General features: G+C 43.4%; 2 protein-coding genes across 2 annotated transcripts; one reads left to right on the forward strand and one right to left on the reverse strand.

The window, feature by feature from the left end:
* Positions 1 to 19,745: 19,745 nt before the first annotated feature.
* Positions 19,746 to 64,138, forward strand: CHGB (chromogranin B). Its single transcript, XM_044292310.1, has 5 exons — positions 19,746 to 19,921; positions 35,053 to 35,096; positions 46,553 to 46,646; positions 58,636 to 60,284; positions 63,732 to 64,138. The coding sequence occupies exons 1-5, from the start codon at positions 19,873 to 19,875 to the stop codon at positions 63,813 to 63,815; spliced, it is 1,920 nt and encodes a 639-aa protein (XP_044148245.1). The 5' UTR covers positions 19,746 to 19,872; the 3' UTR covers positions 63,816 to 64,138.
* A 6,142-nt stretch (positions 64,139 to 70,280) lies between these two features.
* On the reverse strand, positions 70,281 to 116,291 carry TRMT6 (tRNA methyltransferase 6 non-catalytic subunit). The gene is made up of 11 exons (XM_044289967.1): positions 116,119 to 116,291; positions 109,676 to 109,800; positions 106,703 to 106,812; positions 104,415 to 104,506; positions 99,104 to 99,187; positions 92,649 to 92,773; positions 79,572 to 79,951; positions 74,662 to 74,747; positions 72,624 to 72,726; positions 71,111 to 71,197; positions 70,281 to 70,669 (listed from the first exon to the last, which is right to left on the reverse strand). The coding sequence occupies exons 1-11, from the start codon at positions 116,220 to 116,222 to the stop codon at positions 70,502 to 70,504; spliced, it is 1,464 nt and encodes a 487-aa protein (XP_044145902.1). The 5' UTR covers positions 116,223 to 116,291; the 3' UTR covers positions 70,281 to 70,501.
* Positions 116,292 to 129,227: the final 12,936 nt, after the last annotated feature.

Here is a 129,227-nt window from a genome sequence, read left to right on the forward strand (position 1 = left end):
TTGGAACATTCTTAAAAAGAAGGAACGCACCGGTGAGCTCAGCAACACCAAAAGACCCAGAAGACCACGGAAAACAACTGTGGTGGATGACCGAAGAATTCTTTCCCTGGTGAAGAAAACACCCTTCACAACAGTTGGGCAGATCAAGAACGCTCTCCAGGAGGTAGGTGTATGTGTGTCAAAGTCAACAATCAAGAGAAGACTTCACCAGAGTGAATACAGAGGGTTCACCACAAGATGTAAACCATTGGTGAGCCTCGAAAACAGGAAGGCCAGATTAGAGTTTGCCAAACAACATCTAAAAAAGCCTTTACAGTTCTGGAACAACATCCTATGGACAGATGAGACCAAGATCAACTTGTACCAGAGTTATGGGAAGAGAAGAATATGGAGAAGGAAAGGAACTGCTCATAATCCTAAGCATACCACCTCATCAGTGAAGCATTGTGGTGGTAGTGTCATGGCGTGGGCATGTATGGCTGCCAATGGAACTGGTTCTCTTGTATTTATTGATGATGTGACTGCTGACAAAAGCAGCAGGATGAATTCTGAAGTGTTTCGGGCAATATTATCTGCTCATATTCAGCCAAATGCTTCAGAAGTTGAACTCATTAAATGCACTTCACAAAAGCAACCAACGAGTTTTTTTAAGGGAAAGAAGAAGAATGTTATGCAATGGCCAAGTCAATCACCTGACCTGAATCCGATTGAGCATGCTTTTCACTTGCTGAAGACAAAACTGAAGGGAAAATGCCCTAAGAACAAGCAGGAACTGAAGACAGTTGCAGTAGAGGCCTGGCAGAGCATCACCAGGGATGAAACCCAGCGTCTGGTGATGTCTATGCGTTCCAGACTTCAGGCTGTAATTGACTGCAGAGGATTTGCAACCAACTAAGTATTATTATTCTGCCCCATTACTTTTGGTCCCTTAACAAGTGGGAGGCACATATGCAAACTGTTGTAATTCCTACACCGTTCACCTGATTTGGATGTAAATACCCTCAAATTAAAGCTGGCAGTCTGCAGTTAAAGCACATCTTGTTTGTTTCATTTCAAATCCATTGTGGTGGTGTATAGAGCCAAACATGTTAGAATTGTGTCGATGTCCCAATATTTATGGACCTGACTGTATACGTTATATAATCCTGCAGTTTTCACAGTGGCCACTAGGCCTAAAATATATCAAGAATTCCTGTCTTTTCAGAGCAGCCACATGGGCCACAGACACAATGGACAGGAGGGGACCCCATTGACTTCTATGGAAGAGTTTTCTAGGCATGATCTGTGACCTGTGCAGAAGTCAGGAGGGAGTACATAAGCTATTCTGAATGATGGATTCTGTGTTATCTATATAGAGGTGTTACTTGACATTGTAATTCTGCCTGTTCTGATAATGAGAATGGCTACTTAAAAGTTACTTATACAGAACAGGAAACCATGGCCTATTATTAGACCTAGTGGACAATGTGAAAATTGCATGATTATGTACATTTTGTTTAATATAGATAGTGGCATGGAAATATAAAAAAAAAACTCACCAAAAATTCTAACGTGATTTTAAATAGGTAATTTAAAGGGATTATCCCATTACTAATGTAAAAATATAATACCCTGTATCCCACATCAAGGGCGGACTGGCCATAAACCCTACAGGGAAATTTCCCGGTGGGCCAATGCCCAGGGTGTCACCCAAGGCCTTCATGGCTCCCAGCCAGGTATATAAAAATATGATGCTCTCAGAATAATGTAGGAGTATCAGGCATTTATGTACCTGGCCATCAGCCTTAGGTGCCCTCCTGAAATCAACTGTCTTGCCGTCCTCAGGACGTTGATACAGTTTCATGCATGCAGTATTTTGTGCTGCACTTTAGTATTCGGTTCTTTTGGGCCGGTATTTTGTTCTGCACTACATAGTTGCTGGCCTTGCCTATTTATGTTACCCTTCCATGCATGTGTTGACCCATCTAGAATATGTGGCCAGTGGCCACTTTTAGGTTTTTTTCTGGGGCCACTTTAAGTTCCCAGTCTGCCCCAACCTCATATGGATCCAGAGATCTCCCTTCATTGCTCTGCTAGATTTATATCAAGCTGACAGCTCAAGGGGAGTGTCTTTTCTGCAGAAGCTAAGAGGGAGTGTCCATGGTCTACCTATCTATGAGATATCAAGGATTAAACTGAGTATGTGCGGCCATCTCAGTAAATAACTCAGTGACTATACAAATTTTTTAATTACATGCAATTATAAAAAATTCAGATCTAGGTGATTTAAAAACGTACAATATTTTTCGTGGGGCAACCCCTTTAAGCAAAAAGCTGTTCTCTGGCTGTCGACATATAAGGCTAGGGCTACAACGGGAGCATGGGTGTGAAAGGTGTCACACGACTAAGGATTTCAGTGTAGCACTACAGCCATAGAACTTAATGGGGAGGCAGTGTGACTTTCACATTTGCTACGACAGGAACCGTAGAATTGCAAAAAAATCCCTGATGGTTGGATTCTGGGGTTGCGGTCACAGCAAACATGTGCTGCCGCCCCATTACTTTTTATAGCTGAAGTGCTACACTCCGATATTTAGTCGTATGACACCTGTCACTCCCAAGGTTGCAGTATGCCCCAAGCTAAACGTGGTGGAGGCCTCTTAGCTCATTTGTTCCAACCTCCATGTCTTTCATCCAATTGACCTCGAGCTGCTTTTACAGCTAATAAAAATTTAACTTCATTTCTGACACCCCTTTAATATTTATTGGTTACTAGCAGAAGGACCCGGCTTTGCACGGGTATATTTTATCTATTAAATTTAATGTTTCTGTGTGTCGTTAAAAGATATCGACAGTATACCCCATAACTGTGACCTATACAGCACACCGCCCCTTTAACAGCGAACTCAACAGTTCCCCACCCCTTAACAATGACCCCCCCCCCCCCACAGTGCCCCGCCACTTTAAAATGGGACCTCCACAGCAGCCCATCCCCTTAACTTTTACTTTCACAGCAGCCTACTCCCTCAACAGTGACCTCCTCAGGGGCCCACCCCATTAACAGTTCCCTGCTGCCTTAACAGTGACCTCACAGTACCCTGCTGCCTTTAAAGTGACCTCCACAGCAGTTGCCCCTTTAATAGTGACCTCCACAGTGCCTGCCCCTTTAACAGTGACCTCTACAGTGCTCGCCCCTTTAACAGTGACCTCCTACAGTGCCCGTCTCTTTAACAGTGACCTCCACAGTGCCCGCCCCTTTAACAGTGACCTCCACAGAGCCCTTCACTTTAACAGTGACCTCCACAGCACCCGCCCCTTTAACAGTGACCTCCGAAGCGGCCGCCCCTTTAACAGTGACCTCCACAGTGCCCGCCTCTTTAACATTGACCTCAACAGCGCCATGCCCCTTTAATGCTAGGGCTACACAATGACATGTGTCGCACAACATTTTGTCTCAACAATTTTTAGAATGATAGGCTTTGGTGTCGCAGTGCGACATGCGAAATACTGCGACTGCGACATCCAAGATGGATGCATGTACCAGCGTAGCTGTGCCCTATGTTACGTGCGACTTATTGTCGTCTTGTAGCCCTACCCTAAAGCTGACCAACAGCAGTGAAGGCAAATGGCTGGGTTGTTATGGAAACCTGGAGTAAAACTGTGTGTATGGCAGTTGGGATTTTATGAGAAAGACTTGCAGGCTTGTATTGGCTAATACAATTCATATGTTGGGAATATCTCTGGAACAGTACGTCCTAGAGAGCTGAGACCCGGTCTAAAACCTTCCCGGACACCTGATGTACCTGTGTGCCAAATTTGGTGAAGATCGGTCCAGTCGTTTGGTCGCGCATAAAGAACAGACAGACAGACGTCCAGACAGAAATTCATTTTTATATATATATAAGAGATTTAGTATTATATGACACAAGCTAAAATTGCAGGAATGCCTTTAAATCCCAGCACAACAATGGGTCTAGGAACCTCCACTAAAAGTATTATAGGGACAGTGATGCTGTCCATTCAAGTCCTTAAACCCACAGTCCACCCCACCTGGTATCTATGGCTGTAATTCAAGTTCAGAGTTGCACCTGTATTATGCTTATGTGAAACCAGCCTTTATGGTGTGTTCCCACATGGGCTTTAGCTGAAGTTTTTCTACACGTTTGCATTTTTTTGTGGCATTTTTTTTTTATTGTAAAAATGCCAGGTCCAGATATTAGCTGAAAGTCTATGGGAAATATGAAATGCAGGACACACAATAATTTTTTTTTTTACTACTACTGCCGTCAAGTGAATGGGCTGAGCTGCAATGCCAATGCATAGCACTGTGCTTGATAAGCTGCGAGGAGGCCCCAGTGCTTGTCGAAAAGCCAGGGCCTGCTCAAACAGCTTATCGGCGCTGGTGTCAGGAGTCGTATCCCCACTAATCAGATACTGATGACCAATCCTGAGGACAGGTCATCAGGTTTCAAACACTCAGAGAACCCCTTTAAGTCCCAGAAGACATTTTAATGTCATGCCTATGTGTATCATGCATATATATATTTTTTTTCAATACACTTTAGCTGTGTTTTAGTGTTTATTGGGTTAAATAAATGTTGCCTATGTGATAATTATTTTCAGATATTAAATATAGTGCATTGAACATCTTGTGAGATAACAAGGTTATTTCTAAACAATCCCAACCAGTTTCTCTTGGAACTTACACAACTACTAGTCACACACAAGCTGTGTGAGTACAGTGATTTTCTTTAGCACTCCCACATAAAACAGAGTTGTGTAAAATATGGAATAGGCCTTGTGGGTATATTAATATGACTAATAGTCTGCCAGCAATGCATAATTTACTAAGTCACTTCTGCAGAATACACTTCTGTCCAATGAAACATTTATACATCTATTACTACTGTACATAACACTCGTCGTTCTAGATTAATTGCACTAGATATTGTAGATGTGGTTGCATCTTTATTCTCCATAGTGGGGGTAGACTTTGGAGTCCATAAAAAAGGACCAGGTGGCTAACCTAAAACAAACTGTGTCAACACACATATGGAGTAGAAAATTTTCCATTTAAGGATAAGGTAAAGGCTTTTTCCAGGAGTTAAAGAAACTGACCAGTGACACAGACCTGCTGTACCCTCACACTGCAGGGTCTCTGTTTTCCTGTGTAATGCAACTTGATCCTGTCTACCCTCTCTGCCTTGTCATATCTTTCTCCACTGTAGCTTTTACATGCAGGAGGCAGGGAGATCAATGTAAGGTTACATCCAGGCTCGGACTGGCGCATAGGGGAACGGATGAATCCCCTGGTGGGCCCCTGACAAAGGTGGGACCCCAGTCCCTCATTCCTTGCACATAACACAGAAGACTGACCGCACCACATGCAGATATGCAGCGTACATAATTTCAACCTGCCTATGTCCATATAAAAAATACTGGTAGATTATAACAAATTACACATTTTATTATTATAGATGAATCAGGTGGCCGAGACGACTTCTAGGCAGGCCAGCCAGTATCCTCTTTCCTCAAGGACCTGCCTTCTGAAAATTGCTACAGGGACCCCCATAATCAATCATCTTAAGCATCTTGCTGCTACCTGACGTGGTAGCAGGTAGTATTTTGTGTAGCTTTACAGTGGGCTCTTAGAATAAAGTTTACTGGTGGGCCCTAGGAACCCCAGTCGGACACTGGTTACATCCCATAGAACTACACTGGAGAGTCAGTACACACAGATAGTACAGACAGGAAGTCCGAGTCAGGAGGTTTATATAACTGCAGCTATACAATGTATACACTCACCTACTAAATCTCTCCACTCCTGGTCCTTTACATAGGGGAGACATTATATCTTCACAGAATTCAGGGGAGAGACTTGAGTCATGATCATGGAGGCAGAGGCGTATCTATCACGAGGCAAACAAGGCATTTGCCTAGGGCGGCACTTGCCAATGGAGCGGCAAAATGCCTTGTTTGCCTAGTGATAGTAAAATATGCCAAACTTTTTTTCCCCTTTGTCCGATGCTTGCCGATCCGAATCCGATCCTTCACTATGCGAGCGGCATCGCCGGCACCGTCGGCACCGCATAGTGAAGGAGTGACCCTCCTCCCGAGTCCTCCTGACTTCCTCCCGACCTCAGGTGTTCTGGAATTTTCACCTACCAGGAATTTTTTGCTACCCATGTCACTTCAGGTAGTGACGTGGGAGGTGTGTCTCTCACCTCGGCTCCTGATTGGCTCTGCTGGGGGGGTGTCGGCGCAAGTAGTGTGAACGCGCCGAAGGTAGAAGAATATTCCGGCCCACTGCGCATGCGCGAAGCCGGAATTTTCTGCTACCTTCGGCTTCTATTGCGCCTGCGCCGAGCCGTCTTTTTTTGCGCATGCGCAGTGGGACGGAATATTCACAATACTTTTTCCGTGGCTGCTGATTGTATCTCCAGACCTCCCTCCTCACACGGTCACAGAACAGAGTTGGCCACTTCACCTGACTCCTGGCCTGCCCTGCGAGGAGTGTCCATTTCCAGTCCAGGCAGAGGAACAGGAGTGAGTTAGACGATAGTTAAAAAGCAAATAGTGCACTGTGAGAGTAAGAGTGAGACTCATAAATAAAGGTGGTATGTCAGACTGTCTATGGTGGCCCTGGCCTCTCCTTGAGGCTGCCCCATACAGACTGTATGGGACAGCCTCAAGGAGAGGCCAGGGCCACCATAGACAGTCTGACACACATACCACCTTTATTTATGACACAGTGCAGAGTGCACTATTTTCTTGTGGCAGCCCCCATACAGTTTAGTGTCTCCTTGTGGCTACCCCCGGCCCCCGCCCCCCATACAGTATAACGTCTCCTTATGTCTGCCCCTATACAGTATATATAATGTCTCCTTGTGGCTGCCCCCGCCCCCCATACAGTATAACATCTCCTTGAGGCTGCCCCCATACAGTATAACATCTTATTGAGGCTGCCCCGTGCAGTATAACGTCTCCCTGAGGCTGCCCCATACAGTATAACGTCTCCTTGTGTTTTTTTCTTTTAAACGGGTATTTATCGCAATATATATAGTTATCGCGATAAATTTCTTAATATCGTTATTCAAAACAGGAAAGGGTGGAGCCTAAAGAGGAAGGGGTGGGGTTTACAGAGGAAGGGGTTTGACCGTGACAGGAAGGGGTGGGTCAAATTTATATTAGGGGGGTGCCCGAGTTTAGTCTCGCCTAGGGCAGCACAAAACCTAGATACACCATTGCATAGAGGGTAAAAAAAATGCCAAAAAATACTAAATAATCTAGCAGAACAAGCATTACAGGAGACTACAGAACAATGAACGGAGACGCATTTACTTGAACAGAGCTGACCATATGCATTATTGCTGTTACAATGGTCAGCAGATGACACACTAAAAGTAACGGGAACTGACCAAAACTATTAAACCCCTCTATGCTAGACCCCTAACTAAGTGACCTTGACCTCTCTACTTCATTCAACAACCAAGGAAGGCTTAAAAAGTAGAAAATATTTTTTCTACTTTTCAGTTGTCTAAACCGGGGGTGCGTTTTCTAGTCAGGTGTGTCTTATAGTCTGAAAAATATGGTAACTTTACTTAGCTATACCTCTCAACTCAAAACCACATGAATCAGAAATATATAATAAAACATCCCTTCAATAACTGTTGACCAAAACTCCCTAAAAATTGCATTGCTTCAGAAAAAAATGAGTTGCAGGAGGGGGCTGTGGAACAGCTGCCTTTAAGGCGCTTCTTCCCAGACACATAGGGACAGCTATCCCCAGGACTGTGACTGTGACGAGGGGACATCCTCTGCGTCTAGAGGAAAACATGTACACAAACATAGAAGATGATTCTTTACGGTAAGAGCAGTGAGACTATGGAACACTCTGCCTGAGGAGGTGGTGATGGTGAGTACAATAAAGGAATTCAAGAGGGGCCTGGATGTATTTCTGGAGCGTAATAATATTACAGGCTATATCTACTAGAGAGGGGTTGTTGATCCAGGGAGTTATTCTTTTTTTTTTTTTAACAAATCTTTATTTATCACAACAAGCATGATAAAAAAGACAAGAACAATATGCGGGCGACAGCCCAACAATCGAGGAAGACATATACGATACAATGATGTGAAATGTAGGTACAGCAGCGTAAAGATTGTCCAAAGGCACATCTTGACATATATCCAAGTTGCATGAAAGATGTCCCCAAAGGTAGATATATGTGGATATTCCATGTTTTATTTTTTATTTTTTTGTAATTGTCAGGGGCTGTCTTTGGAAAGTCATCTATGTCAAAATAAAGACCTGCCTCCCTTTATTGGATGCCCAGACCACAGATCAAGTCTCACACAAGCTCATGCTTGCCCACAAAAGGATCCTCCAGTGTATCCGCCTCCATATAACTGACCACAGCCACATCAGCCTGAAGAAGGGTCACCATACACCCGAAACGTCATTTAATTACAGTGTACTGAATTGAGGGCATATTAAAGGATAACTGTCATATTTTCACTCACAATTAAATTTTCATATATGTTGTTGCTGCTGTGGTGATAATCCATAATCACTAATTATTGTGTTCACATACCACTTGTTTAATAAGATTCCATCCATAGAAACAGCTCCTCACAAGACTTCTTTCTGACTATCTTCTCAAGATGGCCGCCGATGCCCTTACCCTGATGCTAAGACCTCCCTCCCTAACTACCCAGAATCCATTCGGCTCATTTCGGGAACGCGCAGTCTCACCCCAACCAATTGGCTTTCTCCAGACTTAAACACGCCCTCTTCCTCCTGAGTAGTTGATCGCGAATATTCTAATCGCAAATTTTTATTAACAATATTCTAATCGCTAATTTTTATCACGAATATCGGCACTATCCCGATCCAACGGGAGTGTGCACGCAGTGTTCGGGACTGCCCACTACTACGTCCTCCGTCTACTGAATATAGAAGATAGAAGACGGAGGACATAGAGCTTCGCTGTTTTAGCCGCACCACTAAAATGCCTGAGGAAGGAAAGAACATACTGCAATTACTAGGTAATTCAATACCTATACAAAAGTATTAACTAGGGAACTAAGATAAATAAACTACAAATTGGCGTGGTAATGAAAAGCAGGAAGTGCTGAAGCCCATATGCAGTGGCGCATGTATATCGGGAGGCAGATCCTGCACTTGTGGTCCGCTGCTAATGCAATCCCCAGCAAAAATGCATACAATAGAGGATGCCCGCAGCGGAGCTCAAGTACCACAATAGACATCCTACACAGGATAGCAAATGTGTGAATGTGATAAACAATAAAACAAAATAACAATAACTTTTACAAAGACAGGTGCACTGTGCAGTCTTACTAAACCCTCATACTGATGTAAAAATTTAGAGATTAGCCAACATATCCTACTGTGGAGGACATGTCTGAGCCTGAGCACTGCGCCAAGGTTTCTCAAGTAGCTCGAGACCTAACTCTAAACCTACTAAATAGACCAATCCAATTACATTTAAAAAAAATGACAGTTACCCTTTAAGATTCAGTAAAATCTAATATATCCCATGTTTTCATCCCCGTAGTATTGGAGACTGACATTATAATGGGCCTTAAAGATCCATAAAGGACAAGACAAGAATCATTTCCTCAGGTGGGCGCTATGTATCCCAGCCTGACGCTGGTTTCACATGCTTTATGTATGACAGGTGTTATAGTATATGAGGTCATCAGGAGATTATATATGCTAGGTCAATACAAGAACAATAATCCCATTATGGAACAAAGATATAGAAGACAAGCATTGTTGTACGTTTTCCATTCTTTTCCTTTTACGTTATACACAATGGCCAAGAATTTTCCATTTACAACAATGATCTAAATTGAGGCCTTCATTGTATACCATGATTATAATGAATGGAAAGGAAATGTACTGACTCCTGTAAATACGTACACACTAAAAATTATATTAATAAAGCAATGTATAGATCTTTTCACTCATATCTTCCTGGCAATTTATAAATTTTAATTCTCATCATAGTAAAGAATGTAGAATCGGTAGTTATGGCTCATTTTGAATAATTGGATATACTATTTAGATATTATTGATCTTTCTCATGTCTTGATAGACGCCTTATTTACCGTATTGGCCCGGGAACAGCCTGCTAGATCCAGCATTGCCGGATGCTGCCTGAATGCCCGCCAGCCCTATTAACTATAATGGGGTCTTGAGGAGATCCGGTAGCAACCCGGCAAATATGCCAAGAATTAGCCAAATACCCCTGCACGCAGCGGTTTTTGTCCTGCCTGATTCCCGGCTTTCAACGCTGGAACAGCCTGCCGGAAGGCTGTACCGGCAGTATGAAACTAGCCTAATTTTAGGTAATTTGATGCCTATTCTTGGGCAGTCCTCTCTCTCTCCTTCTTTACCCTCCTGTCTCTGCTTCACTAAGGTTTTTCGATTTGAAAATGGAAATATATTATAATTTTAAAAGATATTATATTTTAACACCCTGGTGATAGTTGGGCATTTTGTGCCTACACTTTATTATTCTGTGTTCAATAAAAAGTTTTGAAACTAACATTTAGTATTGCTACTGAGTTCATTCAATTAAATGCATCTGAATAGCGCCACCTGATCTTTGTTCTTTTCCTTGTTTCTCCATCCAACTTGCTTAGATGGTCGCACATGCTCGGTTCCATCTTTCAACTACCACCAGCAATATCTTCTGTTAGAAGCTGTGACAGTCACATGGAGAGAATGGCAGCAGAAGGAACACACGTCCTGAGCAGAAATAGGGAGCCAGCTACAGCAGAGAGGTCACACCCCTTTCGCTGCTAGCTTGAAATAAATCTAGCATAGCAATTGGGGCAACGAGTGAGGAGATCTCTGAGGAGACCAGCCCATGTGAGGTACAGGGAAGGTTCTAGCTTGATTATAAACAGATTGCCATATATTATATGATGTCTAATTTTATTTTATTTTTTACATTCATCATGGGGATATGCTTTTCAGTGGGGGAGAGGAAACAACTGGTGCCAGATGCTTCTGGGAGAACAAAATAATCGGCAAAATAATTCAATCTGCCCGACCTTTCTCTCCTCCAGCATCATCTGTGTAGGAACGTCGGGATCTCCCAGTCCACATTAGAGTTTCGGCTGATCCTGCTTAAAATGGCAGGATCATTCGACAATACAGTAGTATGTATGGGGGCGTTATGTCCTAATATTACGGGATATGTACTGTACATTGTTAGAGGAGAAAGTTGTATGTCTAATTACCTAACATCCTGTATAAACAAAGGTGGTCTGTTGCCAATTTGGTAAAAGCTACTCTTCCATCGTCTCGTCTTCATCGTGGCTGTGTGTATGATTGTATCTCACCAGCATTTCTACATTTACACATAAGGATGGCAAAGTTGCTCTGAGGTAGATGTCCTCTACTTGGTTCAATTACTCTGGCTCATTTCATTGTAACAAAAGTCCCAAAAATAGGAAATTGCTGGATTTATGTTGAAACACGGCAATGTACGTTCTCCCTGCAGTAAGTTCTGTTGGCTCTAATTGATCCTGAGTACTTCAATTTTCTGTTGAATTGCAGAAGAAACGAAGTTACGGATGCACATGCTTCCTCTAGGGCACAAATGTGGTTACCAGCTACCCAGCGACAAACCAAGATTCTGCTCAAAACAGGTAGCCATAATGCAGTTAACGTTAATTGTTTTTCAGTCTGCACCAAAGCAGACATGTTAAACCTGTGATATGAATCTCATTTTGTTCTCCAAAGCCTAACCTGACAGCACAAAATGCAACATTAAAGCCATTAACAAGGTAATCTTTAACATCTGCACTTTACGTCCATTTTTGTAAATGGTTCATATCGCTGATTAACATTAATCTTATCTCAAAATTTTGAATAACATTTATAAAATAGCCAGCAAAACCAGTTCCAACCAGCAATAAATTCATTGGGTTTCTTTCTTCCCAAAACGGCACCACACCAGTCCCCTTTAAAGTATAACTGATGTATTGGTTTATTTTTAAAGGGAAGCTGTGACCATGAAAGTACAATGCGAGGAACAGCAGGTTATAGAGCAGGAGGAGCTGAGCAGATTGATATATAGCTTTCTAGAAAAAGATTCAAGAAAACTTGTAATTTACTAATTTATATTACTGCTGATTTGGGGCTCTGAAGTCCAGGATTCGGTCCTATCCGTGATTGACAGCCTTCCCTCTATGACTGTGTATACAGAGAGAGCTGTCAATCACAGATAGGACCGCCTCCTGGACTTCAAAGCCAAGAATGAGCAGAAATGTAAATAAATTAAATAGAAGTTATACTGAATTATTTCCCAGAAAACTATAAATCAATCTGCTCAGCTCTTCCTGCTCTATAACATGATGCCTGCAGACACCATGTTCAACATGACAGGTTCCCTTTAATATAGTGTAGGGACAGTAATGTTAAATGTTTTTATAATGTGCTTCTTTAGGAAAAGATATTTCTTTGTACTAGAAAACAAGGTGTAAAGGGTTTTCTTAGGAAAGCTCTAACTGAGGGTTGTTAAGGAGAGTCTGTCTTCAGTACTGTGCACTGTAGATCCATGTGTGTAATATACAGAGACTTTCTCACAATCTCTAAATATTAGACAAGTCAATGTATGAAATGGGTAATCAAATTGTGCCAATAGAAAACTTAAAGCACCTAACCTTTTAGCAGACCTTGCATTAATCCATAGTGCAATGTGTGTATACGAGGAATATTTATTTCTGGCCATTGTATCTGTCATTTTATAGCAGCTTTCTCCTCCGTATACTAGATCTTTAGTTTGCAGTTCTCCCAGACCAGGTGGGTGGTGACTATCTCTCATCCACTGCACATAGAAAGTAGAGGAGAATCTACTTCCTGTCTCTTTCTCACTCAGAAGCAGCCTCAGGATCATGAGGGAAATTACAGGGAAGTACTGACCTGTATGAATTTAAATATAGCACTAGTGCTGAGATGGAAACTGTCTGTGCAGTCTCTCTTGCTGTGCCTGTCTCTGAGTTAGTGCTTCCTCCTTCCCTCTTCATAGACTTGACTTGACATGAATAATGTAGTCCACTCTGCTCTGTCCTGGACGGTTTCAAGGGAGTTTAAAAAAAACAATTAGCAAAGGGGAAGGTGGGGCAGTAAACAGCTGATAACAGGAGAACTTTTCTCTGATAAGATATATTAAAGTTTCTTATGGATGCTTGTACTATTGATTTAACTTTTAGTGAGGTCTTAAAACAAATCCCAAGATACATCTAACAAATAAAGCGACCGGGCCACAGGGGCAATATGTGAGTTATAATAGACCGATGGGGGTAGTAGTAGTTTACTCACAGTTCTGTAGAGCTCTCTGGGCTGGCGTGCAGAGAATGGAAGGACAGCCCCAGTTCCTTTGGGGCACACCCTGTTGTCCAGAGACTTCCGCCAGATGGTGGTTGAGATACCCTTGGCGGTGTGGTTTAATGTGCCGTGGAGGCAGGGTCCCTGGTGTTCGTGACGCCAGCACCATAAGGTGCAATGAGGGATAGCGACGAATAAGGAGAGAGTCAGAAGTTGCTGAAACAAACTGGAACAAAACTTTATAATCCAGTAGCAGTGCTTTGGTTCACAATAAGATGGCAGAGCTGCAAATCCCAACAACAGGCTCGGTAGGGCTGGTTAATACAGGCTTAGATTTGGCTTGTGTGGCAAAGGTACTTTCTTTAGCTGTGGCTTCCCTCCAGTAAACCAGACTTTGGGTACCCGGATCTTGATCAGAACTTTGCAACCAACAGTGCAGGCTCCCTAGCGGCAGGCATCAGTCTTCTGCTCCATTCTTTGGATAGGTTGCCTTAACACTTGCCTTTGTCACTCGCTGGACAGTGGAACTACAGAAAGGATCTAGTAACCTTGCCCTTGATTGTCTCTCTATATTGCCCTACTGGAGAGTGCCCAGGGGCACACATCAGCAGCTACATGCTAGACTTCTCTCCTCTCCCCCACTATGCTCTCATCTCACTTCCTGTGACAGGCCTGTTAAATATATACATATATATATATTGCTATGGCACCACCTAATGGTAGCTAGGTGTAATGCAGTTACCAGCCTGGTGTGAGGAATTTGCAGCTATTACAGAAAAATTTAGATTATCATGACATGACATTAAAGAAGGTATATGGACTCACTTGTAGCATGGAGTGGGACGCTGCACAAACATCAAAAGTATGCACATCACATAAAGTGCAATTAAATATGGTCACTCCAAAATCAGTGCAGTAATATGTAAAGAGATTAGAACAGTACTAGCAGACCTGGAAGCAACCGTTCTCTATTCCATCACACAGGCATTTGTGCCAAGGAGATAATTAAAATAGTCTTACTGGTTCTACAGGGCAGGTAACTGGAATCCTTTCTCTATTGCACCCGTATCAAGGTTAGTGCACCCTAAAGAACCACATTTTCCTGTTATGCAAGCCCTACGGATGGCCCTACCTGGAGAAGAATAGCTTCAGTCTTGATCCCCTTGCACTGGAGTAAGGCTACTTTCACATCTGCGTTTTTCTGTACGATTTTTAGATCCGTCACAGGATTTTAGGCACATCTTTGGCCCTCTGTGCCCCAGAAACTCAAATCAGACTTCAGCTATAACTTACACCAGTTTCTAGCACAACTTACAGTAAATCCGGCCACAATAGGGTCTGCCCTTTCCCCTTTTACTCACAATTTTAGAAAAGTGGCAAGAACCTGAAAAAAAATCACAAATTATGGGGCAAATGTGGAGTGCACCATAATTTGCAACTTTTAACCTCACAATAGTGTTGTAAAGACAATGATAAATGTCCCTCATGGTGTTAGTAGCTCCCAGTGGCGTAGGGATCGCCATAGCAACCATAGCAGTGGCTATGGGGCCCTACGCCACTGGGGGCCCGCTCGTCCAGACCGCATCATTTTTTTATTTATTTTTTTATAAATTACAGCACTCACAGGCAGCTAGGGCCGACCGCCCGCCCAGTGTAGTGGGCGGGGCGTGGGCGGTCCAACATTAGGTAGGCCGGCGGATGCGGTGGAGGGGGCCGGAACAGGGGCGTAGCGGAGGCAGAGCCAGGCTGGCACCAGCGCCGACCACAGTGCAGGAAAGGAATGAATTTCCCCGCCCCCTCCACCGCCTGAGTCTGCCTCCTGAGTCCTCCCACCCAGTCCCTCTAGTTAGTAGGAGGCGGACTCAGGCGGTGGAGGGGGCGGGGCCAGGCTGGGGGGGGGGGTGGTTGTTACCTGTCCTGCTGTGGGGAGGAGGGACTGGGAGTGGGACTATGGAGGGAGACTGGTCCCGCCTAAAACCTACTACTGCTGTCACTGGATGGCACAGAGGGGTGATGGCACCTACTTCTCCAGGCTGCCTGTGAGGACCAGACATCAGCTGTCTACAGGAAAGGTAAGTGTCTGTCTGTAGAAATAGGTGTATAACTACTTGTAAGTTCATGTGTATGTGTGTGTGTGTGTGTGTGTGTATATATATATATATATATATATATATATACACAGTATATATGTCCATATATGTGGTGAGTGCGTATGTGAGTCTGTCCATGTATGTGGTGAGTGCCTGTATGAGTGCGTCCATGTATGTAGTGAGTGCCTGTATGAGTGTGTCCATGTATGTAGTGAGTGCCTGTATTAGAGCTTCCATGTATGTGGTGAATGTATGAGTGCCTCCATGTATGTGGTGAGTGCCTGTATACGTGCGTCCATGTATGTAGTGAGTTCCTGTATGAGTGCGTCCATTTATGTGGTGAGTGCGTGTATGAGTGCGTCCATGTATGTGGTGAGTGTATGAGTGCATCCATGTATGTGGTGAGTGCCTGTATGAGTGAGTCCATGGATGTTGTGAGTGCCTTTATGAGTGCGTCCATGTATGTGGTGAGTGCCTGTATGAGTGCGTCCATGTATGTGGTGAATGCGTGTATGAGTGCGTCCATGTATATGGTAAGTGCCTGTATGAGTGCGTCCATGTATATGGTGAGTACGTGTATGAGTGCATCCATGTATGTGGTGAATGCGTGTATGAGTGCGTCCATGTATATGGTGAGTGCCTGTATGAGTGCGTCCATGTATATGGTGAGTACGTGTATGAGTGCGTCCATGTATGTGGTGAATGCGTGTATGAGTGCATCCATGTATGTGGTGAGTGCCTGTATGAGTGAGTCCATGTATGTTGTGAGTGCCTTTGAGTGCGTCCATGTATGTGGTGAGTGCCTGTATGAGTGCGTCCATGTATGTGGTGAATGCGTGTATGAGTGCGCTAATGTATATGGTGAGTACGTGTATGAGTGCATCCATGTATGTGGTGAATGCCTGTATGAGTGCGTCCATGTATATGGTGAGTACGTGTATGAGTGCATCCATGTATGTGGTGAGTGCGTCCATGTATGTTGTGAATGCGTGTATGAGTGCGTCCATGTATGTAGTGAGTGCGTGTATGAGTGCATCCATGTATGTGGTGAGTGCGTCCATGTATGTTGTGAATGCGTGTATGAGTGCGTCCATGTATGTGGCGAGTGTGTGTATGAGTGCGTCCATTACGTTTGGGAGGGGCCCAGTACAAAAATTTGCTGTGGGGCCCAGTCAGTTCTAGCTACGCCCCTGGTAGCTCCCCACGTGTTTTGCCTGGATAAACCCCTGACATAGGAAACTGAGTACAGATATTTACTATGTGCCGCGTGTGGTGGTTTTGAGGGGTTGAGAAATACTCTCCCTGGGTCTAGCTTCAATGTCCTCTATCGGACATTACAGGCAGACCTAGGGAAAATCCGTGTGGATAATCCATGTGGATTATCTTTTGCAAGGACACCTGCTGGTCTACAAAAACGGGTAAGACCGTAGCTAATTATCTCCTTCACATGTATGCTGATACGCATGACTGTGTGCTGGATTAGAAGATGGTTGTTTCCAGGTTTTCTACCACTGGTCCAACTGAACCTGTACATATTACTGCACTGACTTTGGTCATAGTGACCATATTAAATTGCACTGAATCTGATGCGAGTTCCTTTTATGTCTGATAGGCTGTAAATTAAGGTTTTAAGGCAAAAATTAAAACTTACGTTTTGTATTGAGATTTTTTGATCACCGTTTCGATACAATGGTTTCCAGAAAAAAAAGAGCAGAGAAGCAAAGCACAATGGTATTGTCACGGATGATGTTGTAGATAGCTGGAACTTATGAATAAACGTCCGACTGGCTTAATCCCAAACTAAGGAGCATATAGGTGAGCCCTATAAAACCCTAAGAGCTCTCCCTGACTGTTATGCCCATGCAAGGGTCTCAATGGTAGACGATTGCATGCCCATGTACATAAGACTGTGTGACACCTGAAAACCCTATAATAGTGAGGGACACGACCACCGGCTCCCTGCACTTAATACGGACGGAGTCAGGGTCACCTAGAATCAAGCCAGCAAGGAAACACAATACATGAAAAGACTTATCTGAGTAAACAGCAGCAGCTGTACTACAGGAAGTAGTATAAACCGCAAAGTGAGGCAGTATGGGAGGGAAAAATAAAAGGGAGACAATTAGTCTAAATAGGTGACACCTGGGAGAAGGAAAGGAGATGACAAAGTGAAACCAAAACAAAGAACATCATGCAAGAGGTAGAGAAGGACGTCTGCCAGACCTTCTCACAGAACTGGCGGTGACAGGTATTTGATGAACACAAAATTGATAAAAAAATTGCTACACTGTTTGGACCTCAGCCATAAAACCTACGAGTCGATACTGCCCATAGCAACCCATCAGATCATTTTAAAGTAAGTACTCAAACATCAAACATTACAAATACGGTAATAAATTATTTATTTCTAAATCCGTGTGTATTGATCAAAGGTAATCAAGGTGTGGACTCCACAAGACCTCTGAGGGTGTCCTGTGGTATCTGGCACCAAGATGTTAGCAACAGAGACCTGTAAGTTGCAAGGTTGGTCCTCCATGAATCGTTTTTCTAGCACGTCCCACAGATGTTTCAACAAATTGAAATCTGGAGAATTTAGAGCCCAGGTCAACACCTTGAACTCTTTAGTTCTTCAAACTGTTGCTGTACAATTTTTGCAACGTCAAAAATTAGCATTAGGCATTTTGCAGCTATTAAGAGTTGTAGAGTTTTTTGATGGGTGTCAAAGTAAAATCCACATGAACACCATGGCCCACGGGTTCCCAGCAGGACATTGTCCAAAGCATCAACCTACCACTGCAGGCTTGCCTTCTTGCTATAGTGCATCCTGGTGCCATCTCTTTATCAGGTAGACAATGAAAATGCACCCAGCCATCCATGTGCAGTAAATAAAATGGGATTCGTCAGGCCAGGCCATCCTCTTCAATTGCTCCCTGAACATGTGTCCATCATAGGCACTTTTGAAAGTGTGCAAGGTTCAGCATGGACTCTCTAATCTGTGGTTACACGGCTCCATACTAATGCACTGTGTGTTCTGACACCTTTCTGGTATAGCCCACAATTAGTTTTTTGCCAATTCATGCTACAGTAGCTCTTCTGTGGGATCAGACCAGGTAGGCTAGCCTTTGCTCCCCACAAGCATCAATGAGCATTGAGTAGCCATGCTATGTGAAAGTAATAGAGATAGATATAGATATTACATAAACAGATATAGCATAGCCAAAACGACTATTTGCCACTTTGCAACTGTGGTATATGTGCTGTGAAATAAGGGGCGGGGGTCCCTTTATAAGGGACCCCAAAAATAAGGGATTCAAAGGGTGTCCTGTTGCTTGGGCTCCCAGTGGTCAGCTGTAATATACAGGAGAAGCCGGCGTTTAATTCCCCTGAAGCACCACAACAGGTGAAAAGACAGATGATAAGGTGCCTGATGGAGGTAAGTATCCCTCCTCCAGGAAGATGGGCTCCAGCCATGAATGTCCGGGGGTCTTCATCATCCTGGGCTGAAAAACTAATAAGGGTCTCCTGTCAGTATGAAATAAAATGTTTTATCTCAGGAGTCAAACTCAAATCTGTTACATCTATCATATCTATCTGTGTCTATCATCTATCTATCTATCTATCTATCTATCCATCCCATATCTATCTATGATCTATATATCCTCTATCTATCCCATATCTATCTATACTGTCTATCTATCTGTGTCTGTCTAATCTATTTTAGCTATCGTATCTATCTATCTATCTATCTCATATCTATCTCATATCTATATTATCCACTATCTATCAATTGATCTATCTATATTATGTATTATTTATATAATTTATACTATATCTATCTGTCTGTCTATCTATCTATTATCTATCTATATTATCTATTGATTGATCTATCTATAATCTATCTATATTATGTGTTATCTATATAATTTATACTATATCTATCTATCTTATCTATTATCTATGACCTACTATTTATCTAAATACATAATTTGTATCTATTTAGATCGATCTAAATATATCAATTTTACCTTTATATCTATGGATATTATCCATGTATGTAAGACAAACAGTCTTTATTACATAGTGGGACTGGGTTATTGCATTGTTTTTTGTTGTTTTTTCACCCTCCCAGATTTATAATTTCTAGCAGAAAACGTGAAAATGATCAATAATTCATCAGATGAAGATTTCAGCGTGCTGGACTCTTTGGGGAGGTGGTGACGCAGATTCCTGGAAGGAGACGGGGCAGCTCTCGGCGATGAGAAGGCAGGAGGAGTCCAGCCCCCGCCCGCTGCTCGCTATATAGAGAGCTGCACCAGCCGCGCTGACACAGGCAGGAGGCTCCTGGACTAACCCCAAGAGCTGACTATTAGGAGTGCGAGGAGGAAACCACCCGAATCTGCAAACGAAGCTGCCAGGGCGGGGGATTGTAGCAAGGAGATGCCGCCCGTATTGGTCCTGCTGAGCCTCCTAGTAGGCACCCTAGAAGGTAGGTGATGGTAGATGATTGCGCGCCTATCAGGCAGCACTACTGTAGCACCTCGGACCAGTGCACATAGTGAGGGGCAGCACCTAGGACCAGTGCACATAGTGGGGGGCAGCACCTAGGACCAGTGCACATAGTGGGGGGCAGCACCTAGGACCAGTGCACATAGTGGGGGGCAGCACCTAGGACCAGTGCACATAGTGGGGGGGCAGCACCATGGACAGTGTACATAGTGGGGGGCAGCACCTTGGACCAGTGCACATAGTGGGGGGCAGCACCTAGGACCAGTGCACATAGTGGGGGGCAACACCATGGACAGTGCACATAGTGAGGGGCAGCACCATGGACAGTGCACATAGTGGGGGGCAGCACCTAGGACCAGTGCACATAGTGGGGGGCAGCACCTAGGACCAGTGCACAAAGTGGGGGGCAGCACCTAGGACCAGTGCACATAGTGGGGGGCAGCACCTAGGACCAGTGCACATAGTGGGGGGCAGCACCTAGGACCAGTGCACATAGTGGGGGGCAGCACCTAGGACCAGTGCACATAGTGGGGGGGCAGCACCTCGGACCAGTGCAAATAGTGGGGGGGCAGCGCCATGCACAGTGCACATAGTGGGGGGGGCAGCACCATGGACAGTGCACATAGTGGGGGGGGGCAGCACCATGGACAGTGCACATAGTGAGGGGCAGCACCATGGACAGTGCACATAGTGGGGGGGGCAGCACCATGGACAGTGCACATAGTGAGGGGCAGCACCATGGACAGTGCACATAGTGGGGGGCAGCACCATGACAGTGCACATAGTGGAGGGGCAGCAGCATGGACAGTGCACATAGTGAGGGGGCAGCACCATGGACAGTGCACATAGTGAGGGGGCAGCACATGGACAGTGACATAGGAGGGGGCAGCACCATGGACAGTGCACATAGTGAGGGGGCAGCACCATGGACAGTGTACATACTGAGAGGGCAGCAGCATGGACAGTGTACATACTGAGAGGGCAGCAGCATGGACAGTGTACATACTGAGAGGGCAGCAGCATGGACAGTGTACATACTGAGAGGGCAGCAGCATGGACAGTGCACATAGTGAGGGGGCAGCACCATGGACAGTGCACATAGTGAGGGGGCAGCACCATGGACAGTGCACATAGTGAGGGGGCAGCACCATGGACAGTGCACATAGTGAGGGGGCAGCACCATGGACAGTGCACATAGTGGGGGGCAGCACCATGAACAGTGCACATAGTGAGAGGGCAGCAGCATGGACAGTGCACATAGTGAGGGGGCAGCACCATGGACAGTGCACATAGTGAGGGGGCAGCGCTTCAGCACCATGGATAGTGCACATGAGGGGTTGGCACTACCTCAGCACCATGGAAAGCACACATAGTGGGTGGGCAGCACTTCATCACCATGGACATTGCACATAGTGAGGGGGCAGCACTTCATTTTTCATAGAGTCAAATAATACAAGGTTTAGGCTTAGTCATAGTGCATTATCTTCTTACATAATTGAACCTTAAGGAGGTTACTAGAGCCCCGGAGTGTGTCACCCCCTTAGGCTGGTTCACAAGTTACACTACTGGCTGCCCATGGCGTTACAGCATAGATCATAAAAAATTCAAGGAGAGATTTTCTGGCTCTTCTGATGGGCATTTGCTACATAACTCAAGGGGAGAAAGCAGTTGGCAATCCCACTAGACGTGTGTAATATAATTCTGCAACAGGTCCCTAGGTCTTATAGCTTATTAAACCCTTATCTATGATATAGAAGGAAAGCAGAGCTACTGAATACATTGAGAGATACAGGGGTGCACCGAGCCTCTCTGCTGCATGAGGCGAAAACGGAAACGGCGTCCAAACCCCCCAATGCCAATTTCTTAACCTAACTCTTGTCCTCCAGCCCTACTGTTAAAGACATACTAGGATAACATTACATACAGCGTTACAAAACATACAGGGTAATACAGCGCCACATACTGTGCCCACTGTGCTTCCCAATACTATACTGCAGAAACAGATAACCCCCCTTCTGCTGCCCCCCTCTTGCCCCTACCTGATGCTGCCTAAGGCAATCGCCTCACCTCGCCTCATTGGTGGTGCACCCCTGGATAGATAGATAATGGCAGATATGTTTTGCCAACACTAATACTCTCATACAAACTACTTTTCTTCTTCGCTGCATTAATCTGTTGGCTTTCATATCTGCCAAGATAGCAGTAAGTAAATGGTGCCTGGAGCTGAAAGTTATATTAACGACATCTAGTGGCCACTGGTCAGTACTACACATGTCACATATACAGTAGGTGAATTTCTACTGTAGCTGCACTTTTTTTTTTTAAGGACCAATCCTAATAAACATCTCCATTATGACCTGGTTTTATAATATATGAGTGCTCCCCTATTTACAGCTGACAGTATCTATCAGTTTCAGGATATCCCTGCTATGTGGGATTAGAAGATTAGACTGTGTGGTGTTTATAGAGAAGCTTTTATTTGTCATATTTTATTTTTGCCGCTTATTGATTCTGATATTGGGATGGTGTTATCAATGACCAACAAAAAGATAGTAATAGTATTATATTTTAATAGAAATATATCAGACGGCTATTCCTTGGCTTTAAATCCACACAATAATAAACATGAAAAAGTGCCAACTCCTCTGATCGAATAGCCTCTGAGGTTCTGTATGCGATACGTCTATAATTGGAGAGGAACGCAATATCTCCGTGAGGCGACAGTAGCAGACTCTCAGAGTTCGACACCATTTTAGTATTCGGTGTTGACTGCATTTAAAGTTATTCCGTTAACTATCCTTAAAGGGAACCTGTCACCGGGATTTTGTGTATAGAGCTGAGGACATGGGTTGCTAGATCGCCGCTAGCACATCCGCAATACCCAGTCCCCATAGCTCTGTGTGCTTTTATTGTGTAAAACAAACGATTTGATACATATGCAAATTAACCTGAGATGAGTCCTGTCCCTGACTCATCTCACATACAGGACTCATATCAGGTTAATTTGCATATGGATCAAATCGTTTTTTTTACACAATAAAAGCACACGGAGCTATGGGGACTGGGTATTGCGGATGTGCTAGCGGCCATCTAGCAACCCATGTCCTCAGCTCTATACCCAAAATCCCGGTGACAGGTTCCCTTTAAGACTGTGCTACAAGAAATGAGGAACGACTGAGCCAAAGGGGGTGGAGGATGTCCTTTAATTTCAAGATCAATAAGCCATAGCAAAATTGTCTATATTTGTACATATTGGTGGCCTGGAGTTCAGCCTCATATCTGATAACATGGGCAGTGGTTCCCCGCTGGTTAGCAGAGCTGTCTCCTATCTGTGCCCCATAGGCACTATGTATGTGGAGTTTACATGGCATTGGTTTGGTTGGTGGCATGCGTATCTGTATGGTTGGAGAGAGATCACAGTTTATAACAGCAGAGACCACCATGTAATGTTCCAGTCAAATCAGTAGGGGGAGCAGTGCATCCTTCTGCTAGGAAAATAATTTCGGCACAGGTAGAACCGAGCACCCGTCTCTCCTTACCGAGCTGCAAATTATTGTATTCATACACATAGCATTAGCAATAAATGCAGGGACTTTTGATAGTGTAATCCAGGCATAGCTGTTGTAAAACTACAACTCCCACAATGCCCTGCTGTAGGCTGTTTGGGCATGCTAAGAGTTGTAGTTTTGCAACAGCTGGAGGGCCACAGTTTGAGGATGCCTGGTGTAGTCAGTAAGGGGAAGCATGGCCGAATGGCTCAGACTTTGCTGTACGGAAAAGTTTTTGAATGAATCGGTTTGGGATTTAATTTATTTATTTATTTTATGCACTTATATAGCGCTACTACATTCTGCAGCCTTTTACAGACATCAGCATCAGGCTGTCCCCAATGGGGCTCACAATCTAAGGTCCCTATCAGTATGTCTTTGGAGTGTGGGAGGAAACCCGCACAAACACAGGAGAACATACAAACTCCATACAAATGTTGTCCTTGGTTGGATTCGCACCTAGGACCACAGTGCTGCTAGGCACCGGTGCTAACCACTGAGCCACCGTGCTGCCCACTAACCACTGAGCCGCCATGCTGCCCTATGATCCAAAAGGTCGATTTGCTCAAGCCTACTGCCATTCATACAGCTGGGATTTCAAAGTAGGGACATGTCGGGTGTCCACTTGTGGATTAGACCCATTGAATTGGGCAAATCTGTGGTCACATCTGTGTCATTTAATGTGTGGCTGTGGATTCCACGGCAAATACTCTGATTTTTCCAACGTGTATTTTCTGCTATGTGAACATGTCAATGAAGTAAAGTGATACGTTATATCCTGAGAGCAGGATGAGATAGATGGAGAAAGCTGAGCTCTGTGAAATCCAGGTTTAGGGGATTCGGGGCGTGATTTTTGAGTAAAAAGCAGAGTAAACCCTGACGGACGGGGACAGCAGGACTCTGACTGTAAACCTGCAGAATAGATCACAGCGCTCAGCTCGGCTCCTCTGCCGTATTCTGGAAGCTTTCTATCCTCTGCTCCAAGGAAATATTACTTTGTAAGGGGGGTTAAGGGTGACCTGTTGACTGGCAGGTTGGTAGGTTTTATACTTTGCTCTGTCTGGTATTGTATCAGTGGAAAGCGCTGTTCACACTTCTGCCAAGTAGCAACAAATATAATGGCGTGCTGGATCCAACATATGACGGATACCGACAGTGCCTGACGGACCTCATATATTGCTAATGGGGTCAGCTAGATTCTGCCGCGGTGTCTGAATGGTGGAAAAAATAGTGCGTCACGTGGCCTGATTCTTCCAGTCAAATATGATGGGATCATCTGGGGGAGGCTGCTGAAAGTGTGAACAGCGCCAAATGTGCTGATATTTGTAAAGCCATATGGCAGCCTTTTGTCATCTAAAATACACAGTTTGTGGATCTATTTTTTTTATCTATCTATCTATATCTATTTATCATCTATCTCTCTATCTATCTTTGTATTATCTATCATCTATCTATCATATATCTATGTATTATCTATCATATATCTATGTATTATCTATCATCTATCTATGTATTATCCATCTATATCTATCTATGTATTATCTATCTATCTATCTATCTATCTATCATATATCTATGTATTATCTATCATCTATCTATCTATTATATATCTATCTATCATCTATCTATCTAATATCTATCTGTGTATCTATCTATCTATATATGTATTATCTATCTATCTTTCTGTTTGTATCTATCTATAGTTATCTATCTATTTATTTATCTCTAATTCTATCTATGTATCTATCTAATATCTATCTATCTACGTATCTATCTATCTATCTGGTTGTCTATATCTCTCTATAGCTTTCTATCTATGTATCTCTAACTCTATCTACATATATAGTATATGCTCATATAGATAAATTATATAATAATAATATAATATAATCATAATAATACAATGTTAAAGCGTTACTAGTCCATTTATGACAAGCCTCTGTGTGTGACCTGCACCTAAGCTGGAGGCAGCAGATCATTTTAATGCATTTCTAACAGATCTTAAGCCGCACATTAATTGTGTATTCTGGTCTGAAACAGAAGTCATTATAATCACAGTGTTGAATGTTAGATTGAAACGCTGATTTATTTTTAATCTTGATGAATTGATAATACGCAGGCGAGAACAAGACATAGAACTAAACACAAACTATAGAAGGGTCTTGAATTAATTTAATAGAATAACAAGTATAGAAGTTGGAACTTAATGGTAACCTCTGGCAATAACCATGGCCTATTATAAATGTGTTCACACAGGATATTAAGTAAGACTATGGGAAGAAAAGAAATTTAAAAGTCAACTCAGTTTTAAAGTAGAGCCCTAGTTTGGGAAAATCTTTTGGTAACTGGAAACCATAGACAAGCAGGATGGCTGCAGATATATTATTATAGGTTTAACTCTGATGGTGAATACCAAGGGTCGGCCCATTCTGCTTTGCTCTCTTGTATAACAATAGCAAATTGTGTTGAGAATTCTTTTGCTTTATGTCTCCAGCTCTTATTCAGACCTATGTGGGTATCCATGCTTACAGACTACACCTAGTAGTCGGATCCTACAGCCATGTCTTACTCCATTCCTTTAGTAAGGTTCGCAAGAAGAGGGCTCAGCAGAAAGAGAGTAACATATAGCTTCAGTATCCGATTAGACACAGAGATGGGTTGTAGTCTGTAGCCATGGAGACACATAGGTCTACCTAGGAGATGTCCACCCAAACAGGTGATTTTTATTTTAAAGAGGCTATAAATGGAGGCTTTAAGGGACCTCTGCTCAGGATAAGTCAGAAATATCAGATGGATGGAGGTCAGACACCCTCTCCGATCAGCTGTTTGAAAGGCTTTCGGCACTTATACAGTATGAGCACTGCGGCCTCCTCACAGCTTACCAAGCACAGCGCCGTGCAGTGTGTAGTGGCTGTGTCAGTAAGGCAGCCCAGGCCCATTCACATGTCATCAATGAACGTGACGTCACTGACCATTGCTGCTGCTCGCTCACCCCCATAGGGAACCATTAAATCTGGGCAGCAGATCGCTGTTTAGACAGTACAGTCTTCTGCCCAGAAACAGTGATTTAGGCGATCGTATCAATGATGCTTTCATCCAGTGTTTGCTCGGTCATTGGGGGATCAGCAGCACTATTTCTCAGGGCAATTATTGGGAGCAAGTTTTCCTAGGAAAGCTCCTTCCTGACAATTTCCCCAACCACTGGCCCATGTAAAGGTGCCTTAAAGGGGTTTTCTAGGATTTCTATGGTTTTAACAGCTCACGTAGTTGCTTACCTCCCCTATCTCTTCCCCATTATTATTATTTTTTTTTTTAGCACTGCCCCTAACACTAAGCTAGCTTATAGCTCCTCCTACCAAGTTACATAGACACTCCCCTATCACTGACCCTAACACCCAGCTAGTTTATAGCTCCTCCCACTCAGCTAGTTACATAGACACTCCTCTATCACTGCCCCTAACGCCCAGCTAGTTTATAGCTCCTCCCACCCAGCTAGTTACATAGACACTCCCCTGTCACTGCCCATAACAACACCCAGCTAGTTTATAGCTCCTCCCACCCAGCTAGTTACATAGACACTCTCCTGTCACTTCCCCTGTTGCTGCTCTGACACGCCCATGGACATAACCTCGCAGGAAATAAGAAAGAGCAGCATGGACAAGGGTCATGTGACCACAGCCCAGAACGGGAGATAGGAGCAATGTAGGTAATAGAAATATATTACAACATCACAGCAACTTTCATAAATGATTCTTTTAAAGGAAGTTGACACAAACAAGAAAACTCCTTTAAGGCTATATTCACATGTGCATAATTTTTTCCATTTTTCCGTTCCATTTTAAGCAGGAATTACATTACTGATATATTTAGTATATAGAAAATTGGAAGCTTTCTGTGCACATTTTTGATCAAATTGTTTCAGCCCATCTATCAGTAAAAAGGTAGCTTCCAATAGATGGGACCTACACTATCAGACTTCCCTTACATAAGTCCTACTGTCCAAAACTCCATCCACAGTTATCCAGGGTGCGCCAAGAAAACATTTCCCACCATTACTCCGCCGGTCTGAGCTGCTGACACCTGACAGGAAGGGTTCATCAATTCTTGCTGCTTGAGCCAAATTCTGACCTTCCCATCAGCAAAGGGGCAAAAGAAATCTGGATTTGTCTGCACAGTCGATGTTTTTCCATACAATATTTGCACTCTTTTTCCCACCAGAGTCTTTGCCTTTCTATTTCCCTTCCATAGCAATGACACTAGAACTGGCCACCTGCTGTTATAGCCCATCTATCCTAAGGAATGGCAGGATGTGTGTTTGGACATGTTAGCTGGAGCACTAGTCTTGTACTCGGCGGCAATTGGCTTGACTGTGCACCACCTGGTCCTGAGAATGATTCTTATCTGACCACTTTCGTCGCCAAGTTGTTTCCGTCCACAGGATGCACTTTTTGCTGGATGTTTGATCACTCCATTCTTGGTCTGCTCTCAACACTGTTGGATGTGAAAACCCCAGAAAGTTGGTCGTTTTTTAAATACTAGTCTTGCAAAGTCACTTAATTTTCCCATTCTGTTGTGGGTTCACATTGAAACAGGTCCCCTAAAATCTAGTTCATTGCTATGCTGCACTCGGGGTCATGTGTCTAATTTCCTTACAGGGAAGCTACAGTTATGAGAGGTAGGTGTCTCCAAGAACTTGGCCATTCAGTGTTTATATACATATAGAATAGTTAAAGGGGTTGGCCCATCTCATATAGTGATGAACAAAGCGAGCTTTGGATGCTACATCCGAAGTCGCTTAGTTCAAAACTTCGGAATAATACTGTACAGAGATCAGTCTCCGTACAGTATTAGAATGTTAGTTATTCACAAAGCCGCACATGATTTTTAACTTGGAAAACCACTTTAAAACTTGGAATCGGCCTTCAGTTCTGACTGGTACAGTATTAATCCAAGGTTTTGAAGGAAGCTAATTCGGATGTATCATCCAAAGCTCGCTTCGCTCAACACTAATCTCATACATTGGGGTCATGCCGCTAGGATTTGTAACCAATGTCTGATAAGTGTGGGTCCCACCTCTGAGAGCCGCACCTATCTGTAGAACCTCAAAGTGTAGGACAGCAAAATGCGCATGCACGACAACCCTGAATTCTTTTCTATGGGACTGCCAAAAATAGTGTGCTGCTCGGCTATTTTCGGTACTCACACAGTAATGGAGGGCGGCCGCGCATGCGCGTTTCACTGTCCCTCACTTTGCAGGCTCCGTTCAGGCTCCCGGAGGTTGGACCTGCACTTGTCAGACATTGGTGTCATATCCTAGCGATATGACCCCAGTGTATGAGATAGGCCAACCTCTTTAATCTCTCAACAGCAGCGTGATGATGGCAAAAAGTTAGTGAAGCGTTAGATCAAGATTTATCAGATTGGATGTTGCATCTCACATTTTTGGCAGGTCATTGGTGGAGCAGTGGTTTGAGAGATACCAGGCAGTTGGAAGCCATTTATGTAAAACACCAGTTAGCTCTGAATCTTTCCTCTTGATCAGGGCTCATGCACACGGGCCATAGTTTCAGTCTGCATCCGATCCTTTTTTCTTTTTTCCGGATTGGATGCGTACCCATTCATCTCAATGGGGCCGCAAAAGATACAGACAGCACACCCGTAGTCGGTTCCGCAGCACCACAAAATAATAGAATATGTCCTATTCTTGTCCGTTTTGCAGGTACAAGTATGCTCTTGCACACTGATTTTTCTATGTCCTGCGCTGTCTCATTCATCACTGGTTCGGCCTGTATCTGCAAGAGACCTTTATGGCTACGACTCTCATTTTCTTATATGATCTTTATGGTCACTTGTGTTGATTTTTCGTTAAGTTAAATTAAATCATTAGATTGTTTATTTGCTAACTATAAACTCAGACACATGCACACAAGCGTATCACGACACTTGTTTAAATTGTGCTGTAACAGTGCTGCTATAGAGGGCCATGAGGCTTCTACTGTGCTCCATAGGCCTCCAGTTTTATACTGAGGTTTTTTTGTTTGTTTTTGTTGCATTCTGTCCAAATTTGGAAGAAACAAATTATGGTATGCTTTATTGGGCTATATGTATGCAGATATACTCCTCTAGAATTATGTCTAGGGGAGAATATCTCTGACACATGGACTCCGAGTGATACTGAACGGCAGGACATGGAGGCTATATGGCCCAATACCAAAGAGGCGTACAGACAGAGCTCTGCCTTATGAATGAGCCCCCAGTCAGATGTACAACTTCCCTTTAACCCCTTAAGGACCAGGCTCATTTTCCCCTTCAGGACCAGGCCATTTTTTGCAAACCTGACCAGTGTCACTTTAAGTGCTCATAACTTTAAAACGCTTCGACTTACCCAGGCCGTTCTGAGATTGTTTTTTCGTCACATATTGTACTTCATGACACTGCTAAAATTGGGTCAAAAAAGTTAATTTTTTTGCATTAAAAAATACATTTTTTACCAAAAAGTTTGAAAAATTAGCAAATTTCAAAGTTTCAGTTTCTCTACTTCTGTAATACATAGTAATACCCCCAAAAATTGTGATGACTTTACATTCCCCATATGTCTACTTCATGTTTGTAGCATTTTGGGAATGATATTTTATTTTTTGGGGATGTTACAAGGCTTAGAAGTTTAGAAGCAAATTTTGAAATTTTTGAGAAATCTTCAAAATCCCACTTTTTATGGACCAGTTCAGGTTTGAAGTCATATTGTGAGGCTTAGATAATAGAAACCTCCCAAAAATGACCCCATTCTAGAAACTACACCCCTCAAGGTATTCAAAACTGTTTTTTCAAACTTTATTAACCCTTTAGGTCTTCCACAAGAGTTAATGGCATATGGAGAAACAATTTTGAAATTCCTATTTTTTGGAAATTTTTCCAATATAATCAATTTTTTCCAGGAGTAAAACAAGGGTTAACTGCCAAACAACACTCAAAATGGGTTGCCCTGATTCTGTAGTTTGCAAAAACAACCCATATGTGGTCGTAAACTACTGTTTGGCCGAACAGTAGCACATAGAAGGAGGGGAACACCATATGGGTTTTGGAAGGCAGATTTTGCAGGACTGGTTTTGTTTATACCATGTCCCATTTGAAGCCCCCTGTTGCACCCCTAGAATAGAAATTTCAAAAAAGTGACTCCATCTAAGAAAGTACACCCCTCAAGGTATTCAAAACTGGGTTTACAAACTTTGTTAACCCTTTAGGTGTTCCACAAGAGTTAATGGCAGATGGAGAAACAATTTAGAAATTTCTATTTTTTGGAAAATTTTCCAATATAATGAATTTTTTCCAGGAGTAAAACAAGGGTTAACTGCCAAACAACACTCAAAATGGGTTGCCCTGATTCTGTAGTTTGCAAAAACACCCCATATGTGGTCGTAAACTACTGTTTGGCCGAACGGTAGCACATAGAAGGAGGGGAACACCATATGGGTTTTGGAAGGCAGATTTTGCAGGACTGGTTTTGTTTATACCATGTCCCATTTGAAGCCCCTGTTGCACCCCTAGAATAGAAATTTTACAAAAAAGTGACTCCATCTAAGAAAGTACACCCCTCAAGGTATTCAAAACTGGGTTTACAAACTTTGTTAACCCTTTAGGTGTTCCACAAGAGTTAATGGCAGATGGAGAAACAATTTTGAAATTTCTATTTTTTGGAAAATTTTCCAATATAATCAATTTTTTCCAGGAGTAAAACAAGGGTTAACTGCCAAACAACACTCAAAATGGGTTGCCCTGATTCTGTAGTTTGCAAAAACACCCCATATGTGGTCGTAAACTACTGTTTGGCCGAACGGTAGCACATAGAAGGAGGGGAACACCATATGGGTTTTGGAAGGCAGATTTTGCAGGACTGGTTTTGTTTATACCATGTCCCATTTGAAGCCCCCTGTTGCACCCCTAGAATAGAAATTTCAAAAAAGTGACTCCATCTAAGAAAGTACACCCCTCAAGGTATTCAAAACTGGGTTTACAAACTTTGTTAACCCTTTAGGTGTTCCACAAGAGTTAATGCAGATGGAGAAACAATTTAGAAATTTCTATTTTTTGGAAAATTTTCCAATATAATCAGTTTTTTCCAGGAGTAAAACAAGGGTTAACTGCCAAACAACACTCAAAATGGGTTGCCCTGATTCTGTAGTTTGCAAAAACACCCCAAATGTGGTCGTAAACTACTGTTTGGCTAAACGGCAGGACATAGAAGAAGGGGAACGCCATACGGTTTTTGGAAGGCAGATTTTGCTGGACTGGTTTATTTACACCATGTACCCTTTCAAGCCCCCTGATGCCCCCCTAGAGTAGAAACTCCATAAAAGTGACCCCATCTAGAAAACTACGGGATAAGGTGGTTGTTGTTTTGGGACAATTTTTGGGGTAAATTAGATTTTTGGTTGCTCTATATTACTCTTTTTTGAGGCAATGTAACAAAAAAATTTAATTCTAAAATTGTTTCTACATTCGCTATTTAGTTTTGTGGAACACCTAAAGGGTTAACATAGTTTGTAAAGTAACTTTTGAATACCTTGAGGGGTGTAGTTTCTTAGATGGGGTCACTTTTTTGGAGTTTCTATTCTAGGCTACATCAGGGGGGGCTTCTAATGGGACATGGTGTAAAAAAAAAAACTGTCCATCAAAATCTGCCTTCCAGAAACCGTATGGAGTTCCCTTCGTTCTATGCCCTGCCGTGCGGCTATATAGCCATTTACGACCACATATGGGGTGTTTCTGCAAACTACAGAATTGGGGCAATAAATGTTTAGTTTTGTTTGGCTGTTAACCCTTGCTTTATTACCGGCAAAATGGATTTAAATTTAAATTTTGCCCAAAAATAGGTGTTTTGGCACCGTTTTTATTTTATATTTTTAACACCGTTCATCCGAGGCGTTTGGTAAAAAGTTATTTTTATAGCGACGACTTTTACGCACGCGACGATGCCCAATATGTATGGCTCTCAGACTTTGGAGACACTAAGCAGGCGTCCTAAAACTGCGGCCCTCCAGATGTTGTAAAACTACAATTCCCACCATGCCCTGATGATGGCTGTAGGTTGTCTGGGCATGCTGGGAGTTATAGTTTTACAACATCTGGAGGGCCGCAGTTTGAGGATGCCTGCACTAAAACTAATATTTTTTGGGGAAAGAAAAATTGTTTTTTGAAGCTATGTGGCGGATCATGCTGCGGGGGGGGGGGGGGGGGCAAGTGGCAGGGGGGGTCTGGTGTCTGAAAGTTGAAACAAAAAAGTTTGGAATAAATGTGCTTTTTTTTTTTTTTTTTTTTTCTAACTTTTCCCTTCTATCCCTGCCTAAAGGTGCCTCTCCCTCACTGACCCTAACCTACCTGGGTGGCGATGGGTGCAGGAGGGTGATGGATGCCGATTTAGGGGGACACAGGAGCTGGTGCTGGACGATGCTGCACGGTCAGGGTGCTGGACAGGAAGAGGAGGGGAGAGAGGAGCGCAGGAAGTTTGAATCTCACGCCTCTCTCCCCTGCACCAATCAGCACCCTGGACAGCGGCGTTCAGCACCAGGGCCAGCACCGCCTCCTCAAATCCTCGGACTGCGATTGGTGGTGTAAAATTACGCCACCGATCGCAGTCTTTTTCCGGTTCATCGGGTCACAGGACACCCGAATGGACCGGAAACGCAGAAAACCGCAGGTCTGAATTGACCTGCGGTTTTCTGCGATCGCCGATACGGGGGGGTCCAATGACCCCCCCCTGCGTTGTTACGGGATGCCGGCTGAATGATTTCAGCCGAAATCCCGTTTCGATTAACCCCCGCGGCGCCGGAATTCAGATTTTAAGTCAGGACGTACCGGTACGTCCTCGGTCCTTAAGGACTCGGGAAATAGGGCGTACCGGTACGTCCTCGGTCCTTAAGGGGTTAAGATGGAACTCATAGAAATTATGCTTTCCATCGAGATCCTTATTTGTAATGTGTATCTGTATTTTTAGCATTAATAGGAGGAGGTGCTGCCACGTGGGTGGACATGCCAACAAAAGGTGACGTGGAATCAGAGTGTACAAAATGTACTTACCTGGGGTTGTATCACTTAGGGACAGTATACATGTAGCGTGTAGGTTAAGTATAAATTCGGAATAACTGATAAAAAAAAATATATATATCTCAGATGTAGTCAGCAGAAAGACCACAATGTAGAAGGCACCATTAAATATTCCACAGAGCACAGAGAAAATGAAGATCAAATCAGGATTTTCTGGAAATAACACTGATGCCAGCTGCTGGGTTATATAACAGGATGCGGTCAGATCTAAGGACTGGGCATTGATGTTACCAGTGTACTCATTAGAATTACATGGCTAGTCACTGAAAAGTGTACAGATGTTGCCTGATGTACTGTGAATAATTACTGGAAACACAGCGGGGGAGGGGAGTCATATCATAGTAATTCAGCTATAAGACTATCAGGAGGAATTTTTCTTGTTTATCACAATAATATAAATGAAGGTACCTTTATAATTTTCATCTAAAAAATATTGTATTGTTAAAAAACAGTTAATGGGGGTTGGTTTTATTTAAAAAAAAAAAAAAACGCTCTTTAAAATATTTAATAAAGTGGAGTCCTCTGCTCAGAGCAGAGTTTATCCTGGTCTGGAGGACCCAATATGTCCATGCATTACACAGACGGCCCATGGTTTTTCAATAAATTAGTGGTAATGCTTTATTTCCCCAGTGGTAGCGCTGCAGGGGGAATGAACACTTGATGATGGCATGTTCCCACATAGATTACAGTCAATTGCTATTGTTTCCACCAGCAGGGCACCCTATAATTAACTTTTCAGTGGGGTACCCTTCAAACAAAAGGAAGTTGTACCCCTTTAGGGCCACCTTTCACCTACTGTATTTGGAGGTAACTGGTTTGTTGGACTGAATAATTAACACATTACTTATGATAGCTCTAATATAATTTCTGAAACTTTGAGCACCAACTATATTGATAACTGATTAATATGGCTAATGCTGGCCCAAGCATGTGAAGAAGAAAGCTCAGTAGGATGTTAAAGGGGTTTTTCCCACAAAAAATATTGTACAGTTTTCCATCCATTTCCTGCATCTGAATACTTTTGTAATTGCGTGTAATTAAAAATTTTGCACAGTCACTGAGTTATTCAATAAAATGTATCTGTATAGCGCCACTTGCTGTTTTTTTTTCTTCCTATTTCTTTGTCCAGCTCACTGAGATGGCCGCACATGCTCAGTTTCATCTTTCGACTGCCTCCTGAGTTGTGATAGGGAGATCATAGACACGCCCCCTTAGCTGCAGCAGAAAATACACTCCCCTTGAGCTTTCAGCTTGATATAAATCTAGCAGTGCAATGGGGAGATCTCTGGATCCATGTGAGGTACAGGGCTGGTTCTTGCTTTGTTAGAAATAGACTGTCATTTACTATATGATGTCTGATTTAGATTTTTTACATTAGTTATGGGATAACCCCTTTAACATGCTAGGATGTAAACGATCTGTCAAAGTCATTTTATATTAAGGTATTAATTTTTTCTTTCAGTTTATGCTGCTCCTCTTGATAAAGGAACACGTCCAGAAGAAATGGTATGTTACTAGACTGTTTTTACTTTTTTTTTATTGGATTGCTGTCTCCTAACCCTGCATAGATATATTAACATAAAATAGGTCATTGCACAGATATGGTACCAAAACAAAAGCTAGTACAGATGCACAACCAAGCATAGTGCATAGATACATTTCCATATCCAAGCTCAGCACATAATCAGGTAACCAGAACTAGCCATAAGACATTGAGTACCCTCAACAGTTCATCAATAGTTCTGGCCTACAGCCTACTGAATCATTGTGATGACTGGTGTATAGTCTCAGCAGTCCTGTACTGTTGGCCCAACAGGAACAACAAATAAATGGTACAGATGAAGCTAGAATTCGAAAATCAGAGTGAGGGTAATTACGTTATAGGATGGGAAGATAGTGCAGGTAGAGACCGGGGGCAAGGTATTTGGACTGGGGGAGAAATGGAAGAAGGTAGTAGAACAGCTCAGAAGGAAAAGTGTAGGGTACAAAATATACATAAACCTCTTAATTGTATGTATACTAATGCCAGAAGCCTGACTAATAAAACGGGGGAACTGGAATTAGTGATGTATGAGGAGGACTATGACATAGTGGGAATAACTGAGACATGGCTGGATGATAGCTATGACTGGGCAGTTGACAGGAGAGGGGGAGAGGTTTGCCTTTATGTTAAGTCCTGTCTAAAGCCCACACTCCGGGAAGATATAAGTGAAGGACGTGAACATGTGGAGTCACTGTGGGTAGAAATACACGGAGGCAAAAACAATAATAAAATACTAATAGGAGTTTATTATAAATCACCTAATATACCACAGAAAATCTACTACTAAACAAGAAGGACAAGGCGACAAATCATAATGAGGTGGTTATTATGTGGGACTTCAACTACCCAGATAAAGACTAGGAAACTGAAACTTGTATATCTTATAAAGGAAACAGGTTCTTGGCAATAACCAAAGACAATTACCTCTCCCAACTGGTTCAGGACCTGACTAGAGGGACGGCCATACTGGACTTAGCATTAACCAATAGACCTGACAGAACAACAGACGTGCAGGTTGGGGGACACCTGGGAAATAGTGACCATAGAGTAATAACCTTACAATTATCATTCAAAAGAGTGTTTCTTCAGGGAGGAACAAAAATACCAAACTTCAAAAAAGCAAAATTTAGCCAACTAAGAGAGGCCATAGGCCTAACCAACTGGGACAAAGTCCTGAAAAATAAAAATACAGCTACAAAATTGGATATTTTTAAAAGCATCCTAAAATCTTATTGTGGGAGGTACATACCTTATGGGAATAAAAGGTTAAGGAACAAGAAAAAAACAATGCGGATAAATAGAACTGTAAATAAAGCAATAAATGACAAAAAGAAAGCATTTAAATCACTAAAACAGGAGGGTAGCGAGAATCCCAAAATGAACGCGGAGCGAACCCAACACCCGGTATTGTCGCTGTCCTAGAACAATTACATTAACCAAACCAAAGCTAGACTCAGAACAGCGTAGTTTAAACAAGTACAAAAGCCTTTATTGGACATACATTTGTTAAAACATACATATCCATATACATGAATAAGCAGCACAAAGCTACACAGGATAATACTTGCAGATCTGTTTGTAAAAGAAGTAACAATGAATATTCCCAGACTGCACAGAGTGTATCCCAACACAGCCCACAATCAATACAATACAAAGTGCATAGTGCTTATTTGTAAACAATAGTCAAGGGGGAAAAAAAATGATCCCCTGAGGAAGCAAAACGCGAAACACGTGTAGGGATCCGGGAGGACTTGGTCTGTATTTATTTATGTTTTTTTCCCTTGACTATTGTTTACAAATAAGCACTATGCACTTTGTATTGTATTGATTGAAAAAGAAACCGGGTCCCAGAATTAGTTATATACATATATATGAACAGAAAGACGTGTCACAGTCCACAATTGTTTGGTGAGCAAAAAATTTAAATATTCACAGTTCCTGAAGTACTTGTGCACTTTAATTATATATCCAAGGAGCATCAGCTCACAGGCCTCATTTCATTTGAGAACGCTGAGCTGGTTCCTATCCTGTCCATTTGTAAGACATTTTGAGCAATGTTGGACTGGGGTTTCTGAAGCCCACCAGAGAAATTATTCTCAAGGCCCAACCCCTATATCATTAATAAAGCTAATAGGTTCTGAATTAAAGAAATAGACCCTAGTGTCAAGTGATTGGCTCCAAGAGGAAGCCAAATTGTTTTGATCTTAAGGGCGCATTATGATATCCGAGCTTGAACCCACCAGGAGGATCCTCTGGTACTCTGGGGTACCAGTCTGACCTTGCTTCTGAGTAGTGGCGCAGGAACAGACGCTGCTTCAGAAGCAGAAGCAGAACCTCTGTGCTTGTGCCGCTACTCAAAGCAGCCTTGAAGATGTGAGATTGTCAGGGTTGGGTGAGACTTCTGCAACACTGGCGTGGTGGCTGTCCATACCCGCCGACATCCCTTTTCTCCCAAGGGGCATGAATGCCAAGATTATGTCTACTCCCTGCTGTTGACCTCTTCACCCTCTGCCTTCTATGCTCTGACCTATAGGACACATGCTTTCCTCAGCTCTTAAACGGCCAGTGTGGCCTAATCTGTCCTGGTTTATTTAGTCCTTGCATAGTATTTGAGATATAGATATATAGATATATATATATATATATAGTACAGAGGCAAATTATCAGTTCTTAAATCAAACTTCACACTTAAAGCAAAAAAAAAAAAAACTTCACTTTGCAGTCTTGTTGTTATTTCACACACAATGAAAAGTCCACATAGCAAAAATCACCTTGTTGGAAGTTCTGCCTCCAGCTGTCCATAGCACGCTTTTTAGGGGGCCTGTTTCCCTTACAGACAGGTCTTAGCCCTCCAGCACGGCACAAGCCTCAGATCCCAGCACACACCCGGAGTAGTCACCCACCCAGCACTTTGACTACTTCCAGTAAGAGCCGTCCCGGATCAGCTATACAGCCATACTAAGTATTAAGGTGTCAAACAGCAACTTCTGCTGACACATAAAAACCGGCTCCTACTCCACCGAGACCAGGAACCTCAGTGACATGTACCTATCATCCACGATGATTCCTTGTACCTTCTTACAACATATATACAATACAGTACAGACCAAAAGTTTGGACACACCTTCTCATTCAAAGAGTTTTCTTTATTTTCATGACTATGAAAATTGTAGATTCACACTGAAGGCATCAAAACTATGAATTAACACATGTGGAATTATATACATAACAAAAAAGTGTGAAACAACTGAAAATATGTCATATTCTAGGTTCTTCAAAGTAGCCACCTTTTGCTTTGATTACTGCTTTGCACACTCTTGGCATTCTCTTGATGAGCATCAAGAGGTAGTCACCTGAAATGGTTTTCACTTCAAAGGTGTGCCCTGTCAGGTTTAATAAGTGGGATTTCTTGCCTTATAAATGGGGTTGGGACCATCAGTTGCGTTGTGGAGAAGTCAGGTGGATACACAGCTAATAGTCCTACTGAATAGACTGTTAGAATTTGTATTATGGCAAGAAAAAAGCAGCTAAGTAAAGAAAAACGAGTGGCCATCATTACTTTAACAAATGAAGGTCAGTCAGTCCGAAAAATTGGGAAAACTTTGAAAGTGTCCCCAAGTGCAGTCACAAAAACCATCAAGCGCTACAAAGAAACTGGCTCACGTGCGGACCACCCCAGGAAAGGAAGATTAAGAGTCACCTCTGCTGCGGAGGATAAGTTAATCGGAGTCACCAGCCTCAGAAATCGCAGGTTAACAGCAGCTCAGATTAGAGACCAGGTCAATGCCACACAGAGTTCTAGCAGCAGACACATCTCTAGAACAACTGTTAAGAGGAGACTGTGTGAATCAGGCCTTCATGGTAGAATATCTGCTAGGAAACCACTGCTAAGGACAGGCAACAAGCAGAAGAGACTTGTTTGGGATAAAGAACATAAGGAATGGACATTAGACCAGTGGAAATCTGTGCTTTGGTCTGATGAGTCCAAATTTGAGATCTTTGGTTCCAACCACCGTGTCTTTGTGCGACGCAGAAAAGGTGAACGGATGGACTCTACATGCCTGGTTCCCACCGTGAAGCATGGAGGAGATGGTGTGGGGGTGCTTTGCTGGTGACACTGTTGGGGATTTATTCAAAATTGAAGGCATACTGAACAAGCATGGCTACCACAGCATCTTGCAGCAGCATGTTATTCCATCCGGTTTGCGTTTAGTTGGACCATCATTTATTTTTCAACAGGACAATGACCACAAACACACCTCCAGGCTGTGTAAGGGCTATTTGACCATAAAGGAGAGTGATGGGGTGCTGCGCCAGATGACCTGGCCTCCACAGTCACCGGACCTGAACCCAATTGAGATGGTTTGGGGTGAGCTGGACCGCAGAGTGAAGGCAAAAGGGCCAACAAGTGCTAAGCATCTCTGGGAACTCCTTCAAGACTGTTGGAAGACCATTTCAGGTGACTACCTCTTTAAGCTCATCAAGAGAATGCCAAGAGTGTGCAAAGCAGTAATCAAAGCAAAAGGTGGCTACTTTGAAGAACCTAGAATATGACATATTTTCTGTTGTTTCACACTTTTTTGTTATGTATATAATTCCACATGTGTTAATTCATAGTTTTGATGCCTTCAGTGTGAATCTTCAATTTTCATAGTCATATAAAAATAAAGAAAACTCTTTGAATGAGAAGGTGTGTCCAAACTTTTGGTCTGTACTGTATATATTGCAGTTTTGGGGTTCTGGGGTCGAATCTGACCGAGGACAACATCTGCATAGAGTTTGTTTGTTCTCCCTGTGTGTGTGTGGGTTTCCTCTGGGTACTCCGGTCTCCTCCCACACTCCAAAGACTTACTGATAGAGAACTTAGATTGTCAGCCCCATAGGGAACAGCTTCATGCTACTGTCTGTAAAGCGCTGTGGAATATTGTAGCACTATAGAAAAGCATAAAATATATATATATATATATATATATATATATATATATATAAAATGTAGCAACATATTCCTTTGTGGCAACTAAACATTAACAAATCCTTCCCTCCCTCCCTTTCTGTTTTCTACTCTTTTAATAAAAAACCCTCTCACTCGAGGACCTTCAATATCGATCAGTTTTCATTTCTTTCTGTTCACATGAGCTCTCCACAATATCCACCTCTGACAGATTCTCCACACAGAGCTACCATTAGATGTGATTATTTGGACAGCACAATTATACTTAACAGCCCAAGATCTGTGGCTGACCTGGGATGAGGATATTCCCACTCTAGATAAACACTATATTAAGTGTTGCCTGTAAGAACATAACAGTTATGACTAGGGATGAGCGAATCGACTTCGGATTAAACATTTGCATAAAACGTCGTTCTAATACTGTATGGAGCAGGAGCTCCGTACAGTATTAGAATGTATTGGCTCCGATGAGCCAAAGTTATTACTTCGCGAAGTCTCGCGAGACTTCGCACAATATCTTCATCAATTGATTTGTACTGTAAAAAAACATTTCCCGAACTTGGGTTCGGTTCCAAGTGCTAGCACTCAATTCAGCAGATCACTTTACAGCTTTCCTGTTTAGACCAAGTCAGTACAGAGTCATCTCATTATAAGTAGATGCAATGCTATTACACTGCTGACGTCCTAGATAAGGCAGGATATAGTAACACTATGTGTATCTAACACACCCAGCTATATTTCCCTTGTCACTCTGTCACTCTGAGGGGTGTCTGGGGGATGATCATTCCTTTTTTAAAGAGGATTTCCCACCAAGAATACTTATTCCTTATCCACAGTGTTGGGGATACATGTTTGATCATTGGGGGTATGACTGCTGGAACCCCAACAGATTGCAAGAATGGAGGTCCCTAACTTACCATGTAAATGGAGCAGTAGTACACATGTGTGGCACTGATGAAGATAGAGCCAAGTGATCAGATACTTATCACCTATCCTGTGGATAGGGGTGTGTTATTTGTGGGAAAGTCTGATGGTGATTAAAGGGGTATTCCAGTTGTAGCAAGTTATCCCCCTTTCCACATTATAGAGTATAACTATTAGATCAGTGAGGGTCCTACCACTGGGACCACAACATAATAAAGATGTGGGTTGAGGTATATCAAGACTGGCACATCCATATGCCAGTCTTGATCTCCTGCACTGGTGGGAGATGTGCCTAATTTATTAAGAGGCAGAAGCCTCTTATCAAATCGGACAAATCTCTGTCCAGCCGTGCTCCAGAAACTGAAGGCAATGCCAGCTGCAGGCTGACCTAGACTTTAGCAATAACTTCTGCTAAATGAGGCAGGTGGCGCAAAGCACCGCCCACTTCCACTAAGCCAGGCCCTCTTTTCTTGCCACTGGCGAGAAGCTTGAAAAGTCGCAAATGACATCTCACCTATGGCATGCACTGCAATGTGTGACTTTTTTTTACGCCACGATAATAAGCTTAATAAATGTCCCTCAGTGGGGGAGATGTGTTAAAACTGGTGTAAAGGAAAACTGGCTTAGTTGCCCATAGCAACCAATCAGCTTCCTCCTTTCATTTTTCAGAGCTGCATTGGAAGATGAAAGGTGGAATCTGATTGGTTGCTATAGGCAACTAAGCCCGTTTTCCTTTACACCAGTTTTGATAAATCTCCCACATTATTTCTGTTCTACATTGCTTCAGTCTGAGTAATGGGACTAAAATGAAATAGACGGGACGTTTCCCCATAACACCTTCTTACATGTGATATAAGCTTCAGATGTCTAACACATGACATCGACTCCATTACTGCACATTCACAACAGATTCTGTCTTGTTATATTTATGGAGATAATTAAGAGGCAAAAATAACATCTATGAGGGAAGGACATATAATTGTACCATCTTACTGTATGCGGTCTTCACTTTACACATCTGAGGCTGAAGTTAATTAAAATGTTGATGAAATATGTTCCCAATTACTGCCAGATGATTGTATTGTATCTTCCTGAGGGTCATGAGTCACCAGAGCTGGATGAGTCATGAGAAGGAGATGGAGCCACTCGTTACCAGGCTACTGCCAGGGTATAAAGTTATTTTACATCAGCCAGATCTACTGTTTCTAACCCGTTATCTGTAATAACTATGGGAATATTACAAAGTTCTTTGTCTGAGCGGAAGATTTGCTTCGGGGAATTGTAATGCGATTAACAATTTTTCTGCTGACAATATAGTCTTGACATTTAAAAATGGCTGCATGTTAATTAAAGGCTACAGTCCTCTCCTGATGATATCATCGTTTCCGATTTACTACCAAATCAACAAAATTGCAGAGTATGAACGGTCTCCTGTGCTGAGTATGTCAAGCTAATTTTTGGTCCACCTTCTCAAAAATCAATCTAAAATCAATATTGCTGCTGGGAGTGCCATTGCCACCGGCTCTTCGGCCTTATTGGTGAGGCTGTTAGAAAGCGATTGTCTTCCATTCTGACACAGGGGAACATCTGGCCCTGACTGCATCCAATTATGCACCTGTCAAAAGCAATTCATTGGGAATTGGACATGTAGATCGGTGCATTTGAATGGAGGCCATTTAGCTGCTTGAAGAAGACAATGCATGCTTACAGCCATGGCTGACTAAAATAATTTTAGTTACCCTTTAGACTAGGTCCACACAGAGCAGTTTAATGCTGTCTTTAAAGGGGTTGTTAGAATTCAATAAAAACTTAGGCATCCCCTGTAAATTTGCTAAAATAACAAAAGAGATATTGACTGCAGCGGTGATTTCTGTACGCATAGGTTCACTGCTGCAACCAATCACTGGCCTCAGCAGGGATGTCCTATATACGGCTGAGGCCAGTGATTGACTGAACGGTGACCAGTGTATACAGAACGTCACTGCTGCAGCCAGGAAGATGACAACGGCAGTGGAAAGCTGGAACAAGCAGGGGAGAAAAAGGGTAACTATCACTTGTTTTATTACATTTTAGCACATTTAGAGTGGCTGCCCAAGTTATTATTCATCTCAGACAACCTGTTTAAAAGGAATGTGTCATAAAAAAAATGACCTGTTGCTTAATTATCTTTTACTGAAAAGGCGGCAGCCCAGCCTAAAGACCCTTAGTAACCGCTGTAAAAATCATACAATGTGATTTCCTGATTTTGAAATTTTTTCTATTCTGTCTCTCAGAGTGGGAATGCACCTACAATGTGAATTTCAGACCCCTCCATGATTTTTAAGTGAGAGAACTTGCTAAATTGCAGGGTTTTCAAATACTTCTGGTCCTCACTGTAGCACTGATATTAAAATACAATGTACTATAGAAATTGTGTATTGTATTTTAGAAGCAATCGCCTATTATAGCCCCCCCTTGTGGGACTATTAAATAGTTTAAAAAAGTAAAAAAAAAAAAAAAACATTTATTAAATTAGAAATTCCAATAAAACGCTCTTTTCCATCGAAAAAACACGTTTGGTATCGCCACATCCGCATATCCCATATGGTGAATGCTGATAAAAAAAAATTAAAAAAAAATCCTGAATTGCTTCTATTTGCTTAATTGCCACTAAAAAAAGGAATACAAAGAGATAAAAGTATTATGTATCCCAAATTATACCAATGAAAACTGTTGTTGTCCCACAAAAATCAAGCCCGGAAAATCAATGCCACAAAATTTCTAATATGCAAACTCAGTGGCAGTATTGCAGTTTTTTCCTATACCCCTCCAAGGAAGATTTAATAAAAGTTAATCAGTAAGTTATGTGTACCCCAAAATGGCACCATTAAAAACTACAACTTGTCCTACAAAAATCAAGCCCCCATACGACTACATAGATGGAAAAATAAAAAAGTTATATCTCTTGGAAGACAATGAAATAAATGAAAAAAATAGCTTGGTCAGTAAGTCCCAAAACAGGCTGGTCACTAAGGGGTTAAAACACTTTTTCTTTTATTTTAAACATATTTTGAAATAATTTTCGGTGATATTATTTTGTATTTTGTATGTTAATAATTATATTTAAATAAAAACCATAAAATAACCTGCAGTTTTAACAGGCCACTAGGCCTTATTCCTCCTCTTCTTGGTCTGTACAGATCACTTTACCACAGTTATCTCCTTATCATTAATGGCAGGTTTAGAATGACAGATAGCACCTCTGTGTATAGATAACAACAGGTAATTGTCAAAGCTTATCTATTGGCTGCTGTCATTATCATCTCACATATCAGGTGGGAAAGTAAATATACCAGCTTCATCAGGTCTAGGAGATCCATTCGATAATGTCTGCAGATTGTACTTCACAAACTGGTGACGGATACATAATACTCTCATACTTCACATGAAAGTCATGTTTACTGCACAGTAGGGATTATTTTTTCCTTGTGTATATAAGCATTTATCAATTTACCAGTTAAAATGAAAATTACAAGCTTCCGATTAAATTGGATTCCTACCCAGAGAGCAGATGTTCCTTTTTCAAAATCAGCATAGAAAATGCTGCTTTAATTAAACTATAAATGGTTGAAAGAAATGCATGAAATGTAAAAGCTACCAAAGAACATAGGGGAAGCAACTCTGCTTGATTGTGATGATCACCTGCAGTGAGCAGGTTAGGCTGGGGTTACATGTTCACGTTTCTTATTGCAAGCCAACGACAGGAGCGGATTCAAAAAGAAGAGAGGACTCTTTATACATGTCTTCTGTTTATGATCCATTCCTGCCTGGCTGTAGCTTTAAAACCTGCATTAAGAAACCTGAAAGTGTAAAGCCAACCTAACAGTCATTGAAGAACAATTCTCCACCCACTGTGCCACTTGATGTGAAACCAGATGTGCCACTATTATCATGCTTTCAACGGTAAATATTTCACCCAAAGACCATTTATTAATGCCATCATAAGAATCCATGTATACAGTGCTTTCGGAAAGTCTTCAGACACCTTGACTTTTGTCACATTTTGTAATGATGCGGCCTTGTGCTAAAATAAAAATAAAACAGTTTTTCCCCATCAATCTGCACTCAATCCCTCATAATGAGAAAGTGAAAATAGAATGTTAGAAATTTTTGCAAAGTTATTAAAAAGGAAAACCTAAAAATGTCACATGGAGATAAGTATTTAGACCCTTTTCTATGACACTTAAAATTTAGCTCTGAGGGCCTCCCATTTCTCTTGATCATCTTTGAGATGTTTCCACACCTTGACTGGAGTCCACCTGTGATAAATTCAGTTGATTGAGCGACATGCTTTGGAAAGACACACCACTGTCTATATAAGACCTAAAGTACTCTCAGACTGCAAGAAACACGATTCTTTGGTCTGATGAAATCGAGATTGAACTTTTTGGTCTCAATTCTAAGCGTCATGTCTGTCACCTTCCAACAAGACAATGACCCTCAGCACACAGCTAAAACAGCACAGGAATGGCTTAGGGACAACTCAGTGAATGTCCTTGAGTGGCCCAGCCAGACCTCTAACTTGAACCCAATCTAACATCTCTTGAGAGACCTGAAAATAGCTGTTTACTGGTCCTCATCTAACCTGACAGAGCTTGAGAGGATCTGCAGAGAAGAATGGCAGAAAATCCCCAAATCCAGGTGTGCAAAGCTTGTGGCATCATACTTAAAGAGGACCTTTCATTACTATAAAAAATCTAAACTAAGTATACAGACACGGAGAGCAGCGCCCAGGGATCTCCCTGCACTTACTATTATCCCTGTGCGCCGCACCGTTCTCCCGGTATAGGCTCCGGTATCTTCAGATTTTCGGCTCAACTGGGAGGAGCCTGCTCTTGTTCTCCTGGGCGTCTCCTTCTCCCAGGCTGTAGCGCTGGCCAATCGCAGTGCTCAGCTCATAGCCGGAGAGGTTTTTTTCTTCCAGGCTATGAGCTGAGACACCCAGGAGAACAAGAGCAGGCTCCTCCCAGTTGAGCCGAAAATCTGAAGATACCGGAGCCTATACCGGGAGAACGGATGAATACGTATGTCAATGCAAAATTTTAGTTTATTTTCAGTAAATTAGCAAAGATTTCTAACATTCTGTTTTTACTTTCTCATCATGCGGTATTGTGTGCAGAATGATGGCGAAAAACTTAAATTTGTTTTTTATTTTAGCACGAGGCCACAATGTGAAAAAAGTGAAAGGGTTTGAAAACTTTCTGAACGCATTGTAAGTTCTGCATTATAGACATAGTTTTAAAATGTGTATTTGAGATGGCTATAATTCTTTAGATAGAAAAAAATTAAAAAGCCACATTGGCTACCCAACATTTCCTGGTCTCACCATTACTACTCTTTTACACAATGACTATGTCTTTGAACTACGGAGGAGAATCATTTAGTGGATCTCTTTAATCATGCATTTACCATAGCCAAAGGAGTAAATTATTTGTATAAGTGTATGAGTATTAGTATAATGAAGTATAACATCTGATAAGGTGTGCACTTATGTACTTTTTACAGGTAACGCGTTGTATCGTTGAAGTGCTTTCAAATGCTCTGGCAAAGCCCAACGCTCCACCAATTGACCCAGAATGTAAAGAGATCCTTAAGAAAAGTAAGTATCAGGCATGGTATTGATGTATACATTGATCAGGCAGCTCATATACAGTGTGCCCAAGAAAACAACAAGGTGAATTATAACTTCATTTGTCTTCTGAATACATTAACCAGACATTCTAATCTAGAGTAGACTGCAAATCATACAGCTTCCAGCATTCCAGATTTGGATGATTTCCTCTTACTGTAAAACCATTTACATTAAGTTCTTATAATGATTATTTAGCATTTACAAGTGTAATATAATAAATAGATGGTACCTTGGCATCGTGAATTAAAGGATGTCTGTCAGCAGTTTTGAGCATACTAAACTGCTGGTAGCACTAGAAAGGGACTAGGAAGAGCAGTAAAAACATACATTTTGTGGGGATTTTATTATTAGGAGTAGTGTGAATATGAAGTTTTATTCTGCCAGATTCTGCTTCTCCATCTTTCACTGTGAGGTTCTGTCTGCATCAAACTACTTTCCAGCTTCTCCCCTCTACTCTTGGATATAGTGGTCTCCTGGTTGGATGATATAGCTGTCACTCACATCAGAGGGGAGGGACTGTGAAGCAACTCATTGCAGGCAGTCTTTTATGGTGAAGCCCCGCCTCTTGGGGCACTTGTGGATGCAAGAGCCTGGCAAATTAAAACATCCTATTTACACAACTCCTGATAAGAAAAAATCCACATAAGGTATGTTTGTATGTCTCTCCGCAGCCTCTACCTAGTGCTTTTAGCAGATTTGTATGGTCAAAAGTGCTGACAGATTTTCATTAAACTATTGTGAATTGCAGGTGCAGGACACTATATTGGAATTTTTGAGCAGTTTGTAACGAGGGTGAACTGTAAATGTCCCACATTTTTCTCCAAATTGCACTGTATTCATTAAAATGCTTAGTAATGTTTTTACACAATGTACACTATGTGATTAATTTTCATTTTATGTTACAATATGTCACTGTTTGACATTATGTTCTCCATAGAGTTCAGGCATCACCTACTGTAGTGCATAATGTAGGAGCTAGCAAACTGTTGCCTTAGTGATTTTACCATTTATTTTGTCCATTGATGACACCAGGAACCGCATTCTAGGATGTCAATTTGCATGAGAAGGAGGTGTCAGTCAGTGGAGGCCATTGTGCTGGAGCCTGGCACTGTCTTGATGATGGACACGGTGATGTCAGAAGAAGCGTTGTTTAGCAGCGTCTGTAGGTGGGAGTTGAGGTGTGTTCATAAAAGTGTATGCTCAGTGCCTCTTTTGTGTGCAGTGAGGCACATGAGAGACACACCTACCACAAGCCCCTGAGGAGCAGATGCAAAGGATGAGAGTGGTGGTGGCCCTAATGAGATGTAATGTCACGGTGTCCTACCTCAGGCTGTCTTTCCCTGGGGTTCAGTGCAGTGAATAAATGATGTGAAGGAACCAGGCAAACATTATAAAACAAAGAACAAGTGCAAAAAAACAAGTAGCAGTAATTGGCAATGTGGCAGAAAATGACACTCAGAAGCTAACAGTGTCTCTCTCTCCTGATCCCCTTCCCTTCGGCTGTACTCTGGCACCTGTGGCTGTAGGTGTCCACTGTGTGATGCAAGCTTCTAGTTATACTGTGGTTGTGGTGCCTTAATGTGTTTCCCCTCACCTTGCAGCGGAGTCTGTATAGCTTGATTGCTTGATCATTCTGATTTCTGTAATAGACCATAGTTTACAAATCTTCTGTAGCCTGGGACCCTGCAGGATCTCTGGAGCAGTTGTCCTCCTTGATGAGCCAACTCTGTGTTCCTCATGGCCTGGAGGAGTGGGATCGCATACTCCCCTACTCTTCACTCTCCTCTCTCTGACTGACTCTAACTAGCTCAGCCCCTCCCTTGGCAGGAAGTCAGACCAGCGCACTCCTACCAAGAGGGGCGTAATGGAATGGTAAGTCCCATTACTGTTGCAGCTTACATCATTCACTGCTAAAAAGCCAAGCACTGGCATAACAGTGGATGGAGTGGATGCCACACACAAGTGCTCTCCATTCACTTTGGGCCCTGTTTCTGAGATAAGAGCAGGTCCCTGAGGTGAGATGTGCACCTATTGGACATTTATGGCATATCTTATCGATATGCCATAAAGGACCAGATTGGAGAGCCCCCTTAAAGGGGTTCTCCTAGAATAATGACTTTTTTTTATCTAATGCCCGCAGCCTGCCTCCATAACTAGAAGATTTATACTTACCTACTCCTCGCTGCTTCAGTTCTCCTTGCTGGCTCCCGCATGTCCATGTTCTCTTCACCAGACTCTTTACATCCGTTGCTTCATGGGCATGGTCATATGTATTGCTGCAGCCAATGACTGGCTTCAGTGGTGATGAATACTTCCCTTGCTCTTATTGCTAAAAGGCCCAAGGGGTTGTTTGCCATATGTCATTAGGGGCTGAAATGTTGGTTTTAAATATTGCAATACCAGTAATGTGCATTAACTTCTTAACGTAACATGTTATTTGTAGCACACATTATTACAATTTTATGGGAACAAAAATAATTAACTCCCCCAACCCATATTAACCCAAGGCTAAACTTCACAGAAGGAAGCCAGACAGGATAATCACTGTATGTAGCAACCTTTTATATGGTAGTGTGTACAAGAGAGCATGTTGAAAGGGGTTCTCCAAGACCGGAAACTCTGTTTCATATGGGCAGACAGGGTAGAGGGGTAAAAAAATAATAATAATCACTGGTCACCAGTGCTCTGTTCCAACTCTGAGTTCCCTTTTTCTCCGCTTCCTTGTCATGCTGGATCGGAAGTGTGACATGACATCTATACATAAGTCATTACTGCAGGCTGTTAAGTGACTTCTGCAGTGGCTACATGCTGTGCTTGCACACTTCACCTCTGAGGTCGTTGATTGCCCAGCAGTGGTCACCTTCACGTTGAGGGCAGGTGACACTTCTGGTCCAATGGGGACTGAAAGCAGAGGAGAAGTGAGCTCGGTGCTGGAATCAGAACACAGGTGACAAGTTAGTCTTTTTTTTACATATGTGCACCCACTTTGCACAAATGTAAAGGGGTTCCCGGGCTTGGAGAACCCCTTTAAAAATAATAAGGGCAGTTTGTCACATTCTTTTGACCCTGTAGATGGACTAAAGAGCTTTGTCTACATCTAACCTACCCTGCAGTATATATGGACCTCCCACATTACATGTGCATTTTAATTGAAGAAGCCGATGCCCACAGAAGGCCGCAGACAGCTCAGGCACACACATACAGGAGATGTGCACCTGGCTGCATGAGATTTGCAGCGGCATCATGATGACATTGAGGAGGCTTAGGTGGAGAGAACAGGAAGGGAGGAGCCTAATTATGTTCTTATGGACGCGGCTGGGCTCCTTTAGTGATTAGTACAGCCCCTTTGTCATCATTAGCATAATTATAAAAACCTGTATTTTGAGGGCAGAAGAAAATTGATCTTGACAGAAAAATATATTTGGAAATGACACTAAGAGAGCTACAATGTGCTGCAAAGGGTTAAAAACGGTTCACGGTGGTGACAGAGTCCCTTCAAGATCTCTGCTCTCGGTGCATGAAGCATTTCTGTTTACATCCAGAACCTGAAAACCTATAATACTGTTCACATCTGACAACTTGCTACAATTACATCCTGCCTAGAAAATCCTATATTAGTCTCTGTGTTGTTATGTGTTAGTAGGATAGTATGCTGAGTTATTTTAACTTGGACAAAAAATTTGATGACACATTATAAGGTAAAGGATGATAATTGCGGGAGCAATTAACCATATATAATCTATATATATATATAATATAAAGAAGGATGTATATATGTGTGTATGTATGTATGTATGTTCCGCGATCACTCAAAAACGCAACCATCGATTTCAACGAAACTTGGTATACACATCCCTGGCTACCTGGAAAGAAATCTTGTGGGTCTCAGCTCTCTAGGACGTACCGTTCCTGAGATATTCCCCAAAAATTACCTACATTAGCCAATACAAGCCTGCAATTCTTTCTCTTCATATACCAACTGCCATACACACCGTCACATGACCCTTATCAGCCAATAGAAGCTTGCAGGCCCTTAGTCTCCACATACACACAGTTTTACTCCAGGTTTTCATAACAACCCAGCCATTTTTCTTCACTGCTGTAGGTCAGCTTTAGGCTAGGGCTACACGACTACATGTGTTGCGCGACACATATGGCACAACTACACTGCTACATGTGTCTCGCAACATTGATGTTGCACCAGTGTTGCTCGCCAATTTTTATAATGATAGTCTATGGTGTTGCACTGCGACATGTGATATACTGCGACGCGAGAGTCGCAGGAAAATCCATCTGTCGTGTTGCAGTCGCAGAATGTCACATGTCACAGTGTGACACCATAGCCTATCATTATAAAAATTGTTGAGACAAAATGTTGCGCGACACATGTCATCGTGTAGCCCTAGCATTAAAGGGGTAGAGCACTGTGAAGCTCACTGTTAAAGGGGCGGGCACTGTGGAGGTCACTGTGGATGTTACTGTTAAGGGGGCCGGCCGCTGTGGAGGTCACTGTTAAAGGGGTGGACACTGTGGAGGTCACTGTTAAGGGGGCAGGGGCCACTATTAAAGGGGCAACTGCTGTGGAGGTCACTGTTAAGGCAGCAGGGTACTGTGAGGTCACTATTAAGGGAGCGGGGTACTGTGGAGGTCACTGTTAAGGGGACAGGCCCCTGAGGAGGTCACTGTCAAGGGAGTGGGGTTCTGTGAAACTCACTGTTAAAGGGGCGGGCTGCTGTGAAGGTCAAAGTTAAGGGGATGGGCTGCTGTGGAGGTCCGATTTTAAAGTGGCGGGGCACTGTGGGGGGGGGGGGGGTTCAGTGGATGAGGGACTGTGAAGTTCACTGTTAAAGGGAGAAGGGTGCTGTAGAGGTCACTGTTATGGGGGATACTGTCAATATATTTTAACGACACACACAAACATGAAATTAAATAGATGAAATATACCGTGCGAAGCCGGGTCCTTCTGCTAGTATAAAATAAAGCTTTTCTAGACTCTTCCAGATTTCCAGTCTTACACAAGTGTGGCACATTTTACATTATTGAAAGTAAGATTTTCTGGCTACATATGATGAGGCTTAAAATGTAGCTCAGGATAAAGATAGTAAAATTTCATACTGTATCCAAGTTACGCTGCCGCCCCCGGAATCAGACGCATACTGTCACAGTTCTGTCTATTTGTGTTGAAGCATTCAGCTTTGTTCAGTCTGAAATAATTAGCTGTCACGAACAGAAACTGAGTTCGTATTACTGGCCAAGTTTTGTCAGTGAATTTTTAGTAAATGTACCATCACCTACCATGCAGTGAGCCCCTGAGGAGACGATGCAGAGGATGGTGGTAACAGCTCTGATTAGATGTCATGTCACGGTGTGCTGCCACAGGCCAGCTCCCTGGGGATCAGAGCAGTCGACAGGTAGTTTGAAAAATCAGGCTAGAAGTAAGAGAATTAAAGTCTCTAGTACATCCAGCAATAGCAATTTATATCCATATATTATGAGGTATGGTGGCTGACAAAGTGGCAGTTATTGGTACCTCTTGCTGATAACTCTCCCTTGAACTTTTGGCTAACAGCTGTGTACTGGCACTTGTGGTTATGGATGTCCACTGTGTAATGCACACTATAATTTGGTTTGGCCTGGATGTAGTCTAGATGAGGGGTGTCTGAACCGTTGTCCCTCACCTGCATCAGTGTCTGTAAAGCTGTGGCTTGCTGGTCACTTTGCTGTCAGTAAACGCTGTAGCTTTCAAGATATCTGTAGTTCTGTATTCTTGCCTGTCTGGAGTAGTGCTCTCACAGAAAATCTGGATACAGTGCTGATCCTTAAGACCCTGGGAGTAGGAGCTCAAGCATGTGCTTCCTTCTTCCTCACATTCTAGACTAGAACTTCCCCTCTTGGCAGGAAGCAGGACCAACCCACTCCTACCAAGTGGGAAGGAACAGGGTGGTTAACCCTGTCCCTACCAATGATACCTCTTCATGCTGGTGTACTTGAATAACATTCAATTAATATATAACATAACATAGCATTTGCAAATACCCCCAGGTCTGGGGTGCTGCGAAAACATGTAAGTAATTTGCAGCATTCAGAGTCAGTAACTAATACATATCATTCCCTGTAATGAGAAAAACTGATTCTGCAGGATGCAGGCTTGTGGACATAAAGATGATGTAGGAAACTCAATTTTTCCAATGTAGTATTTGTATCAGATACTTTTGGGTTTTAACAGGGGCGTATTTAAGGGCTTTATGTCCCCGGTGAAAAATGTTCAGCTCCCCCCCCCCCCCCCTCCCCCAGCAAAACTCACACTCGCCAGCTGCAGACTCATCGATGCAGCACTAGCTGCCAGTTATTACAGTGTAGATACACCTTTTTTGATTGGAATCATGCACTTCCCAAATAGTGACTACATGTTTCACAGAAAGGAGTGGACTTTCACACCACATTGTGCTTTTGGGTTTGTCCAGTCCATGAACATCTAACTTTAATCTACTTGGGCTGTAGGTCCTGCTATGGACCTCACATTAGTTACTGGATACCCCTACACCCACCCACTCTAAATAGTGGTAGGGGTGATGCATAACCTCCTGTACAGCTCAGCAGTCTCTTTCATATAGACATGTGCTATGAGAACACCGTAACCCTTGCAGCCTCTCATGTGCATTTTTCTCCACAGTTTCCCTTCCTTGGCTATATTGTGACTTTCTGCTATTTTTAGCATTAAAAGGTTAATAAAAAGAGATCAAACAAATAGTGAGGGTGCCTGTGGGCTCTGTTGCAACTGTGACCCCTATAGTTACGCCACTTCTGTGTGATCATCATATGACATAGACAGATTGTATCCATTGGAAGTAAGCAATGGAGGTTTGTGCTGAAAGACTGCAAGCAAAGATCTTGGGCACTGTGAGACATTGATATCAAAATTATATTGGAAAATTGTATTGTCATTGTAAAAAGTAACACAATTTGTTCCCCTAACAAGTGAAAAACAAGCAGTAATCTTACTTAGAGCTAATTTATACAGTGGTACAGGGTCAGGCTGCCCCAATCGGATCCTGGAGAGGGCCTAGGTACGGACACCATAAAGCAACTAAGTTGAGAATGATTTGTCAGGCTTTATTGCTTTTTGGGGCTATTTTATAAAGTTCTTCTTCTTTATGTGATCTGTGTGTGCACAAGTAGACTTTAAATAGCAATCAGAAGTGGAAATATACTGTGTACTCAGTCAGGGCCCGCAATATAATCTCTGCTGGTTGACCCAAAGTACTAAGTACAAAGTAGGACACTTATCATGAGGGCAAGTTTTGAAGTCAGCTTGGCTCAAATGCTTGTTGCTGTATCTTTTTTCATTTTTAATATAAATACGCACACTGAAAATATAACAAATATATGCGAAAGTATAATCACATTCAGTACTCAGTTTCAAATAACTACCCCTTCACTAACCAAACATAACACAACCCGAAATCTTTCCTGCCCCATTTTATTTTCCATTATCTCAACTTGGATACTTATTTAAACGGAACCTGTCACCTGCAAAACGCATATTAAACCGACCACAGTACCTTACAGTATCCCCCAGTGTGTTGCTAATCATGTTTTTATTTCCTCTTTGTGTTTCTTCATACTTGTTAAAAACGCTGTTTTAATGTCGGTTGCCGCTATCTCCGAGTCAGGGTTGAAGTCAAGGGGGCAGCAGCCTCCTTGCTTCAAGTAAAGCTAAGCCCGCCCCTTACCCCTCCTCTCTACAATTAGATGGACATGCTGCTGTGATGCCGGGATCGCGCTCTTCTAACTCATGCGCGGTACGCTGCACTCACCCGCCTGCATTTTGCTGACTGCGGATGCGCAGGACAGTTCAATCGCACACGAGCCCGGCATCAGGCAGTGTAACGCACATGCGCTAGAACAACGCGATCCCGGCATCACGTCCATCTCTAATTGTAGAGAGGAGGGGTAAGGGGCGGGCTTAGCTTTACTTGAAGCAAGGAGGCTGCTGCCCCCTTGACTTCAACCCTGACTCGGAGATAGCGCCAACCGACATTAAAACAGCGTTTTTAACAAGTATGAAGAAACACAAAGAGGAAATAAAAACATGATTAGCAACACACTGGGGGATACTGTAAGGTACTGTGGTCGGTTTAATATGCGTTTTGCAGGTGACAGGTTCCCTTTAAGGTTCATATATAAATGTGTGGTTCGTGGTGGACCTTGATGTCATAATACTGTATAAGGAAACCTCCCCACTTTAAATGGCTATTCCAGTTTTGCAATTTGTAGCATAAATTGACAGGAAACAACACATACTAATAGCTATTGCTTGTCTGTAATGCCCCATTTTCCTGGACTCCATTGTGGTCAGGTGACATTTTCCACCCTGTGTGCCCCCCTCCCATTTTTGTTCACATTGTTTACCAATTAGCATAAGTAATGTGTTCACTATACTGTACAGATTATTATAATTACAGGAATACCAAATAATGTTTTGTGATATTTAATAAAAAATGGTAAAACTATAGGAGTGAGTAAGGCAGCTGTTCACTGTACAAATCTCACTGAAACTTGTAAAATAATCCTTATAGCCAAAGTTATGGCAGAAAAATAGAACTTTTCTTTCCAGCTTTTTTGGAAAAATATAAAATTTTCTTATATATGTTATTGTTACAAAACAAGATAGAGCAAAAACCATTTACGTTTTGTAACATCCTTAGTATGAAATATCACAAAGCAATATTTGATATCCCTATAATCATATACATTTTTTCCTTTTAATTCCAGTAATACACTATTTAGTGTTATGCCTGTGAAGAAAATAGCTTTTAAAGCACAGAAAAATCGGCCAGCCCTTCTAATAGAGCAGGTCTGTAGTGTACCGGTAACCCTTCTGCCTCACATACAAAAGGTGTGGAATTCAAGTCCTGATAAAGACCTGTCAAATAATTTCTTTAGTAAAAGTCTTTATGCTGGAAGAGGGCCGCTCCCCCAACCCATATCCAACACAGCTTCATTAGTATTATATTCCAGCTAGGATAGGCAGATACCTGATGCTACAGGCACTCTCCATGAGTCTTGCCCTGGGATGTAAACTTAAGATGCAGGTCACAGATTGCAATTATGCTGGAGTTGTCAAAATGCACTCAGAACATCATCATCTGACATATAATGCAGAAAGGTTGACTTCAGTTTTTTTTGTGTGTATAATTAAAAAAAAACTTTAACTTTAGTATATTGTCTCACTTTATTTTTTTGTCATATAATTCTCCCACCATCATCTGATTTGGTGTCTTTTTGCCTGTTACAAAATGGTATGGATCAAGTGAGCTTTCATTTTTGGAAAACATGGATACCGGCCGTGTTCTTTCTGCATTTTAAAGAACGGAAGGTCTAGCCCTCAGTAGATATGGACAAGAATAGGACATGTTCTATTTAGTTTGCAGGGCCGCGGAACGGAGGTACGGATGTTCGCAGTTTTTAAGGCCCCAAGCAACGTTCATGTGAATGAGGCCTAAGGATAATGAAATAAACTGAACCATACATCTGGAGTGACTTTCATTTTTGTCAATATGAATAAGAATTGTAAAATGTCCTGCCAAAACCTCTTAATCGTTTACATTTCTAAAAGCAGTGGTATTGCCCCCAGTTTATCGCATATTGGGCACGATCTTTTATAGTGAGCAAAGAACCTTTCAAAAGAAATACTAAAATCATAATATATTTGATGGACTATTTATTAAAACATTTCTTTCCAATTTTTTTTATACCATTACTGCCTTTTATATCAATGTATAAACAGAGCTGTGTATAGAGATCAGGAAGCAGAAATGCCGCTTCCTGCTCTGGTACAGGCAATCATGTGATCGCTGGGGGCCAGTAGTCTGCACAAGCTACTGAGTCTAAGCAGACCTGTACAACCTCTCTGATGGCTGTATTCCCCATGTAGCTGCTACCAGCCAGTACCAAAGCCCACTTCAGATTCCTATTTTAAAATGTTTTTCAATATGCACATAGGAATACCAAAGTAATTGAACAAAGTCTCTCACTACTTTGGCCGAGACTAAGTTTGGCTTTACAGAGCTAATACATTTTAATGCTGTACAGAAACAGCATTAAAGGCTATGTACACCTTTCAGGACAATTTTTAATTATTCCATTTTAGTCATTTGGGGATAAAAATCATTTTTCCAATTGTTCTTTATTAAAAATTTTGAGCCGTTCTGCCACAAAGGGTTAATTGTTTTTCAAGCTTTTTTTCTAGCTGTGTGCATCCTAGTTCACTTTGTTCCATTCCTCTAATAACCCTTATCTCTAAATTACTAAGAGCTCATAAACACTTATTTAAGCCACATTCTTATCAGTAAGATAAGGATTGAGCTTTGATGAGTGTTTCTAAGGTCTGAGAGCAGAGATAAGGATCCTCAGCTCCTTATCGGACTGAGCAGAGAGACTGACTCTGAGCAGAGAGAAAATTCTGATCCTGCTAGTAGAGCATCTCAACTCTGTACAGAGAAAAGGACTCCATAGTTTTTAATAAAAACCAATTAAAAAAAAAATTTGTTTAGCTCATAATGAGTACGATCTATGATTCAAAGCTCGATTCGCTCAAGCCTAGTAATGGGCATTGATCCTAGCAGAGAGAAATAGGAAAACCTCTCCTTTTGGAATGCAAATACAGTCATGTAATCAAATATTTCTGTGCAATAACCTATTCTCTCTCTATTTTCTTCACCATTTGTTTTCATTACAGTTAATAGCCATTCTGTTTAGTGGATTGATACAAATGCTGATATTTTTCAGAATGTATTATCACAGAAGTAGATGTATGAGTCACAGTTCTGTTATATTCTGTCTATGAAGTGGCTTATTACTGTCCCATAATGCTTTGCGATTCATCATAGCCTTCAGATCTGTACATTACTGAAGACAGAATGCTCAGAACAGACATGATTTCAATTTTCGTATGTCTCGTAAAAATTTTATTTATTTGAATCATGTTGATTTTTCTTTTGTAGCCGTGTGTCTGCATGTAGAATGCACTGATCCATAACATGATTATTCATGTGAAACAAAACAACAATCTGGGTTTTGTCCTATGTTTGCTGTTGACATTAGAATTTGCTGCATTCTGAATGCCACCTTTTGAGATGACAACCATTTTGTTTCAGAGTGAACATGTTCTCAATAAGCAGAGTGCAATAAGCTGCTGCCAGACCCATCTAGCGAAGGCTTATCTCTCAAAACCAAATTATTGGGCATGTTGATCAATGGAGAGTTGGCTGATTCTGATGAAATGGCTGCTGGTTTTAGCCGACATACATCCAATGTGCAGCTTGCCCGTCTAAATGTCTAGCCATAAGGGAAAACCTTGATAATAAGTAAAATCTAGTATCTATCTTGTATCATGGAAAAAGCTATTCAGGTTTATCATAGTATATAATCAATTGGTTCAAAATCTTATTGTTTAGGGTAAAAACTAAGAGAGAACCAGATAACAGTTTATAAACCAGGTAAAAAAAGTTAAAAATAAGTTATAAAATTGGCTTGAATTTTTGAAGAGCATATGTCCCATCTGGAACATTGATGGAATGTTGCTAGGATATGCCATCATTGTCATATAGGCGCAGGTCCCACCTCTGAGACCTGCTCCTATCTAGAGAAAAGTACCCTTGAAGTGAAGTAGACCACACAGTGCAGCACCTGGCTATTTTTGGAAGTCCCATAGCGGTGGTTAGAGGACAGGATGTGTGGCTGCTCTCAGTTGACTTTGGAGTAGAATCAATATTAGTTTATAAAATATTCTGAATTAAATATATAAATATGATGCATTCTATAATTTTCAGTGCCAAATACAATTATAAAGACTATACAAACACATATAGTAAGTGTTCTGGAAAATCAACAGATTGTATTAGAGAGGACTTAAATATCTACTAACTGAATTGTTTCAAAACCTTTTTTCTAGGCAGTCAACACAGTTTGGATGAAAAAGAAGATGAACAGAAGCAGTATGAAACAAGAAATATTAAAGATTTTGACAGTATGAATAAGCACCAATATGAAAGCAATGAAGAATTGAAGCAGAGTCAAGTTTTACCAGGAGGAGAAAATGAAGAGAAACGGCACCATGAGGAAGTTGAAAGCAAAGAGGAAAAGGAAGAAGAAAAAAACCATGTAGAAGATACAGAGGAGAGCACTGGGCACTCCAAAGAAAGGGACATTGTTGATCATGTTGAAGATGATGGGGATGATGAGGAAAGAGGGGATCACAAAAATCACAATGGAAAAGAAATTGAAAAAAAGGACAAATCTCATCATGATGATTCACAAGAGGCAAAACATAATATTTTTGACAAAACAGTTCATCAAACAGCTAAAAGTGTCGAAGAATTCTCAGAGGAAGATGAGGAACCACATCACTTAGAGGAAATCATGAAGAGACACCCCATAACCTTAAGTCCAAAAGAACCACTTTTCCACTCAGACAAATACCATTCAGCACGCTCTGATGAAATTTCTGAAGAATCTGATGAGAAGGAAGAAGAAAGAAAAAGAAGTTATAAACCAAGGCATGATGACTTTGTCCAAAGATTTGTAGATTATGAAGAAAAGAGAAGTAATCAAGAAGAAAAGATGAATTACGTGCCTTCAGATGAAGATACATTTCACTACAGGGGACAAGAGAATCACCTGAAGAATAATTATGAGAAAAGACCACACTATGAAAGAGAAAGTTCAGAAGAGTCAAGAGAGAAAAGACACCACCACCAAGACAGTGAGGAAGAGAAACACCACCATGACAGCAATGACGAGAGCAATGAGAGAGAATTAATAGGACATCATTATGAAGACAAGAAACATCATTTAGAAATAAAAAGGTGGCCAAGTGAAAAAACTGCTCAATCAAACTATGAACAGAGCAATGAAGACAGCGAAGAAAGCAAGGAAGATATTGAGAAACGTCATAGAGATGATAAGCTAGGGAAGCAAGAACTCTACAGGAAACTGAAACATCATTTCCAGGACAGTGAAGAGGATGGATCATATAAACAAGACAAGAAGCAAGATGACAAGAGACGCTATATAGGTGATGAAATAGTGGATGAGATGAAAAGATATTATCCAGACTTGTCTTACGAGCAAAACATGAGACATTACAATGAAAAAAATACAGAAAATTCTAATTACCCTGGCAATGACAAATACAAGAGACATCATTCTAAAGAAGAAACAAGATCTTTCAGTAAATATGGCATCCCTGATGACTCTTTCAGGTGGAAGAACAAATATTTTGAGAATGACAACAGCGAAGAAGAGAGAAAAAGAAGTTTGCAAACCAAAAACCTGTTTCCAGACTATGATGATTATGACTTATGGGGTAAAAAGCAGTTCCTTGATGAAATTAATCATGAATATGGTGAAAAAAAGAATCCATTCAAAATCCCCAAGTTGGAAGAAAAAAGGCAGTATGACCGAATGGATGAACTGGCTCAGCTACTTAATTACAAGAAAAAATCCGTTGAGTTTCCAGATTTCTATGACTCGGAAGAAATAAAGAAGCGACATTATAATGAACGGAACAGACTGCGCCAAAGGCCACTAACAGAAGAGGAGGTAAATAAACCACTTATTTATAGAAGTTCTCTAAATGTATTTTTACAAAAAGCGCATAGATGTGACATTAAGAGCCCTTGTATACAGCGTTATAACAGATCCATGTGGTACAGAACGATTATGTGGTGCCGAAGACTGGGGCCATTCTGTCCCTACTATAAATCGATGCATACAGATGTTTTCCTCACAGGTTCACTTCACAAAGGCACCATACAATTGGGGTTATTTACTTACAGAAATATGTCTATATTAGGCGTATTTCTGGTGCAGATTGCGTAGCAAATGTTCTTTGCACTGCAATCAGTGACTTTTCCTTGCTCAAGCCAGGTCTAAAAAAGTGGACGTGGGCGGGGAAAGGGTACGTTCCGGAAGGCCCATATCATTCATCATTTTCTATGTCTGTTTTAGACACAGGGAAATGGTCTAAATCTACGCCAGCAAGGGAGCTGGCGTAGATTCAGAAGCGGCGGTGGATCCAGCGCCTTATTAAGACTGGTGTCTAAAATACTGGTCTTAATAAATGACCCCTATAGTGTCTATGGATCCATAATATGGAACCATTGGACTCTGTGTGCCACCATACGGAGTTTGTATGGTAATAAATGTCTTACAAACTTTTGCAGTTTTGTTTGAACAGAAGACCTGACCAGAGTCAGGATGGTTGCTATGGATGTGGTGCTGACAATACTGTGGTTGCTAGGGAGTGCATCTCTAGCACCCACTAGAGGTGGTTTTCTGAGATTCTGATATTGATGGCCTATCCTCAGGCTAGGTCATCAATATCAGATTGGTGGGGGACCAACACTCGACACCCCCGCCAATCCACTGGTTGAAGAGGCTGTGGAGCTCACATGGCCTAAGAGCAGCCTAGTCCCATGAAAGTCAATGAGACTGAGCTGCAACACCAAGCAGGGCCACTATCTGATGGAGGCTGTGGCTTCCTCAAACAGCTGATTGCTACTCGTTTTATGTTACTTAACCATATTATTTTTTCACTATTGTGCAAATTTTGCTTTTCACACACAAGTATGTAAAGGAGGTTTTCTGAGATTTTGACCTGGCACCCCCGCCGATCTGATATTAATAGCTAATCCAAAGGATAGGCCATCAATATCAAAATTTCTGAAAACCCCTTTAATACACTTGTGTGTGAAAAGCTAAATTACCAGAATGCTGACATAAAACTGTCAGTGTTATCCAATACATTCCAGAACTCTAAGGCCTTGTTCACACTTCAGTGTTTGGTCAGTGATTTCTATCAGTGATTTGTGAGCCAAAACCAGAAGTGGAGCCTCCACAGACATGAGGTAGAAGGGAAAGATCTGCTCCTGTTCTGTGTTTAGAGTTGCACCTGGTTTTGGCTCACAAATCACTGATGGAAATTACTGACCAAACACTGAAGTGTGAATGAGGCCTAAGGGTTACATAGCATCATAAATCAATATAATGCTATGTGACCCGGTCAGTGCTGGGAGGTCAGGAAGGGTGCTCTCGCTGACACGTGATGTGAGTCCGAAGCGAGGAACTCGTTCATGTGAAAGGGGCCTAACTTTATAGCCTATTACTTCAACATTTGAAAACATTGCTTGCCAGTCAGTGAGACTTGTGAATTTCCAGTAACTCCTGCTCAAAGATGCTCAGTTTTCAGGCTGAGAATAATGACACAACACTTCAAGTCTCCTTGAGGCTGGAGTCTGTGTAAGGGCTCTCCCATTGCAATGAATTTTGTGGATCACTGCTTTAAGAATATCTTTCATATGCCTAGTGTTGCAGTGACAGATACACTTTAAGATCTATTGAACATCCATTATTTCTAATGCTTCTCTGTCATGGGATTTAATTGACATTTAGAAGCTGCCTGTCAGCATTATAGACACAGCTGAAGAGTGAATTAATCAACTAGTAAATGCAAACTGAGATACGTCAGTTAAAGAAGCATTCCCACAAAAATGTTTATTCTCTGACCTGTTAGAAAGGCACATAATGTAAACTGCAGTGAAGGTAATTTTCTTACTGGTGACTGTATTTGTGAGTTATAACCTCCCTTCTGATCCTGAGCTGCGTCATGTGACCAACACTCTGATCTCCAAATAACACAGCATCTTGTGTGTGGACAGGAAGCCAGTTTCTCTGTGTATTCCTATGGGAGCCTCAATGTCAGTCTCATAGGAATAGGAGTAGAGATGTAACTGACTTTCTGTCCTGTGTCAGTTGGAGATCAGAGTGCTGGTCACATGACACAGCGGAGGATCAGAAGGGAGGTTATAACTCACAAATACAGTCACTGGTAAGAAAATAACTTTCACTGCAGTTTACATTGTGTACCTTTCTAACAGGTCAGAGAATACACATTTTTGTGGGAGTGCTTCTTTAATATATTATCCTATCCTGTCACACAAGCAGGGGCGGATTAGCCGTAGACCCTACAGGGAAATTTCCCTGGGGGTTACTCAAGCCCTCTTGATGGCGCAGGCCAGGTACATAATGATCTGATGCTCAACGGCCACAGGTACCCTCCTAAACTCAACTATATTGCTGTACTCATGATGGTGATACAGTTGAATACTGTGGTGAGGGTGGCAGTATTTTGTGGGGTCCTGTGGTATTTTGTTCTGCTGGGGCGGTATTTTGCACTGCACTACAGTATTCCAGGCTACATCTACTTTGGTTGTCCCTGCCTACTTGTTTTGACCTGTCTTCTGTCCGTTTGAACCCACCTACAACATGGGGCCACTTTAAGTTCCCAATCCGCCCCTGCACACAAGGCAGTTCCATGCAATTTACATAGATGTAATGAGAATTGTGGGCCACTCCAAAGTGATGGCCAGCATTGACATTGACAACCGCTGTTTCAGGCAGAAACTTTTGGTGTCACTTTGCATTTACCAAGGGTAGCAATGTTTCCTTGTAAAACAAATGATCACTCAGTGGGGGGTAATTTATTTAGAATGGCATTTCTGATGTCAGTCATAAGAAAACTTGCAGACATACAATGTGGCACATGCTTGGGAGCTCTGTGGGCCAGATAGTGAGATTCATGCCAACAAGGAGCTGGTGTAGATTTTTAGGTGTAACGTGCACCAGTTTTCTGGCACATATATTGTTAAATGGGTCAGGATGCACTTTTGTAAAAGTGGTTAGGGTGGCAGAAAATGGCAAAAAGTTTCCAATTTTATCATGAAAAGGGATTGTTCCAATATCTCTGGCTTTTCTACCCCAAAAAATTGGCATAACACCTTGTGCCGTTCAGAGCTACCTTACACTATATCTTCATGTACCAGGATCCATGAGAAAAAAACATTGGATCCATGAGACTTTGTGTGCCACCATGTCGAAACGGTGCTTTATCTACACAACTATAGTTCTTACACCCTACCATGTAACACCCTAGGAAATCTAGTGATATTAAATATTCCTTGTTAGTAATCTTCTCCATTTCCCCTGTAGGAGAAAGAATTGGAGAATCTGGCTATTATGGATCTGGAGTTGCAGAAAATTGCCGAGAAGCTTAGCAATAACCGACAAGGCTGATCCAAAATGAGTAGCAATACCTGAAGCTGAAACGGAAATTATATTTAGCTGAAAACATTCCGACATTCCTCGTCACTGCCTCTTCAAAAGACAAAAAGTTATTTAGTAGAGACAAGCAAAAATGTAGTTCATTGTCCACAAATTGTATTTTACACTGTCGAAAAATGTCTGTTCTGACTCCTGCTGTTGATACAAAGATAAATGACATATATTCATACGTATATAAGAGACATTTTACTATGCTTGTGGATTGGTTTTTGTGTAAATGTACTTTATTACGTCTCTGTCTTGAGATTTGAAATAATAAAAGCAAAGAGAATCTTGTTCGGCAATTATTGTTATTTTGCGAGCGATCATCTTGCTGGAATGTAGAGAGCCTTACAATTTGGCAATTAAAGTTTACCCAGACGGTATTAACACTGTATTCATTGGAACAGGGAAAGCCAATCTGAGTCACTATTAAATGTATGTCTTCTGGGCATTACTCTGAGAAAATGTCTCGCCCAAGGGATACATCGACGTGTTTTCCAGTGTACGGGGAAATGGCTGATATTACACTTTTTTTATGGCAGCAAAAGAGAACTGCAGTTCACACGATAAAATGTATTTCATATATTATTCCTAAAATGTCAGGACAACATAAAAATTCTTGCTATGGTAAACTAGTATCATAAAGCAGGGCTATTATTTCCATCGCCTGAGATGCATTGTATGATGCTACAGGTTTCCAGCTTCATAACTAGGATTTTGATTTTTGTTTTACCGAAAATGTTGTAAATGTAAAAGCTGCACCGATCTATGTAAAACATTTATAAGGTGTGGGGTTCACAGAAGCGTTTTGATTTCTGTTATAACATGCTTATAACAGAATTGCTATAACGGAAACCAAAAGGAACACTGTTTTAATCTGTTCTAATATAGTTGAACGGAGAATAAATAACGGAAACCAGCATTCCGTCTGGTTTACTTTTTTTCCCTCTTTCTATTCACTTCACCTACCCGTGGTTTTGTTGATCCGCGTAAATAAAACATAAGTGTGATGTATATTCTAAACATCTCATCCATCCAGACTTTTTAATCACTTATGGGTGGAGTCTTGTAGTTAGACTATCCTTCTCCCAAGGTAAAGATTCAGTTTGCTGCCCTTGGCCTGGATACCCTGTCTCATTGGTGCCACTTTGGCGCCCAACACCCTCCTCCAACATGTATTTCACCTGTACCTACCTCGCAGACAAAAAAAAAACACATGGAAAAACCATGATAATTTGCAGTAAAACATCTGAGGTTAGAAAAAACTATGAGGGAGAAAATGCCCCTTGGAACTCAAACATTAAAAGCTGGGAATAGAAAGGAGCTGCTGTCACTTTTCTATCACAAGGGACAGGCAGAGAAGAAAAAGATGGAAAGTGACCACAAAAGATACAGAGGTCAGGGTGAGGCAGTACTATCAAAACATTCTTAATCCGCCATATGTGTATAAAAGCTCACAATATTTCCTGAGCTTTGTGGCATTTACAATAGCAAGGGAGCTGCATTGATTTCATGAAGGTATTGATGTAGAGTAGAATGAAACGGGTCATTATTGCTTTGTTTTTGATGGAAAACGTAGAATTCAACTAGGGATAGCTCTAGGCGCTAACAAAGCTGATGAATCTGTTTGACGGATACAAAGAACCATTTAGCCTTGACATTGAAGCAATCCAAGGCAGCGGTTTTATTTCCTTTACTAACACAATGAGAACAATGACTGCCAGGAGCATCTGCTTCATCTGCGTTGTTACCTGTGAACATGGATTATTTTGCAAGCAACACATTTACTAATGTAAGTTCATCCAGTTTTTGGCATAAATTGTACCAAAATATGGTACAATTTGGTGCATCTAGGTTTACAGAGTTTTTGCATTTAATTCAACAAGGGAGTGTGACTACATGCAAAAGGGGATATTGCTTAAGAGAGGAAAGGGATATGGCCTAAAATTACACCACAATTCTGTCATAAAAATCAGTCTCAAACGAAGTTTAACAAAACTTGTATAAAGTTTAACAAAACTGTCTAGACAGACTACTGGAATTGACTGTATGAGACCTACATGCTGGCTTTCAGACGGACAAAAACTACTACACGCAGCATTTTTTGTCCAAACAATCATATTAGCCAGAAACTGGCCGGATCCCATAACGTGAATGGGGATCCAGCAGTGAACTCCGGCAGTCTGTTTCTCTGCTCACAGCGCATATGTGAACCCAGCCTAAATTTATCCCACCTATCGGATTAGGAAATGTGCCCTAATATGTTTTTGAATTGTGGGAAGAAACCAAAAAAGGTGATGGAAACCCCCACAAACATATAGAACATATCAACTCCATGCAGATAGGACCCCAGTGATGCAGGCACCAGTGCTAACCACTGAGCCGCCTTATTATGGCTCCATTTTGAGGTCATGTTCCAGATGTCGTATGTATTCTCCTCCAGAAGTATTACTTGTAGGGGAGAATATCTACATGCATACAACAGCAATGCACAGTGCCTATGTGCTTTCAAACTGATGAGTTCACACATTTGTTTTGGGGTTTTAAAGGGGTTCTTTGGTCCTTTTACATTGATGGTCTATCCTCAGGATAAGCATTCGATATCTGATCAGTAGTGTCTGACACCCCGCGCCCTTGCTGATTAGCTGTTCTGCCGGAGGTAAAGCTCTGTCCCTTGTGTGTAATGGTCGGAGCTGGTTACTGCAGCTTTGCTCTTATTCACATCAATGGGAGCAGTACTGCAGTAATCAGCTCTGTCCGCTACACAACCAGAGCTACTGCAGAACAGATGATCTGTGTGTTGGACCCCCACTGATCAGATATTGATGGCCTAGCCTGAGGGTAGGCCATCAATATAAAAATCCTGGAAACTCCTTCAAACACAGAAAATGCACAAGAAAATATTCCAGCAATTCCTTCATCTCCTACTATTCCTTGTTCTAACGTATTTTATACTACAATTAAAACAGACAACTACACAAAGAATCTTTTCTCTGTATCCCAAATGATCATCAGAGTCCCCTCACCCCACAATCCTGTGTCTGGCTGTAAGACAAGTGGATGGAGCAGGAGCCTCCATGCTGTGTCCTGTCTGCAGTAGGATAAGCCCTGCTCCCTCAGTCTGTCTCCAGACGAAGATGGAGCAGCTCAGCAGGAGATGAATACCTTTGTCTTCTGCCGGATTTCTACAAGACTGTCAGGAGCATGCAGAAAGTATGTGTGAACTTCACCAATTCTGAGACCAGCTGCACATGAGCGAGAGTGGTATTCCTGATGAACTGGCAAATGTTTTCACAGGCAGACGAGGAACTTAAAGTGGTCCTGGGAAAAAAAAAAACCTAAAAGTGGCCAGATGTTGAAAGGCCCAAAAATGGGGCAATACAAGTAGGTTGGGCCTGCAATACCATAGTGCAGCACAAAATGCCTCCCCACCAGAACCAAATACCACAGTGCAGCACAAAATATTGCCACCCCTTGCCACAGTATTCAACTGTATCACCGTCCTGGAAACAGCAATACAGTTGAGTTCAGGAGGGCACCTGCAACCATTGTCCAGGTGCATAAGTACCCGATGCTCCTAGAAATAATTAAAGCTGAGAGTATCAGATCATTATGTACCAAACTGGTGGCTGTGAGAAGGTCTCGGGTGGCCCCCTGGGAAATTTCGCTGTAGGTTCTATGGACAATCCTCCCCTGCATGTTTTTATATATGTTCAAATCCTACAGTTAAGATGAATATGTTATTAAAGGGGTTGTCCAGCGAAATAAAGACTTTTCCTTAGATATTATACAAGTGTAATCTACCTTAATTAAAACATTTCCAGCCTTCTACCATATGCAGACCTCTTGTTTGCAGACTAAGGTCTACATTTCTTCTTGGGCTGGACCCACTGCTTCCCTGGTTTGGCCTTTGGCCCAGGGTTTCAAGTTCCACTCCTTTGGTCCGGCCTCTAGAGTCGCATAACTCACATGTGATGCTGATAATAGTAACCACCGTTTCTAAAAATAAGTTAAAGCCCCAATTGTCAAAATAATGTTCGCTTTCATTCTACTTCTGCATTTCAAGGCGGATGAAAAGGATCTTTTCCCCGTGAAAACATTTTGGTAACTATATGGGAGAGATAAATGGAAACCTCCCCCGCATTAGCCGTCGCTGCGCTGCCTCCAGGAAATAACAATAATTACTCTACTTTATTTCTCTTGCTGAATCTATGAAATGATAAAAGTCACTTATTTCCAAATATAATATGCTGATGCAGACATATAAAAGGATCAATGGTGCTTACATCTACAGACGTGGACTTTGATGTAATTGCAATCTGTATACATTTTACATAATGCATGGCTCTAACTCCAGCTAGGATGGATGAATGAAGTTGGCGATCGTCAATGTTACTTATGTCAATAATTGTCTATGAATGATTGTTTTCAATTGAACGAAAGTTAATGCAGCACTAAATATTGATTCCAAAAATAAATAAAACTGTACCTGAGAAATAATTCTGCAGCGAATACGTTACAGTAAATTCTGACTACTGTTGGTAAAATCTACAGTACAACTCTTTGCAACTTCATGGAGTAGAATACCGATGGTCTATCGCAGAACAGGTCCTCAATATCTGATTGGTGGAGTTACACCGATCAGCTATTGAAGAGGTACCAACATCACAGTGAATGTAGTGGCCTCTCCCTAGGTGAATGCGGTCATGTTCATTGGCCACTTGGCCTAGGTGCAGCTTAGTACCACTCAAGTGAATGGGCTAGGATACACGAGAATAGGAACACTTCATCGAACAGTATGTTTGAACTTCTTTAAATGGCAGGAAAGCTGGTGAATCGTGTGCTTACTTTGTCTGGTTGGGGCTGGCAGGCGTCACTCTCTTTGAGCTTTGATAGTAAACATGGTGCAGGTCTGCTGCAGTCCAAGGTGACCTCTGGAAGACCTTCCAGTGATGAATCTTAAATGTTACGGGTAGAAAAATTCTGGCCGAGCAGAAACCTAAATATTGTGGAAGATGCAATCTATTCTGATTACTTTAGTGTTCTGAAGAAGGGGTCATTGTACACCCCGAAACATGTAGATTTGTAATGCGTTTCGGGGTGTACAATCACACCATCTTCCGACCATAAACAAAGAAAGCAGAAACTAAAACATTGCATCTTCCTGAATATTTGAATACCAGTGCAGGCAACAAATTTTCTACCCATAACACTTAAAAGGGTTTCCGGGATTGTAATATTGATGACCTACCCTCAGTATAGGTCATCAATTTCAGATCGTGGGGTCCGACACCTGGCTCCCCCACAGATCAGCTGGTTGAAGGGAAGGACGCACTCTATGCGAGCGCTGCCTTCCCTTGTTCTTTTACCTGCTCGCCATCGACAGTGCAGCAGCGAGCAGGTGTAACTACAAGCCGTCCTATTCATTTCTATGGAACGGTTCTGTAGTATACACTTGTACAGGAACGAACCGTCCCATTGAAATGAATGGGACGTCTTGTAGTTACACCTGCCCGCTGCTGCACTGTCGGTGGCGAGCAGGTAAACAAACAAGGGAAGGCAGCGCTCACACGGATTGCGACCTTCCCTTCAACCAGTTGATGTCAGGGACCCCTGCTGATCTGATATTGATGACCCATCCTGCAGCACAGAGCTCATCACAGGGAAGATAGGCGATCGCTGCGGATTAGAGAAGTCAGGCTGGCAGCGATCTTTCAGGGAGGTTTTATTGTAGAAGGGGTTTTCTCATAGGGCATATAGCAGCTATAGCCAAAACCTACTATGTCATGCTCTTGAATAACACTGTATTCACGTAGATGCATTGGATTAACTGTTGGAAAATGAACTCAATTATAAAATTAAAAAGAGTTATTCTGATCAGTAGCAATTAGCACCAACTATGAAATGCGCAGCGATGCGAATGTTAGCTCTATTAAAACTGGGGACAGGGGTGCTCAGTGCTAGCGATTTTCGGTGGTCACAGAGGTCAAATCTCCACCGATCTAACGTTTATTACTTTAAGTACCCTCACATAAATTCTGGGGCACATTTATTAAGACAGGCGTTTTAGACGCCGATCTTAATAAAGCCCCTGTTCTGGCGGCGGTTCAGTCGATGTTATGAGGAGGCGCCAGCCTTTCCATAACTTCGGCGCATCCAGTTCTAAATGTAAGACAGCTTCCTTGATGTCTTACATTTAGACCATTTTCTATGCCTAAAACAGTCGTAGAAAATGGTAACTGACGGGCCCTTCCCCGCCCATGCGACTCCCACAATTTTAGACCTGGCATGAGCGGGGTACAGTCACAGTTAGCGGCGCAACTAACCGCCATCTGCACCTGATATATGCCTAATCTATTTCTATCCTTTAATAGTCTAAAAAAGGATGTTTCCAGTCCTACGTGTATACCAGCCCAAATAAAACTAGGCTGTAAATACATTTTAGAAGTGTTTTCATTAAAATAAATACTTCACAATTTTCCATGTGTAAAAGAGAATCAACATAAATTTGTGTACAAAACAAACTGTATTTTAACACTATGACCACTAAAAAAACAAATGGACATAAGCAACCAAAATGTATAAAATGAGGTGGACAAAAAAAAAAAAATCCTCTGCGTGCTGATGTTTTGGTGTTGGTCTCATGAAAATAACATTTAACTTGTGTCTTCTGCAACTTTCAGCTTTTTTGGTGCTGGTTCTTCGGTTCCTTCTGGAGAACTTTTGTTGGCCTTTGTTGTGTCTCTAGCTACAGTGATACCATGGAGTATGTAACCTCCTCCACTGCTCATCACCAATTTTGGGTGGCTTCGGTCTGGCAGGACCTAAAATATATCGGTGGTATGGTCAGCAAAGGGTAACATTTTGAGAAATCAGATGCAAGACAGAAATAGCTAGAGATGGAAACGGTGGCGGCAGCTATTAACTTAGCTAAAAACAATGTTACTGCGCATAAGCCCATAAGATCAATATGAAATAAGCTGAAGAGCACGAGGCAATTTTGGGCACTTAGGCCCGGTACCTCAATGGAGACATTGCAATGCATGACCACGCACACTTCAGCAAATATAAGCGATTCCTATTCAAGTGAGCTCCATCACATTCTTCAATTCCCGTCTTATACACGTGGAAGAAATACAAGATCCTTTGATTTTATGCAATTGCGCAGTCAATAGCTTGCTACAATAGCCTGGCAGCTGGTGACCGTTCTCCTACAGCAGCGGGATCGATGGAAAGTATTGCCGGGTTATTGGAAAACAAATTACCTGATAATGCCTTAGCCAGGTCTCCGAGAGCTTGAGGTTAATCACGCCACCTTTTTCTCTAAGTTTCGTATAACATTCAAGGAGAGGCTGGAAACAAAATATAAATTAAAGAAAAATTACAAAGTGAGGTGACGTGCTGGTTTTATTTAAAGTTTGTCTTCACGGTAAACCGAATCTCTAATTGTCTGTCGCATCGGAAAAGCAATTTGCAGATGGCACGTTACAAGTTTTACTGAATCTTTTCCTGTAAAACTATATCAGCTCCTCCTGCGCTTTCCATGCTTAGGAGTCAGTCCTGTGGGAGGTCCTAACCAGTGAATGGCTGCAGTGGTCAATCTGAGCATGGTCCGCTCAGGGCCAGAAGTAATGGAGATGGAAGCCTATGTGCTGTAACAGGGGGGGGGGTTGAAAAAGATGGGATTCCCGATAAGATTCCCAGTGCTCACAATTTTTTTGTGGCGTGGAGGGGATAACAACCCTTTCAATAACTGTTCTTGGCTGGGAAAGTATAAAACAAATCCCGCTCACCATTCATACTATCCTGTGCCAGCGCTTTCTGGTCCATGGCTGGTCTCTGCTTCCTAGTTCCTTTAGAGATGCAAGAAATGACCACTCAGCCAATGACTGGTTGAGGTGGGTCCCATTGCTGCCAGTAATTGGCTGAACAGTCATTTCTTTGGTGTCAAGAGGGACCAGGAAGCACGAACCAGCGGAGGACCGTGAAGCATCAGAATGGGAGCGGTTTGATTGTTTTACACCATGGAGAGACTGTGTAGTGTTACTATTATATCCCCTTTGCTGACCCTGCCGAGTCTTCTCAGCAAAGCCAACAAGTGAGCTGCAGTTAACAAGAATGACAGCTTGTGTCAGCATTAGTCGCCAGCGTGAAACCTTGAATTTTTTGAATATTTATAATTATTTAAAATTAGGCATTTTTTACATGTCATTTTTTAAAGAAACATTCCCTTTAAATGGGTTGTCAATCCTTTTATATGGATGGCCTATCCTCAGGATAGGCCATCAATACCAGATCGGGAAAGGTCTGAACTCCCAGCACCATCGCTGATTGCTGATCTGCACTAGCTCTGACGCGGGAACTACACAGCTCCGTCCATTGTGCAGTGGACAGAGCAGATTACAGCAGAGTTGCTGCTATTGAAGTGAATTGGCACGGTGCAGCAATTACAGGCGCTGTCCGCAGCACAACGGAAATAGCGGAATAGAAGCTGTGGCAGTTACAGGGAGAAAGCTGCAGCAGAAAGGACACGCTTCCTGAGCTGCCAGGCTGAAGAGAATTTAGCAGAGCAATTATATCTTTGGTTCCATGGGGCTGGTTATAAAGATAGCCATTTTTTATTTTTACATCGATTATGACATAACCGCTTTAAAGATTCTGACCAACTGCTGTCAAAAACACTGAAGGTAATCTATAAGAAATGTAAATGACTAAAAACCTCTGTAAAAAGTAAAACAAGTATTGTATTAACAAAGATCACATTGGAATGAAACCTACCTCTTTATATTGGCAGTAGACAACAAAGGGCCTCGAAGGAGAAAGAAATTCTAGCAAAGTAAGTAGCAGAGGTGTAGGGTGGAATCGAGAGGCTATAATTAGGCTAGAATAGGAGAAGAGAAGAAAATGATCAAACATCACAGATTAAAAAATATATAAAAAACACTGGCAACACTCAAAAAAGTCTCAACCAATAAAACATTAGTCCCACAGACTGTGTTAGGACGGTGTTTTGCCCTCACAGCGAGTATTTAAGGTCACACTTAGAGCCAATGTCCGTGATCAGCAGTATTGACGATCACAGACATTTAACCCTGTTGGATGCCTTGGTCAATTGTGATCACAGGATCTAAGTGAAACCCCAGGAGCGCTGCGCTTCCCCGTGCCAGGATGGAGGGAGCGGTTTGGTTGCTGTGGCAGCCTCGGCTCCCTAAAGGATCCGAGGTCATCAATATCAGATCAGCGGGGGTGAGCCTCCCCCATTGATCCCCCGTGAGTGCTTAGGCCTCTTTCCATTGGTCACAGGGCCTTGGTGCAGCTCAATCCCACTTAAGTGACTGGGGCTGAGCTGCGATAGAAAGCACGGCCACTATGAAATGGAGTGAGCGGCAAGGAGGCCATGGTGTCCACCAGAGATCCAGGGAGCGCTGCGGCTTCCTCAAACAGCTGATGGGCGGGGGTCCGGGAGTCGGACCCCCCACTGATCTCATATTGATGACCTATCCAGAGGATAAACTTGAAGTTGATTGAATCTTGCAAAAAAATTACAATCGCTATATACAGTAGGAACATTCACACCTGGCTAGACCTATGCGTTTCCGACCCTATAGGTATAGCGGCATATGAATTGTTCCTGCTGGATACTACAGTTGCATGTTTTTAATCGATTCAATAAATTTTAAGTTTTAAATTCCGGAGCCAACTCATCTGTGAAATGCATTTATGTAGCCGATTGGAGATGTCTATGATCCTGCTGCACCAGGAAGAGATGAGCTGATTTATCTTAGTATTGTTTCCAATATTTCTGCCTTTTTTGAGTCTTTAGTTGGTACCATTTCTGGCTAGTACACAATACATGGGAAATTGGCAGGGTGTCTTTGGCAATAAATGCATGTTAGGCTAGTTTCACACTAGCGTTACAATCATCCAGCAGGCTATTCCGGCAGAGGGACAGCCTGCCGGAGTTTATCATATCCAGCATAGCCAGAAAGGGCTGGGGCACTGCCAGGCCCTATTGACTGTAATAGGACCCGGCAGCCTTCCTCTGACAGAACAGCCCGCTGGATGGTGGTTGTAATTCTAGTGGAAAACTAGGTTTAGCTGAGGCAGTTGAAAGTGTTGTCTCTACATGGTCCCAGATGAGCAATCCAAGCACCCCATTGTTTCTCAAATTTCCTAAGATTGCCTCTTTTTAAATATACCTTCCAGTCCATATAAATCATATTATTAGCAATATTAATTAACTCCGTCACCCCGGGGGTCGTGGGGATCAAATAATATATGCCAATGAGCTTCCTAGTTAAATAGACTAGAAAATCTTGGCTAATGCCATTTTAGGTATGTCTTCAGTAGGAATATTCATTACGGAGCCTAAAAGCCCCACTTTTGGGAGCTTCAGTATCTGGACAGAGTAGACCTCTTCCAAAAGAGCGAAAACAGTGGACCATAGTTTTGGATGCAAGAGCCATAACTACCCTATCAAAGGCCTCGAGAAGAAAGTCTGAGGGGTTGGCAGCCAGAGGTTGTCTAGGACTCCAACTCCTTGATAAAACTGATCTTTGGGTCTTCAATAGTTGGCATGATCAGATCTCTACAGTTATAGATTGTCTAGCTATGTTAAGCAAGTAGACATTGATGTAATTTGATCCAAGTGCCTTCTGTTCCGAATCTATAAACTATGGATGCTGAATGATGAATAGCTTTCATGTGTGGTCTTCTGCTGAGCTTCCACCTCCTTTCTATATGGTGGATCTAACAATAAAATGATTGAAAAGAACGCATGGGTCATCTTAAAGGTTACAAAATCGCACGCACTTACCCATCAGCATTTCTGTCTTGTAACAGCTTTGCCGCTTCCGACTCCCTCTTTCTCCTCTCATCTTGTTTACGCTTCTTTTCAATGGCCTGGAGAGAAATAAGAAGCCGTCAGGATTTCTGCATAGAGCGCCAAGCCAATTATACGTTCAGATCGGGAACATTTTACACAAACTGAGAGGCTAAATCCATATCCTCATAAATGCCAGAGAAAACGCCTACCTACACTTTCAGATGACTTTCCAGAATAAGCTGCCCATGTGCGTGTAAAGTACATGAGAAAAAACACTAGTTCTGGCCAGTATTATGAAGGGCATCTTGTATTTTTAGCAGTTTTTCCCCTTCTACGGTCTCCACCTACAGGTAGTGGGGTTCCAAGACTATCTGATTGGTGCGGATCTGACAACCAGGACCCCTGTGCAGTAGTGCGGTGGCCTTCTTGTGGCTATTCCTAGGCCGAGTGACTTCACGTTAATCGGTCACACGGCTTATGCGCAGCTCAGCCCCACAGAAGTGATTGGGGCCGAGCTGTGATACCAAGCACAGCCGCTATACAATGCACTGACAGCTACATGGGCCATAGACACAAAGAACAGGAGGGACCCCATTGATTTAGGAGATTTTTCTAGGCATGCTGTGTGACCTGTGATATCACCTATTGTGAATAGTGGATCCGATGTTCTCTATATTCAGAGAGGTGAAGTGCCAATGTAATTCTACTTGTGCTGATAATGGCTACTGAAAAGTTACCTGTACAGAACAGGAAATTATGATCTATTCCAGGGTTAAAAAAAATTTAAATTAAATATAGATATGTGATAAAAAAATTCTAAAAATAAAATAAAATAAAATATGTTTAAACCCGATTGAAACAACAGGTCATTTTCTGATGATGCATTCCCTTTAAGCAGAGAGCAGCTGTAAAGAGAGTCTCCTTCTCCGGAGGACTGGGTGCGACGGTGGAGTACATGGCTGCTCACTGATATGAATAGGTGCCATGTAGTATTACATCTCCTCTACACTGAAAATGTGTGCCTGACTACAACTTTAACCTGGTCCCAACTTTTGTATATTTACTGAGGATGTTGGCTCTTCACTTTTAACCCCTCAAATACTGTGGTCAAATATAGAGCGGTGATTGAATGCCTTAACCCTCCCCACAATCAATATCAAAGTAATTGGATAGGAGAATAAAGACTACACAGTACTGAAAGCAATACGCCTGCTGGGATTACTTTGATATTGATTGCCCCTTCCTGTGCAGAGCAACGGACGGATTGTGAGCTGTCTAAACTTGGGCAATGTTTAACCCTCCCTACAACAGTATTGTGGGAGGCGTTTGGTGGCAATGGCAGCCAGGACAATTCACATAAGACTCCCAGGCCTGCCATAGTTATGTTTCTCTTAAGCCTTGCACTGTATGGAGTCTTTGGTATAAGCAATCTAACAATCACATGTTAAAACTCTCTAGGGGTGCTAAAAAAAAGTTTTTAAAAATATATATATATAAAAAATAAAAAAAAATTAATCACTACAATTGTAGTGACCACCAGAATAAAGTTAAAGGGTTTTTCTAAGAGTATAATATTGATGACCAGTCCTCAGGATAGATCATCAAAATGAGATGGGAGCTGGAAGTTGAAGACCAACCTAAGTGATCAAGTGAATAGGCCTGGGCTACAGTACCAATCACAGCTGCTATAAAATGTATGGTGGTGCATTTGACCAAAAAAAAACAAAAAACAGTTAACTCAGTTCAGCCATTTTTGGACGCTGCGGTACCAATTATGCAATTCTTTTTATTTATTCTTATGTGTAAAATAGGGAAATGTACAGTCGTGGCCAAAAGTTTTGAGAATGACAAATATTCGTTTTCACAAAGTTTGCTGCCAAACTGCTTTTAGATCTTTGTTTCAGTTGTTTCTGTGATGTAGTGAAATATAATTACACGCACTTCATACGCTTCAAAGGCTTTTATCGACAATTACATGACATTTATGCAAAGAGTCAGTATTTGCAGTGTTGGCCCTTCTTTTTCAGGACCTCTGCAATTCGACTGGGCATGCTCTCAATCAACTTCTGGGCCAATTCCTGACTGATAGCATCCCAATCTTTCATAATCATTTCTTGGAGTTTGTCAGAATTAGTGGGTTTTTGTTTGCCCACCCGCCTCTTGAGGATTGACCACAAGTTCTCAATGGGATTAAGATGTGGGGAGTTTCCAGGCCATGGACCCAAAATGTCAACATTTTGGTCCCCGAGCCACTTAGTTATCACTTTTGCCTTATGGCACGGTGCTCCATCGTGCTGGAAAAAACATTGTTCTTCACCAAACAGTTGTTGGATTGTTGGAAGAAGTTGCTGTTGGAGGGTGTTTTGATACCATTCTTTATTCATGGCTGTGTTTTTGGGCAAAATTGTGAGTGAGCCCACTCCCTTGGATGAGACGCAACCCCACACATGAATGGTCTCAGGATGCTTTACTGTTGGCATGACACAGGACTGATGGTAGCGCTCACCTTTTCTTCTCCCGACAAGCCTTTTTCCTGATGCCTCAAACAATCGGAAAGAGGCTTCATTTGAGAATATGACTTTGCCCCAGTCCTCAGCAGTCCATTCACCATATTTTCTGCAGAAGATCAATCTGTCCCTGATGTTTTTTTTGGAGAGAAGTGGCTTCTTTGCTGCCCTTCTTGACACCAGGCCATCTTCCAAAAGTCTTCGCCTCACTGTGCGTGCAGATGCGCTCACACCTGCCTGCTGCAATCCTGAGCAAGCTTTGCACTGGTGGCACTCCGATCCCGCAGCTGAAGCCTCTTTAGGAGATGATCCTGGCGCTTGCTGGACTTTTTTTGGATGCCCTGAAGACTTCTTAACAAGAATTGAACCTCTTTCCTTGAAGTTCTTGATGATCCTATAAATTGTTGATTGAGGTGCAATCTTAGTAGCCACAATATCCTTGCCTGTGAAGCCATTTCTATGCAACGCAATGATGGTTGCACGCGTTTCTTTGCAGGTCACCATGGTTAACAATGGAAGAACAATTATTTCAAGCATCACCCTCCTTTTAACAGGTCAAGTCTGTCATTTTAACCCAATCAGCCTGACATAATAATCTCCTGCCTTGTGCTTGTCAACATTCTCACCTGAGTTAACAAGACGATTACTGAAATGATCTCAGCAGTTCCTTTAATGACAGCAATGAAATGCAATGGAAAGTTTTTTAGGGGATTACGTTAATTTTCATGGCAAAGAAGGACTATGCAATTCATCTGATCACTCTTCATAACATTCTGGAGTATATGCAAATTGCTACTATAAAAACTTAAGCAGCAACTTTTCCAATTTCAAATATTTATGTAATTCTCAAAACTTTTGGCCACGACTGTAGGTGATTTACATTTTTCATATTTGATTTTTTTTTTTCGGAACTTTTATTTATTTTTACACTTTTTACATTGTATTCTAGGGTCCCCATTAGAGATTTTACCATGCGATCCTTCAATCGCTTGTACCATAGACTTCAATAGTATACTATCACAGTCTATGGGATTTTTAATGGCTGTCTGTCAAGCCTTGCCACAGGCACAGCTTGAAAGGTCTGGGAGGTTCCATAGCTGCCATAATAACTGCCACATGGGCTTTAATGGCAGGATAGACGGAGCCAACTCCCTCTGTCTAACCACCTTAGCTGCCCTGGTCGCCATTGGCTTTGGCACCTGATGAGTTAACAAACAGGATTAGAGTTATCACCTATCCCGGGTCATTGTGGCCAGGTGTCAGCTATATTACACAGCCTGTACTCTGTAGTAAAGAGCTGTAAGCAGCTTGTGTACTACTGCACAGGACCCATGTTTCAGTGTCTCCATAATCTGTTTCTCAAATTACACGCGTCTCTGATATTCCTACTTCTGTACAAGCTCACAAGTCTTCTACACTTACTTGACCTCCCTATTCTCCAGCAAGGTGACAGAGGGCAAAGTAAGCAGGGAAAAGGATTGTCTGAATTTAAGGCTTGCTTCTCTGTTCTGACGTTACATGCAGAGGTCTCAGAAATGACTGGGGATAACTGAATATACATGTGCACAGGGTGTGAGATGCCACAATGTGGGCCATGCAAAAGAACCAGATGTGCATGTGCAGCCACCATAGACTGAGAGCAGGTTGTAGTTCCTGGGAAGCTTTAGGATACACGCCAATATAAAATATGAGGGATTTTTTGAAACTACAGATTGTTGACACCAAAATGCAAAAACTGATGACCCATGGGCTGTCCTATTATATCACATTACTGTAGCTGAAGTACCTCTTTAATTATGGTGTGCTCTAAATTACTATGTGGACCAGTTATGATTCCATAGAGGGAAGGAGGAAAAATTCTGGATTTATTTTAATGTAGAAGAACAGTAGAGCATGTATTGGGAGACATAAGTGGAGCATACAATGTAAAGAATATGCCAGTAAGGAGGGCTCACAGCACATCATGTCACCAGTTCCTACAACTGGTGCACTACATCCTCACAAGTACTTGTAATAACATTTTAGGAAAGGTAGGGTAACTGCTTAAGGAGATCAGATGTGTATGGAGAAAATAATATACAAAGAGGTAAACAGAAAAAGAACCATCTCACTCCATACACAGTTGGTCTCCACAAGGAGAGCCAAAAACGTATGTAAGCTGTATCCAGGCCATCAGATTCCTACTCCATAATAATGAAGGTCAAGCACACCAATATATATGGATATATGCTTGGCTATTTTCCCTGGTCATGTCCCAAGGCTTTTTAAAATGGCAAGCATTACATGATAGGAAGCCCTTTCCAATTGGTAGCACCATGAGATGGTTCTCTTTTTTGGGAGATAGCTATTTGCATGTAATACTATTGGTAGGAAACTTGTGAACCTGATACTTACAAATTGTTCCTTGTCGAGATTCTGACTTCCTTTGTGGTTTGCTGAGACATTTCCACAACTTTTCAACCCTTCTTCATTTTCTGGTCGACTAGTTTCCATACTTTCTTCAGATTCTTCAGCTATACAGTCCCCAACAACATCTCGAGAAGCTTCTTGTTTTTCACAGTCTGACCTGCTGCTTTCTTCATCAGTCTTTTCTGCATTCTCCTCAGCAGGAATAACCTGACAAGAGTAATGCCCAGTTCCAGAGATCAAAGCATCAAGTTTGATGAGAGGAAACTCATACAGTGTTTCGTAGAAGGACTTCGGAAACCCAAAGCAGTCTGTTGCGGCTCTAACAGGTCCACCACCTGGGTACATCTGAACTACAGATCCATATCCTTAGAGGAAAAAACAAAAACAAAAAAACGAAATCAGCCAAGGAATAATAAAAAATAAACTGTAGACAATTAGAAGACATTTGTTCACCCTAGTCTGTCACTAGGAAAGGTCAACAGGCTACCATAAATGGCAACCTATAAACTGCGGGGAGTTTGTGGTAGCAATGTACAGAAAAACCTTATTATACAAGACCTTTCCATTGCTAAATTATGATTGATAACATTACATTAGTGGGGCAGCTCTTCTAGAATATTTTCTGCACAGTATGTTTGAGGTGAGCCTACACTTTAATCACCAGGAGACAGTAAATGTGCCCTGTAGATCACATTTACTGTATCCCAGACATTGATATAGCGATCTTTGTTTCCCCAGAAAGAGATCTTTATTCTGATATGCAAATGAGCTGAAAAGAGCCCAAGTGGCAAGACCCTTGGGCACTGGAGCCCAGACACTGCCATTAGAATCGAGGCCTGCTCCTCCCATCTTCACTTCACCTCCCTCCGCTCCTGATGTCAGAAACTCGGTGGTTGAAATCTCTCAAATATCATCCATCTATCTTGGCCTGCGTCGTATGTTCCCTTCACCACAGTGAATGACTCCAATGCCCACAGAAGGCCGCAGATGGCGCAGACACAAACAGACAGCTGATATGCGCCTGCGTGAGATTTCAAGCGAAGGAATGTCAGGAGCGGAGGGAGGTGAAGAGAAGATAAAGAGGGGAGGAGCAGGCCTAGATTCTAATGGGAGTGGCTGGGCTCCGAAGCCCAAATGTATTGCCCCCTTGAGCTTTTTGGGGGATCATTTGCATATCAGAATAAAGATTTTTTTGGGGGAACAAAGATCGATAGATCAACAAAAAGGTATGTCTAGGATACAGTAAATGTAATCTACAGGGCACTAGGAGCGATCTGGGATACAGTAAGTGTGGTCTACAGGGTATTAGGAGTGGTTTATAATGGAAAATGATTGAGTAGACGCCCTTTAAATCCATTCCTACCTGAATACTGCTTTATTTAAAATCCTTCCTATATACAAAAAAAAAAAAAAAACTATTCAGCTAAAATTATCCGTATTGGATATATGTCATTGAAACTATATATGGCTTTTGGACACAAGCATTTCAACACCATTAGCAAATCTCAAAGCTAGACAAATTCCAGAAGCTACCGTACTTAGAGAAAAAAAATACCGATTATTGAAGTAGTCTACTGGATTCCAGAAGCATTTCACATTTCTTAAATATTAAAGAGCTGGTAATAAAAAAAAACAAAAAAAAAAGAATGATACTCAGAGATACTCAGCTCACCAATCCCAACCACTCCTGTTCAGATGCTTCTCTAGGTTCCACTGGTCTCTATATTCTGGTCTGTCTCAACACACAGGAAAGTACAGCAAATCTCTTGTTTTTTTATGGCATTCTGGCCCCTTTTTTTTTTTATATGTCACTGCCTAGACAATAATTGTCCAGAGACTCTGGTAGGCTGGCACTGGATACGTAGTCATGAGACTCTTATGATCCAAAAAACAAAGTTAAGGCCATGGACACCTATGGCTAAAATAATTTTTCAATCAGTCTTTGTTAAAAATTTCCGACAGTTATTGTTCTAGACATTTCAGTTTCAGTGCATTTTCAGTGCTACACACTGAATCAGTCAGAGAACCGCTCTGTAGGCTCAATCTGTAGCCCTTATCTCTGAACTCCAGACAGCCCATAAACACTAAATTAAGCTAAATTTTATCATTTGGAAAATAATTTTGCGATATTGAGTACTTTTAGTCAAGGCAAACTACAGACAAGGAGTAGAGAGCCTGCTACTCTGTAGATGCACCGAAACTGAAAGACCAATTGAACAAATAATTTTTAGCCCAAAATGAGTAGAATGCATTAATTAAAAAAAAGCAGATGTAGATTTTACTCTGTTGCATCTTCCAGGAGGATCTTTGCTATGACTGACAATCTAGCATATATCAATTCATATTAATGCTGGCTAAAATGAATTTCACTGTATAATAAACACACATTGACAAAGTATTGAAATGGAAATACGTGGAGAATGTCACTTTTCCATTTCAAATAGTCCCCACATTATAATCTAACAAGTCTGAGGAAAGGCATAATGGTTATAAGCAGTCAGAATATATTTTGTTTAGGAGAAAAGATGGTAATTTTTGTTCCTTAGAAAAAGAGAAGAACCACTGATGTCACTAGGTTATATTCATGAAATTCAATTTCTACAACATTCCCGCATGCTAGAATATTGGCATCTCAATGGGATTGTCCTGCCGATAACATTTTTCTTTTTAAAGGTCAAACTTCTGCTGGTCTCTGGTTCCTCCCTCTCACCATGGAGTAAATGCCTGCTCAGCCTCTCACTAGCTGAGGTAGGTCACTGCCCAGGCATTCATACTGTAAAGCTGGGGTGCTAAACGCCTATTTATTTTCTTTAGAAAAGAGAAACCTGTACCCACGAAATGCAGTGCAGCATGTTATAGAACAGGAGAAGCTGAGCAGATTGATATATAGTTTTGTGGGAAAAGATTCTATAAAATGTATACACTTAAATATCTGCTCTTTCTGAGCTCAGTTGTACACAGGACAGACTGATCAGTGACTGACAGCTATTTATGTATACATACTTATACAGGGAATGCTATCAATCACATGATAAGCCCCATGTAAAATCAGTGGCTAACTATGTATGTATACACTGGTAATGCTATCAACTACTGATAAACACCTCCCCCGTGTACAACTGAGCTCAGAAAGGGCTGCAATATAAAAGCATAAATTACAAGATTTATTGAATCTTTTCCCATAAAACTATACATCAATCTGCTCAGCTCCTCCTGCTCTATACTATGCTGCTTGCAGATGGCATGTCATTTCATGGCGACAGATTCTCTTTAGAAAACTGATAAGTTGCTTGGGAGTCTACTTCATTAGGGATTTGTTATGGCTCATTATATGTTGTGTAAACACAGTGTACATATAATTGGCATGCTGTGTACCTGTGATATTGATTGATATTAGTTTCATGGCTGTCAGCTACAGAATGAGGCAACAACATCATTTTAGGCCCCAAAACAGCCTGACGCTAAGGTGAACCTGATAGGAGGAGTAGAAATAAGTTAAAAAAATTCTGCTCTGGTGCCAAGAGGCAGAGTATAGATGGCCTGCATGTGGCCTGTGAAATGTGTTAAAGGGGTTGTCTCATCTGATAGGATACGCTACGAATGTCAAATAGGTGCGGGTCCCAGAGGTGAGGATCTCAGAAAACGGGACCCCCGCAGTGAGCAGCGAATGTGGGGCTGCCCTCCATTCATTACTACAGAACTGCTGGAAATAGTCAAGGGCTGGCTTGGCTATCTCCGGAAGTCCCATAGAAATTAATGGAGCAGTGCTTGTGCTTGTAAGGGCGTTAGCTCGGCTATTTTTAGAACTACCATAGAAATGAATGGAGAGTACACCGAGCAGTGTGCTCTCCTTCACTTTCGGGGGCCCGTTCTGGACAAAAGTGTGGGCATCAGAGGTGGGACACACACCTAACTATTTGCTGGCATATTCTAGCAATATGCCATCAAAGTCCCACATGAGACAACCACTTTAAGCCTCAGCCTGTCCAGCAGAAGAGTGCCTGTAAATGGAGACCAGTGTTGGCTTGTTGGACAGGGCAGCATCAGCGGGGTGAATCCTTAGTGGCTTGTCCATGGCCTAGAAGATGGTGGGCTGGAGTCCTGTGAAGACATCTCATACCACTTTACAGGACTGATCAAAAGTGTTCTAAAGAACACTATGGACAGAACACATACAGTGGGGTCTACCTAGTTCTGGTCCTCAGGTGCTGCTCACAGAAAAAGTCAGGTTTTCTTTTCTTCAGGTTTTATTTTCTAACCTCAATTTGTTATCAGCAAAGACAACTCCTTTTTGTCTGCAATGCCTTCCAACGAGGTCCATTGTCTAGACTTGGACCAGGGAAGGTGCTGAATTCCCTGAGCTGGTACAACTTGGGCTTGTAAGGTGGTGTAGTTGACGTGCTTTATTGCCCCTGTATTCAAACATGCACATACTAAGTATGTTGTAATGGTACTGGTGCAATTTTATGGAAGTTTTATGACTAGGTAACCACCACAGTCCAAGTATGTGCTGGTGTTTGCACGCTTAGCCATTTGCAGGTTCATGGAGATACTGGCAGGGAAAGCTGTGGAAACTGCCCCCTACTTTAGTGTGGTTCTGCGACTGTAGCTGGAGGGTTGAATGGGTTTGTACAGGAGTCTGCTGCTAATGGGGAATGGCTAATCAAATGTAAGCAGTTTCCTATTGTGTCCCACACCTCTGCAGCTTTGTCTCCAGGCTGTATAGGAATACCTAAGTGCATCTGTTCTGAAATGAAGTCACAGGGAATCCCTTTTCATAGACATGATTACCATTGTTGCATGAACTTGGTACTTCCTGGGAACAGAGATGAACAATGCATGGAAAGAATGCTGCATTTTAAGGCTGGGTTAACTAGTGAATCAAAATCCAGAGGAAAAAAAAAAATCAGCTGCAGTTTGTTGCGTTTCCGTAGCAAAAACCGCAACAAAGCCAAATGTATTATATGAGTTTTCTCATCCATCTCATGGGGGGGGGGGGGGCAGTCCTTGACCATGGGTATAGCTGTTGCTGTCACGATGCGGACACTAAGCACACAAAGTGTAAGCTTCTCCCTCTTCAGCTATATCCCTTCCTGCAGGGACCAAGCTAAATCAGTTTTAGCTTAGTGTCTGTAGGAGGCAGATCTTCCTGCGTTGCAGGTCTGCTAGTTACTAATTTTGTCTCTTTTTTTCCCTTCTAGCGGGAAGCTTCAGGCAGTCTTTTAAACAGCTTGCACTCCCAACCAGGAGACGGGAGACCAGGGGGTCACCCAACCCCCTGCTCGTTCCTGCTCTCCGGAAGAAAAGGAGGACCAGAGGTTCCTGTAAAAACCTCTGTCTCACGCCAGCAATCACATCACCACAGCCACCCCAGCGAAAGTCCCCTCTGTTTCTGGGGTAGCATCCCTCACCAAGGGACCGCACACCGAAGGTGGTGATCCGGCTGGTGCCAGGGGGGCAGAAGATTTCGGACAGGTGAGTAGGAGCAGTGGTTCCCTCCAGTAACCCCTCCAGTACTCCGAACAGTATCCCCTCCTCCAGCTATTGTGGATATATTGGGGCATTTGTCGGCAGGGCGGTCCTCTGACCGGTCCAACTCTGGGGATCATGGGGCTCGTGCCCATCGTGGCCGCCCCACAAAACGGGCCAGAACTTACTCCCACAAAAGGGGTTCTGTGTCTCCTGTGTCTTCGACCTCTCCTCCTCCTGCTAGAGAGTCTCACTCAGACATGTCCTCAGTTGAAGAAGCATGTTCCGAGGAGAGAGGGTCAGATGAGGATGTTGTCTCACTGGAGCGTCAGTCGCCCAAACTATCCTCCATGGTGGACAATTTAATTACGGCAGTTATTAAGACGTTGCAGGTTGAGGATCCAGCTTTGTCATCTGCCAGCACGGGCGTTTTTTTGCATTTTTTGACGCTTCTTTGGGGCATAGAGTTTTGCAGACACCGGTTCTCTGATTGGCGGGGGGGGGGAGGGGGGGGGTTGAAGTTAAGCCCACCCTCAGGGACTGCTCTGGAATGTCCCATGGTCAAGGCCTGTGTCCCCCATTAAACGGAAGAGAAACATTTTACGGCGAGTACAAAAATCTAGTTTTTTGGTCACAAAAAAGCCAATGGATTTCACCCTCTCCATAGCAAAGCACATGCTCCAGATTTCAAATCCACAAAGCTGCACCTTTTCCACAGCATTTTTTTTTTACCGCAGCATATGGATGAGAATTCAGACATTCTCATCCACTTTGCTGGTACTGTACAATGCTGCGGACTTGCCGCACGACAAATCCACATTCAGTCACATGTGAACCCAGCTTAAAATACCATTTTTTTTTAAAATATAAAATGTGTTTTGAATGGAGTCGTTTATGACCACTGACCTGAAAATATGCCACAAACTAAAACCACGGTATGTACTACGTTGTATATCATCCTACAGACTTAAAAAGGAACATCTCATTGCAAAAAAACTAAAAACTAAAAGACAAAAAGGCCATAGACAATGTGGCATTTTCTAAAAAATTGGATTTTTTGTACTCACCGTAAAATCCTTTTCTCGTAGTAGGCATTGGGGGACACAGCACCATGGGTATATGTCCAACTACCACTAGGAGGCACTAGACACAAAAAGTGTTGGCTCCTCCCAGGTGGGCTATACACTCTCCACAGGCACGAGGCTATTCAGTTTGTACCAAAAGCAGTAGGAGAGAGAAGAAAAGCAAGGAACCAACAACTCCCGTACCGGGAAAGATCAAGAGACCAGCCCGGAGAAGCGGAAGAAAAAACATAGGGAGGGATCTGTGTCCCCCAATGCCTACTACGAGAAAAGGATTTTACGGTGAGTACAAAAATCCAATTTTCTCGTGCATGGCATTGGGGGACACAGCACCATGGGACGTCCCAAAGCAGTCCCTGAGGGAGGGAAAAGAAGAGACGCGCCACCGGTTGGGCATACAGGTGCAGGAGAACCATGTGACCCAACGGGAAAAAACACGAGATGGGCAAGAGGTTCCATAACAAGGAAGAAACCTCAGAAGAAGCAGGGAAGACTGCCAGCACCCCAGGACAAATGACTGGAAGAAAATCCCAAATGCAAGAAGGTGGCAAAAGGAAACAGAGCGCAGCCAAGGGCTGGAGAAAAAATTAGGACAGCACCGCGTGGTGAAACTACCCAACGCTCTACATTGTTCCAGACCCAAAAAACCTGTGGCCATCCCCTGAAAGGCCAGGGGAGAAAAGAAACAGGGAAGCACTGAAAACCAAACGAGTGGGGGAGCCATAGCAAGGCTCACATGTGAAGGGAGGGGACTCCCCTCACCGCAAGGCCAGGAAAGAAGCTAAGCGCCCCATGTAAAGGTGAAAACCCAAGGCTGCTAGAGGAAACCGCCAACCCTGGAGAAGGAGGGGGTTGTAGGTAAAAAACCAGGAAAAGAACGATAGCTCCTGCGTCCCCAAAAACAGGAGACGAGGCGCAAGCCTCCGAAAACAAGATATCACCGTGAAGCGTAAGACCAGAGGAAACACTGGGCATGTGAAGTATCATGGAAAAAAGAAGCCAGATACAGGCCAGGCAACCTCGGCAGGACACACTGGACTGAGAGACATGGGAGTAGAAGGAGAGCACTCCAAAAAACCTAAAGAGGAAAGGTCCTACAACAGGAGGAGGTCCCTCCCGAAGGAGACCATACGGTGGAACTGCAAACCGCAGCACTAAACCACTCAATACCAGGTACTTGACGTGGGAGGCTGGAAAAAGAGACACAAATCCCAAGAGGACCTCAAATGAACAGGGACAGGGACTCCAGAAAGGAGTACCCAGTATGGGCTCACAAGGAACCAGAAGCTGAACCACCAGAAGACAACGCAAGCCAGAATATCCAGGAAAGGCGAAAAGAAACCACCATAGGGGAAGGGGCATTGGCCATGGACAACTAGCCGTACCAAGAATATTGACCAGCAAACCTTAAACATTGTCCCAGAGAGGGCAAGTACAGCAGCTCGGGATGTACCACAAAACGACAGACATCCATATGCATAAGGAATGCAGAAGTCGCCATGAAAAAACCGGGGTAGCCTACATAGAAATGTAGAAACCAGCTGCGACCGGCATACAGAAAACTTCCAGGGGGGAGAAAGCACCAGACAGGTGCAGACGACGGCAAGGTCCAAGAGGACTGCCCCTCCGCCATGTAGCACAACTAAGCAGAAAATACAAGGGAATACCGAAAACACCTGGACCCAAAAGGAACTACGGGGCCCTGTCCGATACCAGAGCAATCAGCTGAAAATTCAGACAGGTGTGTGTGGCGCTCAGAGGTCCTGTCCTTGACCCATCAGGGAGGACGTCCAGCAATGATAAAAGCCGTGGACCCAGAAGGATTCCGTGTGGCGGACATCCAGCGATGACAGAAAACCGCAGCCGCGGCCGATGCCACCAGCTACGTGTCCAAACAAGGTAGAAGATCCAGTGGAGATCCTTGTACTTCACCAGGAATGGGCCGCTCAGCAATTAGGAAACAACGCGAGTACTCCCCTATAACATGGGGTAACGCGGAGCACAGCATACCGTAGTACCGTAAAGAGAAGGCAAGAGCAACTACAGCACGAAGGCCAACAACCACCTGGCCACGGAGTAGGGAGCGTGGTTGAATGAGGACCACCCGCCGGATCAGACAGATCAGTCATATACTGGAGCTACCAGAAGTAGCAGTAGACCGACAAGGTGGGGGTTGGGCTGGCCCACACCTGCCAGACATGGAAACCATGCACACGCTGAACGAAGGGGGCCTGGTGCAGACAGTGCCTTGAGAGGTAGAAGGAGACCAATGAGCGCGACAGTAAAGGAGTGGCAGATGTATGGAAGAACCAAATGGATGGAACCAACATCCGCAGCACAGATTAGAACCCGTGGGCAGAAAACACCCAGTGATACAGAAACTGTCTGAGCTACAGACCGCACCACAGGGCCCAGCGCTTGGGGTACTACAAACACACGCCTAAAATATGGGCAAAGTGGCTGCATGTTGCCAACTAAGGAGAGTGGAAACATAGCCACAGCATCTGGGAATGAGACAGCATACGGAGGGTACAGGTACACAACCTGTAAAGTAGAAATATGGCTGTGTTAGAGGAACTACATTTAAGATCGAAGCAATGTGGCCGCATGGTGCACCCTAGACCCAGAGAGGTGCAACAGCAACCGCGTTAACAATGGAACCCAGTAGGGCCGCACGGTACCACAAAGAACAAGACAGGTGCACACCACAATCAGGTAGGTGCAATGGCAACAGAAACAGGGCCGCATAGCACACCCTAGAAGCCAGACAGGTTGAACGGCTGCAGCATCGGAGACGGTTCAGGGACTCTACCCATGAAGGGAGTAAGATGGCCGTTTGGTGCACACTATGATGAGGTAGGTGCAATGGCCACGGCAATAGGAGGAGGCCTCAATATCTCGTCCTGTAAGGAGAGAAAATGCCACATGGAACACCATAAAGCCGGACAGGAGGAACGGCTACCGCATCCGGAGATGGCTCAGGTACTCCACCTGTTAAGGGATCAAGGCGGCAGGGAACAGACAGGTAACTGAACCGGACAGGGGCAATTCTACGGCAATTGAAAGTGGCCTCTATATTCCGCCCGTAGGGAGAAATGTTGCCGCATGGAACACAACAGAGCCCGCCAGAGGTATCGGCTACAGCACCGGTGATGGCGTAGGTACTCTACCTGTGAAGGAAGCAAATTGGCTGGGAACAGACAGGCGCAATTGCAGCGGCAATTAAAGGCAGCCTGTATATCTCGCCAGGAAGGGAGAAATAGTGTCGCATGGAACACCATAGCGCCAAGCCAGGGGAATCGGCTACAGCATCAGGAGATGGTGTAGGTACTCCACCTATGACAGGAGCAAAGTGGCTGGGAACAGACAGGTGCAATTGCAACGGCAATTGAAGCGGCCTGTATATCTCACCCGGAAGGGAGAAATAGTGCTGTATGGAACACCATAGAGCCAGCCAGGAGTAATGGCTCCTGTAGGTACACTACCTAAGAAAAGGGGCAAGGCGGCTGTACAATTGCTCTGAACTCACCAACCTACAGGAGGCGATAGCCGAGCTAACCGCTTGCCCAGAACAGGAACTCCCTGTAATGAGGTAGAGTGGCGAACACCAACACCAGGATGGGAACCCCACGGAAACACTCTCAAATGTGTAGAGGATAACCCCTGGTATAGGGGAACCAGGAAGGCTTGTCAGGGACAGCCTATGGCAGTGGTGCAGGAACCCCCCTGTTAAGGAGAAGGCGTACGTATCAGACACCGGGTAGGTGACTCAGTATGCTAAACACGGGGACGGCTGCCTTACCTGTGCGGTTGAATACCTGTGCGGTCAGGGGAGCACCATCCGAAAATCCACTAGAGGGGATACCAACCCTGTTTAGGTAGGAGAGGTTCCTCCGTGCACGTAGTCTTGACCTCCCAGAGGGCTTCTATATGGAGGAAGACCGCCTGATGCTCTGTTCCGAGGGAATCGGTGCAGAGGTGTCCCCAGAGGCAACGGATGGGGTGACAGGAAGGATTCGTCACCAGCCTCAGGCCTGTCCTGGGGGGGATCCGAGGATGCCGAGGAGGGGTGGGACCCCGTTGAGACCACCCGAGGGTGTACTGTGAGCTACCCCTCGCCGAACCCGGGTGCAGGTACCCCTAACTGAGCATGCCCCATCTGCAGGGAGGACCCTGGGAGGGCAGAGGTGGCCGCAATTTGGGTTGGTAGCGTTCCAGCGACACTGCCAGGGAGAGTCGGCCAAGGTTCCCATGGCATTGACACGGAGGGACCCATTCATGGGGAACCTACACAAAAAGATTGTTCAGGGAAAACAATGGGATCTGGGAAGAGGTACTGCACACCAGCAGGGACAGGATGACCACATGGCAGCCATTGTAGACAGCGGACGCACGTGAAAACACGTGGCGACCGAGGAGCTGTTGGGAGAAGAGATGCTCAAAAAGCAGCCAGCAGAGGCTGTCTATCCTGACCCGGACGCAGTGTTCCCCCAAAGAGGTGCAGCAGCAGCTGTTCCCCAAAAAAGAGGTGGTCAGTAGGGCTGCAGGGGACATGAAGCAATCGAGGGGTTAACCACCCCCTCCAACAGAAAAAATGTTAGCCCAGGAAAGGGTGAGGAGATAGCTCCTCCCGAGGGCCGGGCGGGGCTCAGAAAAGCCCGGGAAGCAAGGGGGAGGGGCCGGGAAGATTGCGGCCTAGCAGGCCCAAAAGCCGGGGCCTCGATTTATGAGGCGGCCGGGAATGGAGCAAGGGGGGCGGGGCGAACCGCGGCCGACAGAGGGCCCACCGAACCATAAAAATAGGTGAGTAGGGTAGGGGGGGAGAAGCGACACCTGGGGATAGGCAGATCAGGGCAAACAGAGCACCTGGGAGCCGGGGACAGGCCATAGAAGATGAGGCCTAGTCCTGGCAGAAGCCGGGGACTAAAGTAGCGGGGAAGCCAGGGAGAGACTGTGGCCAGGGAGGAGAGAAAAGACCAACCGAGGGGGAAAAGAAGGGAGGAAAAAAATGAATATAACCCCCCCAGGAGGGGGAGGGGGTTGGCTAGGAGGAACGAAGAGGCTCCCCAGGACCCCCAGCTAAGGTGGATCCCATCCCCCTGGCCACAGAAGGGAACCTAACCCTGGGGCAGGGACACAGGGACAGGGGAGTATACTCACCATCCGATATACTCACCATCCGATGTCTTCGGGCGCAGCACGGTCACCCCTTCGGCAGACTCAACACGGGAACCGTGGGAATGCCGGCAAGCCACTGCGGATGCAGTCCGTGGGGACTGGGTGACCGGCGATGGTACCGAAGTACGCGCCCGCAGGGGGGGGCAACTAAAGTGGAACACGATGGAGCCCCAGCCTGCAGCAGGTATAACGGTGGAAAAAAACCGACCTGCGGAAGAGAGAAAAAAAGAATAAAAATAAACAGCAGAACCTGCAAAAAAGCAGGACAGGTCTGCCTCCTACGGACACTAGACTAAAACTGAATAGCCTCGTGCCTGTGGAGAGGGTATAGCCCACCTGGGAGGAGCCAACACTTTTTGTGTCTAGTGCCTCCTAGTGGTAGTTGGACATATACCCATGGTGCTGTGTCCCCCAATGCCATGCACGAGAAAAATGCTGTGTGCAAAACTTTTACACACCCTGCAGTTTTGTAAAAAAAAAAAAAAAAAAACTTGGTCACAAATGTAATGCCTTTTTGGGGGGGGGGGGGGGGGGGGGTCAGTGGTGTTTTCTCAAAACACAGCATGATCTAGGTCTGGTGGAATTATTTTTTCCTATACGTTTGTCTATAGGACTTGAAAAACACAAGTATAAAATTATAGAAAACAGTGACATTTTAGGTGGTGGATGTCTAATTTTCCCCCAACACTCAGCTATAACAAACAATTTATTTATACTGTATTTTTTGCCCTATAAGACACTTTTTTCTCCCCAAATGTCAGTGTGTCTTGGTGAATACTAATGAGCTCCTCCATTATGCATTAGTACAAGAGGACCAGGGAGCAGTGAATGCAGCGCTCCCCATGCGGGCTCTGTACTGACTGGTCTTCTCCTGCAGGGCTGCACACAGCGTGACGACGTCGGCTCCCTGCGTGACCTCACGCAACGTTGGATCACAGCACAGCGCGGCAGGAAGACCAGGGAGAGCACTGAATCTCAGGCAGAAGCATTTGCAGTAGGAGAGGTACGTTGATTTTTGTCTGCTCTGAGGTCTGATTAACATGTGGGTCTGATCTGAGGTCTGAATAGGGGGTTCTGATTCACATTGGGGGTCTGACTGGGGGGTCATATTTACATTGTGGGGGGCCTGATTCACATTGGGGGGTTTCATCTGAGGTCTGATTGGGGCTCTTATTAACACTGAGGGTCTGAGCTGAGGTCCGATTAATATTGGGGGTTTGATTGGGGCTCTAAACTGAAGTCTAATAAAAATATTTTTTCTTCCCTACTAAAACCTAGTTGCATCTCAGGGGCACGCGAGTCTTATCTAGCTAAATAATCAGAATAATCTTACCTCCCATGCGCTCCATTACCGATCCCAGAACTAAACCAGCACATGTTTCCATGACTATCACTTTACTGCCGGCATGGATATTTCCTAATGTGAGCATCTGGGCCAATGTGTCATATCGGAGCTGACTGAAATAGCAAAAGAAACATGAAATATGTACAAGGAAAGCAAAGTACTATATTAAAGAGGTTTCCTATGTTCACAATAAGGATAGGTCATCAATATCAGAACGGTAGCGCTCCGACTCTCAACATCAATATTGTGAACCTGGAAAACGCCTTCACTATTGCTTGACAATTCTAACAATTAAAAAATATTTTTGTAAAGAAAAGACTTAGTAAGAATATGTCACGTCACAAAGGGATAGAATTTTAATACATATTAAAAAAACAATAGGCCATAACATTAAAATGTGAATAACCTTGATTATCTTGTGACAGTGGCACTTGGCAAGGGGTGGGATATGAAGCAGCAAATAAAAAGAACGTTCTTGAAGTTGATACATTGGAAGCAGGAAAATGGGCAAGAGTAAGGATGTGAGCGCCTTTGACAAGACCCATGTTGCAACGTGGAGATGACTGGGACAAAACATCTCCAAAACGGCAGATCTCATGAGTGGTTCCTTGTATGCAGTTATTTCCTACCAAAAGTGGCCTACAGAGAACCGGTGACAAGGTCACAGACATCCAAGGCTCACTGATGTGCTTCTGGTCCATGAAAGATAAAACTCACACCTTACAGGTCTTTAAAAGGGGTTGTCCGAGTTTTTTTTTGTTCTTTCTATGTTCCTAACTAAGCAAATGTAACAGCTTCCCAATTCACTCACTTTATCTCCGGTGCCTGGTTTCTCAGATTTCACTGAGGGTCACATGACCTGTGATGTCAACTTCTCTCCCTGCTCTGATAAAGGTCGTTAACAAGCCTGTAAACGAGAAGTCACTGTGCTGGCCACGCCCCCTTCACTGCTGTCTACTCTCTGCTAGGATTCTTAACCCCTTCAGCTGCACATACTGGCTAGCCTCAGCAGTGACAATACTGGGCACAGAATCTGACAGACTAGAGAGAGCACTGCACAAGAAGGTAGGGGGAAGATCCTGTGTGTATTAGCAGTGTCATTATACAGCTGGGACTTGTAGTTCTACACTTACAAGTGGCTGTTGATTCTCCCAGCACTCAGGGCAGCTCTTGTATCCACTCCCTTAGCAGTGTCATTGTACAGCTTGGACTTGTAGTCCTACACATACAACATGCTGCAGAGTCTCCCAGCAGGCAGACATGTCACTCAGCGCAGCACTTGTATCCACTCCCTTAGCAGTGTCATTGTACAGCTTGGACTTGTAGTCCTACACATACAACATGCTGCAGAGTCCCCCAGCAGGCAGACATGTCACTCAGCGCAGCACTTGTATCTACTCCCTTAGCAGAGCAGGGGGAGGGGCAGAGTGTTTTTATTGCATGTAAACAAAGGGGCAGAAAAGAACCAGGGAAATGAGGAAATATATATATATATATATATATATATATATATATACATAAAAAGATTCAGGCAGCACTCCCTTTAGTGCAGAAATAAATGTAGGTGCCCGCGGTGGTCCCTCGATATGGGACAAATTCAGTAGAGAAGGAAAGTCCGCAGCACTCCTTTAAGTAAAAAAGTGAATTTTATTAATAAAATTCACTTTTTTACTTAAAGGAGTGCTGCGGACTTTCCTTCTCTATATATATATATATATATATATTTATTTATTTTGCATAAAACTTGCTTAGCTTAGTTATATATTGCTGCCCATCAGATTTTCAGTGCTATATTATTTTTTTTCATAACTCGGACAACCCCTTTAAGGAATTGTTTCTGCCAGTTAAAGCAACAGTGACTTATTATTTTCTGATTTTAGATTTTTTTGGACACGATTTTAGATTTTTCCTGTATGAATATGGGGGCGGCCATCTTGCCTTGTTCTTTCCTTTAGCCTCCACAATGGCACCACCTGGAGGAGGTTACCCCACCTTCTCAGGGACAGGAAACAACTATGAGATCAGCCAATAAAAGGCCCCCTCCCTCTTACCTTCTCCAGTTGTTAACCTAGGACTCAGAAGTAACTGTCACTATTTAATAAGGTTCAACAAATATTAAAAAAAACATAACTTGATCCAGTAACATGAACAACAGAAATATATATTTTTTCATATAAAGATCATTGGGTGGGAATTCCTTGTGCCGTTCTGGAGGCTAAAGGAAAGTCCAATTACCGGTAAGAGTAATTATCTTTTCCTCATGCCTCCACAACGGCACCACCTGGAGGAATAACAAAGTAATAATTTTAGGGGGGACAACCGCAGACGAAACCTTCCTACCGAAGGATAAGTCCCTACTGGCCAAGACATCTAACTTACAGTGCTTAAAGAAAGTACAGGGGCTTCATCAGGTGGCAGCCCGACAAATTTCCTCAAGAGAAGCATAGGCTCCTTCAGCAAAAGAAGATTCCAATGCTCTGGTGGAATGAGCCTTCAGATTAGCAGGAGGAGAATTCCCCCCTTTTTGTAACAAACAACAATACAAAACTTAATCCACCGAGCAATGGACTCCTTGCTGGCTGCTTTCCCCCGATTTAGTCCAAGATATTGAATCAACAGTTGGTTTGACTTTCTCAGGTTCTTCGTAGCTTCCAGGTACTGAAGCACACATCTCCTGACGTCTAGGTTGTGGAACAACTTCTCTTTTTCCGAACCCGCCTGGGAACAAAAATAAGAGAGATAGATTTCCTGTTGAGGGAGGAACTCTGGGGCATGTCTCAAAACAATTCTATCTTCAAAAATTGGTAGGTAAGGAGGCATGATAGAAAAAGTCTGGATCTCCCCTTATCCTTCTAGCCGATGCAATGGCCAATAGGAAAACAGTTTTTAGTGTCAACATTCTCAAGGGTATATCACTGATAGGTTCAAAACCTGTAAGGACCAGATTCAGATATTGAGACCACTTCACCGATAGAATGGTGGAAGTCATGAGACCTAGCACTGTCATTATTTCCCTGATTGAGGATATTTTCCGCCGTTGAAACTTCTGAATTTTCTGGATTAAGACTTCTTGTTTCTGTTCTGGAAGAAAAGACTACATCTGTCGGGAGTCTAATAGTACTCCTATAAATATTCTTTCTTGTGCGGGAAGAAGGAAAGACTTCTCCGCGTTTATTATTCAGTCTAGATCTGAAAGAGTGTCTGATACTGTCTGAAGATGTGCCCGTAGGTGACTCTCTGATGTCGTTGCAATTAGTAAGTCATCCAGGTAAGGTATCAGTAAGATTCCTGCCAGATAAAAGAAATTTATCACCTCCGCCATAATCTTCATAAAGATTCTTGGTGCCGAACATAGGCCGAACCTAAAATTAGAAGTGATGTAAACCACACTGCCATCCTCAAATATTTCTGATAACCTGTGTGAATTGGTATGTGGTAATAGGCATCTGAGAGGTCTATTGTGATCATTAAGCACTCTTTCGATAGAAGATAGGCTACAGACTTTACAGATTCCATCTTGAATCTCTTGTATATAATGTATCTGTTAAGATTTATTATTGCCCTGAAGGAACCGTTTGGTTTCCTCACTAGGAATATTGAGAAGTAAAACCCCTTTCTTGTTCCTCCAATGGGACTCGTATTATCGCCCTTTTCTGTAACAGCAGGGCGATTTGTTGGTCCATCACTCCTCGATCTTCTCCCTTTAGTTCTGAATTTTCCAGATATTTGTCTGGAGGGATCTGCAGAAATTCCTAACGGCAACCTTCCCTGATGGTCGATAGCACCCAAGGAGAGGTATGAATTCTTTCCCAGGTTGAATGAAAGTGCTTCAGCCTCCCCCCCCCCCCACCAACCAGACTTCTGGCGTCATTGGGAGGAAGGATGTGCGGTTTTGTCAGTGTTAAACAAGAAGCCTTTATTTTTCCCTTGAGACTGCCAGGAAGGGTCAAATCTAGTATGTCTTAGGGGGCAAAAGGAGAGTCTTTGGTGGAAGAATTGTGACTCTGTAGGAAATCCCTTTTTCTGTCAGAGGCTTTTTCTAGGAGGTCATCTAATGCAGTGCCAAAAACCCGGCCGCCTTCACATGGTAGGGAACATAAAATCTATTTTTAGACGCAGTGTCTCCTGACCATGACCTCAACCAAACTGTTCTGCGGGAGGCATTGGATAGAGCTGCCGTTTTTGCCGATAGCTTTACAATATCAGCAGAGGCTTCGGCTAGGAAGTTATAGGCCTGTTTAAGCATGGGAATAGAGGCTAGAATATCCTCCCTGGGAGTGCCTAACTCGAGGTTCTCTTCTAGCTGCTGTGTAGGTGGCCGATATTCCTGGTCTTAACATGGCCATAGATCACTCCCAGGTCTTTTTAAGACGGGACTCACATTTTTTATCCATAGGGTCTTTAAGCAGCCCTAGAGCTTCAAATGGTAAAGAGGACTTTTTGGAAATCCTCGCTACCTTAGGTCTGTCCCAAGATGCAGAATCCTCCTCAGCAAACAGATATTTCCTTCTAAAGAATTTGGATGCTGATTGTCCCTTCTCAGGATCCCTCCACTCATTAAGTATAGGAGTCTTAATGTTATTGTGAACAGGAAAAACACGTTGTTTTCTGTCCACAAGCCACACAAACATTTGGTCTTGGACCGACATAGGTTCTCTGGGTTCTTCCAAATTTATCGTAGCCCTGATAGTTTTTTTAAGAGAGATTCGGTCTCCTCAATTAAACAGAGCGGATGACCTGGAGCATTTTCTGAGACAGTAGAGCATGCATCAGAAGAAATTTCCCCTTCGTCAAAGTCAGAAGCCTGTTCCTCCAGAATAGGGGTATTTGGAGTGGAGGCTCTGGGAGGGATGGCCAAAAGTTTAGCATCAACCGCCGCTCCGACTTCTTCTTTGATCATTGTTCTTAAGCTTTCTACCAGTGAAGGAGTTTCTTCAGAGACTACCCCATTAGTACACTTTGGGCACAGCGATTTTTTTGCAAGAGGCAGAGAGACCCTTTTTACATTCTTTTGGGACGGTTCCCCTTTAATGCTTTCTCTCCCCTAAGAGACACAAGCATAGCGGAGACTTTTTTGCTTAGTAAAAAATAATTCAATAGAGAACCGTCACCCAAGAGGAAGAATCACTCATGTGCACAGAAGCGAGGACTTAAGTGATATATATAAAACAATATTATCCTCAAGGGAGGAGGCTTACCGGATTTGCGGGTGGCATCACTTTCCCCCTGCAGAGACATGCTGACAGTAGGAATCACTCTGTGTCCACCATAGGAAGGAGAACATGTGGGAACCAGTTTTCTCCTCTTTAACTTCACTTCCTGATTTGCGCCATGGCGTCAGCGCGCTTCCCGACGACATCAGCGTCATTACGCCGGCATTCGCGTCATGACGTCACCATGATGAGCCTGCGCATACGGGAGCGTTCCGTGGCCAAAAGAAAGGCCCCCTAAATAGTGCCTCAACGGTTCCTATGCCAGGAACGCAAAAAAGATGCCCAGGGTTGCCGACACACGCCGGACTTACACTGAGAGGAGGGAGGAGCGATCGATCCTGCTTGCTCTGTGATCCCTCCTCCTGCAGTGGCCCTCCGAACTAAGCGGGTTAACAAACCAAAGGCCCTGCGCTCCATGCTGATCCACGATCCTGCCTTTAGAGGGACAGGAAACAATTGGAGAAGGTAAGAGGGAGGGGACCTTTTATTGGCTGATCTCACAATTGTTTCCTGTCCCTGAGAAGGCAGGGTATCCATCTCCAGGTGGTGCCGTTGTGGAGGCGTGGGGAAAAATTGCTTTTTGGCAGCCCCATGGGCCATAGACACAATAGTCTGGACCTCATTGACTTCTATGGGAGGGTTTTCTAGGCATGCTCTGTGACCTGTGCAGAGGTCAGTGTACAAGGAAAGAAGAGATAAGCTTTGACAATCACCTATTGTGAATGGTGGATCCTGTCTTATCTATACACAGATGTGATATCATTACAGGCAGCATTAGAATGGCAGATAAGCAGATAACGGAAATAAAGTCATCAGTGCAGACCAAGAAGTCACACTTATTATTAGGATTAGTGGCCAGTGTGAAAACTGCAGGATTTTTTTTGTAACTATAGATATTGAAATGGAAAATTAAAAATAATAATCAAAAATGCTTTAAAAATGTGATTTAAACAATAGATCATTTTCTGATGACATAGTACTTTAAAGGATCTTCTGCTAACATCTTGTCCCCAGATAAGACAGGACACCATCAAAGGTCTTGTGGAGTCTATGCCTCTACAGTACAGCTGTTTTGGTGGCACGATGGAGACTTACACAATTTTAGCAATGTGATTTTAATGTTATGGCTGATCAGTGCATATTAATCGAATACTAGTAAATGGAGATAGAGTGAGCAATCAATAAAAACATCTGTTTTTAAGAAATAACAGTATAAAAAAGGCCCCTTACCAGATTTTTCCAGGTTCCCTTGCATAGTACATTATGGCAAGAATACGGGTGGAAGGCTTTAAAATTGTAATACTAGCTTCATACCTGCGTAATAAAAGTTATCACTGTTGAAAGCAGTAGATGTTACTGAAAATGTACACCATAAAATAAACATACAAGCATGGTAATATTGTGCGCTGCCATGGGTTTTGATGGCATTGGGGTTTTCACAGACGAAAGACATTTACCTAAAGAAGACCTGTCGCCTCTTCTCACATGCCCCATTTACCACTTGCATCCCCCTTGTAATAATTCTGAAGCATCTGTTCTTATGGCTCTATGGTGTGCCATTCCTTTATTATTCCAACTAGAAGTTATAAATGAATTACTAGCAGTTTGCACTGAAGGCCCAGATGGGTGTTACCATTTGAGAGTGCGTCCTTGCACAGTCAACATTACCCAATGAGTGCAGCCAACTCCCCCCATGTAAATGTGCTGCCGAGCAACCAGCAAACAAGCGAAATGCTCATTTTTTGAGGATCCATCATTTATGCGCCACATAACGTATGTTGGCAGCACATTGTCCAGGGTATAACGGGATGTGCTGTCGGCAAACAATGAATCTGTCTGGGGATGAAGGAATTTAGCAGCTTCATCAACACAAAGGACGACTGCTGCTGAACAGGTGGGCAATGATCGAGAATGAACAGTTTGTTCCCAATCATTGCCCTATGTCTTGGTCCATGCAAATGGGCCCTTAGGATTCCTTTACACCAGCAGAGCATGGGGCCAATTAACGACAGCGATTGGTTCGGAAAATGCTTGTTCCTGATAATTGGCCCATGTAAAAGTGCAGACAGTCACTCGACAAATGCTGCACCCAAATTGCCCTGTGTATATGCAAAATGAATGGGGGGGGGGGGGGGGGGGGATGAACAATCATAATAACGATCATTGATTCCTCTTCCACTTTGATTTGGGCCACATGAAAGGCACTATAAAGGAGTGTCAATCCATTTGTATATGACTGACTGGTGTATAGCATTGGCCTGCAGAGTAGGACCCGTACATATAGTCTATGCTCATCACTACGGAGGTAAGCGCGTATAGATTCTCATAAATGTAAGGTAGTGCAAGATGCGATAAGGAGGAATTCATACGTCCTATACATTTACATCCTACTTGTGAACCCTGAGATTACCAGCCTCAGCCTGCTGGTCAGTCTAGTTCAGTGACCACTAGACCTTGAGGGCGTGCCCCCTGTAAGAGATGACTTGTTCCTCTCTAATCTTAATATTTTCATAGGACACAAACCTTTCCTTTTGTCCAATTTGTCTAAAATATGACAAATCCCAACAGCAACAAACTGGCTGCAGATAAACGAGAGAAAGGGAAGAACCCAGACTCTCAGTGACCGGCATCAAGGTGAGCGTGTTAGTCAGCGCGCATGTTGCGCATTACATCATATCATCCTCCCCTTGACAGGCCCTGATGGGATAAGTGGTGGTTGCGTCACCAATGGCAGAGTGATGTACCTGCAATAGGATTTGTTAGTGCCACAATTTTGCACTTCCCCTATTGGATCATTTAGATGTTAATTTCAATCATCAGGTCATTTATATCTCGTTTGCTGCCTTCCCCCTCAATGCTGCCCAAGCCAGCGCCAGTCCCTCTGGTGAAACATGTCTCGGGGGCAGATAGTTGGTTTTTAGTTGTCTTTGTTCGGTCCTATGTTATCATTCATTTCAAGTGTAACCAGTTTATGGTGTTACAAGCGCTCACAAGTAGTGTACGGTGTTGCAATGTTATCGGAGAGATACAACATGTCAATGAATAGCTGAGGCAACACTGGTGGACAGTGTTCAGGTAGTTTGATAGGGAAGGTGCACATCCCGCTAAGCTACAAGTGTCACATCATAGTACCATTCTATACATATGGACTGGACAACGCGGGTGTTAACCTTTTGTGGGTGCTCACGTAGCATATTTAAGTGGGATTATTAAAAGTTATGTTTTATAAGCACTTTTATCTGGGTCAAGTTTGGGCATTCAGCCACATTTAAGCAAACCCATACCCAGATAGGGTCCATGTATTATTTCCCTGAAGGTAGAAAATAGACACTGTAAACCTGTCACCATAATGGATAACAGGCTGGTGGTGGTTTGGGGAAGGGGGAGGCTAACCCCTCAGGACAGATTATAGACTATTGAGAATCCACAACGAGCATGCTTGGTCACATCCCCTCGGTTTGCCACCACGATGACAGTCGTTACACTATGTAATGGCGCAGCTGTTACAAAGCTTTCTAAGCCACTACTCCTTGAGTCCATGATTAATAATATATGTGTCTAATACCCAGGAGATCCGTGTGGCGCAGGAGGGAGTCCGAGGTCAGCGCTCTGTTAACCAGGCTGATGATAGTGAAGCTGATGCAGCACATGGGAGGGGGCGAGAAATAATCTCCAGGGGCTGCGAGGAGATGAACACGTATATCTTTCCTTTGGCTGGTGGAGCGGTGATCAATAGTAAAACGGCTCCAAATCTTACTGTGCAGTAGAACACCAGCCAGCAGGAGTGAGAGCGGAGCCGGTCTTGTTGAAAAAAAGAACGGAAGAATCGATAGGTTAAAATGATGTCCGATTGCAGCATGGACCAAATACTGAAGACATTCTATGGCTGGTGCGCTCAGGCGTCCGCCAAACTGCTGTGCAGCTAACGGTTAACAGTCCGGACCTCCCTATTACCTGCAGGTAATATCCGTACATAGGGGATCAACATGGAAATGAGAAAACATGCCACCCACTTGAATACAAATCTTCCCCGAGGCAGATTGCAGGCAAAGCCCACTGATATTGAAGTGATTTGTCCGTACAATTATGGGTTTTTGGCAGCGTAAAGGGGTTCTCTCACTTCAGTAAGTGGCATTTATCATGTAGTAGGAGTTAATACAAGGCACTTACTAATGTATTGTGGTTGTCCATATTGCTTCCTTTGCTGGCTGGATTCATTTTTCTATCACATTATACACTGCTCGTTTCCCTGGTTATGACCACCCTGCAATCCATCAGTGGTGGTCGTGTTTGTACACGATAGGAATAAGTGTCACCCTCTCTGGTGGCCAGGACCGTGGGAGCTCACATAGGCTAGTGCTTTTTCCTATTTTGTGCAAGCACGACCACCACTGATGGATTGCAGGGTGGTCTGTAACCATGGAAACGAGCCGTGTATAATGTGATGGAAAAATAATTCCAGCCAGCAAAGGAGGCAATATGGACAATCACAATACATTAGTAAGTGCCTTGTGTTAACTTTTCTCTACATGATAAATGCCACTTACTGAAGTGAGACAACATCTTTAAAGGCATTAACAAGATTAGAAAAAACGGTCTGCTTTCTTCTAGAAACAGTGCCACGCCTGCCCACAGGTTGTAGGCGGTATTACAGCTGAGAACTATTGAAGTGAAAGGGGCTCAGGTGCAATATCACTCGAAACCTAAGTGAGGCACTGCTTTCGGAAGAAAGTAGCCATGTGTTTCTTAAAGGGGTTTTCCAATCCCTATAATGACCACCAGAATGTCAGGGCCCCTCCTCTAGAGCATACTTACCTGCTTCCCAGCACTTGCGTCGCTCCGGATCCCTGCACAGCCGCCACTGCACCTCCCCAAAACATCCGGTGACAAAGGGAGCAGCCAATAGCAGGTCGTGACAGGGACGAGCCTCCCTAGCATCGGAGGTAACGCTAGGGAGGCTGTCACAGCGGCGGCCGAGCAGGGATCTGGAGGTATGTGGGTGGCGGGGAACAGGTAAGTATGCTCTAGGAGTGACAGTATTCTCTGTGTGCAGTCACTGATCAGACCGCCCACATGACTCCTAAGCTGAGAAGGAGAACTTTCTATGTATACATTTGTTGGATCTTTTCCCATAAATCCATACACCAATCTGCTCAGCTCCTCCTGCTCTATAACATGCGGCCTGCAGATTGCACTGCATTTTCATGGCGACAGGTTCCCTTTACAAAAAAAAATCATGTATTTTACTAGGAAAGCTACTCAGCTGAAAATGAATTTTCAGAGCATCTCCTATCAGTGAAAAACGGTCCCAATACGGACGCAACGCGGATGACATCGATTTCATGGGCATGTTTTGTCTGCATCACGGATCAAAGTAGTGCATGCCTCCGTGATTTTGTTCACTGACCCGTAGTCCGTAAAAAACAAATACTGGGTTTGAACCGACACAATGAAATCAATGGGTACTAGAGATCGACCAATTATCGGTTTCACTGATATCATCGGCCGATATTCTGGATTTTCAAAGTTATCGGTATCAGCATCTAACCTTGCCGTTATCAAATCTCGACCATGGATCGCGCTGACAGCTGTTCCCTCAGCAGCACAGGGGAGAAGGAAGCAGTGTCTCCGCCCCCCCCCCCCCCCCGTGCCGCTGCCACCAATGAGGAGAGAGGAGGGGAGGGGCTGTGGCCACTTCGCCACCAATGATGTTAACTCACTCACTCATTCAAAATCAGCAGGAGGCGGGAGCTGGCTGCAGAATTATATAGCCCCACCCGACCTCTAAGACAAGTAGCTGCAATCTGCAGCAGTTAACCCCTGCTGCACCTGAGGTGTTAACTGCCACGGATCGCAGCTACCGCTCATAGAGGTCGGGTGCGGCTATATAATTCTGCAGCCAGCACCTGCCTTCTGTAGTTGAATGAATGGGCAAGTTAATATTCATTGGTGGCGCAGTGCACCCCCCCACCCAAGCCCGCCAGTATTAGTCATTGGTGGCAGTGGCCACAGGGTCCCCTCTCCCCTCCCCCACATTGGTGGCAGTGGCAGCTTCTGATTGTAGCCCCAGGATTACACTGCTGGGAATCCAATCGGTTACCATGGCAACATCTCTGATGCTGTGTGCACTATGCACAGGGCAGCAGGGAGAGTGTGAAGTCCTATTCACCCTAATAGAGCTCTATCAGGGTGAATAGGACAAGGGATCTAGCCCCTAAAAGGTTTTAAAAAAAAAAAAAAAAAAAAAAAAAAAAATATTAGTTATAAATGAAAAAGATAAAAAAAAAAAAAAAAAAGCTGAACGTTAACAATAAACGTGTTCATTTTCAGCAGATTTCTGTAGGAATAAAAAAAAAAATGAAAATGCACAGAATATCGGTATAAATTATCGGCATCGGCTCAAAAAAAAATCTATATCGGTCGATCCCTAATGGGTATGTGTGCTGTCCGCATTTTTCGGTGAAAAACGGAAATGCGAACGGGGCCTAAGCCGGCTTCCATTCTCATCATGGATACAAGCTGGTGGACACATAAAACTTACTTTTTCTTCTTTTTGTTTCTATACTTTTCTTGTGCGAATTCAGTCTTGTCACGAAAAGTTGCACTGTTCTCTATCAGCTGCTGGACAATTTCCTGCGGGAAAAATGCTTAGAATTAACGGCTGTATAAGAATCGCCGCTACAAAACATATGTAAAAACAGTCCAGAAAGCACCTGAGCATCCGACACCTGCAATAAAACAAAAACCTCAGGTCCGCTGTTCTAGTCCAACAGGGCCGCCCCTCGGGGGGTCTGGGTGGGAGAGGAAGCACTGCTAATATTTATGGCGCCATCAGAGCAGTGCGGTATGAACTGCAGCTCTGGGAGGAATCACGCTTCCACAATGTACGTTCCCTGAGGCCTGACATTTTTTATTAAAAAGCATTATTTCTTCAGGAACGTTTGCTGACACCAACACAGATTCACTGCCAAGTAATTATGTTCGGATTCAGACAATATCAGTGACAGTACACAATGCAAGACGCCGTGCCGTGGAGGAGCACCTCATTTATGTCAGCGGGTGACTGCTGGGAGTCATCGAGTCCATTAACCTTCTGTCTATACAACGATCGGGATGCTTCATGCCTGGAGGTTTACACAAAACCAAAAGTTTACTCAAAGAATAGGTGAAGTATAGCCCAAACCATTGGCTTATCCAGTGGCGTAGCAAGGCGGGGCAGCTGGGGCACGTGCCCCGGGCGCAAAGGCTGGGGGGGCGCATCCACTGGGCTGTTTATTTCCGTCCGCTCCCTGCTTCATTGCTCCGCTGATCTCCATGGCGGCTCTAGGCGCTCCTATGCAGGCCGCACATAGCGCTGCTGGCTGTGTGGGGGATCGATGAAAGCCGGGAATGAGTCCCCTGCACAGCCATCAGCGCGATGGGTGTGAGCGAGGAACGCAGGATGTGCCGATCGTCAGGGAAACAGATAAGTATTTGTGTTTTTTTGTGGAGCTGGAGGAGGCCAAAGGGGGACACAAGGAGGAAAGCGGATCCCTTGCTCTGGGTTCTGGAAAGCCTAGCCACACCTCTGGCTTAGCTACATAAAAACAAGTAACAAACCCATAGATACAACTCTGTATACGCTAACAATAATATAAAAAATAAATAAATAAAGATATATAATTGAGTGCGCGTGTGAAACTCTTCATGCTGTTGCCATAACTTGCAATGTTGGGGATCCAAGATGGATATCGCAAATCGGTCGGGTTTTGCCAACTCAATGGAAATAACAGTATAGCATGCAGTGGATTTCTCATGGGATAGGGAACAAAACTAAAAATATATATAAAATAGCGCAAAAAGTAACTTGTCCTAAAGAGCAACTGAAAATACGGTGTCCTGATAAGGGTTCATCCCATGATTAATGTAACAAATGAAAATCTGGTATCATACAGTACATGACAATCACTTTCTAGCAAAGCTAGGGCCAGCCCTGCACCTCACATGGATCCAGAGATCTCCACATCGACTGCTACAATTATTCCACTAGATTTATTTCAAGATCACAGATTAGGGGGAGCGCACTTACACAGAGGGCGTGTCCTGTCTGCTGCAGCTAGTGGCAGCTGAAGGATGACACTGAGCATGTGCGTCCATCTCATTGAGCAGGACAGAGAATTTAGAAAAAGAACAAACGGCAGGTGGCGCTATACAGACAGATTTCAGTGAATAACTCAGCGGCTATACAACATTTTTATTTACATAAAACCACAAAAGTATTCAAATCCAGTTGCTGACTTTTTGCATTTTTTTTCCCGTCAAACCCTTTAAGGCAGGATATTAGCATGGCAGGTCTTCTGGCCATTTCTACCAAGAGGGAAGAATTACAGCCGTTGTGGGCCCACTCTATGCAATAGCCTCGCGCTCCCTTGCCTCCTTCAGCCACCATGACAGCCGCTTAAATGACTGTACAAAGCGCCAACCATCAATTATTGGTGGACATGACATGAAAATGTTCAGGTAAAGTATACAGAGGTGTTGGGGCCTGTTCACAGGGATGTAAACTGCATTAGAAAGACAGATTTGTCAGAACTGTAGCTGAGGACTATTTGCTGAACAGACGGCACAGGCACAAGCATGCCACCGGGAACTGGCGGCACATACACATACTACCCGAGCATGGCTGGGCCCCTATTGGGTTCATTTACTGTACGCTACACAATTCCTATAATGATATACCTTTATCTTTCACATAGCACAAGTAAAGGGAAGCGAGCTCCGGCTGCACGTTCTGCAGAATGGATGAGGCCGCTATTGGCGGAGGTGACAATGTGGAAGCGTTTTACTGACCTGGCCTTTGATGCCCTTTTCCTTCAGAGCCTCGATGTCGTCCCGCGTCAGCTTTTGGGATTTGCCATCGTCAACTATATTACGGTTGTCGGCACCTGCTTCCTTAGGCTCTAAAGGGAAATAGCAATTTAATTTTTAAAGTAGAAAAACGAGAAGCGCATGTATAATGTATGTATATTTCAGCTTCTAGCAGCAGGTACCTATTCACTGAGAAGGGCTTGACATCCTATGGAAGTACGGGGGGTAGAGAGAAGACAAATCTATCATAGAGCTTGCACAGGTTTGTAGAAATAGTCAGCTGCTTCCTGCCGACCTGACATGTTTTGGCTGATGGTGACTGGGCTTACAATGAGTTAAAAGAACATATCCGCATCCACAGATTAAGTGACTAATCGGCAGGGGTCTGACTGCTGGGACCCCCGCCAATCACAAGAAGGGGGGCCTGTGCGCCCCGTTTGAATGGAGAGGTAGACACACATGCATGCCCGCTGCTCCATTCAACTGTATGGGACTGTGGGAGACAACCAAGAGCTTGTACTCCACTGTCTCTGCCAGCCCCACAAACTGGGGAACATGGGCCCCAGTTTCCATTATCGTCAGCAGTCAGACTCCCCCCCACCCCCCCCTCCTTGATCAGACATAGGATAGGGGATGAGTTGTCTTAATGGGACAACCCCTTCAAATGGTGTATTCTCAACACAGACATGCAGCATCCAGCCTGGGTTTAAAGGCCCGGAATGAGAAAAACAGCTAACGGCGCTGCTCACTGGTAAACTAAGCCAGTGTGATAAGCTTGTGTGTTAGTGCGCCAGGAATGACTTCAACGCCTGCTACATCTGTGGGGGCCGACATGTAGGGTGGGAATACCCGTTTAACAACCTTGTGTCATACTACAGAAAGGACAGGCTCCTTTCTCACCTCCCTTCTAGCCATGCATTCTGATGGCAACTATATATATCTATATTAGACTAGTTTCACATCTACGGCACCAGTTCCAGCAGAGAACAGCCGGCCAGAGTTCTCCGGATCCGAGCCGAGCCGGCCAGAGTTCTCCGGATCCGAGCCGAGCCGGCCAGAGTTCTCCGGATCCGAGCCGAGCCGGCCAGAGTTCTCCGGATCCGAGCCGAGCCGGCCAGAGTTCTCCGGATCCGAGCCGAGCAGGCCAGAGTTCTCCGGATCCGAGCCGAGCAGGCCAGAGTTCTCCGGATCCGAGCCGAGCAGGCCAGAGTTCTCCGGATCCGATCCGAGCAGGCCAGAGTTCTCCGGATCCGAGCCGAGCCGGCCAGAGTTCTCCGGATCCGAGCCGAGCAGGCCAGAGTTCTCCGGATCCGAGCCGAGCAGGCCAGAGTTCTCCGGATCCGAGCCGAGCAGGCCAGAGTTCTCCGGATCCGAGCCGAGCCGGCCAGAGTTCTCCGGATCCGAGCCGAGCCGGCCAGAGTTCTCCGGATCCGAGCCGAGCCGGCCAGAGTTCTCCGGATCCGAGCCGGCCAGAGTTCTCCGGATCCGAGCCGAGCCGGCCAGAGTTCTCCGGATCCGAGCCGAGCAGGCCAGAGTTCTCCGGATCCGATCCGAGCAGGCCAGAGTTCTCCGGATCCGATCCGAGCAGCCAGAGTTCTCCGGATCCGATCCGAGCAGGCCAGAGTTCTCCGGATCCGAGCCGAGCAGGCCAGAGTTCTCCGGATCCGAGCCGAGCAGGCCAGAGTTCTCCGGATCCGAGCCGAGCAGGCCAGAGTTCTCCGGATCCGAGCCGAGCAGGCCAGAGTTCTCCAGATCCGAGCCGAGCAGGCCAGAGTTCTCCAGATCCGACCCGGCCGGATGCTACTGTTATGCCAGTTGGCCCCATTAACCCATAACTGGTCCGGAGGAGATCTGGCCGCAATCCGGCAAAAAAGGCAGAGAATTGGTTAGACAGAAACCGCTGCACACAGTAGTATTTGCCCGACGATTCCGGCCATCCTATGCCAGAACAGCCTGCTGGGAGGCTGCAGCAGAGATTAGAGATATGAAAGTAGCCTTAGACAGTCATGTTGTTTTAGGAGTGATTAACCCCCTATATTAAGAACGACATCGGACTACACAGAGGTTACTTAAGTAAAGTAGTGAAGAAACAGATAAGTGTCAGTCACCTCCAGAGTTACACAACAGCATACACCAGGAGGCACAGTTGTGTTGCGACATGGCCGCCCTGCGGTTAGGCACCGCACTGCCATTTGGGCTGCAGTGGGCCTTGAATTAAACCAAGATGGCATTGTTTAGTCGGTTTGTATTGTTAATGGCTGTGTGGTACTAAAGGAGCCACCTGGCCATTAACAATGCACACCGACTAAACAATGCAGCATTCATTAGTTTAATTGAGGCCAGCAGGGGGCGGTACGGCCGCATCACAGGCACGACTGCGCCACCTGCTTGTACCTTTAGGGCTCATTCAGACAACCTTATGAATGGTGTGTTACGTATAGTCGGGCGGCACTGCGTGAAGGTATGGGTGCGCGGTTAGGCTATCCTGCTGCTCACATTGTTTTGATAAAGGCACTTGCATGTGCCGAAACGCGCGTCACCTCTTCTATGAGTGGCGAATAAACCTGATATAATTGCAGTACAAAGGAGTGCCGGTTCCTTCCTTCAACCTTATGAATGCATCCGCATCCGTTCCGCAATTTTGCAGAACAGGTGCGGACCCATTCATTTCGATGGGGACACAAAAGATGGTGTGCAGTCCGCATCCGTAGTTCCGTTCTGCCCCACAAAAAATATAGAGCATGTCCTATTCTTGTCCGCAATTGCAGACAATAGGCATTTTCTATGATAGTGCCGGACATGTGCGGTTTGCAAATTTGTGGACCGCAAAAACACTACGGTCGTCTGGATGAGTCCTTAGAGAGGAGAAAACCAACTTAGCTTATCCATGTTTCAGAATGATATGTCTAAGGAGTCTGTCCGAAAAAACTATTCACACTGAAGATCAAGACATACCTGCTGAAGCTACCACATTACTCTTGGTCTGAAGATTTCCGCCTCCGGTTATCTCAAACACCGTGCCGTAATGTTTACCAATGGCGTTATCCAAGTATATCCATTGCTTTTCAAATATTACTTTTCTGTTAAAAAAAAAAATATACAAAAAAAAATAATAATAATCATCATACAGGTAAATTTCCTCAATTTGAGGATAGAGAACAAATATAATCTTCCCTTTCCAAGAACAAGACGCTAGATATCAGAAACAATGAGGGATGTCTCATGTCAACCTGGAGGACCCTTTACTGGATGCTTACAGGGGGCCTCCGAAATGTCTCATTTGCTGCACAATCTTCAATTATAAGGTCTATAAGACGCACCCCAGGTTAGACATTTCCTACTTCCATGGGGTTCAGCCTTCTAACCGTCACATTAAAACTAGAAAAACCCTCTCAGAAATGTTACTTTTTTATTGTAGATTTTAATGTGTGTCTGCAGTAAATCTTGTTGGTGCCCAACTCAGGGGACACTATTGCATGTTTAACCCCTTAATAATATGTTCTAGCAGTCATAACTTAAAATCTTTTCTTCTAAAGTCTTTTTTTATTTTGCGGGATTAGTTGTAGGTTTTATATAAAACAACTTTGGGGTATGTATGGTGTAGTAAATAACTTAACTGATTTTAGGGAGAAAGATAAAAAAAACTGTCATTTTAACATTATTTTGTGGAATTTATTTATGGTGTTCACCGTGTGGTAAAAATAATGATAATAATCCACATTTCTATATGTTTTTACTATTTTTCCTTTGCTCCTGCATCTGTCAGCTCTGCAACTGCTCCCTCTCCTCCTCTAGACTGAAGGGGGGGCATCTGCTTTAGGGTCCATTCATACGTCCGTAGTGTATTGCGAATTTGCAATACACCCGGCCGTCACCCCCATAGAACTGCCTTATTCTTGTCCGCTGTTGGGAGCGAGCGCTACGTACAGTGTTACAATGTATTGGCTCCGATGAGACGAAGTTATTACTTCGCATAGTCTCACGAGTAGCGTTGAGCGAACTTGTGTTTTAAGTTCGGCGTCTAAAGTTCGGGTTATCGAAGAATCGCCTTCTGGATTCTAAATTCCGTTATGGTCCGTGGTAGCGGAGTCCATAACGCGATTCTTTCGATAACCCGAACTTCTAACGTCCCCCAAAAATAAAATGTCATTTTCAAAATGATCCAAAACATGAAGTAGACATATGGGGAATGTAAAGTAATAACTAGTTTTGGAGGTATTACTATGTATTATAAAAGTTGAGAAATTGAAATTTGCTAATTTTTCGGTACATTTTGTATTTTATTTTTTTATAAATAAAAATGAAATATTTTGACTCAATTTTGCCCCTGTGATGAAGTACAATATGATGAGAAAACAATCTCAGAAACGCGTTTTAAAGTTATTATTACCACATAAAGTGACACCTGTCAGATTTGCAAAGAGGTTGCTATTTATGTAGGGAACCGCTGCTAGTCTACTCTATAGCTGTCTTTCATGCATAAATAGCAAATTTTGACAATTTTAAGAGAAATTTGTCACCAGTGACCTCCCTATCCAGCTGCTTGCCTAAACGCGTAGCCTGTGGTTCACCTGACTAAATATCTGCTTTTCTCATGTTGACCTGGGGCTCTGTTCCTGATTTATGATACTTTTTCCTAATATGCAAATTAGGCCTTTGGTGCAATGAGGGCGTCACCTTTGCCCTGGCTGGACCCAAGCTGCGCTCCTTCCTGTGACCAGTCTCTCCATCACTGCTTAGCCCTGTCAATCAAATCAGCCAGGTAGGGGCTGGCAACAGAAATGAGCGGAGCCTGGGTGCAAAGAGAGCAATGATGACGCCCTTGTTGCACCAAAGTCCTAACCTAAGAAAAAGTATTATAACTCGGGAAAGGAGCGTCGGATCGACAAAAGAAAGACAGCATTTTAATCACAGCTATGTGTCCATGCAAACAGTTTGTATATGCTCGTCTCTATCACACCCTGTACAATACTATCATCCTGAGATCCCAGCAGCTAGACCATGTACTTTGCGGTGCTACGGCAAGGGCCAGTGCCTTCTCAAACAGCTCATCTATGAGTGGGTCCCGGGTGTCGGACCCCCACCGATCAGATACTTAGAGGATAGGTCATCAGTATAAAACTCCCGGAAAACCCCTTTAAGGTTTGAAGCAGTGGAAAACACATTTAAGCAATGAGATTACAGACACATAAGAGAGCCCTTCACTTTCTCCACGTAGGCAACAAAGAAAGTCTAATGAGATAAGCGGAAAGTCGGGGAAGTCAATGAATCAGCCCGAGGCGTTCTGCGCAGAGCGCCATCTAATAATAACGCTTGAGGTATCACTTATTGAATACTGCCGGGACATATGCCGTCCTACGCGAGCAGATGTCATCTGGAGGAGGCTTGGAGAAGATGTCTGTTTTCCTGGCGGATTAGGCAGTGACATCAGGGATCCGGAATAGTCGTGCCTCTGGGCAGAGGTGTCACACAATTACACTCAGATGAATGAACACGCACACGGCTTGTGGGGGGTAAAAACACTAAATGATTATTTAGCTCAAATAACCTTATAAACATTTGTTGAGCTTGTGCCTGTAAATGAGGGAAGCGCTTCAATGCTGTCCTGTCATTCAAGGGGTTTTCTGGGACTCCTATAGTGATGACTTATCCTCAGGACAGCTGATCGTCGGGGTCCGACTCCTGCACCCTTGTGGATCAGCTGCCTGAAGAGAACGTGGCAACCTGGTGAGCGCAACGGCCTGCTCACAGCATACCAAGCACAGCGCCATACATTGTCTAGTGGTTGTGCTTGGTATTGCAGCTCATCCCCATTCGCTTCAATGGAACGGAGCCATGTGACCGATGAACATGATGTCACTGGCCTAGAAAGAGGCTGTTGTGGTCACCAGAGTGCCGCAGCCTCTTCAAACAGCAGATCGTCGGGAGTTCTGAAAGTCAAAGCCCCACCGATCAGATCCTGAGAATAGGCCATCAATACTGAACTCCCCGAAAACCCCTTTAATATCTAACAGACGTGTTTTCTCTGCTTGGATGTGGCGCCTGGCTCACCAGGAGGGATGCGGGTTCTCAACATGTGTGCTGGTCCTGTGGTGGGACATTTATGGAATATGAGTTGTCCGCCTCTGTGACTTGCACCTATGTGGAGAACGGGTTTCCCGATTCCCATCCTGCCAGGCGAGTGTTCATAGCTGCAAGTGTGCAGTCAGCAATTTCTGTGGCCCCCATACAGATGAATGGAGAGACCATCTCTGTGTTCACTCTCCACGTGGATGTTGTGACCTGCTCACCAGCCAGGAAGCGTTCTGGAGGACCCCAGTTATCAACATAGGTGCAGCTGCCAGCCTCTTAGTTAGGCCTCTTGCACACAAACGTATTTTATTCCTGTGTCCGTTTCGTTCACTTCAATAGGTCCGCCAAAAAAAAAAAAAAAAAACGGAAGTTACTCCATGTGCATTCCATTTCCGGTATGTCCGTATTTCCGTTCCGCCAAAAAATAGAACATGTCCTATTATTGTCCGCATTACGGACAAGGATAGGACTGTTCTATGAAGGGCCAGCTGTTCCGTTCCACAAAATACGGAATGCACACGAATGTCATCCGTATTTTTTGCGGATCCGTTTTTTGCGGACCGCAAAATACATACGGTCGTGTGCAAGAGGCTTTAGGCTGAGGTGTAGCTTCACTTCTACAGCCTAACTGATGTCAGGAGACGCTGTAGAGCACGATCTGCACAGACTCCGCCGTAAAAGGGTTGCTTTTAATGGTCAATTTTAAAGGCGTTCTCCGGGATTTTGATATTGATGGCCTATCCTCAACACGTCTGTCTTGAGATGTTACTCCACCCATTTACTGGGAGGAAGATTGAAAGAATTCTGGAGAATTTTTTAAAATTCTCAATTGATAAATCTGCCCTGAAACTCATTGACATAGCCAGCTAGCCCACTTCCCAAAATTGGAGTGAGTGGTGGAAAAATGCTAAATTTCCAAAAAAAGCCCCAAAAGTCTCAAAGATTTTTTTGAAGACAGAATTCTGGAGTGCAGGGCATGACCAACTTCCCCCACAATGCGTAGCATTCAGTGAGGAGCTGTGATTAGATACTGACCATCACAAACCACTAGGCCAGGGGTCAGCAACCGCCGGCACTCCAGGTGTTGTGAAACTACATCTCCCATCATGCACACTTGCTTGGCTGAACTCCCACACACGTGGAAGGAGCATGCTGGGAGTTGTAGTTTCACAACAGCTGGAGTGCCGAAGGTTGCTAATCCCTGTACTATGCAGTCAGTTTGGGTCAGGGGAGCCGCTGCTGACACACAGGCTGTTTCCCGGACTGACCACAGTTGCGTCAATCAGCCCTTATTCGTAGGCCTCCTGCACACGACCGTATCTGTTTTTGTGGTCCACAAATCATGGATCTGGAAAACACAGATACCGGCCGACAGCATGCCGCCATTTTTTTCTACTGCAGAAATGTCCTATTCTTGTCCACAAAACGGACAAGAATAGGTCATATGCTATTTTTTTGTGGGGCAGCGGAACAGACATGGGTGTGCTGTCCTCATATTTTTGGTCCCTATTGAGATGAATGGCTCTGCATCTGATCCACAAAAATAAGGATCGGATGTGGAACAAAACTAGGGCTGTGTGTATGAGCCGTTAACATGGGATCTTAAAGGAGTATTCCGGTAATTGCATACGATAGAGCAGGCATCCTCAAACTGCAGCCCTCCAGCTGTTGTAAAACTACAACTCCCACAATGCCCTGCTGTAGGCTGATACCTGTAGGCTGTTCGGGCATGCTGGGAGTTGTAGTTTTGCAACAGCTGGAGGGCCGCAGTTTGAGGATGCCTGAGATAGAGGATAACTATTTGATTGGTGGGAGACCTATCACTCGCACCCCCCCAGGTAGCTCCGGTTTTAAATCCTGTCACCTCTCCTGACATGTCTGTTTCAGTAACTTCTTGTATTCCCCAGTTCTGGAGCATCTATTATTATGAATAGGGATGAGCGAATCAACTTGGGATGAAACATCCGAAGTCGATTTGCATAAAACTTTGTTCTAAGGCCTCATGCACACGACCGCATTTTGTTTCCGTGTCCGATTTTGCGGATAGGATGCGGAACCATTCATTTCAATAGGTCCGCAAAAGACACGGACAGCCCACCGTGTGCTGTCCGCATCAGTATGTCCGTTCCGTTGCTCCGCAAAACAAAAATTGTGCATGTCCTTTTTTTTTCTAGTTTGCGGACAAGGATAGGCATTATTACAATGGATCCGCATTTGCGTACCGCAAAACACAGACGGTCGTGTGCATGAGGCATAATATTGTACAAAGCAGGAGCTTTATTAAAATGTATTGTCTCCGATGAGCTGAAGTTATTGCTTTGTGAAGTAATAACTGTGGCTCATCGGAGCCAATACATTCTAATACTGTATAGAGCTCCTGCTCCGTACAGTATTAGAACTAAGTTCTATGCGAATCGACTTCGGATGTTTCATCCCAAGTCTATTCGCTCATCCCCAATTATGAATCTATGATGTGCCATACCTTTATTATTCCTACTAGAAGTTAAATAGGACCTTTCACTACTCCTGACATGCCCGTTTTATTAGCGTCATGCATTTCCCGTGTAATAACTATTCTGGAGCCTCTATTCTTATGGCTCCATGTCCTTCCGTTCGTTTATTATTTCTACTAGAAGTTATGAATGAATTGCCAGCAGTCTGCAGTAAGGGTCCATTCACACATCCGCAAAATGGGTCCGCATCCATTCGGCAATTTTGCGGAACGGGTGCAGACCCATTCATTTTCAATGGGGCCGGAATGTGCTGTCCGCATCTGTGCTTCCGTTTCCGCAAAAAAATAAAATAAATAGAACATGTCCTATTCTTGTCCGCAATTGCAGACATTTTCTATTATAGTGCCGGCAAATTGCGGAATATAGAGCCATAAGAATAGATGATCAAAATTGTTATTACATGGGGAATACATGAAGCTATTAAACAGGCATGTAGGCATGTTTAAGAATGGATTACTATCAGTTTGCAGTGAAGGTCCAGGTGGGTGCTACCAGTTGCAGCGTGTCCTTGAACAGCCTGACACTAGCAGCACTGATGGTATAATGTTAGACTGTGTAGGGACACCCCCCAACTGGTAACATCCATTTGAACATTCATTGCAGACTGCTGGCAGCTCATCATAAAGTTCCAGTAGGAATAAGAGAGGAATTGCTCTATAGCTTAATAAAATAGACAGCTCGGGGGAGGTGACAAGTCCTTATGCCTATTCTAACTGAAATAAGATAGACCTGGACCATTTATTACAGCGAGGCATCAGTGTTATAGCAGTAACATGTCAGCATCTGGCAATGGAGCAGTCAGCAGCCACTCACTTCCTCCGCTGCACCTGGACCGCTTTAAATACGTCCTCTCTCTTCAGCACCACGTAATCCCCCTCGCCGATGAGCTGTCCGCCGGTTGCGCCCGAATCCGCCATCCCTCCCGCGCACACAGCAGCGATCAGCCCGCAGCCCACGTGCGGTGCAAACACAATACTTCCGGGGTCTCCCGAGCCAGGCCAGATAAATCGATCGCAGGACACATAGAGCGTACAGGCACTTCCCGAACACACGGCCTCAGGATAGCCGATAACATCGATCGCTAAAATCTCTCATTACTGATTTTAGACCCCCGAGGCGTCACACGAACGAACGACTGGCCGTCCTAGTGACAGGTAAAATAAATAAAAAAATTGATTTAGGGAAGGTCGCATTACCATGGTGACCAAGACAGCTCCCGGAAGTGACGTCAGGTGGGCGCTAAACTAGAACTGGAGAAGCTGGTAAGTGAAAGTGTGCGGCGTCCCTATTATAGTAGTACTCTCCTGCAGTGCCCACTGCCCATGAGCACTGGCATGGGGCGAGCCCTGTGACTGGCACTGTAAGACCAGGTTCAGATTTAGCATGGAAAAACCGCAATACATCACAGCACCACACGTGTAAATAGGGTCTTTGAACCATAATTTACATGTAGTTAGAAAAACAATCCATACGGTCAGAGAGGGGCACTTATGGTTCATTGCGTGAAAGATCCATTCTTATTCCTCATTTATACACGCCAATAGTTTTCGCTTATGGAATAGCGTAAACATGATCTGGATATGGAAACATCTAAAATTCTAATTGCATCAAGCAATGAAATAACATACAAGGCGGGCCCTAATATACAGAGAGGAACCAGACGGACACTTTCTGGGTCAATATGGTAAATGTAATACTGCAAAATCTGATCAAAAAGAGGGACATTTCAGGAGCAAAGAGGGACTTGGGTCAAAAAGAAGGTCGTCCCCCCAAAAATGGGACACTTGGGAGGTGTGACAATCCGCTCTGTCGCCATGTTTGCTGCATTCCTTTCACCTTAAGGAATTGCTGCGGATTTTTGCAGTAAAGACGGTGAAATCTGTATTTAATACCCGTGGACCCAGAAGATGCCCCTGGGATGAGAGGAGTCGTGCAGGCGTACCCCCGTCCCATCTTACTAACACGTTTTTGTGTCGGTCATTTCGATATATAATATGTATAGTTTCTCATAAAATACTATTTTATTCCCCCATCCTCTTATTTGTATTATTATATTTGTATATATTATTTTTACTTATTTTGTTATATATAATATATTTTAGGCACATACTATGCACAAGAGTCATTAAAACAACTCTGGGGGACACTAAACTTTTTTTTTTTTTGGATTAGCAGTTTTCCACTGTAACTGGGGCATCCTAAGGACGACCGTATGAATGGGGCTGCATCTGTTCCGCAATTTTGCGGAATGGGTGTGGATCCATTCATTTCAGCGGGGCCGCAAAAGATGGAACATTTTCTGTTCTTGTCCACATTTGCAGACAAGAATTGGCATTTCTATCATAGGGCCAACCATGTACGGACTGCAAAATGCGGAACAGACACGGCCGGTATCCGTGTTTTGTGGAGCGCAAAACACTTACGGACGTCTGAATGAGCCCTTAGGCTGAGTTCACTCTTCAGTTATTTCCATCATTTATCCTGAGCCAAAACAGAATACGTGCAGCTCTTCCCATTGCACCTCATCTCTGTGTAGACTTCTCTACTGGTTTTGGCTCACAATAACTGACCAAATGATTGAAGTGTGAACTCTGCCTCAGGCTCCATTCAGACGTCCGTAGAATGGGTCCGCATTCGTTCCGCAATTATCCGGAACGGGTGCGGACCCATTCATTCTCTATGTGCTCTCTGCATTTCCAGAGCACGGCCCCGATCTTCCGGTCCGCAGCGCGGCAAGAAAACAGAGCATGTCCTATGCTTGTCCGCAATTGCGGACAAGTATAGGCATTTCTATGGGGGTGCTGGCCGAGTGTATTGCGGATCCGTAATGCACTACGGACGTCTGAATGGAGCCTTACAGGGGAAGACAGCCCGCTGTTGGAGCATTGTACACAGGCAGAGCTAAGACCGTGCGGCTCTTCTGTGCCCAGTAGAGGAATGGGCATAGCCGCCGCCTCTATTTACTGCACAGCTAGGCACCAAGCACAGGCGAAGGAGGAAGTAACAATAAACCGCTTCTGTCTTCTCCTCGGTGTCCCCGGCTGTGAGATTGCAGGAGCAAGAACTTTATATAAAATCAAAATTAGGGCGAGCACTCACCACTTGGCACCAGTTAGTTATGAATAAAATATTTATTAAATCACAAAGATAACGCGTATATTCAAAATATATGTTAAAAACTTCCAATAAAATAAAATGAAATAAAATAAATAACAATTCACATATATGAGAAACTGTTGCTAAAATCCGAAGTCACTGATATAAATACACTCAATCTGGGCAGTTAATGACAAACTTGCATATCAAATTTCCATGTGCACTTTGGATAGTTCATAGATATCGCTCCAAGGTTGGTATTGAGCGAATAGGTCAGGTCGTGCAAATGTATCCAATTTGAGTAGTTAGTAGCAAAAAATGTGCCTCAATTTTCATGTGCAACTCAGGACAGTTCACAGATATCACTCCAATGGAAATGATCAGCAGACCAATCAAACAGTTCCTGTGTGAACACGTACTCTGGTATCTAAAATACCGATGGTTTAATCAAGTGCCGTGTAAACTTTAGCAGGATACAATTGTGATGTTCCTACCTTCCACTCCGAGTCATACGAGCGCTTCTATGAGCGTGTTGGATAATTCAGCGGCAGAGAGCAGCTCCGGCGTCTGGCTTGTAGCTCTTGTGATGTGCTGTTCTCTGATCTCGCGGGATTTCGCGGGGTCTCGGAGGAGGTATACGTCCTGAATGATACACAGGATTCTGTGCTCGGCGTCTCGATAGTTCAAATTCTTCTGCTTATAGTAATATTTGCATGGCCATGCATAGATTGCGGAGATTTCTTTCACAGGTGTGTGCCCAGACGCGTTTCGGGAACTCTATCCCTTCGTCAGTGGTACACCAACACCTGTGTTTCTCCGCTTTTTATGTCCAAAGATTGCACCAAATCCTGGATAACTGGAATAGTTCTCAACTCGGAAGAAAACGCATGCGTTTCTTTGTATGTATTTTTGGTGCAGTTTTTTTCGCATACATGCGTTTTTCATGTTATAGATTCCTTTTAGCATTTTCTATACTCTGCAAAAAACTGATTTGAAATTGCAAGTTGCGTGTGCAAGATATTGTCATTTTTCTGGATAAGTGACATATAGTACTGCAATAGTAATATTTGTGCTAAAACTTCAATAATAAAATAAAATTACTATATATAGATACCATTTCTTCATTTTTTCTTGATACATATGTTCATCTAAGACCCGTCAGTCATTTAAATATCCGGTTTTAACAATTTAAGATAATGGATAGATGAAAATAATGGTATACCATATATGTAATTGAAATAAATAATGTTAATAAAATATAAAATACACTTTAAAATATAAAATATGAAAAAATATATAAAAAAGGCTATTGAGCGAGGAAAATATTAAAATAATTTGTGTTAGGATAAAAATGCACATTTCAATCAGACTATACAGATGTTGAATGTAGATTTCGAGTGCTAGGGTATACGACTGGGGGCCCACAGCCGAGTCCACGACTCAGTGTCGATAAACGGCCTGACTGAGTCGCAAAAGTCGGACTGGGGGCACCCAGTCTACAAGAATCCAAAAATCTCTAGTTCGGCATTCAAGCCCATTGGCAGCAGGGATCCAAATTGATAAATATGTTTGGATTCTGTCCTAGACATCTGTTTGATGTAATTTCCACCCCGCCAGTGTCTGTCTACCTTTTCCAATGCCATGAATACCAGGCCTGTGGGATCTTTGTTATGTACATCTTTATAGTGTTTTGATAGACAATGCTTGTCATATCCCTTTTTGATATTAGCTATATGTTCAGCTAGCCTGGTCTTCAGGGGACGTTTGGTTCTCCCTATATATTGTCTCCTACAGGGGCATTGGATAAGGTAGACGACTCCTGTTGTGTTGCAAGTTAGACAATCTTTAATCTCCCATGTATATTTATTTTGTGTTGAAGAAATAGTAGTAATTTTTCTACACATGGGATTAACCTTGCACGCCATACACTTCCCGCATTTAAAAAAACCCTTTAGATTCATCCAAGTGCCTAGAATGGTATTCTCCTTTTTCATTATTTTATGGTTTTTGATTGATGGAGCTATTTTTAAACCTAAATTAGGCACTTTGGTGAATATTAATGCCGGGTTAGTTGGTAGTAGGTGGCCTATCTTTTTGTCACTTAAAATATGATGCCAATGGGTTTTGATGATTTTCTGTAGCCGTTTATGGCTGTTATTAAATGGAAGAATGATTTTATTATTAATAACCTCACTGTCTTGTATTGCCTCAGTTTTACTTATTTTATTCGTGAAAAAGGTACTTCTATCTAGTTTCCTAGTTTTTTCCAAAGCTTGGTTGATTATTTTTTCGGGGTATTGTCTTTCCATAAATTGATCTTTCATCCTAACCGCTTCCTCCTCGAAATCTTCATCTTGTGTACAGTTTCTTTTTATCCTACGGAACTGGCCATAGGGCACATTGATTAACCAAGTCGGCAAATGGCAACTGGAAAACTGTATGAAGCTATTTTTTGCGGTAGGCTTCGAGAATGTATTGCAAATATACCTTTGTTCTTTTGTTCTAATTTTAAGATCCAAAAATTCTGTTTCATTGGCAATATTTGCAGTAAATCTCAGGTTTAACTGGTTGTGATTAATTTCTTCTAGGAAAAGATCTAATTCTTCTCTACTTTTATTCCAAATAAAGATGACATCATCTATGAATCTCCGCCATAGGACCAGATCCACCCCCAGCCGGGGCTTGATGACATTATATTCCCATTCTGCCAAAAACAGATTGGCATAGCTGGGGGCGAATCTGGTTCCCATGGCGGTTCCACACTTTTGTAGGTAAAAATTACCTTCAAAATAAAAATAGTTATGGGTCAAGATGTAATTAATACCCTCTAGAATAAATTCAATACAAGCTTCGTCCATTGTTCCATCTCTTCTTAGTTGTTCCCCTACTGCTGATGTGCCTTGTTGATGGTCAATCACAGTGTATAGTGACTGGACATCAAGAGTGCCCATAATCCACCCTGTTTCAATTTGCATTTCTTCCAATGTTTTAATTATGTGGGTTGTATCTTTAATGTAGGAGGCTGTTTTCTTCACTACCGGTTGCATCTGTACATCTATATATTTAGATAAATTAGACGATATTGAGCCGATGCCCGAAACTATCGGTCGGCCTGGTGGTTTATCCAGACTTTTGTGTACTTTGGGGAGACAATAGAAGACTGGTAGTCTCCCTTGTGTCCCCAAAATAAAATCGTGTTCTTGTTTAGAAATTACTGTACGTTCAAGACCTTTCAAACACAATAGTTTCAGGTCTTGTTCAAAGCCATCTAGAGGGTCTTTTTTCAACTGAATATATGTTTCGCTATCAGTTAGTTGACGTATGCATTCTTCATTATAATCTGCAGTATTTAAAACGACCACTGCCCCCCCTTTATCTGCGGGTCGTATTGTGATGGCTTCATTTTTTTGTAATTGTCTAATAGCATGATGTTCCTGTCTTGTTAGATTATCCCGGTATGTAAATCCTACTTTCAATTTTCGTATATCTTCTTCCACATTTTTTTGGAACGTGGCCATTTCAGCACTAATTTCGTGTCTGGGAAAAAAGGTGGATTTATTTTTTAAAATGGATCTATCTGATTGTGTCGGTGTATTCTTCATTATTGGATTTTTAAAAAAATTCTTTTTTAAACATATGTTTCTTATATATTTTTGGATCCCTATGTATGCGGAAAATTTATCTAGTTTTTCAGTTGGCGCAAATTTCAGACCTTTTTCCAATAATTTTACTTGTGAATTACTAAGATTAATTGAACTTAAATTGATTATTGTCGTGTTTTTATTTACTAATGTCTCCTGTGGTATCTTGTTCTTTCTTGAACTTCTTCTGGTTTTTTTCTTACTTCCGTGTGATCTTGGTGATAGTTTTTCCTGGAGTCCCTTTGGTTCCTTAAGGGATATGTGTTGTAAACTCTGCCTTGGGGGTTGTGATTTTGGTGATTCTCCTGTGTGGAATAATGATTCTTGTGTCTCAGGTTGTATCTGTGTGTCGGTGATTCCTGAATGTGGGTTGGGGGAGTGTGTTCTCTGTGTCTTATTCGTGTCTTGTGATGTGCTGGGGTATGATCTAAAAAAGGTTCATTGGATAGTTGGTCGTATCTGTTATTAACTGTTACCGCATATCTATTATGTATATTATCTTCCTCTCTTTCTTTATTATTAAAGGGATTCTCCTCACAGACAGAATCCAGACATATTTATCAATTTGGATCCCTGCTGCCAATGGGCTTGAATGCCGAACTAGAGATTTTTGGATTCTTGTAGACTGGGTGCCCCCAGTCCGACTTTTGCGACTCAGTCAGGCCGTTTATCGACACTGAGTCGTGGACTCGGCTGTGGGCCCCCAGTCGTATACCCTAGCACTCGAAATCTACATTCAACATCTGTATAGTCTGATTGAAATGTGCATTTTTATCCTAACACAAATTATTTTAATATTTTCCTCGCTCAATAGCCTTTTTTATATATTTTTTCATATTTTATATTTTAAAGTGTATTTTATATTTTATTAACATTATTTATTTCAATTACATATATGGTATACCATTATTTTCATCTATCCATTATCTTAAATTGTTAAAACCGGATATTTAAATGACTGACGGGTCTTAGATGAACATATGTATCAAGAAAAAATGAAGAAATGGTATCTATATATAGTAATTTTATTTTATTATTGAAGTTTTAGCACAAATATTACTATTGCAGTACTATATGTCACTTATCCAGAAAAATGACAATATCTTGCACACGCAACTTGCAATTTCAAATCAGTTTTTTGCAGAGTATAGAAAATGCTAAAAGGAATCTATAACATGAAAAACGCATGTATGCGAAAAAAACTGCACCAAAAATACATACAAAGAAACGCATGCGTTTTCTTCCGAGTTGAGAACTATTCCAGTTATCCAGGATTTGGTGCAATCTTTGGACATAAAAAGCGGAGAAACACAGGTGTTGGTGTACCACTGACGAAGGGATAGAGTTCCCGAAACGCGTCTGGGCACACACCTGTGAAAGAAATCTCCGCAATCTATGCATGGCCATGCAAATATTACTATAAGCAGAAGAATTTGAACTATCGAGACGCCGAGCACAGAATCCTGTGTATCATTCAGGACGTATACCTCCTCCGAGACCCCGCGAAATCCCGCGAGATCAGAGAACAGCACATCACAAGAGCTACAAGCCAGACGCCGGAGCTGCTCTCTGCCGCTGAATTATCCAACACGCTCATAGAAGCGCTCGTATGACTCGGAGTGGAAGGTAGGAACATCACAATTGTATCCTGCTAAAGTTTACACGGCACTTGATTAAACCATCGGTATTTTAGATACCAGAGTACGTGTTCACACAGGAACTGTTTGATTGGTCTGCTGATCATTTCCATTGGAGTGATATCTGTGAACTGTCCTGAGTTGCACATGAAAATTGAGGCACATTTTTTGCTACTAACTACTCAAATTGGATACATTTGCACGACCTGACCTATTCGCTCAATACCAACCTTGGAGCGATATCTATGAACTATCCAAAGTGCACATGGAAATTTGATATGCAAGTTTGTCATTAACTGCCCAGATTGAGTGTATTTATATCAGTGACTTCGGATTTTAGCAACAGTTTCTCATATATGTGAATTGTTATTTATTTTATTTCATTTTATTTTATTGGAAGTTTTTAACATATATTTTGAATATACGCGTTATCTTTGTGATTTAATAAATATTTTATTCATAACTAACTGGTGCCAAGTGGTGAGTGCTCGCCCTAATTTTGATTTTAGCTACTTTCCATTATTAGAGGAGGGGTGTTCCTCTTTATTGGGCTAGTAGCACCTGATCCAGAACCCTGCCTGAGGTGAGCCACCATTTTGAGTCTATAGAAGAACTTTATATACCCAGTACATGTACTCTGGATAAAAGCCCAACACCGTACATGTTTTGGAGTTAAAGGTGTTCTCTGAACTTTTCTAAAAATCGAGCAGCCCTCTGACCTGTGGAGGTAATATGGTTTCCCCAGTACTTACCCCCCTGTTGTGCCACCGATTCTACAGTCCTAGCCGGACTCGCATGACTGCCTTGACTCGCTGTCAGCTCTTCCACTCAAGTCCCGACTGCATGTGTCCCAGAGTCTACCTGTTCAGCTGTAACTGCGTTTGAATGGGATTTTTAGAAAAGCCCAGAGAACCTCTTTAATTAGAATAAGATCCAACTTGCTGGTTGTTGGGTGGTCCCCCATCGAGCAGCGGCGTTGTGGCAAGCCCAGTGTGAGATATGTCACTATTACCTGGAAGACTTTCAGATCGAAGAGCTGAGCTATACCAGTGCTGCGCTACCGCCTGCCTTGCGTGGAAGATGGGGGTCTGCAGTCTGATGACTATGCAGGAATCTGGCCCTGCCAATCAGGAAGGAGGTGGGTGGTGCGGGAGCAGGAATACACACAGTGCCCTTAACTGCACCTATGCTTATAAAGTCTTACGTTTTCTCCAGAATGAAGCAAGGAATCGGTAAGTGAAATTGCATTCAGCTGTAGTCCCAACACCTTGTCCCCATCCACAAGTGTCTGATTGGTGGGGGCCCCACTAAAATTGTGATCGGGTTCCCCATTTGACCGGACTGTCAACATGCATGTGTGTCTGATTCTCCGTTCATAGGGGTTGTAATCATGGGACCACCCCTTTAACAGGGAACTTCCCGGGGACAGATATCCACTAAGAAAAATAAAAATGTTTTTTGCATTCAGCACCAGAAAGAATTAAGGTATTAAAGGTTAATCAATAGGTATGTACTTTATCTCACAAAAGTGAGTGCACCCCTAAGGGAAAATGGCCAAATTGTGCCCAAAGTGTCAGTATTTTGTGTGGCCACCATTACTTTCCAGCACTGCCTTAACTCTCTTGGGCATGGAGGTCACTAGAGCTTCACAGGCTGTCACTGGAATCCTCTTCCGCTCCTCCATGACAACATCACGGAGCTGGTGGATGTTAGAGACCTTGCTCTCCTCCACCTTCTGTTTGAGGATGCCCCACAGATGCTCAATGAGGGTTTAGGTCTGGAGACATGGTTGGCCAGTCCAGCACCTTCACCCTCAGTTTCTTTAGCAAAGCAGTGGTTGTTTTGGAGGAGTGTTTGGGGTCGTTATCATGTTGGAATACTGCCCTGTGACCCAGTTTCTGTAGGGAGGGGATCATGCTCTGCTTCAGTATCACAGTACATGTTGGCATTCATGGTTCCCTCAATAAAGTGTAGCTCCCCACAGCCGGCAGCACTCATGTAGTCCCAAACCATGACGCTTCCACCACCATGCTTGACTATAGGCAAGACACACTTGTCTTTGTACTCCTCACCTGGTTGCCGCCACACACGCTTGACACCATCTGAACCAAATAAGTTTATCTTGGTCTCGTCAGACCACAGGACATGCTTCCAGTAATCCATGTCCTAAGTCTGCTTGTCTTCAGCAAACAGTTTGAGGGCTTTCTTGTGCATCATCCCTAGAAGAGGCTTCCTTCTGGGACAACAGCCATGCAGACCAACTTGATGCAGTGTGCAGCGTATGTTCTGAGCACTGACAGGCTGACCCCCACCCCTTTAACCCCTGCAGCAATGCTGGCAGCACTCATACAACCTCTGGATATGACGCTGAGCCTGTGCACTCAACTTCTTTGGTCGTGCTGCAGCTCAGTTTCAGGGTGTTTGCAATCTTCTTATAGCCTCGGCCATCTTTATGTAGAGAAACCAATTCTTTTTTTCAGATCCTCAGAGAGTTCTTTGCCATGAGATGCCATATTGAACTTCCAGTGACCAGTATTAGGCCTCTTGCACACGACCGTATGTATTTTGCTGTCCGCAAAAAATACGGATGACATCCGTGTGCATTCCGTATTTTGCGGAACTGAACAGCTGGCCCCTAATAGAACAGTACTATCCTTGTCCGTAATCCGGACAAGAATAGAACATGTTCTACTATTTTTTTGCGGAATGGAAATACGGAAACGGAATACACACAGAGTATCTTCCGTTTTTTTTTGCGGATCCATTGAAATGAATAGTTCAGTATATGGTCCGCAAAAAAAAATGGAACGGACACGGAAAAAAAAATACGTTCGTGTGCAAGAGGCCTTAGGCCATAGTGCTTCCGTGGCAGTATTGAATGGGTCCGGAAATGTGGTGCGGAAAGGAAGAACGGAACCCCATGGAAGCACTACGGAGTGCTTCCATGGGGTTCCGATCCGTGCTTCCGTTCCGCAAAAAAATAGGACTTGTTCTATCTTTTTGCGGAACGGACGGATCACAGACCTATTCAAGTTGAATGGGTCTGGATTCGTCCCGGTCGCCGCACGGACATTGCCAGTGCATTGGGGACCGCAAACTGCGGTCCCCAATGCACGGAATGGAACCAATACGTTTGTGTGAAAGAGGCCTAGGGCCCCTTTCACACGAGCGAGTTTTCCGCGCGGGTGCAATGCGTGACGTGAACGCATAGCACCCGCACTGAATCCTGACCCATTCATTTCAATAGGTCTGTGTACATGAGCGTTGTTTTTCACGCATCAGTTTTGCGTTGCGTGAAAATCGCAGCATGTTCTATATTCTGCGTTTTTCACTCAGCCCTGGCCCCATAGAAATGAATGGGGCTGTGTGAAAAACGCATTGCATCCGCAAGCAAGTGCGGGTGCGATGCGTTTTTCACTGATGGTTGCTAGGAGATGTTGTTTGTAAACCTTCAGTTTTTTATCACGCGCGTGAAAAAAAAAGCATTAAAACGCATTGCACCCACGCGGAAAAAACTGAACGCAATCGCAGACAAAACTGACTGAACTTGCTTGCAAAATAGTGCGAGTTTCACTGAACGCATCCGGACCTAATCCGTCACGCTCGTGTGGAAGAGGCCAAAGGCCTCTTTCACACGAGCGTGTCCGGATGCGTTGCGGCAAACCCGCGCGAGTAGGTACCCAATTGCAGTCAGTTTTGACTGCAATTGCGTTCCGTTCAGTTTTTATCGCGCGGGTGCAATGCGTTTTGCACGCGCGTGATAAAAAACAGAATTTGTTATCCAGACCCGAACTTCTTCACAGAAGTTCAGGTTTGGGTTCAAGGTTGTGTAGATTGTATTATTTTCCCTTATAACATGGTTAGGCTACTTTCACACTAGCGTTCGTCGGTCCGCTCGTGAGCTCCGTTTGAAGGGGCTCACGAGCGGACCCGAACGCCTCCGTCCAGCCCTGATGCAGTCTGAATGGAGCGGATCCGCTCAGACTGCATCAGTCTGGCGGCGTTCAGCCTCCGCTCCGCTCGCCTCCGCACGGACAGGCGGACAGCTGAACGCTGCTTGCAGCGTTCGGGTGTCCGCCTGGCCGTGCGGAGTGCGGATCCGTCCAGACTTACAATGTAAGTCAATGGGGACGGATCCGTTTGAAGATGCCACAATATGGCTCAATCTTCAGGCGGATCCGTCCCCCATTGACTTTACATTGAAAGTCTGGACGGATCCGTACGAGGCTATTTTCACACTTAGCTGTTATATGCTAAAATAATGCAGACGGATCCGTTCTGAACGGAGCCTCCGTCTGCATTATTATGATTGGATCCGTTCAGAACGGATCCGATCGAACGCTAGTGTGAAAGTAGCCTTATAAGGGAAAATAATAGCATTCTGAATACAGAATGCTTAGTAGGTGGTCAGTTGAGGGTTAAAAAAAATAAAAAAATTAACTCACCTTCTCCTCTTGATCGCGTAGTTCCCGGTCTCTTCTTTAATGATGAACTACCGGCTAGGACCTGTGGTGACTTCAGATCACATGCTCCAATCACATGGTCCATCACCGTGGCGATGGAGCATGTGATCTGACGTCACCACAGGTCCTTTAGCCGGTAGTTCATCATTAAAGAAGTAAAGAGACGGGAACTACGCGATCAAGAGGAGAAGGTGAGTTAATTTTTTTGTTTTTTTTAACCCTCAATTGACCACCTACTAAGCATTCTGTATTCAGAATGCTATTATTTTCCCTTATAACCATGTTATAAGGGAAAATAATACAATCTACACAACCTTGAACCCAAACCTGAACTTCTGTGAAGAAGTTCGGGTCTGGATAACAAATTCAGTTTTTTAACACGCGCGTGCAAAACGCATTGCACCCGCGCGATAAAAACTGAACGGAACGCAATTGCAGTCAAAACTGACTGCAATTGGGTACCTACTCGCGCGGGTTTGCCGCAACGCATCCGGACCTTAGGTGAGTTAAATTTTTTTTTTATTTTTTTTTTAACCCCTCCAGCACTATTGTACTATGCATTCGGTATTCAGAATGCTATTATTTTCCCTTATAACCATGTTATAAGGGAAAAAAATAATAATGATCATGTCTCCATCCAGATCGTCTCCTAGCAACCGTGCGTGAAAATCGCACCGCATCCGCACTTGCTTGTGGATGCTTGCGACTTTCACGCAGCCCCATTCACTTCTATGGGGCCTGCGTTGCGTGATAAACGCACAACATAGAGCATGCTGCGATTTTCACGCGACGCACAAGTGATGCGTGAAAATCACCGCTCATGTGAACAGCCCCATAGAAGTGAATGGATCCTGATTCAGTGCTTTTACCCTCGCGGAAAACTCGCCCATGTGAAAGGGGCCTAAGGGGTTAAAAGGGATTATCCATAATCAGTACTTGTCACCTGTCCACAGGATTGGTGGGGGTACTACTATTAGGACTCCCACCAATCATGTTTCCTTGTTTGGGTGGGACATTGGTCATGCATAAGCATTGCCGCTCCATTCAGCGTCCGTGGAACTGATGGAGATAGCCAAGTACAGTTC

This window comes from Bufo gargarizans, chromosome 4 (assembly GCF_014858855.1).
Source record: "Bufo gargarizans isolate SCDJY-AF-19 chromosome 4, ASM1485885v1, whole genome shotgun sequence".
In the NCBI taxonomy this organism is placed as follows: domain Eukaryota; kingdom Metazoa; phylum Chordata; class Amphibia; order Anura; family Bufonidae; genus Bufo; species Bufo gargarizans.

Coding starts and splice junctions, on each gene's coding strand:
- CHGB (XM_044292310.1), top strand. CDS start 19,873: ATGCCGCCCGTATTGGTCCTGCTGAGCCTCCTAGTAGGCACCCTAGAA. Junction 19,922..35,052: donor CCTAGTAGGCACCCTAGAAG/GTAGGTGATGGT, acceptor TTTTTCTTTCAG/TTTATGCTGCTCCTCTTGAT. Junction 60,285..63,731: donor GGCCACTAACAGAAGAGGAG/GTAAATAAACCA, acceptor TTTCCCCTGTAG/GAGAAAGAATTGGAGAATCT.
- TRMT6 (XM_044289967.1), bottom strand. CDS start 116,222: ATGGCGGATTCGGGCGCAACCGGCGGACAGCTCATCGGCGAGGGGGAT. Junction 74,748..79,571: donor ATCTCGACAAGGAACAATTT/GTAAGTATCAGG, acceptor ATTTCTCTCCAG/GCCATTGAAAAGAAGCGTAA. Junction 70,670..71,110: donor CCTGGCTAAGGCATTATCAG/GTAATTTGTTTT, acceptor GATATATTTTAG/GTCCTGCCAGACCGAAGCCA.